The 144,179-nt window shown below is 45.3% G+C and overlaps 6 protein-coding genes across 6 annotated transcripts; 4 read left to right on the forward strand and 2 right to left on the reverse strand.

Moving 5' to 3' along the window:
• Positions 1-1,444: 1,444 nt before the first annotated feature.
• On the forward strand, positions 1,445-29,207 carry LOC131282825 (uncharacterized). Its single transcript, XM_058312366.1, has 29 exons — positions 1,445-1,652; positions 6,247-6,403; positions 6,480-6,646; positions 8,065-8,100; positions 11,315-11,497; positions 11,571-11,714; positions 11,804-11,937; positions 12,299-12,479; positions 12,550-13,010; positions 13,072-13,240; positions 13,302-13,727; positions 13,804-14,022; positions 14,101-14,421; positions 14,492-14,674; positions 14,819-14,869; positions 15,525-15,773; positions 16,878-17,231; positions 23,782-23,913; positions 23,994-24,317; positions 24,392-24,580; positions 24,650-24,787; positions 25,146-25,325; positions 25,685-25,867; positions 25,928-26,059; positions 26,677-26,766; positions 27,962-28,118; positions 28,199-28,365; positions 28,435-28,758; positions 28,837-29,207. Exons 1-29 carry the CDS (start codon positions 1,445-1,447, stop codon positions 29,205-29,207), a joined length of 6,030 nt encoding a protein of 2,009 aa, XP_058168349.1.
• Positions 29,208-45,973: 16,766 nt separating this feature from the next.
• On the reverse strand, positions 45,974-70,928 carry LOC131282704 (ecdysone-induced protein 74EF). The gene is made up of 4 exons (XM_058312235.1): positions 70,755-70,928; positions 66,928-67,908; positions 66,748-66,847; positions 45,974-47,626 (listed from the first exon to the last, which is right to left on the reverse strand). The coding sequence occupies exons 1-4, from the start codon at positions 70,926-70,928 to the stop codon at positions 46,206-46,208; spliced, it is 2,676 nt and encodes an 891-aa protein (XP_058168218.1). The 3' UTR covers positions 45,974-46,205.
• Positions 70,929-91,756: 20,828 nt separating this feature from the next.
• Positions 91,757-92,911, forward strand: LOC131291981 (NADH dehydrogenase [ubiquinone] iron-sulfur protein 3, mitochondrial). The gene is made up of 3 exons (XM_058320764.1): positions 91,757-91,948; positions 92,037-92,105; positions 92,172-92,911. Exons 1-3 carry the CDS (start codon positions 91,885-91,887, stop codon positions 92,825-92,827), a joined length of 789 nt encoding a protein of 262 aa, XP_058176747.1. The 5' UTR covers positions 91,757-91,884; the 3' UTR covers positions 92,828-92,911.
• Positions 92,912-93,051: 140 nt separating this feature from the next.
• Positions 93,052-94,550, reverse strand: LOC131294362 (modifier of mdg4). The gene has a single exon (XM_058322409.1). It carries the CDS (start codon positions 94,546-94,548, stop codon positions 93,052-93,054), a length of 1,497 nt encoding a protein of 498 aa, XP_058178392.1. The 5' UTR covers positions 94,549-94,550.
• Positions 94,551-95,911: 1,361 nt separating this feature from the next.
• Positions 95,912-99,807, forward strand: LOC131282510 (eukaryotic translation initiation factor eIF1). Its single transcript, XM_058311992.1, has 3 exons — positions 95,912-96,201; positions 98,512-98,669; positions 98,741-99,807. Exons 1-3 carry the CDS (start codon positions 96,174-96,176, stop codon positions 98,885-98,887), a joined length of 333 nt encoding a protein of 110 aa, XP_058167975.1. The 5' UTR covers positions 95,912-96,173; the 3' UTR covers positions 98,888-99,807.
• A 9,193-nt stretch (positions 99,808-109,000) lies between these two features.
• LOC131294363 (hornerin) lies at positions 109,001-139,887 on the forward strand. The gene is made up of 9 exons (XM_058322410.1): positions 109,001-109,086; positions 112,891-113,001; positions 113,736-114,198; positions 130,224-131,001; positions 131,850-132,099; positions 132,192-132,332; positions 132,437-132,784; positions 133,650-137,598; positions 139,293-139,887. Exons 3-9 carry the CDS (start codon positions 114,189-114,191, stop codon positions 139,733-139,735), a joined length of 5,919 nt encoding a protein of 1,972 aa, XP_058178393.1. The 5' UTR covers positions 109,001-109,086; positions 112,891-113,001; positions 113,736-114,188; the 3' UTR covers positions 139,736-139,887.
• The last annotated feature ends 4,292 nt before the right edge of the window (positions 139,888-144,179 follow it).

Below are 144,179 nucleotides of genomic sequence, written 5' to 3' on the forward strand. Positions count from 1 at the left end.
TTCTATTTTTGTGCATATCTAACTGCTGTAAACCAGTTATTTTTATTTAACTAATCATTTGATGAAGTTAAAATATGTTTAGTACAGCCCGGTTGACAGAAATTGACATAGTTGCTGGTACTATGTAGTTCCAGCAAGAGTTCCAGCAATCTGCCATGGAAAAACTTGCTGGTACTACATGACAGCTGCAAAAAATTTGAATTTTTGTCAACCGGGAGTAGTACTAAAAGGAGGCGGTTAAAATTATACAAGGAAGTCAAAGTGAAGTTTGTTACATACATTTCAAAATATGAGTTGGAAAGTCGATGAAAACTGGGACTTAAATTGCCAACAAAAAGTAATTCCCTCTCCTGAACATCAAGAAAAATTTCCAAAGTGGAATAAACGACGAAAAACGACGTTTTCTGAAGAGCATATTCATTTTTACAATCCAATTTTCTCACATTCATCGTTTAAACTGATAATTGCGAACACCATGTGATGTTAAAATAAAATTGTAAAATACATGTATCTACCTACAGCATTTTGTCATGAACGGTACGAAATCTTCAATATGGCATAAACCTTCTCTGTGTTATGATAGTCCTTACTATTCCATGCCATCAGAAAACATCTATTTTTTATGACGCCGTTCAAACATAATGTATCCCAAAAAATAATCGACGATACAACTCTTTTCGGTCCTCAGTAATAGGTAGTATGCATTACACCGGGGTTCTATATTCTCAATCACATAAACAAATTTGATTTGACGGTGTTTACGGTAAGCAGCATTATTGAGGCATTTTTTATTATTTGCCTTCAGTCATATTGTGAACACTTTGAAAAACAGTTTTCAACGAAAGCCTCAACGTTACAACGAGAAACTCTTGTTTGGTTAATCACCGCTGGAACTAATAACTTTGGCTCGATATAACTACATCCTTGAAATCGACTCAAAGTCCTTGCAATTAAGTCAAGGCAATTTACTAACAGAGACTCAATGCCCAGCCGCAGATCAGAGAACGTTTAGAGAACTTAAGACTCTGGCCGTGATTTGTGAAGTATTCGGGAAGTAGTCGTGTGCTGATCGGAAAATTTCAGAGAGATTCGTGCCATACGGTAGGGAAGAGCGTGAGCAAAAGTAGTATAAGGAGTCTACGGACGAAAGAAAAACAAGTAAATTGAGAAAATGAGCTCTAGGCAAAAGGGAAAATGATCCTCACGATCCGGCATCCGTACGATCGCCTCGCGAAACGCTTAAGCGCATCCTATCCGTCCGTGTGCGTGTATGGGACGAAACCGAAGGAAATGATATTTTTAACATCACCCGAGCGGTGGAAATCGTCGCTGGCCGGCCGCGAAAAGCCGTTCGCACCGAGCGCGCACCGCAGTTACGAGCGGACCTCTGAACGGAGCGGAACTTGAGACTGCAAGTCCGCGAAACATCCCCCAGCAGCACGAGATGGTACTGCCGCGAATCAGGAATCTAGTTGCACCGTTGTGCGTTCTATTGCTTGTGAGCAGCTGGCTAGTGAGCGATGTAGACTGCGCCAAGAAGGCCCCGGCCGCCAGTGCGCCGCCCGCGGCCCCCGAGGCGACGATCGAGGAAGTGTCGGCCAAGCAGCTGGAGCGATTACTAGAGGATAAGGATTACGTTGCGGTGTACTGGTGTAAGTGCCCATCGAGGAACGGGGGCGGGGTGGGTGGGAAGGTCCTACACCCCCCACCAACCCGTTCGCGTAACGGTATCCGAGCCTAGTGTGATGTGATATTTCTGCGCTGCTGATGCTGATGCTTAGTGGTCTGCCATGTCCCTCCCTCTCCATCTCTCTCCCTCTCTCTCTCTTTCTGTGCCTGTGTCCTGGGCGAAACCCCAAGCACCACCATCGACCTGCGCTGAGCTCTGCCCTGCCGACCACCGGCCCTGTTCCCGGCCCCTCTTCAGGGGATTTGAGCTCCTTCGATCGGTGTGCGGTTCAAATCCGAGCAGTGGCCTCCTCGCGGGGGGAATGTGTGCAAAAACGGGGTCTAAAAATAGTTGACCCGGTTCGTTTGGTGCTTTTTTCTCGTGCTTCGCTCGTTCTTCCTTGCGGCACTGCGAGTGTGTCTAAGTGCGCGAGGTCCATCATTAAGCTACCCTTTTACGAGCTAAAGAATTGAATCCTCTCCGGCCGCCATGATGTGTTAAGAAATGAAACGAGACACTTTCTCGCATTGCCAAACTGTCGGAAAACGGTCCCGATATACTAACCCTATCTGGGGTGTTGTGCCCCGACAATGCGGGGACTTCCTGTTCTATAAAAACAAGCAAAAGGAAGTCTATGACTTCCCTGTGAGTGTATGTGCTAGTGTTCACGTTTCCCAGTGTCTAGTTTCTAGCCAGCCAGTGAAGCATATGAAGTCTTAGCCAAGAAAATACATATAAAAACCCCACCGAACCCATACATACATACCTGCACGCATACTAGCACCTTTCGCTAACAGCAGTAGACCCCATTGCGCAACCGGAATTATAGAACAGTGGTTTCGAGTGGTGAGAGCTAAATTATTTTTAAAAATAATCGTGCAAAGAAAAGCAAATTCATCGCAGGCAAGCAAGGAAAGGAAAAGAAACAGCCGCTGAAAGGAAGAGGAAAACTCAACTCAACTTCAAACACGTACGGGGAAATGGGAAAGGAAAAAACGGAAACACGGTGACAAGAAAACGGCGAAAAATAGCGATTGTGACATGTGGTGAGCCCAGAGGGAAGAGCGAGACAAATTGTGCGAGTGGAATGTTGTTGGTGTGACAAGGTGTTTTGTCTCGGCACAGGCTGTGTATGTGTGTCTGTGTGGGTTTCTGTGCAGTACGGTTAAATTAAAGTTGTGTGAGAAAAACCAAAAAGGATATCTAAAGGATCCATGGAGGAATTTTAAAACACAAGGAAAAGTGCTCAAGTTAATGTGCTCCGTCAACATATCTTCTGACTAATGCAATTTAACATCCGCTATAGACCTTTGCATCACCTTCTCAGTGCCAGAGTAAAAAACCTGGCTATTGATAATGATAATTTGATGAATATACTATCACCGCCTAACATAAGCATAATTAATCATGGTCTTCTCGCGGAAAGTTGATCATGTTGTCAACGACTCAGGTCAATCTTTGCCGCACGCCTTCATCCGAGCCCAACCCCGGCCGGACACATCGGCCGAGTGAAATCCGCAGTCCACCGTCGGACGATGTTTTCAGAACAAAGTGTTCAAAAATAAACCTTCCGACCCCCGGTGCCGGACACGGTGTCGTGAGCGACCGACCTCCCGAGTTCGCAATCAGTTCGCGGCTACCCCTTCCGACCACAGCTCGCCTCCCGCCAGTGGCGTAAAATTTAATACAATTTCTTGTACGTGGGATGCCAACGAGGGGACCGAAATTATGCCGTCGAGTTTGCCCCGGGGAAAACAAGGGAGAAGACCAGGCCCATGATCAGGAAGTGGTGTTGTACGTAAGGGAAATTTGATATTAAATATCCGCTCGAAAATTACTTTTCTCACAAGCACCGTCCAAAACGCCGAGAGAAAACTTACCTATCTATTGATTGGTTTCGTTGGATAATGTTTATTTGACACAAGCCAACCAACCAACAGTTCTTCAGAACAGCCAAAAAATATAATAGATTAGAAACTAGTTTCTCCCTGACCATTTACCGCAAACTGGTGATTGTTGATGATTCCATCGTTGCTCGGGAATTTTATTGTTTCTACATAATTTAGCAAAATCTCCACACTACACTGATTCAACGGAAAAAGGCAGAACTATAACGAGAGACGAGATTTGCGACGAGCTCGTTCCTGGTTGAATTTGCTTCGACAAGAGCCCTCACTGAAGAAAACTAGCGCAAAACGGAAAAATGAAGATAATTGCTGATCTTTGCCTTGTTAATAATTTTAACCACGTCCTAATGATCGTTGGCAATACGAGCAGCATTTTTGGCAACAGGTTGTTTGTTTGCTCGGTGGAATTATAGACACAGCTGTTTAGTCGAACGATCGATTGGTAAATGTTGATTGTAGCATTGAACCGTTACACTACACTGCAAATTCGCTACTGAAGTATCGATCATTTGTAAAAAGATCACCAGTTGGTAGATATAAATTTTAAGAGAGAGTAATTTTTAAAAGCTTCAACCATAGAAAAGATTTTCCTTTCTGCTTGCTAACCCTCAAGACAGCACCGCGTTCGTAAAAAAAAACTAGCAACACATTCCATCCAACCGCACAGAGTTTATCTCGTCTAGTATATCATACGGGCTAGCGTTCAACCGAGATCGTAATTTGGAAAGTTTTTCTTTCCCCAAGCAGAAGCCGCCGGAAGCGACGCTAATGGGTGGAAACCTTGAACGGGTTTCGAATTTTCCCCGCTCGGTTAGCCCGGGTTGTGTAAACAGACCGCTCGTGTACCAGCACGAAAAGGGAACCCACTGTATTACAAACGAGGGTGGGAGAAGACAACATAAAACTGTGGTTTCTCCTCACTGATGAGGGCGTAGGAGGTGGGCCAGCCCGCGTGTTCACGATCAGCGATCGGATGTTGCGCGATCGATGGTAGAAAAATGCATAAAACGATGCACTATGTCGAATTTTATGATGCGTAACGCGATCAACGTCCATTAGGAGCGGAAAAAACGATTGCCGTTTTATGAGTCCACAAAACGATCATGATGAAATGAAACCGACAATGTATGAGTTAAAAACCGACAATGTATGAATAAAACCGACAACGTGTTAGTCATCGCTTTCCCTTCAAATGACGAAGGGAAGCTAAGTTAGTTGGCTAGTTTGCTATCCCTGTGGGGTACGTGGACACCAAGTGCTTATTAAAAATAACGGCTCACCATCCACACCATCACCACTGAATCATGTATTTTCTTTACCTTTTCTTGCCTCGTTTCATAATGAATGAATGAATGGGTATTTTGCTAATTGCTGCAACAAATTTTCCTTTACAAACTCACACCCAAACGGGATTTGGGGGAAAAAAGCCACTCGCCAAAAAGATGATTAATCCTGCAGAACGGCCAAATGCGCCGGGGCAATTATCTGATGAATGAACTTGACTTTCCTGCTGCTCGATGGAGGCGCCTGGTAGCTCACACCCGGTCAAACGAAGCCACACGCGGTGCTGCAATATCGTGTGCCTTGCTTGCTTGCATGCATGCAGCCGTGCACTAATGCCCATGTCACACCCATAGCTTCCTCGGATACTCCCCACCCCGACCGACAAACAAATCTAGACTTGCTGTGTCCACCGTCGGAATAAGTAAAGAAAAAAAGTACACTAGCAGACGATGTCGGTATTAAAAATAGTTCCCAGGGTCTCCGAGTCAAAGATGAAACGGTAACAGGCGACCCCCGGTGTGTCCGCTGCCATCGTCCCGTTACCTTCCCTCAGAATGCACGCACTGCACTTCTCTTTGGGCGAGGTTCGTTTGACACACTCTTCGCACCGATTGTCATTACGTCGAACGATTACACTTAGCAACGGGGAGTGCATATGTGGGTCATCATTTGAACGACATCATGGGTCAAATTATACTCCGGGTGGCCCTGCTAGGGGTGCATTTACCAGTTAAAAATAATCAACGATCGTTCTCCGTTTTCTTGGAGCGATTATTTCAACCACTCAAACCATCGCAACCTGCCTAGGGGTTTTATGATGGCTTCTTCCAACCTTGTCCTCATTGTGTCATCAGGCCGCAACCACTTGACGGAATTTAAGTCTATTGTTGCACCACCAAAAAAACAACGTGACCATCAGGGCAAGGGGTTTCTTCACCGTCTCGATCGATCGATCGGTTTATTTTAAGGGATTCCTATGACTCGCGTGCTCGTTCACCGTCTGGTGTTTAGCAATCATCGGTCGACCGTTGTTTAAAGCATCTAATCACGTGCGTCGTTCAGAGAGAATGTGTAGCCTCGTTTGCGTCGATCGGGATTAATTAATCTTCAGACATCGATCATATTGAAAACATTGCTTATTATGCTTCATGTTGTGTGGATGTTTATTGGATTTTGTTATTTATTTATTATTTCTAGCCTCAGTAACCGTAAAAACTATCTTTTCAGTGAACTTATCGGGTTGTTTGAAAATATGCCAAATATACTTCCTAGACCTAATTAAGCTTTTTCCCCGTATAAACGTCAGCATTAGCAGAAATACGAAGATCACACTAAGCGTGTACTTTTACTATTTAAATTTAATGCCTTCCAATCGCCTTCCCGTAGATGCCCGAAGTTGTACAACATGTGACACAGTATTAGCAGAGCTAGAGCACATCGACGATGATACCGATTCGTTCGGTGTCGACTTTGTGAAAATCAACGACAAACGACTCGCGAAGCAGTATGGCATCACGAAGTTCCCAGCCCTTACCTATTTCAGGTGAGCCTAACTGTCTGGTTGATTCCCAACGCACCTCGGATGCCATTTATAACCTGATTCCATTTGTTTCCGGCAGAGAGAAGGAACCGATCATCTACGAGGGCGATCTCATGGATGAGGCCGGCGTGCTCGATTTCCTCACCTCCCTGGAAGCGATGGATCTGCCCGATCGCATCGAGGAAGTCAACTCCAAGATCCTGGCAAAGATCATCGAGGACTCCGACTACGTTGCGGTCCTGTTCTGTAAGTGTTTGGCTTTTGGCCGGTTTTTACGCACTCCGATAACCGAAGGAAATTATTGTACAGAAACATATTTAAACGTATCTTGAGTCTGTAGAAATACCTATATATTGTAATTTAGCAGATGTATTTTGGCTCGGTAGCAAGCAGCGGTAGATCATTTGCATAACTTTCGTTTGACTCTTTGCCTCACTTTCTCTTTCTCTCTCACGTACGAGTATTGGCACAGTATTTGTTTAAATTAAACTCTAAGGCACCCTATTTACACCTTTCCCTTCATTCTTCGTCCGTACCGTTGGTAATGTTGTTAGATTAAAATGAAAAATTAAACCTTAACCCGCTCTTGTACAGAATATTTCGGACATTTCATCACGTTGTACAATGATCAACCATCCAAATCACCTGATAAATAACCACCTTCATGCCGCTGCGTGTAGCGAACGGAAGCGTACAGAATGAAGCAACCCGACATGCATCACGACTCGATTTCGTAATTTCACGTATTGTGACTAGACACCAGCGTCTCCTGCCCGGCACTGCCTGCGTATTACTCCTCCCCGAATGTACTCACGAAAAAAGCGTGGTTTTTGCCAACATACTCTCAGTTTGAAGATTCCGTTCCTTTTCCTCTTATCGCGATATACTTTAGCCGTTCACCCGTAGCGGACGTCGTCTTGTCTTTGCGACACTTTCACTGCGTTTTGTGATTAATCTCTGTACAGTGTTCGCAGGCAGCAAACAAACACATAACTATAAATACTTCAACCGGTAGGAGCACGCCCATTCCGTTCGCCTACCGACATTTTTTCAATTAAATTAAATTCCCTTTGCCACACCCGGCTGGTTTGCTGCTGTCTTTTGGTTCTGCTACTGTTCTCCCCGGGGGCAGTTCATTACACCTTTTTTTTTGTCTTATTTGACGACTATTTTTACAGCAAAAGAATGTGAAAACTCAGGAAATCGAGGCATAAAATATTTTTAACAACACGCGTTATTTACTTTCCATCAACAAATCTATGCGTCGCATTTTGAATAAATCAACACCCGCCGTTGGATGGCCATTATTTAAAAGAAAATTACCATTTTCTCTCCTTTCTCTCTTCCCCTCTCTCTATATCTCTCTATCTCGCTGTTCGCACGATAATTTGCACCGTGTGCCGTTTTCCCTCACGCCCGTGCACAACCACACACGCGCACGGATTTCTCACGAACGGAATGGAACGGTTCGTTGTGTTGTGCACACGGAAACAACTCACGAAACTGATCTTAAAATATATGAAAAAACAATCGAACACATACACACACACACATACGCACACCAATACATAAATACACATCTTCGGCGCGCGCGACCAATAATTGCCAACCCAAAACATTCGAACAAAATATAAATAAAACGAACGGACCCCGAAAATCCGTAGGCACTGATCACGAAAACTGCCCACCCGGAAACAACAGTAAGTGAATAAACGTCTAATTGCTATAACTCAGCGAACCACAAAAAAAAACAAAAGTCCCTGCGTTCCCCTGTCCTTGTTTTTACATTCCGTGTCTTATGTCTCTTCCTCTGTTGAGCTTCACTTGTTGAGTTCCATTGCTCTCTATCCTACTCTCGCTATTTCCTAATACATATGATGTCTTATCTTTTCTTCTGACACAAGATTTGTGGCTCTTGCATAGCAACGACGAAAACGAAAAACAACTGAGACAGAATAACATCAAGCTGCTAGAAATCTTGGCTATGTGTACCCATCGTCTCTGCTATGTTCGCTATTTCCATCTGTTAATTTCTTTTACTGCAGTGTTTATTTTTTTCCTTTTTCATAAATCTATATTTTTGTTTCACATATGACACTGCTTTACTTTTTCTGGCATTCATTGTGTTTTCATTTTGTTTCATTTCCGTTTTTCTCCTAAACTTGTTTTCGTATTTATCTTTTTTGTTGCTCCTTACGTTTTGTTTGTTTTTTTGTTTACTTTTCTTACATATTTAAATATGTACTTCTGCCTTTCTTTTTTGTGTCCCAACCTTGAAATGAATGATTTCGTTGTTTGTTCCTTCGTCTCGTACACTCGACGTCGTCAATTCTCCAAATCAATGGTATCGTTAGTTCTCCAACATGTTGGAAAAAAACTTTGACATCTTTATGTGCACAGCAAAATGCTCTATCATGCCGGCGTTCGGTAATTGCAACCGTGTAAACAAACACAATTGATACCCGCGGTACCGCACAAGCTGTTTATTTAGCCTGTGCTAAACCAGAACCGACACCTGCGCCCACTGTTGGAAAAGCACCGGTGAAAATTCGCTTTCAACCCCAAGGCCCAAGGTCTGATTCACCACCCACTAGTGCCCCTTGGACGGGTGTCCTCTAAAAAGGGGCGACCAATAAATCTACAGCCTTACACACCAATCGTCGGCGCAGATGGAGACGCCTGGTGGTTGACGTGCTGCACCCAAGATCACCGATCACCCATTTCAGGGTCGACTGGGCCCCGTCGTGCCGACGTTTACCTTCAGCGAAAAACCAATGATTCATAGCGGGTGGTGAAGGCAAAAATGCCCCGTGACAGTCGTAAAACCGTGCGGCCAAACATCGTGTCACTTTTGCTCGGTCGCTCGTGCGTGCTGCGACTTCTCCAGGAATGGTCTCCTTGAACCTCTCAGCACGGCACCGATAGTGCGCTAACGTTTACGAACGTCATTCGGGATGGTTTGTTTTGCTTTTGGGGTTAATTTTAGTCAACCCGAACGCCAGCAGGGATGGTTTATTATTTTTGTCCCTGAAAATTTGGTAGAAACCGTCGCTGCTGAATGCATCGTTAAATAGAAGTGATGCAGTCTGTACGGTGTAGCAGTTCGGTTTTTCCTTTAATTTAAATATTTATTTTTAAACAAATATATAGCGTTGCGAGTACTGTTGTACCAGACATTATCTATATTATTTGATGTAGGGACTTTTCGACAAAATTATTTATTATAAATTAAAAGTTTCAGAATAATTTGAAAATTATGAACCTCAAAACTATTTGTTTGCTTTAGGTTCAACCAATAACAACTTACTTTATTAAAATTCCAATTTTAAGGGTGGTAATATGCTGAAAATTTAAAATTGTATTCACCGTCTAGATTTCATTCCATAATAATTTAATTCGTCTGCTTCTTGGTTTTTTATTCACCCTCCAAACCTTCGTGTTGTTGAAAAGTTTGACATTAACATAAATTACATGTAAAACATTCCTTTTCAAACGTTCTTCACACCATGTCATATGGTTGAATTTTGTATTTTTGACATTCGTAGAACATCTTTTTAAAAAAAGGGCATCGTAGGATGATTCGAAATGGTCAAAAATGTGTTCAAAGTCATGCTTGTGTTCTCAACACCTCATCATGTTTTTAATTACTTTCCATTTATTGAAGAGTCTCGTTGGGTGTAATGTTGTAGCAAGATATAAAAAATCTGTAGTTAATTTTTCTACTTCAAACTCTTTGACGTGTATGGAAACACGAAGCATTAAAGCATATGCTAGCGTTCCGGTCGGCAAATATTACCACCTTCAAGGTTAAGGTGTTTCCCAGCGATATCAAAGCGGTACCGATCTCCCTATCGGCCGGCATCAATTAACGGTTAACGATGATATTATAGAAAACATTAAATTTCCCGTAGGTGGTAGTCGCGCCAGATAGTAGATAAAAACTCGTTACCTACCATCGCAATGGCAGCTTCGAATGCAAAACCCGAACCGGGGCAACCTGTGTGAATCGAGTTGCCATCTTTTCGCCAGTAGGGGTTAATTTTCTTCCTCGTCCCCTCGGATGAAAGATACACCAGCAGGAATTGTGTGTTGCCTTGAGTAAACGAAGCAGAAGACACCGACACCGAACACCAAGCACCTTCGCGCACCCATCGGGCTAGCGTAAACACAACACCAACTCAAAACCACCTACCGGCCCTGTGTCGGCGAACGGCGATCACAATACACTCCTGACCGCAGGGGGTTGTGTCCTGGTTGACGGGGTTGACCTCTAGCACACCCACGCCGTCGGTGGAGTCCATTCGGTATCGGGTTGGGGTGCGGTGCAATTACATCACACACATGGAATAGATTATTTTTAATCTCCATCTCTAGGCCGGACCCGTGGAGTGGAGTGTATCCATTTTCCGAGTTTTTGCTCACATTACACACGAGTTGTTTGGTGGTTGTTAACTTTTAGAAATTTATATTGCTCGTGCTCGTACTCTCTTCGTTTTCCCCAATGACGCACCATAGTCACTCTCGTGTTGATCATCCCGTAATATTTGTTGTGTGTGTGTAGCTTGTTTATTTGTGTGCCCATTTGTCGGGGAGTCCTACTCGGGGCTTGTTCGACAGAATTTAATCTATAGCCGCATTTGTGTTTGTGTTTAGTTAATTTTACCTTAACCTAGTGTTTGTTTGTTTTCTGTACCGTTTAACATTAGCCCTGAGATATCTTTAACCCAATTGATAAATCCACCATTTTGGATATACTGCTCTAATATTTCCGATGCATGAACAAGTTAGGTCAACCCTGCTTTTTTAAATGTCTCCGTGTAAATGTTTCATCCCTGACTCGCCCATTGTCATCCTCTCTGAACGTCATGTGGAACACAATGGAAGCTAATTCCCATCACATTCACCTTCCCGCAGACAAGCCCGAGTGCAAGAAGTGCATCAAGGCACTGCAGGAGCTGGAAAACATCGACGACGAGGCAGACCAGCTCGACATCGGTTTCGTGAAGATCCACGACGAGGACCTGGCCGAGGAGTACAATCTGGGCCCGCTGCCAAAGTTGGTCTACTACCGTCACCAGACGCCGATCGTTTATGAGCGTAAGTGTGGCCTCAAGCTGACGTGCGGGAATATGGGTGCTCATTTGTCCACTTTTCGATCTCCATCCCCCAGATGAGCTGCAGCGTGAGGAGGACGTGCTGGAGTGGCTGGTCGAGAACAAGGCCACCGGTGACGAGGATGACATCATCGAGGAGGTCAACGCCAAGACGCTCAAGACTCTCATCCAGAACATCGACAATCTGGTCGTTTTGTTCTGTAAGTAACCGTGTGTCGGAGTGTGATGTTATTCCACTTCAAATCTTCGTCTATAACCTGCGTTGCGTTCTCCTTCTCCACTCCTCCAGACGATGAAGGCGACGACGAATCGGAGTCGGTACTGCAGGAGCTGGAAAACATCGACGATGACTGCGCCAAGCACGGCATTCAGTTCGTGCGGATCGACGACCCGAAGGTCTCCAAGGAATACGGCATCGATGAGGTAAGTCGCAGTCTCAACAGCTCGACGCAGGCACGCGCTCGCGCACGCAAGTGACGCAAGAGAACCCGACCTGCCGGCGAACCATAAACCGTCCCCGACAGTGTATTTAGTGGCGTTAAAATTAGAACACACTTGAAAACAACCATCGACCGCATCGATACGGTATCTCATGCCGGGCGTTATTTATAGAGCGTATCGGGTGGTGGACCTACTCTCTCACTGCCACCTTGCTGATCGGTTTACTTGGAAGCGGCTGTTTTATCTCACGCGGTCAACAATTGTCTTCTTTTCAAGCCATTTGGAGCAGCTTGTTCACCAACTCAAATTGGCGTTCTTTCTTTTTTTCCTCTTTCTCGAACAGGTTCCCGCGATCGTATACTTTGAGAAGCAGATCCCCAACGTTTACGATGATGATCTGTCCGACGAGGAAGAGATCCTGGAGTGGCTGCTGTCGCAGCTGGAAAAGGACGAGATCGAGGATGTCACCGACGAGATGCTGGACAAGCTGATCAAGGAGGGCAAATCGATCGCCGTTTTGTTCTGTGAGTGTCTACTATTTAGCAGTTGAGCATGGATCATGACTTAAAGTTTGGCGTGCCATTTGCCTTGCAGATGACAACAATGACAAGAAGTCGGAGAAGGTACTGAACGAGCTGGAAAACATCGACGACGAGTGCGACCAGCTCGGTATCAACTTTGTCAAAATGGACGACCTCGAGGAGGCGAAGGACTACGGTGTGACCAAGTTCCCGAAGCTGGTCTACTTCGAGCAGGGCATCCCGACCGTGTACGAGGGAAGCCTCGAGCAGGAGGAGGACGTGCTCGAGTGGCTGGAGCGCCAGACGAACAGCGACGAGATCGAGGACGTCACCGATGAAATGCTGGACATGATCGTCGAGAAGATGCAGCACGTTGCGGTGCTGTTCTACGACAAGGACTCCAAGACGTCGCAGAAGGTGCTGGCCGAGCTGGAGAACATCGACGACGAGTGCGACCAGAACGACATTGCGTTCGTCAAGATTGACGATGACAACGAGGCCAAGGAGTGGGGTATTGAGGAGCTGCCAACTATGGTAGGTTGCATCGGTCTCAGGGATTTTCAGGATCTTTCTAAAGCTATTTTTTTGTATACAGATTCTGTTTGAACGCGGTATTCCGCACATCTACGAAGGCGATCTGCTGAAGGAGGAGGAACTGCTTGGCTGGTTGGTGCACCAGAAGCGCCACTCGGAAATTCCAGAAATCACCGACGAAATGAAGGACAAGCTCATGCAGATGTACGACCACGTTGCAATTATTTTCTGTAAGTACCATCAGACTTTGTGTGCGTGGAAAAGAAACTGATTTTATGATGCCTCGTACAGACGACAAGGACGACAAGCAGGACATTCGCGTTCTGAATGAGCTGGAGAACATTGATGACGAGCTGGAGAAGGAGGAGATCGTCATTGCGCGTCTCGACAACGCGGAGGAGGCCCGCGAGTACGGTCTCGACCATCTGCCCGCGCTCGTGTACTTCGAGAACGAGATCCCGGCCATCTACGAGGGCGACCTAATGAACGAGGAGGAGGTGCTCGAGTGGCTCAAGCTGCAGAAGTACTCGGCCACCATCGAGGAGGTGACGGACGAGATCCTACAGGATCTGATCGAGGACCACGAGTACGTGTGCGTCTACTTCAGCGGGGCGTGCGACGAGGGAGAAAAGTGCGACAAGATCCTGGACGATCTGGAGAACATTGACGATGAGCTCGATGAGGCCGGTATCATCTTTGTCACCACCGAAGACATGGGTAGGTAGTCTTTTTGTCTAGATAGAGGTGAAGATTCTGTCTTAAAAACACTATTGTTTTGTGATTTGATCTTCAGCCACTGCCAAGAAGTACAACATCAAGAACCTGCCCTCGCTGGTGTTCTTCCGCAACAAGGACCCATTGATCTACTCGGGTGATCTGAACGACGAGGACGAAGTCCTGGCCTGGCTGACCGATGAGGAAACGCTCGAAATTCCCGGCAAGATCGAGGAGGTCAACATCAAGATGCTGGAGAAGATCCTGTACGAAAATGAGCACATCGTAGTGTTCTTCTGTAAGTTCTCAAAACCTTACCGAGTCGTTTGGCGTAAGGTCTAAGAGAAGATTAACACACTCGTTTGCATGGTTCTAGACCACGACGATGACAAGAAGGCACAGAAGATCATTGCCGAGCTGGAGAACATCGACGACGAGTGCGAGGAGAAGGATATCGACTTCGTGAAGACCTCGGACGACGAAATCGACAAGGAGTACGATCTGGAAACGCTGCCGGCGCTGGTCTTCTACCGCAACAAGTTCCGCACGATCTACACCGGCGATCTGATGAAGGAGGAGGAGATCCTCGAGTGGGTGCTGGAGCAGTACAACACCAAGCCGGAAATCATCGAATCGGTTGACCGCAAGACGTTGCAGGTGCTGGTCAACGAAGTTGAACACCTGGCCGTGCTGTTCTGTAAGTCTCTCCAGAACGAATGTCGCGATAATACGATCACTAACCTGTCATTGGCCCTCTTCCTTCGCAGACGATGACGACTGTGAAACGTGCCCGAAGATCCTGGAGAAGCTGGAAACCATCGACGATGACACCGACAAGCACCACATTCAGTTCGTGAAGGCCAACGACGAAAAGCTGGCCCACGAGATTGGAATCTTTTCCTTCCCGGCCCTGGTCTACTACGAAACTGGTGTTCCGATTATGTACGATGGTATGGACTTTGTCTTCTTTACCATTATTCACCCTAGAAGATCTCTCTTACTAGACCTTCTCTACATTCAAATTCTTTCCTATGTTATCTATTTCCTCGATTTCTTTCTCTTTCTCTTTCTCTCGCTTTTTCCTCTCTTTATAGGTAATCTAAAGAACGAAAAACGCATCTTGCAGTGGCTAATTGATCACAAAAGTAAGAACGTACAGGTGTCCTAGCAATTAAGTACCCGAAGTGTCCTCTGATACCCCTTAATGGTTTCCCTTGGAAGCTACTCTCACTTCCACCCGGTGACCTTTGATCCCCCCCTCATCGTGTTACTTATCGTGTTGACCGTTTTCTCCTCCGGTTTTCGCTGTTCTCGCCTCTGTTCCGAGCGTGCAAAGTTCTCAAAGTTTTTTGGTTTTGTTATACAACTCATCCACTGGACAGTGATTCATCCGACAGTATTCGTCCCGTTTTGAGGACAAGAACATTCCATGTTACGGTTTCCTTCATTTCTTTTTTATTATTTTTGTTCTGTTTCCTTTGCTGATCGCAACTTCCCGCCAAGTGATACTCTGGGCGAGACTATTCTGGTGAAGTTGACATTGTCGATGGGAAATGTCATGCGCAGGCATGTCCTCGTTTTTCTTTCCATTGAATTCATGAGCAGAAGGCGCTTTTCCATCTGTACCATACCACACCATGCCATGCGTACCATTCTTGCTTATCTCCCAGCCGCCGCCTTCGAACGATACACGATCTTTCGTCCCTTCGCCATGTCAACCCCCTTCGCTTTTCCATTTCGACACAAAGCTGATGACTTATTCCCCTACATTGAACTGATGACCCCCTCGATTCTGCGCAGGAAAGTACGATATCAAATTACGGTACGGCCTAACGAAGGAGCGCGTACCGGTCGTGTTCGCGAATCCGGAAGAGGAAGCTCTCCGGGCGATCCTGCTCGCGCACGTCCGGGCCCGGGCAGGTGTCCCCGAGCGCTCCATACTGCGCCCCGCGGCCGGTGGGCAGCTTCCACCGCCCGCCGCAACTGCGTCACCTGCACCATCCTCGACCGAAGTTCCGCTGTTGATCAGTTCGTTGTCCATCGGGCTAGGTAAAGGGCGTGGACCCGCGCAATCCCTAGAGCGCCTTCTAGGAGCATGTGATGACCGTTTTGATGGGCTCTTGTCGCACCCCCTTTGCAGCAGTCGTAATGTGATGAGTGGCGCACATATAAAAACCTATGAGTGTTTCGGTGTTCGATTTTGCTCCAGTGTAGCGCGCCGCCGCCGCCGTCGCCGTAGTGTTGATCAGCTGGTGGTTGTTGTGGTTGTTTCATTGATGGCACACTACTCATTTCCCCCTCCTCCTCTCAAACTCCCCGTTCCATTCTGGAGTCCCACTAAGCCTTCTTTCTCTTGCTCTCTATGTTACTCTATATCTTGTGCTCCTTTAGTTTGCTCCTCCTTAGTTCTACCTTCAACCGTTTCCTCCTGTAAAGTTGCGCCTGATAAGCTACCTTTGATTTATTCTTTTGAATTTTCTTTCCTTTTTGCCACCAATTTTGCATAGCGCTGTAGCCGGTGTTAGCTGTAGAGCTCTTCTAGAAAGCACCCACTTTTGTAAGGCATGAATGCTCGATTTTTTAAAAAGGATTTTTTTCCACCGGCCTGTCGCTCTCGGCACATGTTAGTTTTTGTTGTAGCCATTTTTGTTTAGCTCGAGTCGTACGGTCTTCGTTTGTAAAGATCCGCTCGCTGTTGTGGAAACTACTAGCCCCTTTCCCCTCACCCCTCCCCCTCTTTCCAGCCACCCACTTCTAACCCATCGCTCTTTGAAAGCGCACGAACGAACGCTTGTGCGTCAATTGGATTCACTCGATCGAACTGTACGAAACTTCTGTTCTAAATTCGGTGTCATTCGATGTGCCCAAACTTTGATGTCAATCTGTCCACATGTCGTCCTCGTCGTCTTCGTCAGATTTTCGATGTTTGTCATTTATCGTTGTGGCTCTTTTCTTAAATCGATGGTCTTCGTCTAACTACGTTGTCCACTCCCGAACGCAGCTATCGATCCCTAGTAAATATTCTCATAACGCTCCCGGTCTACCCTCTTACCACACACGAAACACCCATCATTCCACCCCCCCCCCCCCCCCCCCCCCCCCATCCTACCCTATCCCCCATCCGTCAACCCTTATACCGACCCTTTCTTCCAGACAACAAACTACCGAAACCGAAACTCCGCAAGCGTTACACCGACGACGTGGATGATCTCGATCGGGAGGATCGGATCGACAAGAAGCGCTCGAGCGGTGCGAAGAAGCTCAAGCCGATCCCGCGGGTTGATGCGGTCGAGATGCCAAAGGCGCAGTCCGGCCAGAAGCCGGCGTCAGCCGCCAAACCTAAGGATAAACCGGCCCCCGCTGCCCCCTCCGCTTCCAAACCGGCGGCCGGAAAGCCCTCGAAACCCACCAGCAGCAGTGTGAAGCCGGCGGCCCCTCCTGCACCGGCCAAGCCGAAAAAGACTACCCAACATGCGGTCGATGATGATGATGATGATGATGACGAAGGTAGTTGCCCGCCTCACACACTCGGCTGTGTATTTGCCACGGTCTCACCAAAGGCCTGACTTTTGCCTTGGAATTGTAGCGCAGTTGTAGCCTCTAACCAAACCTCCTGTACTTGTAGTCTTGTGTGGCGTGTCGGCCGTGGCCTGTGTAGGCAGTGCTCACTCCATCCATCTATCTGTCCGTGCAAGCTGGACCTCTGTCCTCTGTTGTCTATCTGTCTATCTGTCTTTCTGTACTGTTTTGTGTACGCTAGCTGTACCTACCAAAAGCTGTGCCAGTGTTGCCTGGTCGTTGTGAATACGTAGTAACGCTAACCACTACTATTTGGATGTTCGCTCACGGTTGTTTCTTTTGGAACCAGTAGGATCGTATCTTCTCATTCCGAGGCCACTTTCTGCGGGTCCTTCGTTGTTTTTCCATCTAAACCGCTGTCTCTCTGCCTCCAAACCTCTTCTGCACCTAACCTTAATCTGCACAATTAATAAGTATCTTCCTTCCTTTCCCCTAACGATTCGCGTCTACTTCCTGCCGCTACTATTCTTGTATTATGGATTGGTTGTATAAATCAGTAGCGTTTGATACTGTAGGTATCTCCGACGGGACTGCAAATGTACATACCTTGCTGGGAACTAAGACCTTAAAGCCTCCGATTGTTTCACCATGCCGGTTTTACGTGAGGTGAAATACTTGTTGACACTTTGAAATTCTGATCCTTCTCGAGCGCGAAAATCAGAACCATCTCAATGGAGAAAGTGACGTACCATATTCAGCAACTCAACCAACCCAAGCGTTCGTTCCTTTCCGTTTGGATAGCATACTATTTTCCTTCTTTCTCTTTCTCTCTCTCACACACACACACCATCACTCCCACGAGAGCTTCCGCTGTTTCATATCCTCGACTCTGCACAAGATCACTCATCACTGGCACGTCCGATCGCTAACGGGTCTTTCACGATCCTTCTTCAATCAATCACCAGAGTGTGCAAACTTCACGTTCTTGCCTGTGCAGCCACTGTATTGTTTGGTTTTACATTTTCTCCGCTTTCTTCTCTGTCGGCAAATCGAATTGTTTTCTTCTTAAATTCATTCCCTTCTGGTGGGACGGCAATGCCACGCGTCGAGTTGATTTATCTGACTTTAGCTGACACAATGTTTACCAAAAAATAAATAAGGTTCACCGTTTCTTCACTCTGCCGGTTTGCCCTCTTCCAGCTCGTTTATCTTCTCCCTTTCTCTCTAGCATTTTTGCTGTAATAACCAGATGTACTTATTTCCTTGTAGCTTCGGGTTTTTCTTGTTTATAAGTACACCATCCTTCAACACCATCCCGAAACGAACAGCGCAAAGCAACACTGCACAGTGTGTTCAGCAAAACCGACTGTAAGATGCGCGATGATTATTTAGAAGAATTTAATTATCAAAATCCGTTTACAAGTAGAAGGATCAAAACATACTATGACGAATGCTATAATGAGGTTCAATATATACTTTTAGGAGTGGCCACTGCTTTTACGAAACGCCGACAGGGCAGAGGAGATTATTTTGGGATGTAGGCGAACGCATCAAAACAAAGGGTGTTCCAAAACCTGCCAGGAACACTACGAAACCTACGGACGCTTCACGAACTCGAAGGATCAACCATTCATTACAGAGAGACTTAAATCAAAATGGAGATCGCGTGCTGCCCCCGATGCATCGCAAAATAATCTTGTCTGCTTGTGTCTACCGATCAAAATGGCGCCCAATCAAAACAATTCTGGACAGTGTCCATTGTCCAGTGAGATGGTTTCTCTTGTCTTGCCCTCCTCCGAAGTTGCGTAACTACGTTTCGCTATTAGATGTAAAATTTGCGTTCTACGATGTTATGTTTATCAGTATAGCTTAAAAGAAGACTACCAACGACCCGCAAAAATCCGTCCGGGGCCCGTGTGGAAACGGTGACAGCTACAGCAAAAGCGCACACAACGACAAAAAAAACGAAAGAGAAAAGACAAGAACCCTAAAGAGGCTCGCATAAACACACCGCGTCCACTCCAAAACAGAAAAATGTAGAAATGTTTGTTTGTAGTGATTTGGTTTTGTTTACAAAAAACATTTTGTCAGTTAATTCATATAAATTAGCTGCTTCCGGGGCACCCACTCTCCCACCCAGGCCCAGGAAACGGAAAGTAATAAACGTGAACGAATAACAAAGCGAGAAAAATCATGACAGAAATCCGTGCAAATCAATGTATTTCAAATTTACTTCTTTCATCATTCTCATAACTTACGTTGAAATTGAAACAACAAGAAACCTGTAACCTAACCTCAATACCACGTTCGCGCGACCGTCCTTCGTAGAGGAGAAATGTCAAAAATAGTAGGATCGATTAAGAACTTACTGTCTTGAAATATTTAGTTTCTATTGCACCAATTACGAGCGGACTTGGCATGCAAAAGTCTTACTCAGATTTCATCGTTAGAAATTTGACTCTCTAGCTAACTTCCGTTTTACTGCTCTACTTCATTCTTTTGTAACTATCTCTTTCTATAATCGTACTATACGGTTTCTAATAACTTGCCTTGATCGTAACGCAATACGCACTGTGAAAAAAAATCAAATTTTGCCAAACTTTGATTATTCGAAGATCAGTTTAACGATGGCAGTGTTTCTTACTTTTTCCGTTTCTTGTGGTTTTAAAGCTTGCCGGCAAACCAGCTTGCAACCTCGTACTGAGTTTAACCGAAAAAAGCACTGAATGAAACCCGTTAACCCGTACCTCAGCAGAGAATGTATTGAATGTTTTCCCTGGTTTGAAGTTCTGACCACGTTTTTTTTAAACTTGTTCTAATTATTTTCTTTTAAACCCCTGCCTGCTAAAAGAAAACTCAAAATTAAACGCAATTAAGCTCGTAAACCAATCATCAGTAAAGCAAAAAATAATAATCTACAAGAGATTGTCAAACAAGAATCAAATTAGGAATCACTAAATCTGACAAAATGTTTTTTGTATACACACAGATGACGAATGTTTCTACGTTGGACTGGGACACGCCGGTCGTGTAACGAAGCGGGACAAGAAGTCAACCCCGAAGGACGACGACTCGTTCCGGTGTTGCCCGGCGAAGGTCGAGAAGAACACCCGCGTGACGCAGATGGCCGCGCAGAAGATCAGCCGCCGGGACAGCGACGAGGCCGAGAGCCAGTTCGCCTTCAAGCAGAAGAAGCTGTCGGACGTAGCGGACGCGACCGCCGCCGCCGCCAAGGAGAAGAAAGCGGCCCAGGAGCGCCAGCAGGTCGATCTGAAGAAGGCTTCGAAGACGAAGTCGGGCGCGAAGGCGGGCAAAGGTAAAAAGGACAAGGACGACGACGGCGACGACGACGATGATGGACTGTTCGGCAAGCTAGGCTGGTGGTAACGCGTCGACGGCTTACGACACAGTCCACCAACCCGTACCCGATCGCCCACGTCCGGTCCGATAAACACTCCAAAAGCATCAGGACAGCAATCCCGCTGTGCAATCGAGAGGGGGAAAATTAACAAAACAAAAACAAAACTGGGGGCTCAAGAGAACTACCACCAACTCGCTGTCAAAATTACCAAAACTACTTAAAAGCTCCACGCTTGTTTCGAGCAGTAAACAATCTACCGGAAGCGAATTGTTGACCGTTCCCTCCCAGCTGGTCCTACTACAACACGTCATTGCTCATCAGTGCACAACCGTCTCTTTCCTTAGAAACCAATCCGCATATGCGTGTCCTCATACAGACGTCTGTCGCATACTGTATGTCCCGTGTCCATTGGCTAGAAGACCTTATGTATTCCTTTTTCTTCTCTACCACTGTTTCCCCTTTTCTTTCTTTTCTTTTCATTGCGCGATGCGACACTTTTTCTGCGTTTCTAATGCCTTTCCCTGAACAGCCTAAGGGAACGAACGTGAAGGGAACATCGAAGCCCCCGGAAAGAGACGGTTAGGTTAGGACCCGGGCAGGGTAGGGTATCAAACGTTTGACAGCGGGTGAGCATGTATGACATGATTTTGTAGAAAAATGAATGGTTAAAAGAACATTTGAACTAGCAAAAGAGGTCAACTAAGAAGAAGACGAGAAATATTTGCAAAGAAGCAACTGTAAATAATAAGCGAGAAAAAGAAAATCGAAAAAAACTTGGAAGGAAAAACATACAAGAACAAACGAGAACAGAAGAAGAAATGTCAAACCAAATACAAAACGAATGGGGAAAGAATCATATAACTGAACAATAACCCATGCGGTAAAAGAAAACTTCAAAGAAGATGGCGGAGAAACGTTTTTTTTAATAAAACTCCATGAAAAATCGTAAGAAAAAAAAATCTTAACAAACTGTCGCTTAGCATAAGGAAGCATAAGGCTCTGCACGCTTGACTTGTAGGCAATAACCTGTGAAGGGTAGGAAAAAGTAGGACACAACACAGCACTGCAACGCAACTATCGCATATCACTGCACTGGTTAACACAAGATCGCAACAACACTTTGACAGAGTTAAACCTCGCACAGAACTCGAAAACGGGCATAACATTTACTTGCACTAGCTGTTCTACCTGCACCGCTATATACTATTATACACTGCTATTGCTATATCAAACACAGCTGGATCCAGTTTTGGGCGAGCACACACGCAATGGATCCCGTTATTGTTTCTTCGGTCGGTTTCATTTCCGTTTCGCAACGTTTCGCCACACGATAGACTGCAAAAGTTTGTTGATAGAGAGTAACTTTATTTACCTGTTATTTATTACCACGGACTACTCAACAAAATGCGAACCACTCGAATTGGGGCGAAGGGTTTCTTGAAACGCACGGTATTTGCAAACAAGGAGGCAAGAAAGGAGGGGAAAGAGAGTAAACAGAAGAAAAACCAACTTAAGCACTGACGAACGGCTAGATATTAAGGGAATCTCTTAAGCTTAACTTCACTACTACTGTTAGTAAATTTCATTTTTTATATTTGTTTTCCAACCGCACTGCATGATCCAGTTGCAGTTCTTCGCGCTGAGAAAAAAAGAAGATGTAGTACAGAAAGGAACCATGCACCGGTGGCACAAGCACTCTTCGCACAAACTCTCAAACATAAACACTCATACACGGACTCTACTTGTACACTTTAACTCGCAACTCGCACTTGAAGCTGTGTTAAGATGCTCTTTTTTAGGCTATCTAGTTTGCGACATGGGACTACTGTTTTTTGCACTTGACTTTGAACTTACTCTGTTGCATATTTATTTTACTTTTTTCTACACTCACTTCTACACTCTTTCTCTCTTACGTATGTTTTATTAAATTATGTTTTTTTAATATATCTTAACGCTAGTGTAAATTTAGCCAAAGGAAAAATGAGGTAGACTTCCGACAAACGCTTGTATCAAACCACTTAACTAACATACGCTGTCAAAACTGCCGGATAATATAAATATAATATTACTAGCGCAGATAACTTTCACTGAAGGCCTAGCTGCGATCGTCGAGCTGATCGTGGTCAATTTGTTTGAACATGTAGAAATAGCTGCAAATGAAAACGTTGTTTGGGCGAGGCAAAATTCAATCCGCTCGATCGTTATGTCAACCTCCATCGGGAAGGATTCGAGCTTTCTATTTTCTGTGATTTTGTGGTAGGATCTCTATTCGGGATCAAATACAAACGGACAGAAGAAATAAGAGAAATAAAAACGTGAGTAACTTATGTTGTCAAACATTCAACGGATAGAAACGAGGCACGAGTAGTAAAAGAATTAATAGAAAAAGAATGGAGCTAAGACGGATGCCAAACAAGGGGGAGCAACATTGAACGAGCATCATAAAAGAACGTCAAACAAGATGAAAAAACTTTCAAAGGAATAGGCTGGAAATGCTTCATCAAAGAATGATCAACAATGATATAGGAGCAACGCAAAATGTTTGAAGAAGCGAATGTTAGCGATGTAAAAAGCAAGAGCAAACAAACATGAACAAGGATAATAAGAGGTATCTTCAAAGAGGGAGAGCAAAACATGAGAGAAATATTGTAAAAAAAATACAGAAATACAGCAAACAGAAAACGCTGAACAAACAAGAAGGAGGACGCCAGAAATATCGAAGAACAAAGCAACGAGAAACCATCTTTATTGTTAATGCTTTTTTAACTTTAACTTTTACTGGAAACGGAAACAAAGAAATATGAAGAAAACAATTACAAAAAAATTGAACAAAACAAAATGGTTTGCAAATTTCGAGCCGAATCGAACCGAGAACGGGGAAAGGGACCTACGTACAATCGTCGATCGTAAAATGGTTCGCTGTTCGTTTTGGGATGTGTTGTCGGCCATGCGACACTTTTAAATCACGCGTTCAAATGAAGATGACTTTGTTGTTCATATTAGCCCACTGCAGGATGTAAGTATTTGTATTGTAAAACAAAACAGCTGTTTTTAGTATCTGCAGCAAATGCACTGCTTCCCGGTTAGGAGCGTCATAGAAAGAGAACAGTACTAACGATACTTTCCCTCTGTTTCCAACTTGTTGTCGGGGCTGGCGGTGGGTTCCCTCTTCGCTAGGTGATCTGCTGAACGAGTACGACGTCCTGGACTGGATGCATGGACAGAAGACGGACGAAAGTATCCAGGAGGTGGAGCGAGATGTACTGTTGAACTTCATCGACACCAAGGACTTCCTCGCGGTAGTGTTCTGTGAGTTTAGTTTAAAACAAATGCGTCATCTAAAAGCATATCAAATGAACCTGATTGTCTCCGTCCATATTTCTCTTCAGACGTGGAAGAGGATCCCGACACGCCGAAGATTCTGCGCCATATCGAACTGATCGACGACGAGGCGGCCGACTACGGCATCGTGATGGTGAAGAGCAGCGATCGGCTGATGGCGAAAAAGTTCGGCTTCCGCAATCCGCCCGGTGTCACCTACTTCCGCAAGGGCAAATCGATCAACTACGACGGTGACATCGACGACGAGGAGGAGCTGCTCGATTGGCTCACCGATCCGCACAACATGGAGATGACCGACCACATCGAAAAGGTGAACCGCAAGATGTTCCAAAAGATCCGCCAGGCGTCGGACTACTTGGCCGTGTTTTTCTGTGAGTTACGATAACCACTTTGGACGATAGCCATCTTTCCTAACGATCAAGTACTGTTCAATATCCTTCTGCAGATAGCGACGACTGTAAACAGTGTCCCCGGGTGCTGGCCGAAATCGAACACATCGACGACGAAGCCGACGGAGCCGGCATCAACTTCGTCAAGATCGACGATAAGCAGATGGCCAAGGAACTCGGTGTGTACGCCCTGCCCGGTATCGTTTTCTTCAAGCTGTCCTCCAAGGAGCCTGTCATCTACGCAGGTACGCAATCGACAGCAGGTCGACGTTGACCATGTCTGCTATCATGTCTCTACCTCCTGGCTCTCGTAGGTGATCTCAACGATGAAGACGAAATTCTGAACTGGCTTATGACCCAGAAGAACCCAGGCGGCGACATTATCGAGGATCTGGATGGACCGAAACTGTTGGCCCTCATCGAGGACTCCAATGCGTTGGCGGTCTATTTCTGTAAGTATAGGTTTCCGAAAGGGGTTTACTCACTTAAATGGTTCCGGTTGTAACTGACAGTACTCTGTTGCCAATGTGCTAATTTTACTTTTACTTCTGAGAGACATTTCTTGCATATAATATAAATTACTCTCTTAAAGTCTGAGGATCACTTGTTACGCTCAAAAGGAACCCACTTTTGATCACCCAATCGTTCTATATGCACTTATGTTTTGTAATTCTAAATATTTCTTACCAAAAACCAAAACACAACTCCGCTTCGCACTGGTTCTCACTCTCGCACTTGACGCAACACGCGATCTTGTCTTTAACACTACTGCACGAACAACACGCGTATGGCGCACCGGGGGAATAAAAGGGAACAAAACGACTTGTGAGGCTTGCTTCACAAAGGCTGCCAAGAAGCAGCGCAAGGCGAAGGAGCAGCGCAAGGGCCTGCTGGATATGGCCACATCCGGCGAGGTTGTGGACGAGGCGGGCGACGAACCGGTGGCGGACAGTGTGCCGCCAACCACACCACCACCGGCATCCATCGAGGGTATAGCACCGATTGTGTTCCACGTCCATTGATCCAGATTCCTCCCTCGGACCCTGATTCTGTTCTGATCCTAGCGTCACAGTTCTTGCATGGCGTATTTCCTAGGGATCTCCAGAAATAAGCAACTAACCACCACTCTGTGTTTGTTTTTATGATTGGAAATTCTCCCCGTCCTGGAAAAAGATCACCCTCCCGAGTGGACTAAAACTCCAGCCTCTGTTGTCTGTTAAATGTTACTTGTTGTGAAAATACTAACGTGCTCGTGAACAGTCCCGCAGATCCATAGAAAACTCCCGCTTCAGGGTTGATCTTATTTCTTCGAGGCTCTAATCGATCTTGGTTCCCTCATCCAACGGCAGACACGGACGACTGCGACCAGTGCACTGGAGTTCTGGAATCGCTAGAGAACATCGACGACGATTGCGATCGGCATGGAATTATGTTCGTCAAGACGGATGACCTCACGATCGCGGAACATTACGGCATCACCGACTACCCGGTGCTGGTCTACTTCGAGGACAATGTGCCGAACGTGTTTGAAGGTACGCACCGTATGATCACTGAGCCGAACAACGATCCATCTAACCAAGGTTTTTTTTAAGGTTCGCTGGACGAAGAAGAGGAAGTGCTGCAGTGGCTGATCACGCAGAAAACCGAGGACCGTATCGAGCTGATCACGCGCGTCATGCTGGAGTCGATGGTGGACGAGACTCAGTATCTGGCCGTGTACTTCTGTAAGTACATCTTTCTAGCTTTTTCTTTTACTTACTTGCTCTAGTGTACCTTGATTGCTTCCTAGTAGACTGCTCAGTCCTGCAATTGGCGTTACCCGAATCTTAATCACCGTCTCCACTGACCTCCTCGAAGAAATCGTGATCCCTCTGGGCCTCCCCCATGTCCCTTTGAACCACCTTTGTACACGAACGCAGGAAGAGCATTAGTTTGCACAGGTCCTAATACTGTTTTTTTATTTCTTTTTTTGTATGTTGTTTTCTCTTCTTTTCACTGCACCACACCGAAAACGCACCACGAATGTATCACGCACCAATTCGAACACAAACCAAATATTAATTACACTCCAAATGCACCCGGAATTTGCGCACTTTCAACCAATAATTCCTACATTTTGACACCCCCCGCCGAATTTGGCACACAACACGAACCCTTGCATCATGGCGCACCATTTGCAAACCCGTATTTTGGTTTTATTCGGCTGATGTTTTGGTCGACAATTGGTGAACAAAATCGAACATACCACCAAAATACCACAACGAACAAACGAACAAACAAAACGAAAACCAAAAATCAATACGATCAACGATCCACGCAACCACGCAAACTACCCCAAAAGACAAAACCAAATCACCCTCGTACTGCCGAAGTTTTTGCTCTGCGGAAAACATACGCAAGCGAAAGGAATTTGCACGGGAAGGAATTTCAGGTATCTAGCATCTCTCTCTCTCTCTCACTCTCACTCTCGCCAAATCCGTTCTTTCTGACCCACATTTCTTTCTCGTCTCTATGTTGTCCTCTGTTTCCGTGCCTTCCGCCAACGATGCCAAAAAGAAAAACCTGCCCCTCGCAACAACGCCTCTGTCTTTTACCTTCCTTGTTTTCTGTACACTAGGCTTTTGTAACTTCTCAAACCTTTCCGATCTACTTGTTTGTTGCACCTCTCTCCAAATGCCCGGTACATGTTCTTTGTTTGCGCTATGTTTTATGATCGCGTGGTTGAATAACATTCTCTTAAGCCCTAGCAGTCTACTAAGGGTTTTCCATGCAAATCTCCTATTTCCAAGAATGGCTACCTTTTTCGACATTTCCTTCATCTCTCGTCTTTCTCGAGTCCTTGTTGAGCTCCTTTATTAATCTGTTCTTTTCGTTTGTCCAATAGATGTGCTCTAATCTGTGTATAAAATAATGCATCTATTGGCAGTTCTTGTGCATATTTGTTTATATGGTGGAGTTTGTATATATATTGGCAAGGATTCTGCAACCTACCTTATGCCCATTCTCTCTTTCATTGCTATTAATTGAAGAAAAACCTCAGTCAGTTTAACAACCTACTAGCCGATCATTTGCCTAACATTCCCAAGATACCACCGATGGGATCCAACCCGTGTGTTCCTTGTGCGATATGTTTTTATGAGTTGTAAATTTGATACCAGGGAATCAATTTCTTCGGCAGTATATATCAATTTCTTCTCTTTCATGATCTTAAAACTATCACTCTTGGGTGCCATTCAGATTGACTTGTGTTTTGTGCATTTGCGCGTTTGTTTTTATTCTTTCCATCGTCCACCGTGTGTATAAAAGGATCGTCCATCGCCCACCGCATAAAACCCACCGCGCCCTGTATTATATGTGCATTCGGCCCTCTTCTCTTTCCTCTGTTTCGATCTGTTTTTCCTTCTCCGCCTGCGCCCTTCAGTTGCTCGATGTGTTGTGATTCCCTACCGGGAAAGTTTTCCCTAATATCTATGTCGCTGATTTCATGTGCCCCCTGTGTCCGATCTGTGTTGTGTTAAGACACATACAAACCGCCGCCAGGAGCGATAATCGAACGGCGCCACGAAAACCCCGGTTTGGTACAGAGTGTTCTAACCGCAGTATCTTTGTCCGAACCTTCCGAACAGACAAAATCAATTGCAACATCTGCGATCAGATCCTCGAGGGGCTCGAGGTGATCGACGACGAGCTGGACGTGTTCGGTATCCACATGGTGAAGATCCAGGACCCGCAGCTAGCGAAGCGCTACTCCATCAAGACATTCCCAGCGTTGGTGTACTTCCGGTAGGTACCAGGCAGTGGCGATCACTATCACGAGGCAAATGTATGTAATTGCGATTTCCCTTCCACGCTGCACCGCTTAGCAACGGAAATCCACTCATCTACGAAGGTGATCTGCAAAACGAACAGTCGGTGCTGGAATGGCTGGTTGACGACGACAACCGCGAGCTGGCGGACGAGATCGAGGAGGTCAACGAGCGTATGCTGGACCGTTTGATGGAGCAGTCGCCGCTGCTTTGCGTGTTCTACTGTGAGTTGGGGCTAAGGAGAGTAGATTGGTATCGGTTTGATCATGAAACGTACGGTTTTCTACTTGCAGACGACGAAGATTGTGCTGAGTGCGACGACATCCTGGAGGAGCTCGAACTGATCGACGGTGAGGTGGACCTGTACGGCATCGATTTTGTGAAGGTGGCGAGCCTGGATGCGGCGCACAAGTACGGCGTGACGACGATTCCCTCGCTAGTGTACTACCGCAAGCAGATTCCGATGCTGTACGACGGTGATATGCACGATCACGAACGCGTCATGAACTGGCTGACGTCGCAGGATGTGTTTGAGATCAAGAACGAGATCGAGGAGGTTAACCGGAAGATGCTGAACAAGCTGCTCGACGAGAACGAGTTCCTGGCAGTGTTCTTCTGTAAGATTGCGAAACACGGAGTCTTTTTTGCAATGTATACTTATCGTTCCGAACGGTTTAATCTTCCTCTCTCCCCAGTCGAGGAGGATCATGAGGAAAGCGAAGCGGTCCTGGAGAGACTCGAGTTGATCGACAGCGAGACGGACAACCTGGACATCACCTTCGTGAAGATGGGCGATCCACGGTACGCGCGCAAGTGGGGCGTCACCAAGCTGCCCGCGATCGTGTACTTCCGCAAGCGCTTCCCCAGCATCTACCGGGGCGACATGTACGACGAGCAGGACGTGCTCGAGTGGCTGCGCAAGAACCGATTCCGCCAGCCGGAGCTGAACATCTTCATGTACGCGCTGATCGCGCTCGGTCTCGGCTTCGTCATCTATACTGCATTTTTGCTCCAGTGCTTCAAGCCGGCCCCACCCGCCCCAGTGCCACATCCGAAGCAGAACTAAGCACTCTCCATCCTCTCAAACAAACACACACACACACACACAAACAGACTCACATTTTTCCAATAAGCTGATAGAAGCGTGGGGCGCTGAAAAAAACGAACGGAAAGCATCGCCACCAGGTGGACGAATGGAAGAACCGCTGGAAAGAAAGTAACCCCTTGATAGGGCGTTGAGAGGCATTTTGAATGTCATTTTTCATTTTCATACCTTCACCACTGCCCAACATATCGTCACTACCGGATGGGACGGATATTTCCAGGTTGTGGTTCGTACTACACACAAAAGAGAGCCACATTAAATAGCCCAGTGTAGGCCAGGCAAGCAACAACTAACAAATGGTGAAATAAACGGATTCGATAACTGTACATGATGTCCTCCTCATTCCCCAGCAGAAAAATATTAGAAAGATTGCAGCGAACAATGAAAAGAAATTAAAAAAAAAAAAAGATGTAAAGACCACCGAAAACCCAAAAAAAGAGAGTAAAATTAGTAAACGTCTTAAAAAAAGCCCCAACTCGTAGAATAACTCTCGAAAGCAATGCAACGAATGTTTCGAACTAGAAACGAATGAAGAAAATAATGAAGAAGCATTTTGTTCGGTACCGATATTATCTAAAGAGAAAAAGAATACACGATCTGATCTATTAGAACTGCGGACACACAATACAAATGGAAAAACAAACAGGCCACACTTTTGAAATACTAGCAGATTGCTCCCGTTCAGAGTGTTTAGCGCTTGCGACGCACGTGCAAACCGAAGGATGTGTCCTTTTTTTCTGCCCAAGAAAAGATACTCGGCAGCTCCTTTTCCGAATTTACGGTTTTGCAAAAACGAAAAGACAATACGATACGAAGTTGACGAAAGCGATGTATGCAAACATGAATGGAAATGTGGTTGAAGGAGAAAGATTTTGTATTCAAATGTATGCTTATTTTGTTGAAGGTGTTGATGTTGATAATATGCCATCAACACTGTTGGATGAAAACAAGAAGCTTATTGTTTGATGGCCTTTGTAAGCAGTAATGTAGTTATTATGTTCAACTGTAAACGACTTATAGGTTTAGCCCTAGGGTTTTGTGTGCTATCGACAATTAAAACTACTTTTATTCCTTGACTTTAAAAGATTTACTCTCCCTTTTATTGGCATCCCTGTTGCTTCCTCTTTGCCGCGCGCTCTGTCTCTCTCTCTTTCTCTCCAGTTTCTTCACTTTATCTTAACGCGATCATTTAAACAAGTTACTTAGCAGTAATTAAACAATAATTTACCATTTGAAGCATTACACTACCAGCATGAAAATCGAAGTAAAGCATCAATTATGAATTGAGTTTCTTTCGTACTGCGCTGAGATTCTATTCGTTCGTTGTAATGTGTTATTTTTTTTTTAAAGAAAATAAAAACTGAATGTAAAAACAAACCAAAACAACGTTATGTAGACCAAACGTAATACTCCACGTAACACTGCTGTAAATAAAATGAAGCTTCTCGCAGCTCGAAACGATGAAGGCGACATCGGCGTGTGTCTGGCGTGTTATTTTTATTCAAACATCCCCCCCCACAAACCACAATCGAAACACGTTGAAGCACAGAAGAATGAAAGGTCCATTCAAATCGATTTATTACATTTCTCACGCCTGACGCTTCGAAATGGCCGGGGGCGGGGGGGTTTTGTCTACATAAACACATACATTGCGCGTGCCGGGTGCGCTTCTTACGTGGCAAATATTTTTCTTGATTTTAAATATATTTCTTCAGTGTTGAAGCTATCGTTCTATGTTGTATTTTGTTACCTAGAGACCTGTTATTATGTTGCTGTTTTAGCCCGCTGGCATATTTGTTAATATCTTCATTTTTTTTTTTTATTTTAGCTAATTTCGTACCAACCCGATCCCCTGTGGCGAGGATTCGGTCGCAAAAATATTACTGACTTTGCTCCGAGTTTCTACGATGTTTTTTTTTTAAGGTGTTTGTATATGAATGCACGTCTATCCACATCGACTGATGGTTCCATCAAAATCCAACCACATCAAATAACATTACCAATAAGGATTTTTTTTTCCATCGGAAGTACCAAAAACAAGCCTATCCTATCATTTCACCTTCCAGGTTTTCTTGTGTCCACTTTCCAAAATCGTACCGAAAATTTCCATCCACTTTTGTAACAATTCGATCCGTTCCGTTCTTCGTCTCTTAAAGTTCCAAGGTGTGCCGTTGCCATCGCTACGGATAGTCGGTCGGTCACAGTCACATTCAAACAGCTTGTCATACAATAGGCTTCTTATACTGCAATATACTATCTACCCTATTGAGGCAGAACGCAAGACGATTGGGAATTTGAAAAAAATACACAAAGATGATTTCCATTTCCTACAACAATCTACCATGTTAAATGAGGAAACCAACGTCAAATTTATGTGTGTGTGTGTGTGTGTTATTTAGTTTTTTGGATTTCATTTAACTGTCAATCTTTCTCACTTGCTGAATGTGTGTGTGTGTGTGTGTATATATAGTAATTTAAATTTCTATATAGATTTCTATCCATGTTAGATGTGTATAAATCTTTTCTGTTTTGCACTCAATATGGACGAAAAATTTGTACGTTCAGTAAACCACACGCTCGCGCACACATACACACATAATATTCTAACCCATCCGGGGTCCTGCCAAAAAAAAAAAGAAACCCTGCTCTCGTTTTCCAAAGTTGTGGAATTTTGCTTTTATGAGGAGATACAAAAACGGAAAAAAGGTAACAGTAGAATGGCGGATCCGTAGCGGCGGATTGCCCCAAAATGTTCGCGAACGAAGGACACTTCTTCTGTTGAGACAAAGGTTCAACAACGTTTCCTGCTGCTTTGCGTGCGTTATTTCTTTTCCCCGCCAGAAACCCCGGTTCGAACCAACCGCCTCCTGATGGCATGGTGGTGTGTGGTGTATGCTTTCGTTTAAATATCGTTTTATAAAAAATCACTCGTCTCGCGCATAAATGTATGCCCTCGGTCATTCCTAAATCCTAAAACATCTATGTTCGTGTTCAGTTTGTTGTGTTGTTGTGCAGCCCAAATGGCGCCCACGTGAGAACATTTTCGTTCAGCTCGTTGTTTTTTTTTCTTCTCTCGGTCTCGGACTACTAACCACCCTCTTCTTCCCAGGGGCTTTCACGCACAAAAACACTGCCCTAAATTTGTCAGGTACGTTCTATTAAATTGTAAAATAGTTAGCTTTATCCAGTGTACATAGTGTTAGGTATATGTATATATATGAATATGGTATATATTTTGTTTTGTATGCTGGACAATACACCCCCCTTCACAGATTTAGTAACAAATTGTACAGCAAAGAAGTGGCATCAGTTGGATATGCTGACGTCGTCGAATGGAGAACGTTTGGGGATATCCAAAACTAATCTCCCATCGTTCAGGTCAATGTGTATCGTGTTCTGCTCGTCATCATCATCCATTTCCATTTGATCGTATACGTCAAGGGGAACGATGAGGAAGTTCACTTTGAAACGCATTTGCACATCTCGCTAAGCCTACCATTGATAATAACGGGATATGAATGCACATTACTGCTACTGGCTTGTTTTCCTAAATCTATTCCTTCCGTTGGGGTCACATACATTTAAAAAAAATACCGCGACCATCTCTAGAAGCTAACTGTGCGCTTTCTAAAGACTCGTGTGGTCTACCTATGTCCTACCTATCGTTTAAATTCAAATGGGTTTTGAGTATAAGCGTACACATCAAGAAGCCACTCAGCTCTAGCCACCGAGCGCCGGTGTGACCCTTTACCATCCGCAGCCATTTTAGGTTCCGGTGGTAAGGGTGCAGTACAATTCTTTCAATCTACTAGCGGCAGCAAAATTGGTTTTAGTTTTCAGTGTTTGAAAACGTCAATGTTTGATAGGCTCTCAATATGGGCCCGTAATTCCCCGTTTGAGCACTTCTGAGGGTCACTCCTAGTTTTTTGTTGACCGTTTGGTCAGCTGGCGCTACACAGTTTGCAAATTCTACAAATGTCGTTGATTTAGGAGCAGACTCCCCGCGTATTCCAATTAAACCAATCACCACCATCGAAAACGGTCCTTTGAGTATGGTAACACTTAACGATACAAAAGACGCTCCACCCCACAGGTACACACCCACACACGCCAACTCACAATTTTTGAGAACCGAGCACTCCACCCAATTGTGTCTCGCACCTTCCGAGGACAGTGGAATGCTCTTCGTTCTCCCAAAAACAAAAACGGGCCAACAATGGCTTACATCGAGCCCGACTTGGAGTAATGCCGTAGGCCGGACTTCGTGCCACCGCTACTTCCACCTCCACCGCCACTATCGTTCGTGGGGGTAGGATTTTCCGCCGACTGGCGCTCGTGGTACTCCTGGAAGCACGGCACGATGCACAGGTTCGTCTGGCACTCGGGGCAGTGGTACTTGGTTTTGCGCCGCAAGATACGCCCGTGCGCATCGATCGTGTTCCAGCAGAAGTTGCAACCGAGCGCGGGCCCTTCGCGCACCACCGGGCAGTGACTGGAGCGGGGGTTGTCCAGCCCGGGTATGTCGGTCGAGCGGGACGATGTCTGCAAGGGAGAGAATGAAAATTGTCACTCAAAGTGATCCCCCGAGTTTCGTTGGGCGTTCGCTTACCAATGGAGTAGAGATCGACCGGGACAGTTCCTCCCCTTTGACACGAATCGTACTGGTCGGTGTCGACGTGACCGTGGTGGTGTTTGTCTGCCGCTCGCTCGTGCTGCTGCTACTGTTACTACTGCTGCTGCTGCTGGCCGTGACGGATACTTGGACGGGTTCGGCCGGGACAACGACAACCGTTGGACTTGACTCGGTGCGCTCGATGCTGGACTGTAGCTGAATCGTTGGAATCCCACTCGCGGGTACGGTCGTACCGCTGCCACCCTCTTCATCCGAGTCGGTTTTCAGCGAGGACGAAGGGGTCAGATAGTGTGTCGAGCCGCTGCTACTCGTTACCAGCGTCAGCGGGGTCGAGCCACCTCCCCCACCTTGTACCGCCGACCCGGGATGAGAGAGCTGCCGTTGCAAGGAGTACGATTGGATCGCTTGGTACGACGAGGAGCTGGCGGAACCGTGGCCACCGCCGGCCGTTTGACTCGGTAGCAGCGGGTGCGAGTGTTGCTTCACTAGGTACGGTTGCTGCGAGGGCACCGTGAGCAAATGAGCGCCACCGGTGTGCGATCGATCGCCGGGCGCCGGTCGAGCCTCGCCGGACGAACCGATCGGACCGCCAATGACGGAGGTGGCCGAAGACAGCGGTAGGATCGGTTCGGACACTTGACGCTCAAAGCGATGATGCGACGGAACTGCAAGCAGGTGCGGATGATGTCCATACTGGGCCGTGGGACTGTTGTCGTCCGACGGTGTGTCCGGTTCGTACGGTTGGTGTCCGCCGATCGAGGAGGAATCGCTTTCCTTCTTGATGCGCTGCTGTCGGATCAGGAGCCGACCACGTTTTGCCACGGCACTCACGATGTGACCACCGGCGGAGACGGACTGCTGCTGTTCACCGGTGCCTCCACCGCTCTCGGACGTTCCACTGGCGGTGGACGTAGACGAGGTCGATTGTCCGGGGACCAACCCGAGAGCTATTCTTGCCATATCAGCGACTACGTGATGGAGAAGAAAAAATCAACATGAAATGTTTGTGCAATAAAAGAAGAGAAGGCTTTGGAAAACCGTGTCAAGGGGAAAATAAATTCAGCCTCTCTCGCCTAAAACCTGAAACAATGGATCAAAAACGTCGCATTAAGAAGAAAAAAAAAACGCCACACGATAGTACACTTAAGATTCATCATGCTTTTCTTCAATTTATTTAGATTACTCACATAAGTAAATACTTGCGTTCCACAGTATCTTTTTTTGACTTTTTTCTTGCACCGTATTAGATGGTTTTGATGTGGATGTGTGTTTGACCTCATATGAGTTTCTGTTTTAAATTATTATTTTCTTCCCCAGCCTCCCAGCGAACGATCGACGATCAACCTTATACTTTTGAACGGATCCGTCGTCCACTGCGCGATTTACATAATTATGGCATATAACTCGACCGTACGTAGTTCGATTGTGTGCTTTGTCTGTGTTTCATATCCGGTTCTTTGTTCGTAACAGTGCCGCGCGTTATCGCGGCAATTTATTTGATCTTGTGCCGGTCTTCGCACGGGAAGCAGAACCGCCAAACACATCCTCCAACTGCACGGTACACCTCTGATTAGATAAGACTGGTAAGGTAATTTTAATTTAGTTCGAAACGGCCCCGTCAGGATGCACATATCCTTTTGACGCTCTTCTCCCAGCCGGGTGAGAGGAAAACAGGAAACACGCCGCCCAGTCGCCATTTTCATTCATCTATCAGATACAGCTGATTTTTATACTATGGTTTGTTTTTTGTTTAACTTATTATGATTTTATCGGTTTATACTATACACAGTGGTCATCCTGGTCACGCACAACACGCTACCCCCCCTCGCCTTTTTTTGTTTTATCTTACTTAATAAGCATCCACTGGAAGGGTTCTTCGCTACTACGAGAACCCGAAACGTCTTCCTTATTTGTGTCATCTTTTGCTTTAAATGTCTTTTATGTTGCATGTTCGAGAGCATTGCACTTCGCTAATGATATTATCGGAAACGCTTTCCCCCCTTTCCGTTTCGCTCCGCTTCCGTCTATTAATTGTTTCAATGAGAGACTGTGTTTTGCACAAATGGTTTACTAGAATTTCCCTGTCTCATACTGATGTGATTTTTAAATGTTTGTTTGTGTGTGTGTTTTGTTTTTTTTTTACTTTTTATCTTAATTTTTCTTTTATGCGTTCTCTGTGTTATACTGATTTACTGGTTTATTAGATACGATACAATGATCTTCAACTATCACCTGCATAAGTTAATTGATTATTTTTCCCACGCAACTGCCACATTGGTTGCAACACGGGGTTTCCATTGTCCTGTGAAATTTATCTGTGGATCACACTCGCACTTGATCACACCTCGGTATTCTTTCGCGTTATGTTTTTGTGTTTATCGACATATGCAGGAAAGAAAACAGGAAATTAGGAAGTGTTTTCCGCCCCCCGCCAGTACAACTTACTTACGCATCCCTGGCAGATCCGTTTGCCGTCCGACAAATATACACACGTATAAATTGCTAAAAAAGAATTAACAAAAATACTATTTACCCTAAGCGGGTTGATTTCATTCAACTCTACACTTTCTTACATCTGTGGCTCGCTTACTATGATTTGCTCTTTTTTCGCTACTACACTACATTTTTGTTACTAGTTATAATATGTCGACTTCCGCCCCGTTCCCGAATATAATAGTATCGTTTTTTTTGATTGCGGATTCCGTTGACTTTCGTTTTATATTTACAGGATTTTTCACTCGTCATTTTGCTTCGGTTCCTTTTACGTCGTTGCTTCCTGGCACTCATCGCTGGAGGGATCGCTTCTGAACCACCACCGAATGCACCAACCGCACTCGCAAAATCAAATACATTGACCTTTTAACTGCTTTTCTTGCTCTCTATCTCTCTCTCCCTTTCATCGACTCTGAATCATCTTACTTATCCGCTTCATGTAAGATCATGATCGTGAAAGAAAAATGTAATAAAAGTCAGAATTAAGAATATAATTGGAAACATTTCTATTGTGATGATGTACTTGGGATTAGGGTACATAGAAGTTACCGTACGCCAACGTAAACATCGCGACCGGCAACCCATACTCTGCGGTGGAGCAATACGATGCGAAACGCAACATCAGCATCGCTCCCACGATGACCACGACTACGCGTGCGGCAGCCCGTAAGCCACCGGCAACATGATGCGCGCATAAAACGCAGCATCAGCATCGTTCCCACGGGAGGGACATAGGGACATCAAGATCAAGAGCATAATAAAGTTAGTCTGAATAAGACCGTTAACCAGGACGGGAGTTTTTTAAAAACCTCGCCCCAGCGTTGAAAACATAACTTAGATAATCTCATTCATCCAAAAGTTTATACAATATATCTTTAGAGAAGAAGAACAGTTTCTCTGTCGTTCATCAAATCACTGTCGACCATTACTCAGAAGGGATTTTGAGTTACAATGACAAGGAAAAGACCTATCAAACATCTATCGACTCTTGGCGGCAAAATCCGGATCTCGATCCCGATACGATTTTTCAGCTTGTAAAATCACTTCATCATGAGGACAACAATACCTATAAAACATCTATCGACACTTGGCACATTGCTATTGTGATGAAGGGCTTCTAATTAGGGTTCATGGAAAATCCAATTCATCCCAAAGTTTACTCCATATCTTTAGAGAAGAAGAACAATTTCTCTGTCGTTCATCAAATGACTCCCGACCATTGCTTAGAAGGGATATTAAGTTACAATGACAAGGAAAAGACCTATAAAACATCTATCGACTCTTGGTGGCAAAATCCAGATCTCGAGCCCGATACGATTGTTCAGATCACAGCTTATAAAATCACTTCATCATGCGGACAATATTGGTTTAGATCCAATATCCAAGTCAGTGCGATCAGATTTTTCCAGCAGGTTGGATAACTTTCCAAAAGAAGAATTCCATCATTTCTTGACCACTTTGAATCAGGATATAGGTAATGTAAAAATGGGCCTTAAAGAGATGGAAACATTTGGACAAGAAATATTTAAATGTGATCCCGGTGGAAGGCGATGCTGACGCCAGCCTAATCGTCGAACATAGCGCTACTAGCCGCCCTCTTAAGGACCATGAGGACTGATGTTCCGCGATCGGTCGTCAACGCTGACCATGATCGTCATCCTTCCGTTATTACCCTATTGTTCCTGTAAGCTTCGTACTTGAAGCCCTTCCGTGAACATTACCCTTCCGTTCTTAGAAACTTCGTACGTGAATCCCGTTAGTGACCGTTACCGGAATGGTTACTACAGCTCCCCTCTAAAATATAAAGACAACAGAAAAAAATTGGCTGGGGAAAGCAATTTTCCCATCGCTAAGAGAATTTCTGTATACCCCCAGAAGCACAGGTAAATCTGTTATCAGTTCGCAAAATGGAGATGGCCGCGTTGAAGGTCATGTTTGCTAATGGCGTTGTTAATAAAAAGGGATGTACGGTCGGTCAGATGGTATATTAAGCGGCACCATGGAGTTCGATAGTCAGTTTAACCGTGAAACGACAACCGACGACGTTGAGACGTCGCAAGTTGAAATAAGTGAAAAAGTACTGAGTGCAGCTAATCAGATTTGGTCATGGATCCGCAAGAACCTGGAGTTGATGAACAACTGGCTGGCTCAGGAGGAATTGGAAGCGACGGAGGAGGATCCGTTATCGGCACCTCCGATGACGATGAGTTCGATAGTACCAATACCAGAGAATCTACACCAACACTGGAAGATAGTGCACATGATTACATCAGAGATGAGCTTCAGGGAGAGCGCACCTATCTCCAAAGAGGACTTACGGACCTTTCTCGTAGACGTGATACACAATACCGGTATTACCATGCAGGTGTTTGGCGATTCGATGATGTGGCAGGAACTGAAACACTTCTTAGCATCATCGAAAAAGCGAATCGAGACATTAGGATGCTTTACGTCTTCCTTGAACGAGACCACCTCCATGTCGAGCATGACTGTGCCTATTCAAACTCGTCGTGCCGATGTTTCCGCGTTAAAGCTCTTAGAAGAAGGAGTAAACGCAGGCAGTTACGAGAACTCTCGCTCGAAGAGATCAATGCCATCGTCGAGTATTACTTTGCGGTCGGCAAAATCTGTCTATACGGAAAAATTCGATTTCACTTCAACTCCCACGATAATGATCGAGTGCTATATCACGTTCCGGCGACTATCTGTTGAATTCCAAGGCAAACATATTTACAGGACAAGACAACGCCGAGAACAAAATGGCTCGCGTTGGAAAAGGTGTTTGAACGACACCTTGGAATCAGATACGGATAGACAAGACCTAGGGTGAGTCAATCCTTTTCCATTGAACAAGGTCCTTGAAAACGCGATGGGAGTCAAGCCGTAGCATGTCACTCGGCTCAGAGAGGCAAAAAAAACCGCCCAGGGTGCCAAAGACACATGGCATTTAGGGGCCACGTTGATCGGAAAGAGAACGGCGGAGCGAAGGGAGAGTGGTCCCGCAATCACCTTCAGCGTACAGCACGGACTGTGATAGCTGCAACCGTCACATCAGGCGACGAGAGGATCAAACCCGACATTTCGCACTAACCCGACGCGAAACCCAAGGCTTCGTGTTAAATCGCTAGTCACGTTAAATAGTGCTCTTAAGTAATAGAAACAAATAAAGTTCCCGTTTTTAACCACGTGAATTTAGTGAAATCCGAATCGATTCGATTCAACACATTATAGATACGTGCAGGCAAGAGCAAGTAAGAATGCCGGAGGCTATCGCGGAGGCGATAGTCTTATGGAGCCAATATAAAATAACGGGTAGACAAGCCTGTCATATTTTTGCGGACCTTTCCAGCGACTTCGCGCTGGGGAGGATTTAAAAAAAAAGAAGAAGAAGTTAAATGAGGAAATAAGAATCAAATAAATTAGATAAATTAGAAAATAGGCTTTACTTTTTGTACATGGGAACGAATGAAGGAAAATGATCCGAAACCATGGCGTAAAACAGGCCGTATCCGTTTTACGAGGGGCGGTGTTGCGGACGGACCATATGTTCGTTCGTAACCAAGACAAAAAGATACAATATTTAAAGTTGAACTTGAAAACGAAAAGAAAGAACTGGCGACAATGTAGGGAGAGGCCAGATATAAAAAAACAATCAATCTAAACAACGGAAGCAAGTTAGGAGGCAAACCATAAAATATCACGTTCGATCGCGAGCAGGCGCGACGTAACAATGTATTCACGAATACCGAAATCCGGAGAACCAAATTAACGTACAACATTGTAGAACGAACAATCGAACGATTACGCGATCGACATAAGGGTTCAAGTGCATGGCCAGCAATCAAGACCCGGACGAAACTCTCGAAAAATCCACAAGTCCAATTCCAACCCGGTTACGTTATCTCCGTTGTCGGCGTAGTCACGGCGCGGACCGATCATACCGAATCAACCTTTCTATCCCAGTCCGAAAGACTCAGGAAAATTCGAGAGCGTCTCCTCCGGCGTCGGCGTAGTCACGGCACGGACCAAACTTTCGAAAGATCCAAGGTTCTATCCCATCCTCGGTCGCGATTTCTACGTCGGCGTAGTCACGGCGCGGACCGATCGTACCGAAAGCCAGCTTCCTAACCCTATCCGAAAGACTTAACGATAATTCGTCGGAATCTCTCTCCGTTGGCGGCATAGTCACGTCGCGGACCGAATTCTCGGTTATCGTCAAGTCCAGGTTTTAGTATCACACGTTGTTTTCTCCGGTGTCGGCATAGTCACGGCCCGGACCGAACACGTTGATACTAAAGCCGAAGGAGTCAAGTGCACAGTAAAAGGTGTTCGCATTGGAGACGACTGACGCACACGGTCAAGCTACCTTCGCGCTTGATCGGTCAATTCCACGTCGTTACACAATCCTTTCCTTTTAAACAAGGTCCTTGAAAACGAGATGGGAGTCAAAAGCCGGAGCATGTCACTAGGCTCAGAGGTGGCAAGCTATTAATAAGAGCAAACAATGCGCAAGCTTGTGCTTAAAGCCAAGTCCATCAAAAAGATCCCTGAGCCGTGTGGCATAACAGTAAAGCTGTTATTCGGTACCCGGATATCGAGTTCATGTCAGATGATGAAATTCTCACCGATCTGAAGTATCAGAGGGTATTAGAAGTTGTTATAGTGAACCGGAAAAAGAACGATGAAATAGTCAACACAAGAACGGCAATTATCACGTTCCAAACCACGTGTAGCACCAATGCCGATGGCCTAGATGGTGCGCACTCCTATCGAATTTGCACAAACGTGTGTCTTTTATAGTGAACCACAGCAGTGCGCTTAATACGATAAATCGAAGATGACGGATACAAACGCCGAACAAACCACTATCGCTAGAGAGTCGAAACACTGCAGCCGCCAAAAAGGCAAAAACCAAGACCGACTCGAGGCCTCAGCATGACAGTGGCAAAGCGTAACAGCAGGGCTACAAGCTGGTCGGCACCATAAGACCAAGGTTGATGGTTGCCTTGGAGGAAGCAAGCCAAACCAGACCCCTACCGGACAAGTGTCGCGCTGTTTGCCGGCTGGAAAGCTAAGCGGTGGAATGGCCGAGGGTGACACCCCTTTCGGAGGTAGCAAGCAAGGGTGTCTCAAGTCAACGGGTCTCTATCCTAGCCTGGAGATCGAGGAATCGGTCAGTAGTCTTTCTTTGGAAGACGAAATTCAGAGCAATGGGTCAGAACCGTTAGCAATTGGGCCGATCGTTCGGGAGTTGGGATCAACAATGCCAACTCTCAGTGAAATTAAAGGACTGCGAACGGAGGTGCATCATGACAGGTGCACTGTTTATGGCAAATCGTACTTGAAGCAACACCTTGTGGCCCCTATCTGGGGTCGTACTCGAGACAACCGTCTTATCGACGTGTTGGTCGGTTCTTTACCAAAGGCCGGCCAATGTGATTGTGCAGCGGCGGTCTCAAGTTTTGACGTCCAAAGGGGCGAGGTGGTATTGAGTCCAGAGGCAGTACGGAATGACATGGAGAGAAGATCAGTGTACTTCGTCCACGCTGTGGGTGAGGTCAGAGATATTTTCGGAGCAAACATCGATTGCGTCTGGGAACGAGAGCCCCGGCAGTTGGGGGGATCAGGCTTACTTCAACTAAGCTCCCCTCACCCAAGGAGGCCGCTGAAAGGGAAATCACGAAATGTGAGCATCCAAGCGGACGTTCCAGTGCCAGTAAGAATGCTGGCACAAGTTAAAATAGTGGGAAAGGTACCTCCAGTTAAACAGGAGGTGGTTAAGCAGTTGAGAAGTCGGGCCATCGTGGCGCCGATTACTCCCCAACCCACAAAATCAGCACGTAAACGTGCACAATTAAGACGCTCGGAAGCACGTAGGCTGGAAATAAATACCGGAATACGAGGGAGGGTGGCCCATTTTGGGGACCATTCCATTGAAGGTGAAGGTGCTGCCGGTCGTAACACAACCATGCTAGGAGCAGGGGCAGCACAGAACGCTATCTCTTACCTGAGAAATCGAATTACATACGATCCCAGGTACATATTGTGGCAATATGGCAGAGGCCCACCCCAACGAAGTCCGAGTATCGGGAACACTACTCCGTAGTGCCTTGAGTGTCGCCCCTACCGTGGTCAACAGAGAGGGCATTTTCACACTCTGGACCAACGTGCGGGCTCAGGGGGTGTCTGTGTCTGCTCAGTATGGCAAGAGAATCGGCGGTATGGGCTACAAGCTGGTCGAGAGTCGAAAAACTGCAATCGTCAAGGCAAATACCAAGACCGATTCGAGGCCTCAGTCCGGTAGCGGCAAAGCGCAGCAAAGAAAACTGTGGCCGGAATCGATCAAGGTAGCGACTGCGGGAGGCACGTCCTATCTTGATCTCTACATGCGCATAAGATCATCAGGCGACCCTCTTCTGCAGGAGTTTGAAGGGAAGCGGACGGCGGTTGACACTCTTTCGCTATCCCTGAAGCGTGGGATGAACGGCGAGGCGGGTATGAGCGCCATAGAACGAGTTTTGCAGGGGGATGGCGTGGCTCGACTGGTGGTCGACACGGTCACGGTGTCCATTACCGACATAGACATGCTCGCTACGCCTGAGTCAGTCGCGGCTGCTCTGGAGAATGAAACCACAACCAAAGTTGACGCCAAGTCTATCGTCCTGCACAGGCAACGCGATGGCCAGCAGGGCACACGCCGAGATAGTCTTAGAACCATGGAATTTTTAGGGTTCATGGAAAATCCAATTCATCCCAAAGTTTACTCCATATCTTTAGAGAAGAAGAACAATTTCTCTGTCGTTCATCAAATGACTCCCGACCATTGCTCAGAAGGGATATTAAGTTACAATGACAAGGAAAAGACCTATAAAACATCTATCGACTCTTGGCGGAAAATCCAGATCTCGATCCCGATACGATTGTCGGCACCTCCGATGACGATGAGTTCGATAGTACCAATACCAGAGAATCTACACCAACACTGGAAGATAGTGCACATAATTACATCAGAGATGAGCTTCAGGGAGAGCGCACCTATCTCCAAAGAGGACTTACGGACCTTTCTCGTAGACGTGATACACAATACCGGTATTACCATGCAGGTGTTTGGCGATTCGATGATGTGGCAGGAACTGAAGCACTTCTTAGCATCATCGAAAAAGCGAATCGTTACATTAGGATGCCTTACGTCTTCCTTGAACGAGACCACCTCCATGTCGTGCATGACTGTGCCTATTCAAACTCGTCGTGCCGATGTTTCCGCGTTAAAGCTCTTAGAAGAAGGAGTAAACGCAGACAGTTACGAGAACTCTCGCTCGAAGAGATCAATGCCATCGTCGAGTATTACTTTGCGGTCGGCAAAATCTGTCTCTAAAAAAACCTGTCTCTCTCTCTGCGGTCGGCAAAATCTGGTCGATCGATTATGTTGATATAGTGATAGATTATTGGTATAAAAAGGGATGTACGGTCGGTCAGATGGTATATTAAGCGGCACCATGGAGTTCGATAGTCAGTTTAACCGTGAAACGACAACCGACGACGTTGAGACGTCGCAAGTTGAAATAAGTGAAAAAGTACTGAGTGCAGCTAATCAGATTCGGTCATGGATCCGCAAGAACCTGGAGTTGATGAACAACTGGCTGGCTCAGGAGGAATTGGAAGCGACGGAGGAGGATCCGTTATCGGCACCTCCGATGACGATGAGTTCGATAGTACCAATACCAGAGAATCTACACCAACACTGGAAGATAGTGCACATGATTACATCAGAGATGAGCTTCAGGGAGAGCGCACCTATCTCCAAAGAGGACTTACGGACCTTTCTCGTAGACGTGATACACAATATCGGTATTACCATGCAGGTGTTTGGCGATTCGATGATGTGGCAGGAACTGAAACACTTCTTAGCATCATCGAAAAAGCGAATCGAGACATTAGGATGCTTTACGTCTTCCTTGAACGAGACCACCTCCATGTCGTGCATGACTGTGCCTATTCAAACTCGTCGTGCCGATGTTTCCGCGTTAAAGCTCTTAGAAGAAGGAGTAAACGTAGGCAGTTACGAGAACTCTCGCTCGAAGAGATCAATGCCATCGTCGAGTATTACTTTGCGGTCGGCAAAATCTGTCTCTACGGAAAAATTCGATTTCACTTCAACTCCCACGATAATGATCGAGTGCTATATCACGTTCCGGCGACTATTTGTTGAATTCCAAGGAGGCAAACATATTTACAGGACAAGACAACGCAGAGAACAAAATGGCTCGCGTTGGAAAAGGTGCTTGAACGACACCTTGGAATCACATACGGATCGACAAGACCTAAGCTGAGTCAATCCTTTTCCATTGAACAAGGTTCTTGAAAACGCGATGGGAGTCAAGCCGTAGCATGTCACTCGGATCAGAGAGGCCAAAAAAATGAGAAACTTGCGCTTAAAGCCAAGTCAATCAAAAAGATCCCTGAACCATGTGGCATAGCAGTAAAGGTGATTGAACATCCCGTGTTTAACACGTGTAGCGGTGCTATTCAGTGCCCGGACATAGAGTTCAGTTCTCACCGACCTGAAGTATCAGAAAGAATTAGAGGTTATTATAATGAAAAGGAAAAAGAACGATGAAATAGTCAACACAAGAACGATATATAAGATACACAATGCGGCACCATATACCAAGACGTTGGACAAAATTGATGCAATATAAAAAACGCACTTCAGTCCAACACCATTGGAAATATTGGAAAACTATAAATTTGCAAGCCGCAGGCAAACGGATCATGAACCTATAAGGAGTCGAAAAATATAATCTCGATTGCTGGAAGTGCGCGACGAACGACAAAGTAACGTGGCATAATAAGATACGTCTCAAGAGACAACCCTTTAAATGTTCCATCGACTCACAAACGTATTAACAGATTAACAGAAGGAATCTGAGAGTCTAACGAAACGGAAGTATAAACTGATCATATTTCGATCATAATCTCTGCTACGTGCAGAAAATATTATCTTATCAACTCGACGCGATTTCCATCCGAGTGCTTCGTCGCCGCTTCACGGCCTGCTACGTGCAGCAAACATTTGGTGACCGCGACGTGATCGCGAAAAGTGCCGTTTGTAAGGCAAAATACTGTCGCGATCCGTAAAAAAACTCGAGTGAAAAATGACCCTGGCCAAAAACGCCCAGACACGTGGCATTTACGGGCCACGTTGATCGGAAAGAGAACGGCGGAGCGAAGGGAGAGCTGGAGGCTGCAACCGTCACACCAGGAGACGAGAGGATCAAGCCGGACCTTTCGCGCTAACCCAACGTTTCGACGTGAAACCCAAGGCTTCGTGTCAAATCGCTAGTCGCGTTAACTAGTGCTGTTAAGTGATAGAAACAAATAAAGTTCCCGTTTTTAACCCCGTGAATTACCAACGAGTGAATTTCTTAGTGAAATCCGAAGCCCGCAGCTTCGTGCGAAAACACACGTGAAGCAAGAAGAAGAGAACATGTTCCATACTGTAGAGAGAGAGAGAGAGAGAGAGAGAGAAAGAGAGCGTGGGTGCATATGATGGTGGCGGATAAACGTTCCAACCAGGAGATACCAGACGATCAGGACACCTGGAAGCTACCGTTTGCTTAGGGTACCAATATGTACAATAGAAAATAGATGCCACACGAACAAGCATCATGCGCGACGATCTTGTGACTTCGACGATTTCAGTGTCTGCGCCGGAGGTGGCGGTGTGCGTGGAGGCTCTAGGTCTCCGCCGCCCCCTCCGTAGATGGCTCCTCAAGCGATACGCTCGGATCGGGACCACTGTTCACAGCCACAACGCGAAGCCACCCGTCCCCTTACATGGAGTTGAAGTTCAGCCCCTGCAGGTTGACCGCGCTCGTGTTCATGTTGATGGTCGCCGTGTCCGGGTACCGCTGGCGGGCCATCGGGTGCAGGCTGGCCGTGGTCGTGAAATCGACGTGCCGCGTATCAACGAACCCCATCACACCCATCGGATGCCCGTGCGGGGGGCACATGAGGGAGGTGGATGATGCAGCAACGGCCGCTGCAGCTGCTGCCGCCGCCGCCGCATTCGTCGTGTCATTACTCTGCTGCTGTTGCTGCTGGGCTTGTTGGTGCTGTTGAGTTTGTTGCTGCTGCTGCTGTTGTTGTTGTGCCGCGGTCACTTGCTGTTGCGTCGCTTGATGTTGCTGTTGCTGCTGCTGCTGCTGTTGCTGCAGGGACATGTTGAGCGCCGGGGACGAAAGGGCCGTATCGTAGTGTTCCATAGACGCATTCTCGTCTCCGGGTGGCGTTGTGGCCGTCGGGGGTGGCGATATGTTCGGTTCCAGCTTGATCCGGTTCTTAATGCTCGGCCGGCTGATCGGGTAGCCTCGCTTTTTGTACTCGAGCCACAGGGTCCGGTTGTTCACGCCGTACAGGCGAGCCGCCTTGCAGAATCCGATGCCTCCGAAGCGGACCGCCTCGAGGGCACGCAGGAAGTTTTCGTCACCCTGCGGATTGACGGATCGTTTCCGCTTGACCGGTTGCACCGTCCCGGTACCGGTCGCTCCCGCCCCGGCGGTAGTTCCATTGCCACCGGCAGCCCCGTTTCCACCGGCCGCCACCGTCGCTCCGTTGTTGCCGGGCGCTCCGGCCGCGTTTGTCGTCGTCGTGGTGGCCGTGGCCGTCCCGAGCGGGGATTGGTTCGGTGTGCCCGTACTGTATACCAGCCCGGCCGTCGTCTGGTCGCCTCCTGCCTGCGGTGACGTTGGGGTGGAAATGTTCGATGACTGGTAGCTGTTGACCATGTTGTTCGGATTGACCGAGATGATCTGGGGCGAGAAGGGATGCTGGTAGATTTGTACGGGCGTCGTCGGTTGTGGCGTCGTGGCGTTCGAGTTCGTTGCCGACGCGTTCGTAAGCGTATTCCCATTGTTGGCCCCGGCCGAACCGGCCCCACCAGTGCCTCCGCCGGTACCACCAGCGCCACCATTCGTCGTACTGTTTGCGGTGTTGCCGCCACTACTTAGCGACTGACTATCACCAGCTTGATGCTGATGTTGCTGCTGACTCGATTGCTGTTGATGATGTTGCTGCTGCTGCTGAACCTGCTGCTGATGTTGTTGCTGTTGATGTTGCTGCTGTTGCTGCTGCTGCTGTTGTTGCTGATGTTGCTGCTGCTGCTGCTGCTGCTGTTGCTGCAGGCCTAAATTCGTCTGACAGGGCGTAATGCCAAACCGCGAATAATTCGTATCGATTACCGTCCATTGCCCACCTGGGAACGGAAAAGGGAACAAGAGAGCTTTGATTATTTATTTGTTTTCTATTTAATTTCACATCGCGTTCGTTCCGTGTCCTTCCTTTTTCTATCGCCCTGTCTTTGTATGGGTTTGTGTGTTGTGCTATCATTTTTTTAGCATCACACGCTTTACGAGATCATTTAAAAAAAAGTGTTTGTCCCTCTATACAAATGGCAAATTGAACATCTTTTTCGAAACCGTCTTGCTCTAAAACCGGCTCAGTAGTGTGGGTGTATATAATGCAGGGAGGGGGGGCCAAAGGTGGGTTCTACTACCAAATGCACCAGAGGGGGCAACGATTTCACTTTCGGGAGCTGAACAACTTCCCCGTTTTTCTTCAAAGGACCACCCCGGCAAGTGGAAAGTGGACACTCTACACTGTCTGAATGAAACGGCAAAGAAACGTGATGGTTGTCTAGGACACCATAAAACAAAAAGTGATGGGAAGAAGTTACTGGGCTGTAGAAAGCAAAGTAGTTGGAGTAGCATGAGGTCATTCCATGCACGCTCTTAGTGCTACTTGAAAGTTGAACGATTCAACACAAGCATCAAACGATATCAAAAAGGTAAACAAAAAAGCCGAAACACTGTGCAAATGGATCCACCACACACGTACTACTACTGTGTCCGAAAGGTTCGTTCGGTCGTTTCCGGGATCAAACAGCCTACTACGCTACTGGGATACGAATGTAATCGAAACATGTTTGCTGCTTCGTAAAGCAAGTGGGACCGGGGGGATCGTGCAGAAGATAACGAACAAAATGGATTTATATATATCTATACTACTACCGGAATGGGTAAATGTGTAAAAAACAGAACGAAATTTAATCAATACTTCCGAAAAAGTTGACTCGAAAAGGACGCAATACCAATTGCTTTCTATCGGGTGTGTTGTTGCGTACAACTCCGATTTCGTTTCCTTAACCTTTTCCATCGATTGACTGTGTATTTTTTTTTCTCGTTTTGTTTTGCGTTGTTACTGTTTGACTCGTTCACATTCGAATGTAAAATTAAATAAAAAACAAATAAATACAGGCATCGTTCATGAAGTGGCGCATTTTTCTTTTCTTTGAAGAGATTATTCGCAGTGAGTTTGGAATCATATAACTATTCGTTTTTTTTTTTTTTTGAATGCGTCTTTCACTCTGTACCCGAGCTCTCTCTGTATCCTCTTTCGTTGCACCAAATTTTGCATTTGCATTTTGTCGGTCAATCATTTAATGTTACACATGGGGGATATTTATAAACGTTTGACAATGGGAAAAAATGGTTGGCTCTGCTAAATCATCTTTGGGGATCCGGTCAGCATCTTCAAAGTTAGTGTGTGTAGGTGTGTGGTTGAATTGTGTGGATGTTGGGTGAATGTTCACTTGTGGATATGGTAATGATGTGTATGCGTGCCTTTAGAGTCAGATGATATAGATGAGAAACAGACGAAGCCATTCAATGAAAAAGGTGTGAAAAGGTGATGGTGAAAACAACCATTAATGGCAATGTTATTTCAATATGCTACACAGGCAAACGGTACAAAAACCAGTACACATACAAGCGAGGAAGAAAATGATGTATGATGCTGGTAAAATATTTATATATTTTAAAAATGTCCATCGTTTAACTCCCCCTTGTCCCCACAAGTATGATTCAGGTCAAACAAAAACAAAGGCTTTTCGGCAGTCCATAAAAACAGAAAAGTTCTGCGTAACTGACGAACGAATAATCACATAATCAATATGGTCAAAAATGAAGCCATGTTGGCGGGAGCATTAAAAACAAAACGATGCTTTTTTTAAAAAAAAAAGAAAGACTCTTGAAACACTGTCAACATTAATTATGATTTTGCGATGCCCGCTGACATCTCATGTAACGAAATGGCGTACAATGAAAATGAAATATGAAGTATGAGAGTAGCGATTAAAATTGACACGTTGCTGGAAGCGTTAGTGTGGAGAGGGCAAGCGCAAAAACATATAACATATTAAAATAGCAAACTTATGTACATCATAGGCCTTTCCGTAAAGCCCAAACCCGCGGCCATGTTTGGCTACTGCAGCGTGCGTTCGATCGATAACACGCTCCCCCCTGGCGTAAAGGACTCACCGTTGCGTGATTGTTAATCGAGGAATATTAAATTACTTCGTTCAGGTAAACGATGTTTGATTTCCCTCGATGCCATTCGCCCACATCAAGGGGGACCAATGTTCCACTTCGTACCACGCAGCAGAACGCATCGCCGCAAACGGATGAAGACTGTTGATCCATGAAATGCGTCCTTAAGGCCAGTCTATCCAAAACTGGACGGCTAGGGCAGTGAATAAGTGGAAAATCTTCCCGGGAATCAACTCAATGCACCGAACCACGTGCACAGCCAGGACGCGGTCATGCATTGCATTGACTACGCATTCCTACGCAAGGGTGTCTCGCCGAGTGAAGGCGATAAAATCCACCTCTAATTACATCGTCCAAGCTCGAGCCTTTGTGTTTTCAGCTCAGCTCAACTTCACCTCGCTCATGAACTTCGGTGGTTTTCCCACTTCCTTCCGGTTCATTGCACAGTTGTACTCTCATCAGAAAACTCAATCTCTCTTGCTTCTGCTGGAGTATTTCACTTGTCTGTTTTTAGTAAACTACCTTCTAAGCCCTTCATTCAGACGAAGAAGGTAAGAGAATGATGATTAATTTCTACCGAATACGGGCAGCATCTGTATCGTAGATATTGAGAAAACCGACTAGCGACCAGCGTTCGAGCAAAGTTTCCGAACATTTTCTCGTTTTACAAACCGATCGTGCGATAGTGGTGGTCATAAATTTTCATAATTTATACTTCAAATAAAACTACAAGCGTTCCTTGTTCACTTTATTACCAATATACCAGCGTGCGCTGGCCCATGTGGAAAAGAAAAGTTTATTTCTATCCCGCACAAGTTTCACTCAATTGGGAGAAAAAAAAAAGAAACCATATAATCAAATTCCAGAAGCAAAGATAAATTACAAAGATAAACTTTTGTTCAAACTTGGTAGTGAACGTACGAAACACACCGGGTTAAAGCCAATTGTGCACGAAGAACAGAACCAAACCGACCACCATCACCCAAACACACTGCCATCGACGCGTGCAATGGAGAGGAGAGGTGATGCGAAAGGTGAAATCTTGGTAGAAGTTCACCCCGACCTCGATCCACCTCAGTGCAACAACAAAACCCACCTCGATCTGCCGTCACACCACCCGCGAGAATCGATACGACCCAACCAGCATCATCGGCAAGAATATCTTGTCTCCCCCTTACGAGTCTCGCTCGAAAAAGGATCGTGGAGCTGGGGAAATGGGCGATGGAAAAGTGTGCTCATGATCGATCGAATGCAGTCTCATCGCTGAACGAGTGAGTGAGCGGGTGAGTGAGTTTATTATGCGAAGGCAACCCAGCCAGATGGGGACGGAAATCGAACGGACGAACACAGACAGACAGCCCCGACAAACAGACAGACAGACTGACTGTCGAGGGAGATGGCACACGCTTCTAGACATGTACCCGACACGTTTGCCAGCGTTTGGCAGAGATGTAAGCCTTCCTTCTACCTGAACCCTGGGAAATTCACCACCAGCTGGAAGCGAGGCAAAACGAGTTGTACTTCGTGGAGCAACTTATGGAAAACCATCCGGACTCGGAGGAAGAAAACCTGGCTAGACCTGGCAGGATGAAGAAATCACCCAGGGAGGAGGCACACTGTAGCATTGACGAGCATATGCTCCTCTCACGACGCGGCGAAACTTCGCGGTTGAGTATTATTAATTAACTTTTAATCATCTTCGGTATAAGTAGACTTTTTTGGCACTAAAATATGCGTTCCGAATGAAACTTCTTAAAGGGAACACAAAATACCCTTCAAGCCCAAAGGGACGATCAACCCATGGTCGCGTGTATATTTTATGTAACTTAGTGCTGTTGCCTAAACATCTCCGCCAAAAGCATTAAATTTATTAAATTAAAAACAGAAACCAAGCGGGAGGAGAATTTTCTTCTTCCATTTCTTGGCATAACGACCTTCTTTTTGGTCGTTTCTGGCTGTTAAGTACTTATAAGACTTTTTTCCTTTTATGTACGTGGCTAGTCAGTCCTCTCGTACAGGGGAGGATCCGGTTTCGGTTGGGATTCGAACCCACGCCGTCAAGGTGGTGAGCCCCGGCGCTCATGGGCCGATATTCTAACCGAATTAAATTTGGAAGAGAATTTTAAACGTAGCGCATTATGGTTTCCTTCTTAATTTAAACAATTTTTCTAAACGCTTAAAATTGAAACGAAACAATTTTAATACGATTGTTTTACAAAAACCTCTTAAGGGCTTTGAAGAGTATGACAAACACAACTAACAATGTTTTTCTCATACTTTTCTCTGCTTTTGAAAGAAAGTTTCCTATATTGGAGGCGACTTCTCATCATCATTAGTATTTGAATTTTAATTTTTATTTAAATTTGCAACTTTGAACCAATAAGTGTGATTATTAAAAATGTTAGTCCTTGTTCTGTTTGTATGCCTGTATGATACGTTTTGATCATCAATTCAGACACCTTTATTCGCTAGCCCATGTCGCCAAAAGCCGGATAAATTGTTAATAGTATTACTGCCCCGAAATCCCGTCCGACCGAGTGACAACGCAGGCAGTCGTCAACTTTTGGCATCATTTCCGAAACCACATTTAGTCCACACCAAACGTCACCGCTGCTGCTGCTGTCATACTTGGCGCAACGTTCGAATCACGTCCCCCATCTTTCGAACCCGAACACCCGGGTGACTATCGATCCGAAAAATCAAATTTAGATGATCGTTTTGTCGCCGCTTAGCAACATTTTATGCAAAACACTGCGCGCCCATCGGTCTCCACATTCCGGCCGTATCTTACGCCTGGGCGCACATAAGCGGAGAGGCTTACGTGAGACAGCGGAATAGATTCTCCCATGAAATCCATCCCAAATTTCCACCACCTCCGCGCGCGCAACGGGAAACCCGCAAAAGGGTTAAAGAAGGGGTGTGTGTGTGGGATGGGCATTGCCGTCAGTTATCTGGAAAATACTGATCTCGAATCCACGCCACGTTTATTTCTCCTCCCCCCTACCCCATCGCGGACGGACTCACTCACCCGGTGAGGAGATTCCCGGGAGGCTGAGTATAGCGCCAACCAACACCCGGGGCACTAATTTACAGCCTACTCGGTCGGCAGGCAGTGTGGGGCCGGAGGGAAACATCGTGCGCTATTCTGACAATGCTTGTCCCATTTGCTAATAGGGGGTTGGGGGGGAAATGAGGGACAAACATTCATCTCCGGCATGGGAAGATAAAACGAGCTCATGGTGCTCCGAGGAAGAATGATTTACTAGGTTTTTCGGTAGGTGTAGGTGGGTGAACGAAGTGTGAACACACTGGGAGAAATTCTCATCAATAGCCTAGAGGTAAATATGGATGTCTAAATTGAAGTTTGAACGTTATTTTACAACACTGTTTATTTCTGGTTGTTGTGGGATGAATTTTAAATGGAAAATTCCACTGCTTATGAATGCAAATGAAATGAAAATCATTTCACCATGCACCATCGGTTAGGTTTTGTAATTCCTTTACACTTAAACTAGGATATTATTTAAACACCACAACCCCAGGTTGAATGTGATCCATTTCCCACACCGGGATTATAATTTTTCTTCCTTTCTTATCACCACTAGGCGCGCTCAGTCCTCCCCACCACTCGTTCATTATTTTTCCTCATCCTTAGAGCGAAATCAGATTACCATACCCGGGACGTCCAGACGTCGGAGGAGATTATATTTCTTTTCACTCGCAGCGAAGCCGAGCGAAACTCCAAATCACAAACATTGATTTCATCGGAGGGTAAAGAAGAAAAAAAACAAACAGAATAGAAGCAGTTTTCATCAGAGATGGGAGCAAGGAGGAGCAAAGGAAAGAAAATGACGAAAGCCCGAAGAGACAGTACAACAAATCAAACATTCACAGAAGAAGAGAAATAGGGATAAAAAAGGACACTGAAAGGCACTGCGCTTCGTTGAACCACAGAATGAGGGACAGCATTTGCCCGTCCTTATTTTCCCCTATTCATCCCAAATCGAATCGGTTGGAGAGTTCATGGCACCGGTTGAGTTTTATCAATTCGAGCAGGAACTGCAATTGACGGAGGCGAAAAAGCTCCCCTTTATTTTTATATGAAGAAGGTTCTCTTGGCGGGTGTTACGGAAGAGTAATAGAAAACGGTTCAACCCTACAGCTAGCTATGTAATGTACGCTTTTCAATTCGCAATTCGTATAAACTCATTAATTACTCGATTGTGCATAAATCAATGAAAATAATTGTCGGAATTGCTGCCTTATTGGACGCAACGGAATAGAACGCAATTCCACCCTTTAACATGCAACCATATTAATGCTTCTTTTACGAAACCTGGAAGCAACCAACTGTATTTTCTATCTATTTCTATTTTCTATCCCCCACCACCAATGTTGGATTGCAACATGACGTCCGTATCCTTGCTTGCCCGGAAGCGCGTGATTTCAAGGTTTCTCCCCCCCACGGGTGGTCGGTCGGGACGTGTTGGAGTGAGCTCGCTCTTTGAATTCCTCTAACTACCCCTTTCGGTCGTTTTATTGAAACGTCAAATCCTGATCGTTACTCATCGAAAGTTAAAGAAGGAAAATACTTGCGAACGAGACCCTCTGTTCGCTGTTTCATTCTCACTCCTTGTGGCAAAGTGTAAAACTACCGGTAGAGCGCTGGACACTATTTCATAAACGTCAACAGCATCATCACGATTACAAAATAAAAAGCTCCCACGAGCGAGTGAGAAAAACGAAACATGAACAAACCGTTCGGTGGAGTAAAAATTTAATTTCCATCGAACGAGGTCACGATATCCGATGACGTTTTAGAAAGGAGGGGGTGGTGTCCTAGCCTCCACAGCCAAAACGTTCGCGGATGACATTTTAACTGTGCCCGTGTGTTTGTGTGTATCGATCGATGTTGCGGTCGTTTCCGGCGCTCCCGAGGACGCGCGCACTGATTGCGGACGTACGTGTGACGTGCCAGTCCCGAAGGAAAGGTCATCGTCGTCGTCGTCGTCGACGTTGTCGTTGGCTTATAGCGGGCTTTTTACATGGTTGCAACCATCGCATCATCGAGGAGAGCTTTTGGACGAGTGTGAGTGAGTTCTTTTACTAGAGTTTTCCCTTTTTCCAACTTGTGGAGCACCCGCGGGAAGTAATCGGGCTGGGAGTGTGTCGGAAGGATAGAAGGATGGGAAAATCAATACCAAAACATCAATCAATGTCACCCCATTGGGTGCGCTTTTCGTCTCGCGGAAGGAGAAGTTTTCATCGCAACATCAACGATTCGCTGGTGACTTGCGGAGGGCAAAATGCAAAGAGTAATAAAATTTGCAGAGTTGTCTCTCTCTACATATACTATACTTTCAAAAATAAATAAAAAGCGAAACGCGAAAACGATTGCGAAGTTGGGATTTGGAAAGTGAAAAGTCACCCGAGTTTCCAGAATTTGTTGGCCGTATTACAGACAGGAAATACGATGCTCCATAAGAAAACGAAAATTAATCGAAAATGTATATCAGAAAAAGGACTGAGTTTCGTTAAACACACAAGAGTCTTTTGTATGAATCGAATAAGCCGGTATTTACGATTCATTTAAACTATGACTGCATCTATCTATTTAGTTTAAAATAATATTTTAATCACTTTGAAAATTAATTGCTTTCTAGGACTTTTTATTAACACAGGCGATTCTGATGCTGCCACGAAGCTAATAAATTGTTGTAGTAGCTATAATAGTTGCAAAAACTCCTTAGAGAAGCCAAGTCCATTTTTTTAACTGTTTAAAACAAGTTCTAATATAAAAAAAAATTTACCAAAAACGAATATACTGAAAAATGTACAAAGAACGCATGGCAGTCAAAGTGTTAAGAGCAAAATTTAGAGATTGAACAGCGTAAAATATCTTGAAACGTCAATTTGTGACCTAAATGTGCACGTTCAAGTTCTTTTGTTGGAACATGTTAAAATGATGAAGAACAGATGATTGCGTTTCACTTGTGTTAATTAAAAAATATTGGTAAAATATCGACTTTCTTTGAAAACCAACCCACATTTATCAAAAACCACAACTAAGAACCTTCTTCTGACAGTAAAAAAAAACATCCCGGACCTTCCTGTGCCCCAAAGGCTTGCTAGACATTGTCTCTTGTGATGCGTGTAAAGAGGCAGGATACGATCGTTTCGATTCGAACACACGCCGCGCTTCGGTTCTCTGGTTATCCCGGCGGCCCCTTGTAATCCTCGTTGTTCCTCTTTCTTTTTGCCTTCCATGTTTCCGTTTCAAATTGTTCTACATTTCAATTTGTTCTCTTGTTCGAATGGGAAATCACCATTTAGGATAGGAACGGCCATAGTGGTACACGAAACTTCTACCGAACACGATGCACAAACTAGACCGTCCTGCGCTCCTCTCCTTTGGAAAACACAAACGTCGCCCGACGACGTTATCGATTGAATGAATATTTCACATCACACCGTTCGTTGTGCGCGGGTTGACCGCTTTCCGTTAACCCTGGTTATGTTCCCTTTGCCTTGTTCCCTAACATTACAACACAGCATTCGACAAGCAATTGCTCCCCCGTGTTCCAAACCCCGACGAATGCACCGAATTTCACTGCATCTACCACCTCCGACCCCCGCCTTCTGGTGTCAAGGCAACACCGGGAATGGATGGAAAAGTTACGAAAAGTTCCCGAGGGCAAGTACCACTCTTTCCCGTTCGACCCCAAACGAACGAACGTACGTACGAACGGAAGCTAGATGGCGCACGATGGAGGAATGCACAATCGTACGATTGGGTTGTGCAGATGCACACACTAGAACAGTAGGTTGGGGTGGGTTGGGTTGAGAACGGTGATACTAAAATATTCAATTTATTCTCGAGAGAACCGTCTCGCCTTCACTCCGGTTCGCAACAACCTTCAACACACTACGCCGTTCGTTATGGGGGAAAATGAATTTCTTCGAAAAATGTCACGTAGGTAGCAAAAAAAAACCTCCGTTAGTGGAAAATTGAAAAAGAAAGCCTTATGATTGGCAGAGATCAACAAAGTAATGGAGAGAGAGAAAAACAGAACATTTTTCCGACGCATTGGGAAACTATAACAAGTTTTCCGATTTTTTTCCCCACGGGTCTATAATCCGCTAATGATCCCTCTCCCGTCGGAAGTTGGCAGCAGAACCCACGGCATTCATCGGAAAACATGCCAATCGGCTCAATCAATCCGAAAGAATGGTTTCGATTTTTCCAACCAACATGTCCATTTCCATTTTAACCCTGGGATGAAAACGAGCACAACGATTGCGTTGAAGGAAAAGTTTCGTCACATTTACGTACGTAGGAACGACCCGAACGACAATTAATCCGCAAGCTTACAGTTTCCTGTCTGTTTCCACACATCGGGGCTTTTTATCCAAAAGCACACCTCAACTCTTACGGATGGCCATAGAACAGACGAGTGGTCGTCCACTATGGGACACAGTACTTTTTTGCTGACTTTTGTACGACAACAACTCGTTCCTTGTCGCCAACGGATGCCAAGTGAAGGTAACATGGAGCCTCCGAAGCGCTGACTTCGATTAACCGGAGTCATCGACAGTCAGAATGCACCCCTTGCTCGAGCTCGATATCCTAACGGCAAACCCAATTAAAATGTCTGTCCCAAGCCCTGATCCTTCACCTCTCGGCGTCCTGTTGCACTGCGACTTTCGGTTTTAGCCTTGGTACGAGATGTGGCGAGGGAAATTGTTCACTCCCTTCGGTACTACAACACCACAACGAGGGACGCAAAAAGGACGCACCAAAACACGCTCCCAACGGTGGTCACTCGTTGATTGGTTAAAACCAGAGATTGCTTCCCGGCAGCGAGAACGAACCATCGGGAAGTTGTCTTCCACTAAGACCGACCCCAAACCCTTGTGAGCGAGCTGCCGAGCACCACCACCACACGTGTCATCCTCGACACGTTTTATGTCGACGGTTGCAACGTGATGCAGGGACGAACGAAAGCCACCGGAGCCATTTACGCACCCCGTCTGTGTTCAAAGTTCAAGCCCAGGTGGGGTATCCTTTTAGGCAGGCTACGATTGTTACGTTCCATGTTTCGGTAGCTCTACACTGCCCCGGAGGCCCACAACCAAACCAGGCGATTCCTACTCCGAGGCTTTCTGCCGATCCGAAATGATTTTAAATGGCAATGCTGCAAGTGAGAGATTATTTGGGATGGCATTTGGAGGGAAAACTATTCCTGAATCCAATCACACTCTGACTCTGATGTTGGTGGAAATTGAATTTTCGAACGTTCGATTTCGCACCGAACGTTTCCACTTGCAAATCCCACTTTTCACGTGAAAAATGTAGTTAAATGTCAACGGTACTTAGAAACAAATCATTTATCCTTCACTTTAGCTGAGCTCAGTCTGAAAACTTTCTTGGCATAACTTTCATCAAGGAAATAAAACTTACTACCCAATCAAATGTCACGGCATGGTTTTCCCTTTTTTACAACATCCGGTCAGGATGCAATAATTCATTAGGATGGAATGTTGTTGATTTTTCTCTTGACCTTTCAAGATTACACTGGGGCTCCGTTCCCGGAACACAAAACCAACCGAGTCACTAATCATGAACTACATCAGAGTGGTTGACTTTTACTTTGTTGTGGTCATCAACTGCTAACGACGCCGAGCCTGGGTTTCGAAATTATGCAACGCTGTGGTTTGGTCTGGTTTTCAGCCTGATTAGGGCTAGCATTTTCAGGATCTTCTAAAATTTGCATCGTTTTCAAACAATTCCAATACGGTGTTATTGAAAGCTTGAGGTGACATTCAGTAGAAAGCCAAAACCGGACAAAACCGTAACGAAATCGTATGGTAAGCCCTGCGTAGGCCATTGCAGGTACCTGTCACAATCCATCATGCCGTGTGCTACTTTTTTATCAATATGAAAGTTCTGCTGATCTGCGTATTGCGTCATAGAAACTGTTTACAAATAGAATGCATTTTTATAATTGAAAAGTCAATTCATACTTCCTATTTTAGAAGAGGTATCACTCAATTCTCAGCACATTTTTGGCTGGCAAACTTTAGTTAATGTATGTGTACATAATTAATCATTTTTTGGTTGACATTTGCGCATCGTTTCCGATAGAACACGGGGTTCCTTTCGTTTCCATCGGCAGTACACGCTCTAATTGCTTTTTTTACCCGTGCCTCACCACTTCATTTAACGAACGAAGCACAAAATGGAGCTTTTTTCCCTCGATTCACTCGAAACATGGTTTTGCTGGTCCGAAGGCGCTGAGTCGATGGCCACAGCCGGAGTAACCGTTCCAAAACCCCGATGGTCACTGATCGGAATAAAACAGCAGAGCTTGGGAGGAAAACGGTTATTTCTCTCTCGTTGTGTTTCCATCAAACCACTCCATTCTGGGGCATTTGTTCGCTGCAGATGTGTTTCCTTCAGCTCTCCCCACCCAAATCCGTGTGTCCGCATGCGGATTTTTATTTTAATGAGCACGGTACAATCCCCCCCGGCATTCCCTGTCACTCCCGGTCGGTTTCGACGACCCACACAGTAGTGCCCATATTCCTCCCTACCCCCACAAGGCACTTCACGCCGGAAATGAACAGCAAAGCGTTAATGTCAAAGTGTGGCCATGGCCCCCGGGGGAAAATTGGTGCGAGAATGGATATGGGGGGGAGGGGGAACAGCTCTCCGGCAGCGACAGGTCTCCCAGCGCGGGGGGGAAGGGGGATCCGAACTGAATAACATTTCAATCAGACTCCCAATAACGTTGAGGTTTAGGCGGAGCGGAATTGAGGACCGGGAAGGGAATAACCGGGTGAAGGTTTATCTTACCGAGAGGAACAAGGACGCAAGTGATTGCGCCATAAGCAGTGATGGGGAGGGGGGGGGGGGGGGGGGGGGGGGGAGGGGTGTTTGTGGAAACGAGTGAACCGGTCGCGAACAGACGTGGCGGAAAAACTCGCTGAATAAAAATGAATAAAATAAACCCAAATTAAACCAAACGCGCGGCGGAATGGAGGCGCCTGGTGGGGTGTGGGTGGTCAGCCCGACGTGAAGGTGGCTGAATAAAACTGTCCCCCCCCAACCCGCAGCAGCATGGAGCCGCCCAGTGGTTGACGTTAATGTCGCTTATTCGTTAATGTTTGCACGGCCCCGGGGAACGGGGCGGCAGAGGGGGGGGGGGGGGGGGGGAGGGGCTCGGGGAAGACATCGGAGCAAACGACATTTGATAAAATGAACGACCCCAAAATAATCCCTTCACCTTCCCCTCCCGGAGGCAAGGGGAATATTTGACAAGGGCATTGCGGTGTATGGGACGGACGACGGTGGGGGAATGATGATTTCCTCACTACACTCTCACACACACACACACACATTCGTCCTCCACCGTGCAATGGAAGGCGCCCCCGTGGACTCCTTCCTCGGCCGCGATTGGTGTGTCGGGGACTGCATACAATAATGATTATAATACGGAAAAGCGGTGGAAAATGGAACGAATAAAATAATGAAAACAATATCCACGGTACGCACACCCCCGCACTCTTCCCGTCAACGTGCGAATCAGGAGCAAATAAATAAATTCACAGAAAATCCAGCGTTCATTTTCATCAACCCACTTCCCGGTGTTTCGGGGAGAGGGGACGACATTTTCCGCATATTCATATCGTTCCATTCTCATATGTATACTTTATTATGATTGTTCCGGGTTTCCACGAGGCGCTAATCGTAAATTAAAGCGATTATAGCCGGCAGTGACTGACACTAAGACAGACCCGATAGAGCTTAACTATCTGTCAACTTAAACGTATCGAGACGTTCGTATGGAAGAAACGAAAAACGTGTAACTAATTCCATTTCACGTGACGACACCAAAGTCCATTCCATCCATTCTAAAATGGATTCCCTGGGATTGTGAAAATTATATACTATTTTAAAACCTTTAAACAAACGTCCATTCAGAGGTATAAACTAAAACAAAATTGCCAACAAACGTTATGGCTCTTCAGCTACTAATTAAACACTCCTTGAATCCTTTACATTGGCTCTTGTCTCATCGGCAACTCAACGTATAATTTGAATATAGGATTAACATACATTCAAATAAAGACACACACACACACAGACACGCGAACATTAAATTTAAATACACTCAGCAGCCAATTTAATAAAAAAGCAATCTGATTTGCGACGAAAGAGTGAGATGGGGGGGGAGGGGAAAAGGAAAACAGGCCTACATCCGATAGCGGAGTTTTTTTTTTTTGAGAAAAGAAAATAATCCGTGCCAAACCAATTGCCGTTCCCCGCGGCGGGAAGAGAGAAAGAGTGCCCGAAAGGGTGTGTTTTGGTCATCGTCATGATCATCACGTGTCTGATTTTAATTACAATCGCTGGAATAAATTATAATTTTATTTGCCATCACGGGGGCGGCTCGAGAGTCGGATTCTTCCGGACGCTGGACGGCTTGTTTGCTTTTGTGAGCGATTTTTTCTTTCTTTTGGCCTTTTTCTCTTGCCTCATTTTGTCGCTAGGCAAGAGGGATAGGAACTTTTTTCCGGAGCCAATTTTTAATTTTATTTCGCTCCTGTTTGTTTGTTCCTCGTTGCGAGGGTTGTGTCCCATTGTTTTCACGTATGATGTACATATATGCAATGCCGAAGGGGATTGATTCTGGGAAGCAGTTCGCTTCATCCCGGGTGATTATGTTTACTAATGCATAAATTAATTAAGATCAACACAATAAATTTACAGAAAATTCAATAACACCTAAGCTAAAATAATATAAATCGAACTTATTCTACTTCATATAAGTAGAGCCTTCGCACACCATGCCCACAAAATTGCCAATTTAATTTTGAAGATTAGACCTACTCTAACAAATGACGATGTGGAATTTTCACCACCAGCAGATAAACCTCTGCTGCACTCGAGTTTCCCGGTTGGCCCCACGAAGTCCTATTTTACGAACACAACAAACAACAACCGAGCAGAGCCTGACACAAACTATCCTTCCCGACGCGGCCACACTTCAGGCGCGACACTTTGTCAAGAAGGATTAGCTTGACGTGCTGCACCCTAAATGGGTACAAAAAGCCACAAATGAAGCCCACCGCAAGGCTCGTCGCCACGGTGCCACAACAACGCCAACGAGCGACGTTGACAAAACGGTGCTCGTTTTGGAGGCTTCGGTCGCGAAAGGCTGTGGCCAGTGTTGGCCCAGGAACCACACAGAATGCCACACCCTGGACGGCACTATGAAACGCCAGATGGAGCAACCACCGTAGTACAAGGTCATTTTTACATGGGAAAACATTTTCCGAAGCACACCCATTTATTGTTGAACAAATGGACGGAAAGCTGCAAACTTACACAGTACAATATTGTAAATATTGATTTTGGTGAAAGAAAAAAGCTGCACCAACGAACGCGCGGCATGAGATGAAAAACATTAAATAACTTCACCCAGCGACAACTTCGAACTTCCACTCGGTTCGGACAAAATCGAAGTTGGAAAACACGATCGAATTTCGTATTAACATAATGCACAAAGACACACACACATAAACACTTCAACACCAATCGCGCCGGGAGCGTATTCCAGAAAAAAAAATACCACGATGCATAATAAATGAGTATCGACATTTTCCATCGTTGATTTCGTTGACCGTCCACCGAAAATAGGACGTTTCCGGATGAAGTGGAAGCGCAAACAAAATAATATACGTCATAATAATAATAATAATAATAATAATAATAATAATAATAATAATAATAATAAAGAAAAGGGTGCGAATGGCGATATGGTCGGAAGCTTCCGGAGAGTGTCACTCCGAGAGACCGGACGGATATACCGACGTCCTGTTGGTGGGTTGAACCGAAACAGGATGTGCACACGACGCACTTCCACGTTGACAGGCAGAACGAACTACAACTACTGCTTCGATTGCGATTTATTGCGATCCATCGACATTCAGCCATCGATCGACAGGTTATATTATTAAGATTTCTTGGAAATAAATCCAACGATCAAAAGCGAAAAACATAATCAAACATGCTTGCGATGAAAGCAGAAATGTTCCAAGCCTTCCTACATTTCAATACATCAATGGACATATAAATGCACATAGTTCCGTGATTCCATTGATTGATTGTATAACGCATCTTTTTTCATGAACGTTCAACCGTTATGGATTTGATTTAATCCTTTTTTATGGCTACTTGAATTATGATACCTTCTTCATTTTAATTGAACTATTCTGACTAAATTATACTTTTACAAAAATTAAAATTTCATGAACATGATATGGGGACCAGGGACTAATATCACTAACCCCTATTTAAAGTAAAAAAATATCGAATTAAACAACAATTCAGAGAAGGAAACCTTCCCCATGTCGTAACGTTAGGAAAACTTCTGGTCAAGTGCTCTGTGCTCTAGCGTAAATATTTCAACGAAACACTTTCTCTCTAAATATTGAATAGCAATACTTAGTAATGAATAAAAGGAAATGTTTAAACTCATTGATCTTATTTGAATAATTATAATTAAAATTTATGGTTTTCGCCATAGTGCAATGACTGTACGGTAACGATAACAAATTTATTTGAAATTTTACTTCTAAGATTGTATTTGTTTGCTCCACATTATTCATCGCATAATATTGGCCATACTTTCCACTTAGCCATGGTGTATGTTTAAACTCTGTGCCCCAATTCGTTAAATCGCATCAGTGTCCTCGAACCAACCCTTCCCTTTCAACTTTGTCCGTTTGTTCAGCGACAGGTTTCCAGGCTCAAAATGGTTTTCTCCAATCAAAATCGCGTCACTGGAGGTGAGAAGGAAGGCCAAATGGGTGTTCTATCGTCGCCAGCGCCAATGCGCACCACCCATTGCCACTATTCAAAGCCATTTACATTCACTCGACACCCATCGCGCGTTTCTCCACATAGAACTCACACACGTGGCCGATTGCAGGCGTAAGAAAATTTCATTACAAATGCATCTCCGCCCGTCGCCGGTCAATCGATCCGTTGCATTCACGCAGGGTGGTAACAGGCAGCCACCTCGAACCCTTTTACTGAAACCTGATGAAAGGTAGACGCCACCAGTAGCCTCACTCCCGTCTTCCCTTTCTCTGAGTTCAATCAATGTAAGTCGCAGCCGAAAGGGAAGCCAGCGGGCAGCCCTCAGGTTCATCTCCGTTTTGCATAATTTAACCTCCCCACCGGACCAAGGGAGACAAAAAGAGGACCAAGGGAAACAGAAAGGGCAGACGTAAAGTACGCCAATTCTGTGGCCAATCAAATCACGATGACAGCCACCAAATGGAGCGAGAAGCCGATGGCGATGGTGGCGGATTCCTTTCACGTCCTTCCCATTTACCGTTTGCAAATATCGTGACTACCTGCTGTAATGAAACATAAAAAAAAATGAAGGCAACAATTTAACGTCAGCGTGTGTGAGCTTTGCGATTTTCCCCATGTTTGCCCCTTTTTTTTCTCACCCCATTTTTAAATGGATTCCGAACTGGCCTGCCCTTAGCGCCATCAACAATCATTAGTGCCGTAAAGGAAAACGCGCGCGGCGCCGATCGGGTGGGTACCGTACCATCTTCTTCTCCCTTCCGCATTCCCACATCGACACCACAAACAGCAACCGAGGACGTCATCAAACGATCGAAGGCAGAACGAATTTTAATCAGTTTCCATTCCACGCAAACAAAGCAAACAACCCGACCGGGACGTTGGCCACGGTGTGTGCAAGCCTGTGTGTGTGTGTGTCCATGCGTTCGGTTGTGACGACGCAAACAATCCGAGCGAACGAAGGACCAGGATGGCAAACAAATACAAACTACCGAAATGCACTAGAGCAAAGCGAACGCGAACACGAGAGGGAATAATTTTCCACGCGCGAGTTTGACGGTGTTTGTTGATTTCGGTTAGGATTTTCACTTGATTCCGGCCAATTTATTTTATTTTGTTTTTATCCGTATTCCTTACTACCGCTTGCGTTGGGCGAGATTCAATTTTTCAATTTGCGTTGATCCTTTTTGTAAAAGTGTATGAGTGTTAGGGTGTTTTATAGTTGAGTCATGGTCAACAGGCAAGTAGAAAGGGCGTAAATTTAACCAGTTCCCGACTGGGTGGGGTATTTGTAGCTAACTTTTTGTTGGTTACAAACGTTGCTTTTAGTTAGCGCGTTTGGCTTTTTGATAGCTTGTGCAAAGCCCAAATCGTTGTCTTTCGTCACATATTGATCTAATTCGTGCCAGAAGGGGGATTTATCGCCATGAAAGACATGTATTTCCAGAAGATTGTATTTATCTGTGCATCAAACATTATGGATAATAAAATATTCAATAATCCTAAACTTCACAAAACTTTCAAGATAACAACGATCTAACTCAAGTAAAACTACTAAGCAAAACTCCAAACGGGTTACTCTCAAAAGATAGTGTAATTTGATCATCGAAAGCCAAAAACTGCTTTTAGGAAAATAATCGAAAATAATAATAAACCGTTCCTATGAAATTCCAGTACACAATTTAACACAGCATCATTCTTTAATGACTAACCCTTATATTATCTATTAGTTCAAACGTGTCATATCAGTAACCCAAACCAAACAATGATGTACCGAATTCATTCACAGATCAAATTCGCTCAAATATCGATGTCCTTAAAATGGTATCCATCATTTGATTTGCCGTAACTAAATGGATCGAAATAACGGTTGGAAGCCCGTCGACAAACCATTAGCACATCCCTATTGATTTTCCCAAATTGATTTTGCTTGATTGGAAGTGTGTTACCCGATAGCCATGCGGTCGGTGTGCGCTGATTTGACTGACGCATAAAGGGAATCCCAATTTATGCTAACTAATTTCGTTCAGCTTCCAACAGTTCATACACACTCGCCACACAAACGCCAATGGAAAGTAAATAGATCCTCGCTTTGCGGAATTTTCATTCCAACTACTGCCCATCTCTCATTACATTATGCATGATCGAGCGGATGAAGCACTACCTTTTCGCATCGCACACATTGCACACGTTTGTTTATTGCGAAATGATTTCTTTTTTGTTCCATAATTTCCACCCAGATGTACAAATGCGCCAATACTACCCCAACCGTGTTGGTGCACATCCCGGGCAATAATTCAATGGAAAGTGACCGTAGAAAACGGATGAGGCAATTTATTTACAACACTGTTCTCCAATTCCACTTCCCGGCCAGGGGTACAATTTCTCTTTTTAATTGCATTTGCCATGGAATTCAATTTGTGCAGCGGATCGAATTCGGCAAACCGAAATGTCATTCTTCCGTTACTCCCAACCACATCACGATGGAAATAATCGTGGGCGTGTGATAAAATTAGTGGCATCAAAAATGGCTGACCGACAGCACTGTCGCCATTGAAAATGTATTATTGAAGGGTTATAAGATGAAATAATAAAACAATCATACTATTTTTAGGGCCATGAAATAGTTGAACTTTTGAATGGGAAGCAATTTTGCCTGTGCAGTAGTGTATGATAAAAAGTGATTATTCAAGTGAACGCCTTTTCCGGTTCACACAGTTGTTAGAACACCAACGATATCACATTAATTGAAAGCAGAATGAAACGATTCGTTAAAGGATGTGTGTGTGTGACAGGAACAGTTTCCGGCGGAATTGTAAGTAGGAGAATGTAGGTGAAAACATTTAGCACGAAATGAAGGATGATGAGTATAATGCAAAATTACAACAAACGACACGACGAAGACGACGGCGAGAGGCTGAATTTGACGAAAAGTAAGGACATGAACGTGTTTAGAAAGGTTTTAGAGGACACAAGCGAAGGGTCGGTTCACCCTCTGCCCCCGTATCCTGGAGGTCGGAGGCTCAGAGCATGGCCATGGGCAGTGGGGATCTATAGAGCCACTTCGCTTGCATCCTCCGGAGGAACAGGGCGGCCGTCACTCACCGGTGTGTTGCGATTGCGATTGCGTAATGTTCACGGCCGTCGGTGTCGTCGAGATGTCCATCGGTATGGTCTGCGTCACGCCGCTCAGGTCTTCCGTTTTCTGCCGAAGGAGAAGGAGAGGTTAGTAAAGCGGAGGAGCGGATATAGCTTTCGTCATTCGTGGACAACGAAATTACGTACGATAATGCTCGGCATATGGTGACCCGTCTCGTCGACACTCTCCTGCGAAGACTCGTGCTGCTGCTGGTCAACATCCGAGCTCGGGCTTTCCTTGATGATGCGGATGTTGTTGCCGGCAACGGCGGCTGCGGCTGCGGCGGCCGCGGCTGCAGCGGACGCGGCTCCCAGCGCCAGCGCCCCGTGCGCCGTCGTCGTGCCGTAGGATATGTTGTCGACCTGTTGCTGGATGTGCAGATGGGGCACCAGGTTTAGCGTGGTCCCGTCCCCACTGCCACCGTGCTCGTCCGCCTGCTGTTGGGCGGCCGCGGCGGCTGCTGCTGCCGCCGCTACTGCGGCCGCCTGCTGTTGAGCCGCCGCCGCAGCTACGGCGGCCTGTTGTTGCTGCTGCTGTTGCTGCTGTTGCTGCTGAAGCCGCTCGGTCGAAAGGGAACCGGAACCGGTGGAGGTCTTTCGTAACCGCTTCCTTCGAGCCGCCGGGGACATGTTGGTTTGGGGGGAGGGAGATCGCCTTAGCTGGGGTTGTTGGTGCAACTGCTGCTGCTGTTGCTGTTGTTGCTGTTGCTGCTGCTGCTGCTGTTGTTGGTGATGATATTGTTGCTGCTGGGCTTGCTGTTGATGATGTTGTGCCTGCTGTTGCTGCTGTGCTTGCTGCTGCTGCTGCTGTTGTTGCTGCTGCTGTTGAGATTCAGCACTGCCCCATATCGCGTCACCGGCCGTTCCCGCCACGACAGCGCCCGCCTGTATCAGATCCGACGGATCGAGCTTGCTCAGGTCCGCCTTGCACACGGCCGACGCGTCCGGCATCTCCGCCAGGCCCTTGATTTTCAGCATCTCGGCCGTCTTGAGCACCTGCGGTAACTGCTCGGTCGACACGTTCACCTCGCCGTAGTACATGAAGTCCACCATCGTCTTCAGGTCGTTGTACTGCACGTCCTTCAGTATCACGATCGGGTGCTGGCAGGGATTGGCGGTGAACAGGGACTAAAATCAAACAGGAAAGCACAAACAAACAACGCAGATTAATTTCGTGTGTCACCAGCATACCAAAAAAAAGAAACCCAACCCAAAAATCAATAAATTCTTCAATCTCCGTAAATCGCGTCTTCGCGATACGACAACACGTGGCGAAACATATCCTTACACCCATCCCTACTCTACCCTCCTGAGACACATTTTCCCCCTCCATTTAATTCACTTTTCTCCCTTTTCCCTCCCAGCCAACGAAATCGTTTCCAATCGTCCCCTTTTTGAAGGGTGAGATCAGATTTTCCCCGTTCATATCCCCTTATAACCGCTGGCGGCGTCGCCGGGAGATTTTTCACGCAATATTTTACACCCTTTCGGGTTCGACTTTTCATCCCTTTTGAGATGTGGAAGAAAATAGCTAAAGGGGGGTAATAATTCACACCCCGAAAGGATATATGGGACGCCAATCTATGGGCGGGGAAGAAATTGTGATGCAAAAGAAATGTGGATTTTTTTTTTGACAAGGCATATTGCTTAAACACAACGGAAAGAAAACAAAAACAACACACATTGCACCAGATTTTTGGGAAGGAGTTGTTTGGACTAGGGAGCAAGAATTAGTTTATTCTATTTACAACAACGAAGAGAGTTTTCATAACACTACACGACTTAGTAGTTTTTGATAAGACAACAAAAAATGAAGTTGAATGTCCCACTGAATGGCAAAAAGGAATGTTGATTGATGAAATCAATCGCTCAAATGTGTGTTATTTCAGTTGAAACAAACAATTTCTTTTTCTGACGAAGATTTAATTTATTTAAAAGTAATTTTACAAAGTCGAAATTTCCTTCAATTTAAAAAATAAAGTAAAATTTCCAGCAGATTACTAAGGAAGTAGTGTGAAACCATGTTTTTGTACATGGTTGCGGTTTAATCAAAGTTTAACTTCAGTTCACCAAAGTGCAGACCAAAAAACGGCAAAAATCGATACCGACTCGACACACTTGCGCACAATTGAAAGAAATTGCCATCGCATGAACGCGGACCTATTACGGGCCGTATTTATCATCCTCCCACACACACGAATGCGCCTACGAAAACGAGATTAATTATTTGCCGTTCCACAGCTCCCATGGCAGCCGGAAAAAAGGGCCCCAACTGCGCTTTTGGGCCGTCGTGTTTTCCAAATACTCATCATTAATACGCGTCACGAGACGAGGTGGACGAAATCGTTCGTGGCATGAACGCCTTCGCTGGCACGAAGAAAAAGGGTTAGCCATTTTGTTTTCAGCTTAATTAAACGCCAACCCTTTATACGGCGACGACGCCAGTGCGTGAACTTTTCGTGTTGCGGAAGGAATATTCCGGAAGATCCGCTATCCGGGATAGCGCTGTCCCCATGGGAATGCTAATTTAATGTATCGCGCGAGCACGGTGATGATGTGCTCGACGAATGGAATGGTTTTAATCCGCCCTTTGATGGTTCCCGGTTTGTCCCTGATATGTGTTTGTTCAAATGGCGCACGCTGGAAAGTGCTCGTTGACGTCCGGCGAAACCCGTTAGGGGAAACAAACACCACTAACTCAACAGCAGCTACATTTTATAGAAATAAATTTCTACGATACATTAGAATGCAAGGATGGGGCGGGTTAGAATGAAGCAGAAAAGAGTTAACAAATACCAAATGAAATTACAATTGTTCAAAGGAGAACAATAGGGAAATCAGCGCGCCAACTAATGCTTACTCCAGACGGCGAAGATACCGGTTTCTGGTTCGTTAATCCCGACAACACAACCCGGCAACCCATTATCACGAAAGGAAGGAAGGATGGCCCTAAGAAAATATCAGACGGAATTATTCTTTCGAAACGGAAAAAACACACACAAGCACCACTTTCACCATCACCTGCGAGAGCGAGGGAAATGGAACCCTTCAAATAAATGCAAATGTGCTGTCTTGGCGGCTGAGCGAGCCTTGAAAGGGAGACGACACACGAAACGAAGCGGTCCTTCCTTGCCAAGCATCGAATTCAATTTCAGGGCATCAATCAAATGACTTCGACAGAAGCTCACCGGCATACATCACACTGCCAGACGTGAAGAAGACGAGGACGAACGGAGGGGGCAAAATGAGATGGAATTGTTGTCTTGCAAATTCCATTTCAAACGGAGAACAAGCGAGACCAAGAGACTGGCTGGAGGGTGGGTTGATTGGAGCTATTTGTGGGACGCCAGGCCATTCTTCAGTGAACATGTCGTCCAATGTCGTCTAAAATGTTCGTGATGGGCAGAAAGGGAGGGAGTGTTGCCCGTTGGTCAAACCCGTGGGAGGAGGTTTGCCGAAAACGGCACTTAATTACGGCTAAAATTTAATTATTTCCTCCATACGCCAATCATTTGTCGGGTGCCAAATAGGAACTCTTCAAATGTTGCTGGCGTTTTTTTTCAAAACTGGAAAATAGGCGAGAAAAAACGGAAATGTTTGGGGCTTTTGAGGTAAAACCAAAGCCAATACCGGGAGGATCGGTGAAAAAGATAAATCAATCAATTGAGTGCCAGGGTCCTTTTTAGCAGCAACAAAAAATCCCGATAAAACACCTCAAACCTCAAGAACTTAACTTGTTTATGGTAAGCTTCCATTTGGTTTTCTCCACCCTTGAAACAAAATGCATTTAACAGAATTGAATTTATATCCCCAGCATTTGTGTATCTTAACTTGGCAGATAAGCTTTACAGTACAGCCGAAAACATTTACGCTGCCCCATCGATCCTGGCTTCGTTCGCAAACAATCATTCAAACAACTTCATCCCAAAGCTCCCTCCCTCCCTCCACGTCAACAGGACGAAAACCTCGCTCACCTGAAAGTAGGAACTGCACGCCGAAAGGACGACCTTGTGCGCCTGCAGCTGTCGTCCTTCGGCGGCCAGCGTAACATCGACCAGGCTCTCATTGTGCAGCAGCGTCGAGAAGACCGAGATGAAGTTCGGCTGATGGTTGTTCCACCGGAGACAGTACTGCTGCACGGACATCATTCACGAGCCGTTTTGGGGGGGTGGAGGAAGGGTGGTGCGAATGGTGGGTGTGATGGTCGGCCAGAGGAAGACCCAACGATGTGCTCCACTAGCAGGCGTTTGGGAACTTCCCGCCAACCGATGCCTTGGCTCGGGCTCCTTAATGCTGCACCATTAAGTTGGGGTAAATGCTGAAATGGAAGGAAAGAGAAAAACAAATAGTATCAATATAGCAGTTGTGGCGTTGAATATGTTATGGCATTGGGAACCAAGGCATGGTGAGCCATTCTTTGAAATGATTAATGCTTTCTACAATGGTGATAAAATAAACCGGTTAACAACAATAGGTAAAATTAACAAATTTTAGGAAGCTTTAGCAGTGGTTGGGAAACAACCAAAACTTTTATATTTTATTGCACAATTTGTTTGTAACTGAAAAGGACCGTTCTCTATTTTCCACGCTTTTATATACATTTTTCCATCTATCATTACCCAAAACGAAAATTGAAAACCAAGGAGTTTAAAACACATAACCAGTAAAGTGTAACTGAAAACAATAAAGAAACATTCCTGCTATTGTGAAAAACCGACAAAGATAATATACGAATAATAGAAATAAGATGTTTGACCTATTCTTTTGAATGTCATACATATGAGTCGGTGCCCATGGCGCAGCGGTAGCGCAAGGAAACACCACACCACAGGTGTGGGATCGAATCTCGAGTCTGGCACCCTCCGATCTATAATATACCGTCTTTCGGTCACACAAACTCTCTTCGGAGAGAGGCCTTGTCCCACTAGGGGATGTCGTGCCTCATAAAAAAAAAAATACATATGAGTCCTGTTTAAAGATTTATTAAAGGACGGCAACAGAAAAGTTGTATAAACATTAGATTTTGAAAAATACAATAGTTCGCTCAACGAAAACAAATTCACAATTCAGTTCAATATTTTGCCCTCCAAACGTTGGATCAATCATTAGGGTAACTGTACCAATAGTGGTGCACTTAGTACTGTAAATACCAAATAGGTGTAATTTATGAGTGTTAAGAACACAATATTCTACATATTTGAATCAATTATGATCGAAACATGACTTTTCTTCTGAAAAACATCTATTTTCACCGTAAACCATACAAAATACACGAAAAAAAACGTATTTTTCTTCCTAGTCGGTTGCTCCTATTATGGTGGTATGGTTCCTATAGTTGTGGTATCGTGTTCCTTTAGTGGTGGTAGTACAAAAAATTTGAATATATTTTGACTATAGCTTATTTTTGAAGCATATTTCAAACAGAACGGTAAAATACTCCTTGACTAATGCGTTGTCATTGAAAAGACTGTTCTGTTTTACCGAAATATGTACAATTTAAATTCATAAAAAATGCTCTGAATATTACAGCTAAAACTATAGTATATGCTTTATAGCGTATCCTTCGCCCGCTTTCTTTTTTCTTTCCTCTGCTTCTTCTGCTGAGCCTTCTCCCCAGTTCCGCTTTGTTTATTTTGTAGAAACAGCATAAAATCACTAAATTTACCTGATTAAATTGGCCAAAACCGGAATAAAACTAAAATATACTTGTGAAAAAATCTGTGGCTACTATAGGAACAACTTGGGTTTTTGTGCCTATAGTGGCACTATAGTAAAAACTATAAAAATATAATAAAATTATGCTAAAATGCACTAAGTTCGTATAAATCAATTATATTTGAGTATGTAAGTAGCGAAATCATATGGTTTTAATGATTTTGTAGTGATTTCTACCCTTAAGAAAATCATGATATCCGTTATAGATTCTTAAGGAATGCAGCATGTTGGGACAACCTGTTTAGAAAATATGAATTTTGGAGCTTACGGAATGAGATGGTTCATCTTTTTAACACTGCGCAGAAGATCAAAGAACATTTCATAGAAGAACAAATAACTCCATTGTATATATATCGGCGTAGAGCTAGAATTTTATTCCACTACAACCACTATTGGTACTAGCTCCACTATGGGTGCACTTACCCTATCAATCGTTTTCTTAGATTTTAAAGAATTTTATCTGTAACAAATAAAATCTGCACATTTTCGAATGCTTTTGTTACAGTTGTTCACTTAAAATATTTCCTCATCTTCCAAAGCTTCTTTAAGCACGTTTTCTATATCCATTAGAACACTTGCTACACACACGCAGGCTCCTTTCTTTGCCATATCGAATTTTATTACTTAACCACATAAGTTGAAACCAAACTGCACACTTCGAACACGATGGAAGCCATTCATCCCCTAATGGATGGTGGTGGTGTGGCATTCTAAACCATAGGGAAAACTACCGCCCCGGCCCAATGGCACAGAACTGCTGGTCGTTAGTGCAAGATGGTTCTCCCTGGGGAACCATGGAACTTTCAAACAAACTATCGAATTAGTGGCAACAAAAGACCGGCGCCTGGCATGTTTCTCCCGCTTCGATCGAGCTACGTTTTCTTCGTTGTTTGGGGCAGAGCTGTAAGGATAAAACCGAAACATGTGTCGAAATATGGGGAGGGTTTTGACTATTCAAAGAGACGTAACCATTGCTGAAATATGAATTTCCGTAGGAAGTGTGTTTAAATTAGAAAGATTTGTTACGAGAACAACCTTCGTCTGGTAGGTCTTGCAATCAGCATATGCAAAAGGTGAAAGTTCCTCTACATTACACCATAACATTTTACACTCACTTCTAAGGTATTTTTCCTTTGAAAAAGATTATGGCCTGATGAGTGTTCTATCCAACCGGTTTTTTTTCCACTCTCTGAAAACCACAAACCTCAATGACACAGCACCGTTTTGTCATGCCAAGTGCGGTGCTGAATGCATTTGAACTTTCTCGATGCTGCTGCAAACACGGTTATGCACAATTTACTTAAAAGACACCTCCAACCAGCCCACGCTCGTTGAACATACCCCTAAGGAGGTGGGTGTTTTGGAGCATAAAACAAAAAAGAAAACATAAACTGCTAGACACTCTCGTGATGCTGATGCTGCTGATGGCGCTGTAATGCATCCACTTATTTATGCGTGTTCGTGTGGGTTGAGGCGTGAACACACCCGTTCAACGACGCGTGCCCTACATTGACTCGAAACAATTGAGTCACGCAAATGACACACACACACACACGGACAGTAACTGTCGTCAATTCGAGCGTGATTGTTGCCATCCCCAAATGTGCACAAACATTGTTTGCAGCCGGGCTGGAGACGTACAACATCTGGCTCCACGTTTATTTGCTGCTGATTAAAGTAAATTAAATTTAAAGGGAAAGGGAAAAAATGTTTGAGGAAAATTTGTGCTATTCATTTCGTACAAAAAAAATCTCACCCCGAGCTGGTGGCAGAATTCAATGTCATGCGGGGTTTTTTTTTCTAAAAAAGGAAACACCCTAAGGACAAACCAGTAGGAGAGCTCGCGGTTCATGCAAAGCACACAAAACAAATGACGACATCGGTCGATGGCAGCGCACGAACGTGCCGAGTTCCGCCGACCGTGCGGCGGATACCCATACCAAAACAACAATGCACAATAAATAATATACTAGCGCGCACAGCTGGTACTACCACCTTCCCCCACAGGTACACTACGTTATATACCGTGTGTCCGAAAACACCCTCTTGAGGGGATTCATTTTTTTTTTATTTTTCCGGCATTTACCCCAAACGAAATGGGGTCCCCAGAGCGTGGAGCACGGTGGGGGAGAAGGACCGAAGTGTATCTAAAATAATTCCACACCTACAGCAGGGGCGGTTGGGAGAAGGGCGGAAGGAAAAAAAACGGAAGGCCTACGCGAACGATGCAAACGATGCGAGAGATAGAACGATGGGAAAACGACGAAGCACCGAAAGCGCAGGGCAAAAGGCTCGCCATTTGCGTTTAGTCCAGTTCACAGAGGTCACAACCAACTTTGAAAGTCAAGGTAAGGGACAGCATTACGTGTGGCAAACGGCTAAACGGAAAAAAGGGCACCCCATGATGTCACCGGGAAATTTTTCAATCGGTACATGACGCCATTATGGAGCGTTACTAACAGCAGTAAAACACCTTTCGCACTCCCCAAAGCCAGGCGCGGCCTCTGACGTAACCGTTTAAACACGAAGGTTGGGTTTTTAAATAAATTTTGCCTTGGAAAAAAAAGGAAAAGAACCGTCGGGAAAAGGAAAACCCGCTCTTCCACCAACCGTTTGCGACAAGTGTCAAACTGGAACGCCGTTTTGGGAACAAAGATGACGCTCGGAACCAGTTTGCCACCGAACATTCCCTCCCCACGTTCTAGGTTTCGATTTTCTGCTGGACCGGGGACCATCATCATCATCATCATCGTCATCATTATGCGACGGCGTCAAAAATTTCGACGAGCGAACGAAAAGGTGAACGACATCGGTCGACATTTGCAAAACCACGGGGTTCGCGGGTTCGCGTCACAGTGCATCACATCGCGTTTTTTCGACAGGACGTTGGCGCGCGCATTTCCGATCGATGAAGTCAACGGGAGTGTCGTGAGAAAGTGGTGAATGACTTCAAATATACCAAAATTCCCGAATACCACAAAAACAAGCTCCCAGGGTGTTGTTTCAAACCAATTTTTAAATGTATTTTGTCAAGAAACTAATGGATTGAGTGTTTTTCAAATGTATGTCTTTCTCTCTTACGATTTTGTGTAGTGTCTTCGGGAATGTGTTCCAAATTGAAGGAAAAATATTCCAAATGGGAAAGTAAAAATGTAGAGTAAAGTATCCTTTCCTAACTCCAGACTGAAGCAGCCAGAAGCAGTACAGCGAGAGCTTTGCTGTGAATAACTCTCACGACCAGAAAGGAGACTTGGTTGATTGGAAACTTCAAGTGCTGCATCCGTTTTTCCATTGTCAATTAGTGATATGGAAATTGAATAAAAGTGAGTGAATAGAATCTTAAACTGATTGATGAATTTAATGACAGATTTAAATCAACGCAAACAGTTTTTGCATCTCTTTCAATATTGGAAATGCTCGGAAGGGTTTAAATTCCACCGAGGGACGTTGAAGCAAGTGATTGACCTAAAAGAAATCTGTAGCACTAATGACAATCATCTTAAATCTATGATAATCAAAACAGCTTGCCTTGTGTTGTTCCTTTTGAACACAACGGTGGTATATAGGGTCTACGATGAAACGATTTGGGTTTTCTCAGTTCTCCTAGTTGTAATTCCTATTTATGTATTACATATTTTTCACTCAAAATATATAAAAAATAATGAACGCTTGTTTCACCCAACCATCGAGTAAGTGTTAATTATTTTTTAATAATATATCGTTTTCCAATTGTGCATTATTTTATGCACGAACATAGATCCGATAACGATGCTACACAATGTTGAAATATGTCTCCCCCGTTCAACAGTGGAGAACAATTTCTTATCAATGATCGTGCAACACAAAAGGATCACTGATCAGAGTAATGAAGGTTTCCAACATTGCCTTCAATTTCAGATCGCATTCCATTGCAGCACCCTGGTTTCGGTGGTAATTGTGCCCTTTTCGTACCAGTTTGCCTTTCCGTTCATTTTAATTACGACCTTTTCTTCTCTCATGCCGCATGCCGGAAAACTGACGCGTTGAAATGCGCCCAAACAAACGGGAGCCAAAAGCAAACCCACGATAAGGACTGGACGAATGTACGGCTACCGAGAGCAACATTTGTAAGCAAATTTTATGATTAATGCTCGGGTGCCAGCCCCCGCGGGCAACTGGTCCGATGTCCGGTCAAAGCAGGGGCCAAAAATTGCATCAACCACGTCAACACGGAGGTCGGCTCTAAGGGTAGGGGCGATGGTTTGCTGTCGCCCGGAGGTCGATCGTGAGGGTATCGTTTCTTTGGCATGTGAACCTTTCTTGTTTTTAGTTTTGCCGATCTTGATCACGATTACGAAATTTATATCAGCGAATGCGTAAGTTCACCCAGGCTTGGCGAATAAAATGGTCTGTGTCGAAGCACAATGCATGCAAAAAAAACCAAAAATTATGCGAAAGGCAAAAGGAAACGCCTGCGAAACTTTTTTTTATTTTTGAAGAAAAAATGCAAATTAGTAATCGTAAAATGCAAACGATTGTAAAGGACGTAAATTTTATTTCAGACATACTTTCTTCTGACGACTTTGTGGGAAGGAGATCGTATGTATCGAATGTGGAACGATCATAAAGCCGTATATTTTACCCCCACTTAACGAATGATTGATGTTTTACTCGATACACGTCATAAACAATTGAATGTAAAATCCATTCTTAACATACGAAACATTGATTGCATAAATCAAATTCTTCATCAAAAGTATGTTTATACACGACAGGTACAAGAGCTCAACATAAAATGTGTATTAATTAAATGGTTATTAAAATTTTCTAGCTGTTAAGAAAGAATAATCTACGGATTGAAAAATCCTCGCAAAAGTGAAAACAGTACCAAAACACGTGTTCCTCGTCCTAAGAGTACAATTTCTGAAAAAATATCTTCCCCGATGCAGAGAACACGATGCTACGTAAAAATAACCGATGGTGGCCTCTGCCAATGCCAACCTCAAACAAATCGGCATCAAGAACTGCAGCTGATATCAATAAAAAACGTACAACAACCCGCACGATGGTTGAAAGTAAAATGGAGGAACAAAAATAAAAGTTTATTATGCGTTTATAAATAACCCTGATGGTTGGAGAGGGTTGTGGGAAGGAGCAACCGGTGGTGTGTTTTGATGACACCGACTCCGATTCGGATTTGGCGCAACCGCCCACCACCATCGTACCATTTGTGCTGGTTGAGTTTTCATGAGCACATGTTCCATCAAGTCCTTCCAAAAGAATTTGTTTTCCAATGGCAAAAGAATTAATTTTACTTACTTACAAGTGTGGTAAATAAATTTTAAATATGAAGAAACAACAAAATGTTCAGTACAGTTCACTACAGTTCAGAATGTTCAGAATTCACCACCCAAAAGAAGCATCTATCGCCAGAGAAAAGAAGGTATTTCGTAGTTCAATACTTGAGTGCTTCGTCATTGGCTACCAGCTCAAGTAAGTCTTTCCAAGGCCCGTCGATAAACGATACTGATACACTTTGGAGCTCACTTATTCGAGTTATTATACACTTATGGTTGGAACGAGGAGCGAACCTTAGATCTCACCCGCGACCCCCAACCAGGACTTCTCAACCCGATGATCATCGCCACCAAACACAATTCAAACGGAGGAGTTCGATTAGTTCACCCATAAATCGAACCGCCAATCCAATCACACCAGTGTAGAAGAAACTTCCCGCTTCGATCCGATCGCTGGCAAACGAGATTAGTCAAAGGCCGCCGTGCGCAATCGCCGGGAAACGGGAAACATGGAAAAGAGAGACGCAACACTTGCAAGAACTAAGAACCGCCGAAGATGGAAACCTCAACGAGTCCGAGGAGTCTTGCGGGCGCGTGCGCTCATCTCGGACGGCTTGGCTTGAGCGCGATCCAATCGATCTCGAAATTCTTCTTCTTAAATGCTTCACAACCTTTCCCTCTTCCCCCACCTCTTCCCTCTCCCCCGGGCACCCGGCCGAGAGGCCGAGTAGACACGCCGTCGAACGGGCTTTTCCCATCATCATCCCCTTTGTGATGATGCTGTAAATGAATTCACAGGCCTGATGTCAGAGTTAGATTGGATAGAAAACGACTGCACGAAGCAAGAAGAAATGATTGGTGAGGAGAGAGGGGGAGGGGGGGGGGTCGCACGAGCAGAAGGATGGGGTGAAACCTTGAAAAATGAGCGACGTTGAACGACTCCACAACCCCGAAAGCCGCCCCAATACGATTCTCCGGTGCCGTCCCGAGAGGTTTACACAAACTGGCTTAAGTCATGACAGTCCCCCCCGCGCCCCCACCCAACCCACTAACGCCGACGTTGACGTCATCGGTATGGCGTCGTCGCGGGCATCGGCATCGGCTGGGGAGCACGCGTTTCCGAGGGAAAGAAACGCGATTCCATCCGCCGTACGCCGTAAATAGGAGGCAACCATGGGGTACCGCCGTACGTGTCGCTGTAACGTGATGCTAGGAGCTACGGTGGTGTTGGTGCATCGTCGGAAAGATTATCAGCAAATTACAACGAACGACGACGACGAGAAAAAAAGGAAAGACCCTCTGCTCCATTAACCTACGCGAATTAAGTGGCCTACGATCGATCGGAGAAGCGATGGAAACAAGAAACATTCGGAATAAAACGTTGTAGCGTTGTCAAAAACAAGTTAAATTATTAAAAATATTTAAATACTCTGCTGGTAAAACTGTAACTGAACTATTTTAATCAGTAAATATAAAACAGAAAGCTACTTGTTTAGTTTAGCTGTCGTGTAAAAACCCTCAATCGTTCAAGACCTCTGAAGACATACGAACGTGACATCGCGTGCTGGTATGATTATGATGGAGCTCCGACTTATCAGCTACGGCAGCGGGAGAGTTAACATTAATACACTTGTTCTTCGAATCGTACCCCACTCCTGCCCCCATTCTGTCACTCCATTGGCAACTAAGGACTAGAGCAATAATGTATTACAACATTGTTGAAAGGTATCCATTCCAAAACGCCCACGACAAAAAGATACTGTACATCGCGTTGAACAATTCTCATTGCACGGTGGGATTTGTTTATATAAACAACAGGACACCTTAAACTTTGCATCATAACTGAAGTTTGTACTGATTTTGTTGATTAATAGAAAGTTTATACTATGTTAATCATTCAAACAACAGTTATTTCAAAATCTATCTGTTCCTTCTTATTTCTACTTAGGTAGCCATAAGTGAGCAGTTTTTGCCTGATGAAGCTGTATCCATTCTAGAAATCCCATTGAATACTAATCATTGAACACTTTTTGGTGAGTATTACGTTAGAATTATAACAGAGGCAACAAATATTAACATTGATGTAATTGATTGTAAAAACGCTTGCGCTTTACATGCTGTACGCTTTCGTGATGTTTGTTTCGTATCATCCCACAAAACATCACGAATATTTTCGACAAATCAACGAAAACTAATATTTTCCATATTTTCAGATAGGATTATCGATTACTCTAAGGTTGGAAGATCCAGGTCAAACATTTTTATCTGAGCTTGGTTTTTTGGTTTATTATCATTCCTACTTTTACCTACTGCGAGCCTATTGTGCAAGGATATTATTTAACACTAGAACTACCGGACCAGTCATTTTGACCGGTTCGTTACTTTTTCAATCACATTTATTGCTTAAGGATAAACCATTAATTAATGCATGACTTTCACACATCCAATGGAATGTTAATTTTTATGCATCCAAAAATAAAATTTTCTATTTAATATTGAGTTTCAAGCGTCAACATCGTGGTAGTGCTAGTGTTAAGTAGTTCTCAAAGCTGTTTCAACCACATTAGAATAATTTCGAGCTACGAACACCGAGCTCCGCTTAATCTACCCCCAATAAACTTGCTGATAGCGATTGGTGATGTATTGAAAAGAGGGAGAGAGAGAAGGCGGGCGCTGTAATTGTTCGTGACGTTTCCCGCGTCTAACGCCAAGGCTCGTCGATACGACCGTCGAAAGGGGGATTTTCATCTTCACCCCAGATGGCGCTCATTAGTAAAGCACCGGCGAGGTACTTGAATGGTTTGAAGAAAAAAACCAAAATGAGCATCCACCATGCATGCAGTCAACACCTGCGATGTTGTTAATTGATTAACGATACTCTCCAAGGGTATTAGCAGCAAGCTACAACGACATAACAACACATGGGAGAACGTCGCTCGACGCAACGGATGCAGTACTCCGATAAAAGAAAAACATGCTTTCAATTTATTATTAATTTTGTGTTACCATCTATTTGGTGTAAAATTTCTCTTTGAAAAAACATGATCATGCCCCTATCAGCTTCAGCAACAGCAGCAATATTATTATAGCACATCCTCGCTCACCAAAGCACCAACCATCAGCCAGCTGCTGTGGATTGGTTTTATTGTTACAAAACGACGATAAGAAACAATCGGTGGTGTCATAAACGTTCCCTTGGCCGATCGAAGAAAACACGACACACACCGCCGCCACGACCCGGTTTTGGGTTGATGAATGTTTAATGGCGAACTTTGAACCACCATCGTGCTGTGCTCGTTAAGGTTCGGGTGACGCACGTTTCCGATAACGGAAAACATTGACAGCGTATTACATCTGCATGATAAAAGGGATTGACATTTTGCCGGGGAAGAAATTAAAATATCGTCGACGTTTTAGCACCGAGAGGTTAAGGTCATTTCTTCCGGGTGGTAACCAGATGTTGAACGGAGGTGGATCCCTTAATTATTTATGGCAATATTTTTTTTAAATCGAGTGTGAAATATGTGAATTTTTCCTTTTTTTTCTTTGAACCGCAATACCATATTCCATCGATGTGAAATGGGACGTTAAGGAGGTGCTAAATACAACACCCTCCCCATAGTGCACAAAAGCGTATGTATGTACGGATGGTGGCAACGGCAGATTCAGCTCCTAATCTCCATCAGGTGATAACGGGTGGGCGAAAATTGATTAGTTTGTTAACATGAACTCTCCCCCTCCTACAAACCCATCCAGCCAAGCATGGGGGGGTTAATTTACATTCGATGGCTTTGAACAAAGAGGGGCAAAACAAGATGAGACACTGGAGAGCGGGTAGGGCATGAACCCAAAGGGACCCCATATTAATCGGATAATTATCGGCACCGGGACGTGAGGACGGAGGATAAGAGGTACCATCCGAATTCCCACCGATTTCCCGTGTTGGCGTGTTGAGCAACGATGCACACCGAGGTGCATTCGGCCCGCGGGCATGCATGCACATGCAACCTGGCATGCAACCTGCCCATGGGTAGGCGCAACAGGCCACTAATAGGCCTGCTGGCGGGCGAGCAAGGCGAACGACTTCCAACGGCTATTGACATTTTATGGCATCGATTAACCGAGACGCAGCACCTATCATTATCTGTTTAGATTGCATCCTCCCCGTGTTCCCGTCCCGACGGAACAACATATTGCCTATTATAATATATTCATCAAAATATATAAATTCCGTACATTCATCGTTCGTCGCTGGAGTATCTTGTGTCTTAAACGTTTTTTTCTGCTTTTAAATGCTTCATTCGAGCCACAGAAAGAAACTCCAAGAGTCACAACTCTGTCAGCAACGCGCATAAACGGACCCAATGGTTTATGGCCGTAGAGCATAAGCGAGGATCTGGCAAACGAAAACCCGTTTTGGAAGGAGAATGTCTCGTAAAGGTTCATCAGGCTGTCTTCCCTGGGTTCATTGGAATTCAATCAAATTCCACCAAGAAGTGATAGCAGCGGTGAGTCACAAATTTACATTTAAAATGATTCAGTAAGTAAGTTGAATGAACTTTTAAATACTGTTCAACACAGCATTGTGGAAAAAATAGTTGAAAGTGTTAAAAAAGGCAAGAAGAATGTGCTTTATTTTCTTCTGGGACCTGAAGACATCACAAATTTCTAGTTATTTTTATTTTATTTTTTTTTTTTGTTTTGACATCATAACTTGGTAAAATGCAATCGTACAGACCATGAAAATACTAAATAACGGGGTTCAATAACTCAAGTGTGATTAACTTTACAATGCACTATGATTTTTTCATTGACTCAAGATATTTATGCAAAAGGATTTAATATCTAAAAGGGCGGTTTACACCCTGTAACTTTTTCCTTAGTTATGTTATTTAACACATTGACTGCCAAGCGTTTTTAGCACACTTTTTAGTACCATCTTTTTTAATAAATTTTGTTTATAACATTTACTAAACCAACTATTTGTGAAGGCTAAGCAAAAACTTAGCTTCCCAAAGAATTAAAACATTATAAAAGATACGATATAAAATATTATTATAATTTTTATGTTGCATTTTCATTTATTTATGGGTCAAAATTTTTTAGAACCGATTTCTGCTGTCACCGCCTGCACTTTAGGGTGACATGGCAGTCAACGTGTTAAAAGAGATGAATTAATATACAAAAATGAGGAGCAGCTATTTAGTTAGCAAAATCGAAACACGTAAGAGAAATACGAAACGAAACTGTAATGCACGTAACAAGAATTCAAAATGAAAACGGATTAATAAATCGGTGTTAAAAAATCTCAACCAAATAACCATTCCCATTGGTAATTCTCCCCTTGCCGAGTAACTTGACGCCACTCCATTCCCTCATGATCCAACTACACTCCGCAAGCGCAACCAAGCCCACATACAAGAGCCCATGAAACTGCTCACCCTGACCAGCACCCAAACACAAACATCGGCGCAGAACGGACCCGCGATCCATGAATGAATGATCACACCGCGGGGAGCGAAGATGGCGCATCGAGCAAAAGGAAATGAAAAGCATAAGTTGTCGAATCAACCGTGAGGGGCATGAATCATCGCCGCATCCAGACCGTGCACCAGCAGCAGTGGTCGTCGCAGCAGCAGCAAACGAACTCATAAAACCCACCACGTGCACCACACATTTCATCCCACACCCCGGGTAAAAGGGGAGCAGAGGCAAAAAAAAGGCAAACCCGGCGCAGTCATAAAACAATCGTAACTTCTTTTTGCGTTATCGACCCACATCCAATATATTATTTTTGTTAGACTTTTCTTGTTTGGGCGCCATAAGTTGAGGATGATTGAACGACGCGGTGCGCAGCGAGTGGGGTGCGAGAAGATGATCAATTTTGGAAAAACAAATACCACCCTAGCACAAACACCAACAATCGCGGCCGATTTCCAGCGAGGCGGTGAGGACACCGTACCGCGACGAGGGAGTCCGAAAGAAATTGATCCATTTTCGTTTGCGGGAAACACAAAACTCTCCTAACTTTTCCTTCGACGAAGAGGGAGAGGGATCAATAGTGAAGGAATGCTTGATTGGCTTTTAAGGGATTTTTATTTGATTTTTCCAACTGTACAAAATGGAAAGTCACGGCTACGTTCGGCAGCGTAACGTATACCCTAGGTTTTCCTCTCAGCCACAGCAGAGCTCGGATGGCAAAGTGCAATTGATTTATTTTATATTCGAGTAGTTTGATCAATCTTCGTCAAATAATCTAGACGAAGTACTTCATCCATACCATTTTTTTATTGTTTATTTTAAATCCAATGTTTTCCACTTACCACTTAGTATTATTAAAAAATTTCTTCAAAAAAACAAAAACCTAAAAAACGGAAGGACTTTGAGAAGTTTTAAATATTGTTCGAAAATAAAATGCTTGCTAATAGATAAAACCACCACTCGTTGCGGGCTTTACCGATTTCCATCCAACATTGGAAGCCACATTCCGCATAATCCTTCCTTGCAGGAAATAAGGCTGGGAAACTTTTAAATAGCCATTAGGGCCAGTTCCACCCTGAGGCATATTTTCCTAAGGCAAACTCCGCTGCACTGCATTCAATATCATTCCTTTTACAAAATCCTACAAAAGCAATCCCTTCAAGCTGTATTTCATGCGCCTTGAGCCTGGCCAACGAAGAAAGAGGGTTTGAATTATACGCGTGGTGTTATAGATTATTTAGATTCTTCGGTAAACAATCCGGTGGGATTTCGGTATGCTGCATATCTTGCCCAAACTACCTCCTTTTTTACAGAGAGCCAACTTTCCCTCCGTTCCAAGGAGAGTGTAGAAAGTGAGTGGGGGGGTAAAAAATGAAGCCACATCCTCCAGGAAAACTGCAGCACAATGGCTTGTACGTGATGGCTTTTGCCATCGCCCCGTGGGAACAGGAAGATGAAACCCATTCGGGAAGTAACGGATTCTGGCACAAATATTTTACCACTTTCACTTGTCCGCGGTCTCTCTTGCACGTTTCTACCATTTTCTTGTCCTTTTGATCCGGAGGACGATCGATTTTTAGAACCGAATAGGAAATAGAACGAACGCACTCCGCCGCTTCCCTGCTGGGAGGGGGGGAAAAGTTTGGGTGAATTTCTAATTTATTGCCAGCTGCAATATGCTGGGGATCGTATGTAGAGCTCCACACTGGGGAAGAGAATGACCAATGTCCTTTCGACCGATTGAAACCGGTAGAGAAGGTTGCTGCCCACCACAAGATGGAGGAATGTTTGGACAGTTTTTAGCATAGAAATCTCGATGGGCGTGAATGTTTAATGATTTCTTAGTTTATGACAGAAATTACATTGTTAAAATCGACGTTTCTGAAAACAAAACAAAATTAAAAACTATGTACGTTCATGGTTTATCCACAATCTCGCTTCTTTTCAATTACTCAAAAAATAATAGAATTTCCCAGCATTAAATGGAAGGAAATGACTCACTATTTCAAAATCCTTCGCTTCGTTCGCGTGAGAGAGAAAAGAAAACCAGAAATTAATAGATCGCAATCAACCACACCAAAGCCATCGCAGTGAAACGATCACGGTTTAGGATTTTCTGTCGGTCATCATCATCATAAAACGTCTTTTGTAAAGAGTGTAATAAAACAAATCTGACGAAGATAAAGGCAGGATGCTTTACTTTTCCACACCCCCAAATTTGCTGGAAAAACATCGACGGAAAGGTGCATAAAGATGCACGTCTATTAACTGTCCACTGCTTTAGGATGCTTTCTTTCGTTTCTCCGTGCGAACACGAAAACGATAGAATAAATCAGGCAGAATTCAGTCGCGATATTTGATTGTTCTTTTTCCTTTTTTTAAATTAATTATCGTTGAAAAACTGACCGCCACAAAGCAAACGAAAGCGGGGGACACATACAAATACCCGCTTTAGCACACGTCACCCGCTCTCGGCGATGATGATATCTTTCCTAGAGAGCCGTTGCCATTTTGGCGTGATGCAATATTACAGGGGGAGGGGGCGAGGGGGGCGGGGGGAAGTAAAAGTTAGAGTGCGCGGGGGTGATATGAATGACTCACCCCGAACCACGGCACTGTTGGGCGGGAAACAGATGAACAACACACCCTCGCCTCTTGGTGGTTTCCTCCCGCGTTCGGGTTAGCAATATCGAACAACGATGTTTACGAGCGAAATGATAAACAGTGTGGCGAACTTTCGAGATTTTTGGCCATCTATTTAGTTCATCCAGCCCGCACCCCTCGACGTACACGGCGACAAATCTGCACAAACACCAGCAACGGAGGCAAAACGGGGAGCTCTTTCGAACATTTCAGGGACCAATAAAACCAACCTGCCCAGCATCTGGATGATGGAAGGAACAGATGAGAGGAAATACGACGATTATTCCCGACCACCGGAGAAAATGATAACGAGGAGCATATTGGATTTGGGGAAAAAGAGTGTTGCCTAAACTAACTTATTTAGATAAATGTGTCTCCCCAGCCATTCCAGCAACCCATTTCTGAGACAAATTTAAATTATTTAACTTTGCGATGGATACGACCGACCGTTGCAGAGTGTCGCCACGAAAAAGAACAGACGGCATCTTCCAGGAACCACGTCTGCGGGCTCATCGGCTCGTTTTTAACCCCGTTACCATTTTCCTAGAAAGAGTTTTCCTTATCGGACTGGGCAGGCAAGTTTTATGGCGATGGTTTAAACGGTTTCGCCAGTGGAAAGATAATATTGCAACTCATTTACATTCATTCGGCTTGACCAATAAATAACCTCAAAAACATGCGACACCACGGACGGACGTCATCGAACGGATCTCGCTAGACGGCAGGATAACTCGGCATCGTAAAACCGGTCACCACACCGAACTCCGGGGACACTCCCGTCGACTGGAGTGACGCAAAACCCTCCGGTCGTCCCCTTGATTGGGCAAGTCTCGATAATATTTCCACCGTTCAATGCCGCCCGACCGCCCGGCCGCACTCTGGGGGGAGCAGAGTTGCTCAATCGGAACAGGTTCTCGGTCGCACGCCATCGCACGGTTTATACGCTCGTGGCTGTGGTGACGAGGTTGGTTTTTTGACGCAAATAGGGCCACCCAAACCCAGGACAACGACTTCGGGTCGAAAGTTGAACGTCACATTTGAAACACTACAGCATGCCTCACGGTGTGGAAAGCGCAGGGAAACGGTGGGAAAAGTTGTCTTGGAAGGGGTGGAGGGAATAACAAACTTGCAGTATCCTGTGGGAATCCATTCCTACATCATTACCGATATGGATGCAAATAGGATAAGTTTGAAGTTTGAATTTATATCACCAAACAGTACCAACACCAGGTGGGTTAATGTCTGACATCGATTATATACTCGTACAAATTTGGTAACTTATGCCATAACAAATTTTGTATTACTTTTCTGTACATTTTTTACTGACTTATTGCTATACTTGTTTACTATCAGTAGGCATTCTTCCATTGAACGTTCATGGCTAACATTGCTATTTTCTCTCAATAGAAATTTTCTTTGTCATTTTACTGCTCTTAAATTTTCCCAGATTTTATCTACACCAGTGTTATCAATATTAATACTGAGCAGAAATAATGATTACGGCAATCTATGTTAATCTTAGCAAGGAATACAAATGAAAGATTAACAGCTTTTATGTTATTGATCTTCCATTTTCATTACTAAACATAAAGTGTATACAAATTCAAAAAATCATCATAATCGAAGCAGCTTTAAAACCCCTTTTTCTACCAGTATTTTAAGAGACTGAGGTATCTATTTCGTTAAACAATATATAAGACTGAAAAGTCTCGCCTTCCTTCTGTACCACATATGCACCATCAATTTAAACATGTTAGTAAAATATTTGGACAAGGGTGGCAAAAGGGATTAATACAGTTACAAAACTAGATTGCAACACACGTTTAAATCCACGAAACTGTGTCTCTTTAATTCCCCCTTAGGTCGACAAAAAAAAACGCACCTCGAGTGAAAGGACCTAACAGGGAAAGGGGTTGGTCCGTAAACTCGGGCCGAAGAACTTTAAACCGGCTGGTTGCGCTTGATATCGCTATTACGTAGGTATGTCCCATATGTCTACGCCGTACGACGTGCTGGTAAGTGCCCGTTTGCAACCCGTACCCAAAGGCATGGGGCATGGCAGCACGGAGTGTCATGACGGGGGAATGATGTTAGAAAGTAGCGCCAACGTGAGATAATTAAGATTTGCACGTTCCCCGCGCTCGGCCAAGCAGGGTTGGAATGTTTGTTTGATTACTCTAAAAAAAAACATTTGAAATTGATTATTTGCATTTGCAGAATCGTTCTGTGTGCAAGCTAGTCTAAAACATAGCAGGCGAACGGATTCTGATCTTAATCCAAGCAATCCCCTGTGCCCTACTTATCGCTTTTGCATTTTTATGCTTTATAAGCGGAAAGAAAACTTCCGTCACGAAACGTCATGACTATTACGCATTGTTATCAATCATTTGTTTCAGATGCGTCCAGATCAAACGTGCGAAAGATATGCCACATCCAGGGCGGACGAGCTCCATGTTATCTTAGCATACACATCAAACGATGCAAGAGCCCTTGGAATCGTTGCCATGGAGCTTGGGCGAAGAGAAGAGAAAAAACTAAGTGATAAAGAAGAGTGGCTGTTTGCTTAGAGCTAGCATTTTTTTCCTCACCTTCAGAACTGTGTTTATCTTTTCCCCAGAACGGCGCGTTTCTCCGGGGACAGAATTTTCTCCCGCCGCCCCTGGCGAGCTGCAAACGGGTGGGCAGGCGGCTGGATGAAAGAACTTCTGCCCTCTATCCCTTTCTTCGGGCGTCTCGTCGGATTGATGTTTAAACTTTTCTGCGCTGTTTCGTGGAAGCAAACTTAGCTCTTTTCTCGTGTAGTGTTTTTCTTAGATTTTTCTTCGCTGTTCTTCCCCGCAACCTGGAATGGCTGCCCCAATGTAAATGCACTGCTCGCACCTTTTCCTCGCGGATGGATGCAAAACCACGGGCACACATTCACATACACACACACTCACGCGCGCGCGTCCAATCCTTGCCAAAGGTACGCCAAACCACACAAGAATTCAACGGCAACGCGCGCGCATACCTTTCTTGTAACACCGCGACAGCACCCGTCGCGGGCCACTACCGGCCCTTCCGCTTTCCAAAACACACACACACATACGCATATACACGCACGTCACACCGCAAAACTCACCGAAAACAAGCACGCACGCACGCACGCGCACTCGGCACAAACGACGAACGAGACCTTTTTTCGTCGCGGATTTCACCTTCCCGTTCGAGGGAGTTGGTTTTCCCCACGGTATTTTTCACGGGCTTCAGAATTCACGCACGGTGGCTTTCATTCAATTTCGGCTGGGCTGCATTGTTTTTTTTCTACGGGGAGCTGCAATTAAAGAAGAGCTATTATTGTCCGCAACCGGAATCGAGATGGTTGAGATGAGTGTAGGATAGGATGGCTTGCTCCGTTTTCTTTTTGCATAACCTATTACTTGCGATGCTTTCATAGGGAGGAGTGGAAAAATAAACTATCAAGAGGAAGGGTACGTGGCGGTGGACAATCAATCAAAAGAGGGAAGAAAGAAGCGGGATAGAACTCGGGAGAGCGAAGGAGAGAGAAACTGAGGGACTTTCAGCTCCTCTTCGTCTTCTTCTTCTTCTCGCGAACGGTCAAAAATTCTAGTACTACGCGCTCACACCGCGCCTCACGCACACACGAGCAGACGTTTGCTCGCTAACGCGCCGCGCGATGCACACGCGCGTTTTCTTTCGATTTTATTATCGTCGATGCCATGATGGGACGGTGATCGCAAGATTCTGATGGGGCTAACTACTCAGCAGCGAAAGGAAACTGCAGCACACTAAACACACTACTACTAGCTGCCCCCGGGAAACCCAGCCATCTTTGCGGGACGTTTGGCTTCTCTTTCGGCCACCAAGCGGATCGAAAGAGCGAACAACAAGCACGCAACTTTCCGAGCGACACGATCGATTTTCACGTTCCGTTTTTCTCGCCTGCGCTTATTTGACCACTGTCACTGCACTTCTGCAGCTTCTATTTCACTTTTGCAACCCTCCCGAAACGCTACCTTCCGCCCGACCGGATGGTAGCGTTTTTCGCTGTGTGTGAACAAAGTAAACACGGTTCGCCTGTGGCCCGCAATCAAGCGCCCTCTGGGACGAACTTTTTCGCACTCTGCACAGATGTTTACCTGCAAGGGGCGTTGTATTTTACAACGCATAAAAGCACTGCTTGGAACTATTTGGCCAGAAGGTAAATTTGTGATGCAGAACACCGCGAGCACATCCTCGCAAAAATTTATTAGCGCTGCTCCAGAAACCGACACATATGCTTCGACGGACGAATCGCGACTGAGCAAGTAGTGTTGGCAGAATCGGGATTCGGTAGACCCGAAGACTCGATCCTTGGACGGATTCTATAGATTCGAATCTCATTTTACGGGTTCTAAAGGTTTGATTCAATCGGGATTCGAATCAGATTTTTTTTGTATGGGACTCAATTTGGTTCGGTTCATGTGATTGACTTCACCTTACTTAGACATAGATCGAGTTTTTTTGAGCTATTTTACTTTGGTTCAACAAACATTTACAGCTTGCAATTTCAGAATGGATTTGAATCAAAAGATTCGAATCCCAACCAGCAATTCACTTTCCCAACACTATGAGCACCTGCTCCGGACCTGTCGAGTTCAATAATGCGTGGATCCATGGAACGGGGAACTTAGTTTCACGAAATCAGCTTGAAAAAACGTTTCATTGTACGAAACATATTGATTTATAAAACAATTCAGTTAAAGCTTTTGAATGCTGGTAAACAAGGTTAAAATAAGGATTCTTGCAGAATTATCAAAAACGGTTTTGTTTGTGAATCCCGTATACAAACTCCGCTAACTGAGTGGTTCCATTAGACAGTACGATTGAGCGAAGTGAGCACGTAAGCGAGATGCAGACAATTTCAACAATTTCTACCTTGAGTTTAGATAGCAATAGCACCGTTGAACGAGCGAAGCTAGCGTGAAAGTGAGATGCACAATTCCTACGCTCCGGTTTTCCCACGCACTTTACAGTTTCCCCAGGCGCTATACTTTTGCTAAGGATACTATGGATGCTGGATGGTAGGGGACATTTTTCTTGCGCTGAACGAGTTTTTGGTAGTCGATGGTTACTTTGGCGAAATAAAACAAAGCAAAGCGTGAACGTGCTACACAGTTTCATTCAAAGTTTGTAGTACGAAGTAAATGAAACGTTTTCCAGATTTAAGGGACAATTTTTTCGAAAATTTTTACATAAGGAAAAGTGGTGCTGCAACATGATGGAAATAACCAACGCAGAATAAAATTAAGTATATAACTAAATCCATAAGGTTAGGCCCTGTAAACGGGCCCTGCACCCGGGGCCTGTCAACGGGCCTACTTACCGGGCCCTATAAACGGGCTGTATTACCGGGCCATGTAAAAGGGACCTGTCAACGGGCCGACTTACCGGGCCCTGTAAACTGAGTCCTGTAACTGGGCAGTGCAACCGGGTCCTGTAAATTGGCCGTGTTGCTGGGCCCTGTAACTGGGACCTGTAAACGGGCCCAGTAAACGGGTCCTGTAACTGGTCCTGTAACTGGACCGTGTAACCGGGCCGTTTTACCTAGTATCATTAAAACGCACAAACTAGATTCAACATGGTTAAGCGTTAGCATAACGTTAACGCGTTACAAGCGTTCACAATATGAACATTTGTATCGGCATTATGTGGAACAGTTAAGCATCATGTAAAAGTCATAAAAAGTAGACTTATTTTTTGAAAATCAACCTATTAATAAATTATAAAACTTCATTTGATCCAAGTTATCGGATTGATTTTAACCTAGTGAAATTTCTATATCGAATTGTCAAGCTGTCACACGAAAAACGTCAAACAAGTAGAATCCAGCGAATTACATAAAACAGTGTCGAAGGATAATTTTCCGACACACTCTTCTGGGCACGAAAATCGGATTGCCCCGGTTTGGTTATCCTTCCGTGTTGGTAGTAAATCTTCCGGTCACACCATGGCCTCCATCCTGCGCTCCTTTGCATCGGCTGTCGCCAAGAGCGGTGTACTGAACGCCAATGGTAAGTGGAACAGTTGCACCTACCAAGAATTGGTGTTTGTTTTGATAAAATTCTCAAGCAATAACGTATCCTTATCCGAATATTTTAGGTCTAACCCGGGCGGCACCGGCCGTAATGCTGCGTTATAAATCGACCGAACCGGCAGCAGAAACGAGACGTGTGTTTACAGTCCCATAGAGGCAATCTTCAGTTGGCATTAACCATATTTCTGTTTCACCTTTAGCCACCGTCCGCAAACCGGATGCCGCCGCTCGTTCGGAGCTATCGGATTTTGGCAAGTACGTTGCCGAGTGCCTGCCGAAGTACGTGCAGAAGGTGCAGCTAACGTCCGGCGATGAGCTGGAGGTCCTGATCGCCCCGGAAGGTGTCGTGCCGGTGCTGCAGTTCTTGAAGGATCACCATAATGCACAGTTTGCCAATCTAGTCGACATTGCCGGTATGGATGTGCCATCGCGTCCGCATCGCTTCGAGATCATCTACAACATTCTCTCGCTGCGCTACAATTCTCGCATTCGCGTGAAGACCTACACCGACGAGTTGACCCCGATCGATTCGTGCAATGAGGTATTTAAAGCGGCCAACTGGTACGAACGCGAAATCTGGGACATGTACGGAGTGTTCTTTGCGAACCATCCGGATCTGCGCCGCATCCTGACCGACTACGGTTTCGAGGGACATCCGCAGCGTCGCGACTTTCCGCTCAGCGGCTACGTTGAGCTGCGCTACGATGACGAAAAGAAACGAGTCGTCTGTGAACCGCTTGAGCTGGCCCAGGAGTTCCGCAAGTTTGACTTGGCGGCACCGTGGGAACAGTTCCCCAATTTCCGTAACGCCAATCCGGCCTCCGAAGAGATTGCTACAAAGCCGGCGGAAAAGTAAATAGTGTTCAAAGAAACACACTGTACACGATGGGCAATTTGAGAGTAATTGTGTTTGGTTGATAGGATGAAATATAACTGGATAATACTGTAAAATCGTATATGAAGGTACTTCAAGTTTCTTTCAATCCGTATCGTTCATACTCCCCGAAAACAAAATTCATTGTGATTAAAATGTGAAACTATGTTTTTATATTATATTGTACAGGTCGAAATTAGTGATGATCACATAAATACATAAGTGTTGTGTTGTACCTTAGATTTTGTTGTTTCATCACCCGCATCAACGTTCGTTTTACCTGCGTTGTAACTTTCGCTCGAATTTCTTTTGCTTGTGCCCGATTTACCGCCGGCTTTTGCACGACCACGTTTCTGCGATCCTTCATTGGCAGGTAGAGGTTCCTCCTTTAACAACCCAATCTTCCTCCAAATGGTGGTCTTCGGAAGGGAGTATTTTCTGGCCGCCTCGGACAACGACATACTGCCCGACAGGCACTTCTGTGCGGCCTCGATGACCCGCTGCTTAAACGTGTCGCCCTTATCGCGCTGCTTCAACGCAACCGTGTCCGGTAACTCTCCCTCGCTGTACAAACGGATCTTGTCACGGTGCAGTGTCGAGATGGGAATGTCAAATCGCCGGCTCACATTCAGTAGCTTTTCTCCGGCCTTTATGGCTTCCATCGCTTCACGCCGTGGACTGGGAAACTCGTACTGGTGTGGTTTGGCTGGCCGAGCGATTTTCACCGTTTTGCGCCACAGGACTGTTTTTGGGATATTGTAGGTCACCGCTGCTTGCCGAAAACTAGCGCCAGAGTTAACGACAGCATCGACCGCCTTTTCCAAACGTTCAGCGTAACTTAACGCAGTGGATTCCTTGTCTTTGCATGACTCCTTGTCCACCGTGCCCGAGTCTGCTTTAGCGGTTTCCATGTCCTCCAGTTCGTCCGTCATAAACTTTTCAATGCAGGATAGGTTTACCGTTTCATCGAAAGGTTGCTCATCTGTTGCATCGTCAGCGCCATCCTGCTGTGGTCCATCGTCTTCGGTTAAATCATAATATTCAGCACAAGATTGGTCCTCAACAGCATGATCCTTGATGTTTTGAAAGGAATCTTCATGCACTTCCCTAACCACGGTTCCTTGAAAGACAATCTGCTCAATTGACGAACCGAATGCTTGATTTTGTTCCACCTCCAGCACGCTTCTGTCTGCAGCATCCGAATGCACCACGGACATGAGGTACGAGGTCGAGCTGGATGTAGATTTTTGTGTAACATTATCCGACAGTTCAAACGTTGCAGGACTTTGATCAACGATGCTCGCCCCCTGTACTCGGCCATCATTACTATTAACTCCACGTATTTGCAGTAGGTAGCAAGCATCAAGAAACAAGGACATATCCTCTGCGCGAAGTTTAACCTCTCCCGTGTAGATGAACTGCAAAACACACTGCATGCTTCCGACGGTAACATCGGGAATAATCACCTTTAAAGGATCCGTTCCAGAAACCGGTTGATTAGCTGTGGCTTGGAAGATGTTTTCAAAAAATGATGAAGCCATTCCAAGCACCATTCGGCTGGCTCGCAGGTGGCCATCGGAGAGAATCAGCTCGCAATCTGTATACTGTAGATGTTCGTAGATTCCAGTGTAGATGCGTAGCATGTGTTCACCGAACTTGTCCCATTTCACGCTTGAAATGGCTGACTTTATTGTAACCGCCATAATGTAGGAGTCGACTGATTGATTTTAACTTGAATCTGGAACCATAACACGATGAAATATTAACAATTAAAATCCGTCGAAGTGAAGCAAACGAATTTTCTAAACCCAGTGTTTATTTACAAACAAATCAAACGATGTAGAGTCTAAAATACGGAGCTGAACCTATATGGGTTCGAACTAACGAATGATCTTCCGACAAGCTGCAGTTCCGGGAACGGAGAAATGGGTCCGAAAAAAACGTCGTACCGACAAACGGTCATCAAGAGCAGTGATGGGGAAACTGAATCCCTACAGGGATTCGAATCTTTCGATTCAAATCCATTCTGAGATCCGGCTCTTCGAATCCGAATCCCAATCCGTCATATCATACATGCTCATCTAATGACGATTTTTCATATGATGTGTTTAATTCAATGAATGATTTACATAAGAATATCAGTATAGTTGACATTATTCTTCTAATTGTATTCAAACAACACGAACAATCTAGTCCTTTTTGGGAATATGCAGACTAAGGCAGCGCTCTGTGAGCTATTGAACAAGACAAACACGACAAACACGACAAAAAAAACGATCAAACCCATGCAATCATATGGAGGTGCTCTGTCAACCTGCATCGAACATGTCAGACAAACACGACACAGATCAAAACAGTTTGATTTTGTCGTGCAGGGCTGTATCCCACGGTGAAACTGTTATACCTTGTGTATTCTGCTACCTTGCTGCTTGGATGAATGACAGTTCTTCACGACAATTCGCAGAGCACCCTTCGAACAGTGTCGTGTTTGTCTGGTTTGTTGGACTGTTCACAGAGCGCTGCCTAACTGATTTACCCGAGTTTATTCCTTCTTCTTCATCTTTCAAACAATTTGTTCCCTTACTCGTAATCAGAGGCGTACCGACTCTGTCCGAACTCCTATGAAGGGGCTCGTCCTTTAGGACCGGCTATAAAAGCCATATGTCCACCCGCCGTCCACGGGAGGGATAATTCCTTCCGTTGTCAGGACGCAAAAACTCGTTTGAGTTTGTGTTTCGGTTTGTTTACGGTTTGTCCAGCTGTCGATTTGTTTTCGTTTCGTATTGACATTTAAAAGAGCTAGCGCGACGTCACGTTTTTCGCTGTTTCTACACTAGGCATCGTCTAGCGCGATTTGTGCGACACTTTTTTTGTATGGAGTTCGGCCACCTGTCAGGCGACGTCGCGTTTCGTGACGGGACGTCGCGCTGTAGTGTGGACCCTGAGTCAAATGGGATCCGAATCTTTGGAATCCGTCTAGGGATCGAATCTTCGAATCTTCCGAGTCCCGATTCTGCCAACACTAGATTAGTGGTCATCAAAAGTCTGTCGTCAGTATTGAACTACCAGTCGCCTTGTGCAGTACGTTCAAGTTGTTCAGTGTTTGCCGTATCGTAACGCATTCACCTCTCTCTCTCTCTCCTACTCGCCTGCCTCTCGCTACACGCGCACACGAACCTTCCAGACCAATCCGTGTCGGGTAGAGTCCACGAGGAAATATCAAAAAAGTGAAAATCGAGCACACCAAAGCGTGCTAAAGCGCCATCCACCAGCAACCACCGCGAAGCGAGCGTTAATTTTCTTCACTTGTGCCTATTTTGTTTATCGTATGTCCATCCAGAATCTTAATACATTTGGTAAGTGCCGTTTTCATTCTACTAACAACCCATCGTCTTGCTTTTACGTCGCCACTACCCGTTCGCCCCCGCCCGTCCACAATTTTTCCTCGCGTTGTAATTGGCCTCCAACACATACGCGCATCGCGGAATGTGCACACGCTACGGCGTATCGCAAAACCAGTTCCTCGAGGTCGTCTCGAGGAAGAATGCCTTTTGCTGTTAGCGACGGAAATGCATCCGTTTCCTTGTACAAAATCGTATTTTACCAGCCGTAGCGACGGCTCTTCGCGTGATCGCGCGCCATGAACACTCACTTCCCGTATGCCGCGAGTGGATGTGTGTGCGTATGCTTGTCCGTTCGTTCGATCCGATAATGTGTTGGTGGTGTTGAGTTTTCAAAATGGCCGACGGCTTTTTTGCTCGTCTTTCCGTACCTGACAGCAAACAACGTGCTGCATGCAGTCGAAACTGATACGTAAAGTAATCATTCGACGTTGAAATAATCGACCGTGATGAAATTCATAACGCGAGTCGTGTCCATCAATTGGGTATGACGGTAGAAGGGATTATTTTCTCCAAACACTTATGCATCCCCCCATCGTCCCTTTCAATACCTGAACTTTTGCTGCACTTCCTGTTCACATTTCCTACCGACCATGACCGTCCCAAGGAAATTCCATTGATTCATTGTCGTTTGCTGGGCCAGATGCGGGGTACAAAAACCTGTTTCGTTCCTTGCCATGGTTGCAGCACATCGGTCGTTGTCTTCCCACTTATCGCCATTGCCAACAAGCTCTCCCACCATTGGAATTGTCCGTCATTGAAACGAGCGGGTTGAATGAGTCACGCGGCATGCACATATCCATGCTGGGACGAATGATCGGTTGAAGGACAAAACATGAAAAAAAAAACTTCTTGGCGCTGGCGGTGGTATGGTTTTCTTTTGACGATGGCGAAATCGCCGTCTCAAGGGCTTTCGCAATGCCTACTCCGTGGTGTGTGGAAATGTATTTGCATGCTTCCTGGCGGCGTGTGAACTATGATCGGTGTACGCTGTTTTTGTGGAAGCAAGCAAAAAACTTTACCTGAATATCAAACTCGACGTATTTCTTCCACATCACGTGGAAGTTAAGGGAAATTATGTGTGACAAGGCCGCCGCCTGCTGGGTCGCACCACGGCACAGCATCTACTTCCTGTGTTTTCATCGCGTTTTCTTCCCAAACTTTCTCCAAAGTTGTTTGGTGCGCTCGTTGTGTTTGGTAGGAAGAAAGTAAAATTGTTTATCGCAACCGACAACGATGACGACGGGAGAAAATCGCAGTGTGCCATGCGACCAGGAAAATTTATTACACGTGATCGCTCGTATCTCATGGAAAATTTTCCGACAGCTTTTTTTTGCGTCATTTGGGATTTGTCTTTTTTTTTTTCTTCAATGTCAATTAACTAGTTGTTTGTTCCAGCAAATCCCATAGTATTCTCCATACAACCGACAAGACTCGCCCTGCTTTCTGCGTCTTGTCGGTAAGTTTGTCCCACACAAAGAGGTTAGCGCAAATACGCAATTAAATCTTTCTCGGACAGCACCGTTAATAATGGACCTGGTGGTGTGCTTGTCCCCTGCATCTTCAGTGCACACAAGCAAACTGCATGAATAATAAAGAACTTGAAGATGTGCACAGCAGACACAAGGTGTAGTGTGTGGATGCATTTGTGCACATCGCGAGTTGCCAATGGCAAAGAAATAGGACACTGAATATTCATTCTTGTGACGACCGTGCTCTTTGTGTCGCGTTGACCATGACGCACCGGTACGGTAGCACAAAGAATAAACTTGCAAAAAATCTATCACTTTCCGACACGACGCATATGGTGTCACGACGACGAGTGGACGTTTGTTATTGCTTGCATTTCAATGTAATCAAAGATGAACCGTGAGTCATAAGGTATGGGGCAAATTGCCTGGAGAGTGTTGTTGTGGTGACCTAGAAAGATATGCCAAACAGCCGGGAGGAAAACATTCCAGTACAGTTTTTTTTTAATTCCATCTACGTTACGTTCAAGTACGCTTTATCTCCATCTTTCCACCTCCAACGCTATTTCGTTGAAAATATAACGGAGAAAACAAATATCCCGTTGGATATCGGTAGTATTTTCAACCATGATGAACAGGTATTCGGAGATGGCAATTTAATTCAACTTTATGATCTGAACGAAAGCGACATGTCTCTGTGGTGTCCCTACTTTATTCATTTTTTAGAATTAAACGTACGTCTTGGAAGCTGTAATGTAATTGTTTTCTTTATTTCACTTTCTCCTATCCACTCTAGACCCATTTGCTGATGCAATAAAGGGTGCAGACTACGATGTGCAGGACAATCTCGTGCACATAAGAATTCAGCAGAGAAATGGTCGCAAGACATTAACCACTGTTCAGGGGCTGTCGGCGGACTATGATCTAAAGAAAATCGTGCGGGCATGTAAGAAGGTAAGTGTTCGAATTCGAATGAAGTTACTTAACCGTATGACAATACTAACATGGGCTCCCGTTTGTTTTAGGAATTCGCATGCAATGGCACTGTAATTGAGCATCCGGAGTACGGCGAGGTTCTGCAGCTGCAGGGTGACCAGCGGGAGAATATTTGCCAGTTTCTGACGAAATCCGGGCTCGCGAAGCCGGACCAGTTGAAGGTGCACGGTTTCTAAAGCGCGCCTCGAAGCAAAGCGAACGAAAGGCGTGGTGTGTGACAAGAGTCGGGGGGTAGGAAAGGCAGCAGGAAAACACGAAACACTTTATTCCACTCGGCCACCACCGTTGAGCTCCGCAATTACTGCCCGGTTCACACCCGCCCACGGAAGCCGCGACCTTGTATATTCTCACCAAAATTCATCTCAGCAGCAGCAATTGGAAGTTCCACCGCAGGAAGACGAACCGCAATAGATCAAATTACAACAATAGTGTCACCTTTCACTATCGGAACCACCAACACCATCTACTCACCACTCGGAAACCGTTTTCGCGCGTCATCAACTCAGCGTGAGCGTGTTATTCGACTTGATTTCTCCTTCTCCAACCCTACACCCTTGGGCCTGTGCGATTTTCCAGCGAAGGAATCAGACACGATCACCACGTACATCATTAGCACGACCCGCCCGCCCCTCCTAGTGGCGTTCTCTCTCCTTCAATGAAAGTTCCCAAACGAAGTGCAGCAATCTCTCCGGAGCAGCAGAAGCAGCAGCACCAGCGGCGAGGCGGACGATCCGTCGTCTTCGCTTCGCCCGGTGATTCGTCTCCGGTGTCAACCGTCTCGCGGTTGACATCGGCCATGAATCGCCGAATGCAGTAAGCGCGGACGCGAGGCACACGGAGAGCTAGAGAGAGCGAGAGAGAGAGAGGGGTGTATGTGTAGGGGTCGGACTGAATAGTAGAAGAAGAAATTATAATTGTGGGACTATTTGTGAAAACACTTTTGTAGCAATGCTATACAATCTTTTGAACAACAACAGCGCATCGAAAGCTTTCCGCTTCGGAAGGAGGTCGATTGTGAAGAGAGCGTACAGCGGAGCATTACATTTTTTTTGTCATCTAATACCGAAATAATAATGTAAAGCAAATAGCCAAATTACACCTGTTTTTATATATATCTCACGCGTTACGAATAATGATGGATGGTTTGGAAGTGGGAGTGTTGTTGTCCCCGTTTGACTACTTTGGTTGTAAAACATCGCGCCCTTTCTACGCCGATCAGTTTGGTCCTTGATGCAGCATTTTTCCATGCAGGAAACACGGCGTAGATAGCAGCAACTATAGGGACGTAGCAGACGTACCAGATGCGGATACAAACCTTGACTGATCCTCTCTATCTCATTGAGCGCAGGGAAAGGTCTTGTAGAACATTGAACAAGAGGATCTAAAAATACAACATAAATTCCATTTTTGAACGACTATAATTGAGTTTTGCCCTCACTTTTAATTTGTTTTTATTCTTTTTGAGAAACTTCCTGTTTCACTAGGGCCCTTGTTGCATCGAATGTGATTTTCAACTATAAAGTTTGTGTTTCACTTGTTACGTTTTGCATTGTAGGAGATCAAACCATTCTGTTTAACAAGAATCGCACCCCTGCGATCCATAGCAGATTCAATGTAAATTGCAATTTATTGTAAGACCATCGCCATGCGTGAAAAATGGAAGAAACACATACACACACACTTCTTATAGTACATCGAGAAACAGCATCCTGCGGGGTACCACGGGCAGAACATAGCAGCGAACAAAGTAGGCTAAGCATACCGAAAACCAAAACCACCAGATATCCAATCCACTTGATTCAAACCACATAGTCGTTTATCATCGCGCCCGAGAAGGGCTAAATAAAGGGGTTACGTGCGTTAAAGGGTTAAAGTCGGCCCGCAAGTTGTTTCCCTTCCGTCAGGGGTCCATGCGTCATTATTTGTTTGTGTAATTTAAAGAAAACGATACGGTGCTTACTAGATCAAATTCAAAATGAGTGCACACAGCAACATATTAACGGTAATAAAATCATTCGACAAGATGAGCTGACGATGAAAATGCGTGCTAGATGTTGTCCTTTTGTTCCATTACAGGCATACATAATCATAATAATATAGGTGCTTTTGATCATTTAGAGTTGGTGTCGATTGGCGGTGGATTTCAGTTATAAATTTACAACTCGATTTCTGTGAGTTCTCGAAGACGATTTTTTTTTCCTAAACTCACTACCGTAAATAAATGTTAGCGTTGATTGCTTGATGAACAACATTGTATATAGACTGTGGGGCAGAACATTACACCAACTTTACTGAACCTTCGATAAATCTTTGATCTTACTTATCTGCTTTAGGAGCCTGTCTAAAGGTACCTTAAGCTGCCTTTGCTGCCGGTGCTGCCCTCTACCGTGAACTGAGATGATCGAGTTTTGGAGCTGCATTTTTTAGCAGGATAAAATATCGTTTTCTACTAAATTTAATGATTTTGAAATTATGCTAAAGATTGAAGTTCTTATATTTCACTCAAGATTCGATACAAAGTTGGTATTGTAGTGTAGAATTTTGACATTTTTTCTATTTTTCAATTTAATCGCCAATTAACAGCTATATCATATTTTTTTTCCTTGTAAATTCACATGTGATTGTTTCCGTCTGGATGTAGCATTTTTTGTTGAATAGTTAAACATTTATGCAAAATTTTGGAGAACGTGTTGTCAAACGAAGTCGTCACATTTTTGGGGAGACCGACGACCGCTGCTCCGAGAGCACGCGAGAGCATACGCAGACGCAGCAGATATCTCGAACACCCGCTCGCCGGAACTCCATCATGCACGCGCGCGGTCAGTGTCAGTTTGTTTGCCATCTCGGACGCTGCAGGGCAACGCTCTTAGCAGTCGCGGGCTCCAACCCTCTGCTCGATAAACAGCTGCTCGTCCCCGCGAACGTCCACGGCGTCCGTGTGGACGGTATTTCCCGTACGATAGTGGTGTGTGAAGAAACTCCCAAAAAAGAAAACAAATGGTAATAGTAAGGAGTAAATATCGTTTTCGGCTATGCTGCGGGATTGTTGGAACGATAGAATAATGTTTTCCAATTGTGCAGCACATCGTTCTCCAGTTCCTACAAACGGCAGTCCTTTTTTGGTGAAGGGAGGCGTAAGACAATTCGGTAGTTTTCTTCCGCTCGTGATGTATACCAACTCCAACAGCCTTGGCCTGACCGTATCCACACTCGCCCCGCGGCTAGCGAATAAGAAAAGTGAACATTTTCCGTACCGTATGGCAGGCAGGCTGGTGCAACAAACGGACGCAGAACCGTGGCACAACAAGGGCGGGGCTGTGTGTGTGGCCCAGGGGTTGTCGTGCACAGCTGGTTCCATTGCACTCCAGGAATCGGAGATGCATCATCGTTGCCGCCGTCATCGTCGTTAGTGCAAAGTGCAATTTTTGCCGGGAGCCCGGGGATGGAAGGGATCGTCGCAGCAGGCGGCGACGACGTTTGCAACGCGTGGAAATTTGTCGGGAACGAGCGAGACCGAGGGCTGTTGTATTCCCGCGAATGCGTGGCAAGTGACCGTGGGTGCGAGCGAGTCGACTGATTCCGGTTGCCCTTTTTGCATTTGCGGTGCTCTTTGTTTAGGCCGTTTTGCGCCGTTTGACCTCTTGCGCGGGTGGTGGGTGCGTTGGTTGGACGGAACGCGGCAACGGCGGGTGGACGTTCCAGACGTCCATACGGAACGGTCGCGATGCACTACGCAACGGCTCGGGATTCTCACAAATGTCGCGAGATGCAATTATAACACCCTGCGAGAAGCCGAACCAGTGCCGGATCATCACCAGTGACCTATTGACGTGATTGAAAAACGATAAATGAAAACATCAATGACTGCTTGATGCTGGTGCGTTGGAGGGAAGAAATTGTGTGTAGGTGGTTCGAATCGAAGCGATGAGACGAGGCGAACGAATGAGAGTGTGTGATCTAGTGTGCATGTGGCACAGTGGGCCAACATGAAGGAGCTAGCTGGTCAGAGTAGCATTTAGTTTGAAATTCAAACCTTCTTGGTTTCAGTAGAAGCGTTTTTGAAAGTATACTTTCATAAAGAATAGTTTGTTTTTTTTTTACAATGTAGCTGGCCTCGAAATGTATCAACAAATATAATTTACGAATGGTTTTTCCCAAATTTGTATAATATGGTAACGAGACCACGAATGATAAAATTTCCCGTTTCAACGTACCAGAAAAGTAGATTTTTTGCTGAAAGTCCTTCATATCGCGTCTCGACGATGTTTTTGTTTTTATCAATACTGGTCTTGAACGAAAGTTTCAATTGAAAAGAAAAACTCATTACTTTACATTATTTAATATACATGTTTTATTTTTGACCGAATATGGTTCCAACGGTAGAAAAACAATGTTTTACACTTCTTTTAAATTTGGCTATTCTTTTCGATGTCACTCTCGTGTGAAGAGTTTCTACCAAACATTCAAATGCTAGGTCAGCCCCCTGGCTCACTGTGCCTAGGGGTAGGAATAGCAGCTCGTTCGCCCTCGTCCTTCGCGTGCGGCTTCCGGGAACCCCATGTGCCATAACGTCCAAATCGCGTGAAGTGATAGTGAACCAAAGTGGAGTGATTCATCTCGCAGTGTGTTCGCCTTTCTCTCTGACCGGCCTGTATGTGGTTGTGTGTGCGACCTTCCACCTTCACCCAGGATCACACGACGCACGATCCCCGATCCGCTCGGACGAGATGCTGGGGTTCGAGGAGCGTGTAGGTGGACCGTTGTTTGCAACCGCCATTGCTACTGATGGTCTCCCTTGCACCCATCGGAGTGGGTCGATTCAACGTAGCGACCCGTGTTCCTTTTTTTCCCCTCCCCACATGGTGAAACTTTATCTCCATTCGTCGTGTACTTGTTTGCGTTTTTTTTGTACACTTTTGTGCTTCTCGATTATGCGATTCCGCCGTGCCCGTCTGGTTTGCGACGGAGTAAACGTTGCGATTTTCTGCGGAATCGATATTGACTCACGGCTGGATCATCGGATGGCAGAACCGGAGGGGGGAGTAGGGCTGGTTGTTGGCACAAATGCGTGGACGATTGCCTTCATTTGTTATTTTTCGCCGAAAAGATACTTCAGCTGGATGGCGAACAGTTTTCTGGGTATTTATTTGCCCAAAAATACTAATATTTCTCTTTTTTTTTCCTGCTTCTCACACGTGGTGCGATGGAGACGCATGGTACTCGATTCCAGTTGGTTAACGAATAACCTCCAACATGAAATAAGGTAGCGAACGAACGCAACTCAAACAGATCATTGCACATTGGAGGGAATTTTATTTATTGGTTATTTGCGTTTCAAGACATTTTCCCAATTTGACTTGCAATCAGCCAAGATCCACCCGGAGGAGATTCGTGCAACCTGCTTATTTAAGCGCCACAGGTCTCCGAAACTCAGCATTGCAAATGTCCGCCCGGACGGTGACCATTCGGTTGACGGAAGTCCCCGTTGCCCCCCGTTCTTCCCTATCGTCATTCGTATGCATTTATTCACTTCTCGCAGATTCACAGATCCAGTCTTCGATGAACACTTCGAGAGGTCCGTGTTGAGATGGTGCGAATGTCTAGTGTCGCGGTTGGTGTCGAGCTTGAGGGGTCTAAAGTGCTGAAGAATTGTTTTCGTCACTGTTAGTTTGTTAATCAAGTGTGTAAAGATAAACTTATATCCGAATAAGATCGAGCCGGCGAAAGATAAACGATGCGCCAGCAGTCCAATGGCACGTGGAGCAATGTTGCGTGTGATTGATGATCCATATGGTCGCAGGGCCGACTCCAGCGGCTAACGGTGATCGGATGTGAAAAACCAGCGGCCGTATCGTCGTGGTGACAAGAGCAAGAGAGAGAGGAAGAGAACAGTCGGGTTTGATAGAGCAGCTCTTTGTGGTCTTTCCGCTCGAAGACAAATTGAATCTTCCCCCGGGCAGCCGCCTCGCCTGCTTGCCGGTGGCGCTGCGTCTCTACGGCAATGCCACTCAGAAAGTATCGTATTGTATCGTCGGTGAGCGGGAGCAGCGGGGCCACGAGCGGAACAAGCGGTGGATCGACCACCAGCACGTACACGTTGACGTCCGGCACGTCCTACAGCAACAACACCAACGCTGGCCAACCGTTCGGAGGTCCTGCGAGTCACGCGTCGACGTTTACGGCGCTACCGAGTGCCGCTGGCGCCAGCCTGGCGTCCATCGGGCATCACCATCATCACCACCATCATCATCATACGCCGTCGCAACAGCAACACGTACCGCAGCAGCTCCATCCAGCGGTCCCAGCTCAATCACGCCATAACCATCGACAATCCGCTCAACAGCAACAGCAGCAGCAGCAGCAGCAATCACATCAGCTTCTCTCGAACACCCATCATTACCATCTGCATCACCACCATCACCATCATCAACAACAGCAGCAGCAACAGCAGCAACTCCTGCACCTTTCCACCACCGGACAGCAAGCGACGGCACACTACACGACCCAGCAGCAGCATCAACAGGCACTGGTGCCACATCAGCAAACCACCCTCCCGGTGCAGCTCCTCCAGACGGTCCCATCCCTGACGGCCGCCAGTGCCCCGATCGTCGATCCGCTACCGCTCTGTCTGGACGCCAATGGGACCTACCTCTGTACGTCCTACAACCCACGCTGCTACATCATCCAAAAGGTAAGGATCCGATCTTTTATTGTCGCAAGACCGCCACCATATGGTAGGTTTCCACGTAGGAGTACTTATCTATCTATCCTTCGGTTGCAATGCCATTTACGAACCCTTGGCCGGGAGTAAGGGACTATATTTCAACGATTCCTGCGAAACTCGCGAAACCTGATCCTCGCTTTTCGCCCTCCGGGTTTGGCAACCCTTCAAGGCCTACTACAAGATGCAATGGTTGTTTTTGCTTCAGCGGTTTTTTAGCTTCACGTTTTTACACAACTGTTAAATTTAACTACTCGTGGCATACTCGCGATAAAATACAATTTCACATTTTGTTCGCACAACATTTTATTTTCTTGATAATTCTGAACCGAACTAAACGGCCATCGTATACAGTGCTTTATATTTTAATGAGCAATCAAAAGCTCGTATCGAGGTACGATCGAAAATATATGTTCGCACTACATTTTAAAAGGAGTTTAATCGTAAAAAAAGTTTACTTATGTGTTATTTCAAAGAGTTTAAATGATTAATTTCTAGAAAAAAAAACTAAAATTTACTCTACGAAGAGAAAATTAAGCCAGAGAAAGTTTAAGAAATGATTAAAAATAGTTTCAAACTTTTTTTTTTTTTTTTATGTGGCACGACATCCCCTAGTGGGACAAGGCCTCTCTCCGAAGAGAGTTTGTGTGACCGAAAGACGGTATATTATAGATCGGTGGTCAGCCGTTCGTAATACCGGAGGGTGCCAGACTCGAGATTCGATCCCTCACCTGTGGTGTGGTGTTTCCTCGCGCTACCGCTGCGCCATGGACACCCCCGTTCAAACGTTTTTAACTTTTATAAAATCAGTCGAAAAAGTACGCTGTTAGAGTTTTTACTATGAAGAAAATGCTGTGGAATATTTGCACCTCTACTGAAAAGAAGAATATGAAAATCAATTCAAAACCAACACGATGGCGAGAACAATGTGCTTGTATCGAAAAGAAAGTATGTTAAACGCCACGTGCTTTTAAGGGTTAATTGATTGAAAGGATTTAGTAAAACTGGAATGATATTGTTTGGCTTCTGCTTGTGCTTCCCTTAGGGAAATCGTGGAAACTTATTGCGTCAGATTTGGATACGGTTCGTTTGTTTTATTTTAAGATTTCAAATGAAAGATTTCGGCATTCAAGGAAGCACAGTTCCTTTTCCGCAGAAAACGATTGTTTACTTTTCGTCGTGGGACCATTCTTTATCTCTCTACTCGGCAACAATCAAAAAGTGATAAATGATGGCACGTGTTTTGTAAGACAGGACAACCGAAAGGATAAAGGAGCTATACCGGAAGGAATGAATAAAAGTGTCGCCATATGGTAGTACAAAATGAAATGATAAATAGCAAAATGAAAGGTATCAAGTAGTCCTGTTTCCAAATCATGCTAGTGTGCCCCTCGCATTAACCGTGACTGATAACTTGTTGAGCGTCCTGCCTTGCTGTGCGACAGGATTCCCGGTGAAGAGTCCTGCCCTGTCTGTCGAACTGTTGACGGAGAATGTGCGCACTCCAGACTAATCGAATGATTAATCAACAGGTATGCGCGCCCGAGTGTATTTCCCCATTGTCCCGGGGAACGGGTCTGGCGCGTGTACTATGAAGTTCAAATCATATGCTCGCAACAGTGCCAGCTGTGAAGCGTATGGTTTATGTTATTTTTTCTTCCTCTTTCTTTTCAACTGCTGGTCGTTCCGGTTTGCCTGAAGATTGACTTTTCCATAACCGAGTCCCGGTGATAAACTGAAGCGTTTGCCTGAGCAACGGTTTGGGAAATACAGAGAGTATCTAAGTAGCCATTGCGGGAGAGTGAGTCTTTCTGCAGTAAGAATCTCAGTTCAATCGGCAGCTCGTGAGCTTTTGTGATTTGAAGGTTTTTTAAGCCCATTGGGAGTCAAGGGATTTGTGTAGTAATATTCCAATCAAACTGTTTTAAATTACACTATTTAATCTGTTTTAATATTGTACCGTTTCAGCTCACTCCAACTCCCGTGAGTTGCATTACGTACGAGGTAACACCGATTGCGACCCCGTTGGTTGCCCAGCCATCGGTTGGCACACTTTCCGCTGCAACGAATTTAACTGCACCCACAGCGACGACTTCCATCGGTTCTACCGTTCAATCTTTCGGAACTCTAGAAGAGCTACTAGACTACGGTAAGATCACGGCCGCCGTACCTTTACTTGCGCCCGTTGACGGTGGTGGCAGCCCGCTGGAATTTTCCTCAGGCACACCATCAATAGGCCAAGTGCAACACTATGCAATCGGAGGCGATGCAGCACTAACAAGCGCATCAACAACCAAACCAACAACAACGGTGGCAAACAACAATGTGATATCTCTGGCCAGCTCACACACTACGACGACGACGACGACTGGTGGCGCCAGCGGAGTCCGTTTTAGTAAACGTACCCACAATGGAAACTCTCAGTTTGCAGCTGGAAAAGCGGAAACAGATTTTAATAACGGTCATTCTCATGGCGCGTGTGTGATTATTACCAGCTCCAATGAAGCTTCCAGCTTTTCCGTAGCTGGTGGCACCGATGGTGCTACCGTGGTAAGTGATAGCGGTCCGGCAATAAGTGTGATTGAAGCCGTCGGATCTAGAATGAGTGGTGCGTGTGATGTGGCAGGAGGAAACAGCAGTGTAAGTGCATCGAACACTAGCACCGTTGCGGTTCAGCAGCAGCACGTTTCCGGTGGCAGTGCTGGCGTGTACCGTGTCTCAAGCCAAAGCTTTACAAAGATGCATAATATAGTACAACCGGTGAGCGAGATGGACATCGAATCGTTTGCTGTTCCAGTTGGAGTACCGGAAGGTAGGTGGTATTGAATATTTACATCACTGTTCGTTTAAAACATATCGCATAAAAAATATAAACATTAATTTTGAAATAACGAAATAATTGTTCGGTACCCCTTCAGTAACGTGCTGTAGTTGACAGCCATCCAAGGGTTGGCAAAACACTCTTCGTCCTGCTCTAAACACAATCATTCTCTCGCTTTAGCGTAAATTTTGCTGTCAGTCGGTACTAGAGGGGATATTTTGAGTTCGGGAACTGGGTTAATACTTGCTGCAACGGTAACTTAGTTGATGTTGGGAACAAATTAGAATGCTAAACGAAAACATTGTGAAATTCACTTTCCTGAGGTACCTTTGAACTACTTATGTTAACAATCTTTCACTGAGGTCGCAGGAATTTTAAAACAAACAGGTTGTTTACCATATCACAGAACTGGGTGCAGAATTTCTCTACTTGGAACGAAACGAATCTAGGAGACGAACGAGCCGAGCCGCAGCACGGTCGTTCAAATAGGTAAAGAGATCAAGTCAGAACCGAATCAAATCGAGTCCCGAACAAATCAAACCTGATACAAATGCCAAACAAATCAAATTTGATTCGAATTGCCAAACAAATCAAATCTCATCAAATCCAATCGAAATTTGAAATCTTTATTAGAATCCGTCCGGATTCGAACCTTTTGAATCCGTCTAGAGATCGAATCTTCAAGTCTTCCAAATCCCGATTCTGCCAACACTAGACGTCAAGCTTCGAGAGCTGTCAGTCGTTTGCTAACGTTTCTCGCAGTAGCAGCAGCACTGTTCGTGTGCTCTTCGGCGAGCAAATTTTCTTAATTGACACACAGTGTAAAATCATCCGTGGGTCCTAGCATTGTTTTGGGAAAAGTGTGCATGTTTTTTTTTTGTTTGTTCTCCACTAAACAGCGAACTGGATTCTAGCCTGTGGGGTCCAAAAATATAACTCGCAGACGGTGTCAAGCACACACAGCCCAACAGCCAGTGCTGCTTTTCATCGCGGCCATTTTGGACCAAGAACGGCTCGTGCAGTTCGGTGCGGTGTCATTATACAGTTCAACCGAAACGAAGTAAAGACATGGTCGGATGATAAAAGGAAAAACGTGAATTGCTGGTGCTTCATTTTCTGTGCCTTTGTTGCTGCTGAGTGCAAGCATTCGAGTGCTGAAAAATTCGTGAAGAAACTCGGGCTTAGAATAGCTAGCACAGCACCCGGGCTGCTAAGTTAATCAAATTCGCTATCTTCCGCCATTTAACAAATCCGTTTCGCTAATTGCTGAAGCAGTGAAAAGTGGAAGTGAGAAAAAGTTGACGGTTTATAATACTAAATTGTACAGATTCGTGCAGACATAAATAATGGTCCTTTCGTATTTACGCAGAACTGTCGAGAAGGACCACGGTGTTTTACGAATCTGGAACCAATCGGTCGCCAGTGGTCGTCGTAGCGAACTGTCACAAGTAAAACGCTAAACGTCAAAATACGTCGTTTTCAACCTTCTCGATCATGGTACCTCCGGGCAACGGGCACATCCCCCATCAAACAAGGGTCGAAAGGGGCGGAACGCAGTCCGTCGTGGGGGGCAGCAGTGGCACATCGTGCCACTTTTCTTCTTCTAGCGACACTGTCCTCCACCAGCACGATGCTTTCGAGAGACACGAATACACCAAATGTACATCCGCCCCGTGGAACTATACTTTGGCAAAGCCCCATCCTTTCGTTGTTGGGTTTCCGCCGAAAGGGGGTGTGTTTAAAGGGAACCCGGCGTTGTGTCCATGCCATGCATTCGCAAAACGGCATTATGGACGATTTGTAAAATGTACGGTACTTGGAGTTTGCACTGAAACGATCGTTGTAAATACGTTGGTTAGCTTGTGGTAGTCAAATTCGGCAGTTTTGTTGAATGCGATGTGACTGCGGAACCTTCAGGTTATTATCGTTGGATAGGTTAGTCTTACGTTCTTCATGGAAAAGTGTAGTAGCATTAAATACAATAAGATAAATAGTCTCATTTCAATATATTGCATCGAAGTGCCATCCCAAAAAGCACACGCCTCGAAGGTAGGAGGTCGAACGGTCGAGACCGGTTATCTAATTCGGATGACAGACGAAAAGAATGTCTTCCCGTTGTTGATGGTGCAGTTGTTTTAGACTTCTTGTCCAACGCGACTGGTCCGTCTTTGTGACGGTGTGTTGCGGAACCGATAAAGAAAGACATGACAAAAAGGTCTGAAAAATCTACACTTCACAGTACGTGTTATTAACATTACTAACCATTGCAAGGAATTTGTGATGTTATGTTAGTTATTTGGAACCTATTTGGAATGGTTGGTGTTCGTAGGAGATAAAAACTAGAGGTGTCTTGTTTGGATTGTTCTTCTTTAAACAAAAGCCATGATGAAACACTCGTTCTCTATTGCGATGGCAAACGCAAGAATGTTCGTGAAGTCACTTTAAAACCATAGTGACCACGATAGAGGTGGTCTACCATCGAAAATGGTGGGTTCTTTGTGCCGTAAGTTTTACGAGAAAAAAGCATAATATTTCCTATAAGTCTTACGTTCTTTTACATCTTTTTTAGGACTAAAAAGATAAAATGGCCAGGAAAACGTACATTTTAGCTTGGCAAAATTAGGCTGAAGATTGTTGATTTTATTCGGAAATTGAACTATACCGGATGGTCCCGGTTGATCGGTCGGGTTCGGATGGATGTTCTGTTCTGTTTCCCGTCACAACCGCAGCGAGTCGTTTGCGAGAAGATCCGCACGGCTATTTTCATCCCCATCGTACGCTGTTGGGGCCCCTAAGCCGAGAGAAGACCGAGACCACGAGCATACTCCTCTTCGCGATCAGTGGAATCAGCCCCAAAACTCGTTTGACGACGACATCGCGACCGCGTTGTGGACGATTGCTACGAAGCAGCGAGCTTTTCGTATTCTTCTCGCTCCCAACAACACCGGCCTTCACCGAGGGCCCACTATCATCTCCTCGGGACCAGCGGCGCACTTTGCGCCGTCTGTCGGTCACTTGGTTATGCCCCCCTTTTTGGTTGCGGTTATCCAGAAGGGGTTGGTGGGGGGGGGGGGGGGGGACTCACAGGCAAGGGATGAAGTGAGGGTATCATATTCTCTTCTCGCCCGTTTCTCAGCTTAATTTGCTCATGTTTTTTTTTATTTCACTGTTTCACTGTGATTGTTCAATCGGGTGGCGCACTCGTTCGCCGCATTCGCTCGCCATGCTCGCTGTGTGTAGTACTTCATCCGCTTTTCGGCCATTTTGGCTCGCGACGGCGGACTGAACAGTGTTAATTTTTTTTTCTTTTACTGCCTATTTTTCCGCCGGGTTTGTGTCGTGTTGGGATGGTTTGAGTTGTGCTGCAACTGGGGTGGTGGTGAGGACGTTATGATGGGTGGCGCACTGCTTGACGGTGATATTGCTTTTCTCGTCGGCGTCGTGAACGACGGGGGACGAAGCGAGAGGGCACACCCCATGTGATGTGAATGTTCAACCACCACAGAGTAACCCCCGCCAAGCCGTGTGCAGCAGTAGTAGTAGTGGTTGTGGAGCTGTGTGGCCAATTTTACCAGTTCCGCCACCCGTCTGGCTGGCTCTTGGATCGCCAACGGGGAGCAGTCGTTATGTGTGGTTGCCTGCCTGTGGAGGTTCGTTTGGTGTTGGCAGAGCATAAATATATTTTACATAGATTTTGCAAATAGTCTTTCACATCCCTTCGAAGGGCTGTGATAGTTCGGGATTGAAAAATATTCTCTTCACAGTGACTTCACAGTGACACTGCTTGGATTTAATGAAAACTACGATTTCCCATGTGTGCGCAAACGTTCCGGAGTTTCGTTGGCAAGTGAATGCCTTTAATAGGGCATTTACACGTTTTCCCTTCCCTACGGGTGGTGCGTACAGATTATGCGGGATCCCAACGTCGTCGTGCGTGGCCGTTTGGTTGATTTTTTTTACGTTTTTTTGGTTGATTAATCGTGACCTCCCCTCTCGCGCTCCCGCGATGGTTCTCATCTCACGGGAGGCAATTATGGGTCAGCACTTGTATGAATGAATTTCTATGAGGCCACCAGCATATGGGAGGAGCGATGTTGGTGTTGGAGCGCATTTATGATAAGAATTAAAAAAAAAAACAAAACATAAATGATTGATGCGTTTTGTGACCATAGTTTGCGCAACAGTATTTCGTGGTGGTGACGTGTATGCATCGGAGCTACTAGATTTGAACGAATTTGTTATTTTTTCCTATGTCTACTCAATTTAAAAAAAAAAGACATAAAATCGACGGGATGTCATTTTGACATTTCACTCGCCGCCACCAAATAGTGTTTTTTTTTGTTTTTAACCCAACCGAAGTGTGCGTGTGCAAAAACGCGAAGTGCATCGGGTGCGCGCGTTGGTGTTGGTAAAGGAAGCGACACAAGGTGCGCTGTATTGCACGAGTGCAGCAGCAAAAAAAACGTAAATGGTGCGAGGAAGATGCACAACTGTGTGCTAGTGTGTGCAGCAGTGCAAAGTGCAACAAAACTTGTTTTTTCTTCTTCTTCCGTTCCTTTCCGTTCCGTTCTCGTCCCTTTTCGACGTTTTTCCTCCCAAACTAAAGGTTGCGTGTTGTGTTGTGTTTTTCTTTCTAGTTTCCCGATCTAAAACGATTTTCGTGTTCCGCACAGTAGTAGCGAAGGAAGCAAAAAAATCATAAAATAAATAACTACTTGGCGCCTGCCCTTCGTCGGAGAAGTGAGTGAGTGAGTGATTTTGTGTCCGCGTATATGCGAGCAGTTTTTCCTACTTTTTTTTGTTATTGTTGGAAAAATTAGTGAAAGTATATACCGGAGATCCGTCCGCAAAACCAGCAGAAGCCTACGAGTGTGTGAGTGTATGTTTGTGTGTGCGAAGCATAAGGCAAAGTGCGTCCTGTTTGCCGGGATTGTGGATGCCAGTGAGAGGGGGGGTTGGTTGATGGTGGTGACCTGTGCAACAGTAAATAGTGAGGCTCCACAGCAACAACAACACAACGGCCGAATACGGGCCAATAGTGCGCGTTGTGTTCCACACCTACTTGGCGTGGCAGGAAAATAGACCGTCGCCGTTCCAAAGGAAAGGCTCTGCACACATTTCCATCAGCGACCTACTCGACAGCGTCGTCCAGCACACACAGAACCGCAGACCAGCCGGTGTGCGGAAAGTGTTTGTGTGTGTGTCTGTGTCTGCGAAATCGTTCGCTTCCGGTTGAACGTCCTTGAGTGCATCGTGTCCTGCAGGTGTGCATTAGGTGTGCAACGGGTTCGGGAGTGTGGTTTCTTGGCACTATCCTCCCATAATTCTCATTTCTGCCGAACTGATAAATTGCATCATTTCAACACACATTTAACCAATTTAACCAAGGCGCCCCGAGGGAGGGGGGATTCTCGGTGAGAGAGAAAAGTTTTCCGTTCCTGTTTGTTTCAATATTGTTTTATTATTTTTTTTTTTTGCAAAGTGGATGTTGTGAACCAGTGGGAAGAAGAACCACGCTTCCACGAAAAGAAGCTCCTCCTCTAGTCGACGACGATAAAATCGTAGAGAAATTTGTCTGCGCGCCCACGGTTCGCCGAAAAACGAAAACCGGCGGAACACACGGGTTGCGCTCGAGGGTACAGCCAGCCTCGCCGGGACATCGAAGCGCGCTAGTGTTTGCGTTCCAGTGAGTCAGGTGAGCTGAGCGCAGGTTCCAAAGCCGTGAGCAGCTGCAGTGTGCGGGAGCAGGAAAGGGATAGCATTTGGCCAAAAAATTTGAAAAAAAATCAACGACAGTCGTACGCCACCTTGAGCTACCGTTTTTCCTTTTTCCCAACCCTCCCGGGTGGAGAAAGAAGAGTGAAGTGGTTGGGAGAGAGATAGAGAGACACAGGAGAAGGGTTAGCTGCGGATCGACGTGGAAAATCGCCAAACTATGGAAACTGGTAAGGAGCAAAAACAATCCCCTTGGTGGGGCGGGGGCGGTCGGGAAAGGGGGACGGTAGGGTGTTTTACTTTTAGCTGGGAAGATTATGTCATCTTGTTTCGAGGAACAACGCGGCGAGAGGCGGGAGTTGGAAAGCCAGAACGGGCGAGCTCACTTGGTTGGTCGTTAAAGATTTCCTTGTTCCATCCGTGGGTTCGGCCAGAGAACGGCGTCGGAAAAGTATCACACGAAAATTAGCGCCACCGCGCGCCATGGTGCAGCTTTTTGTTTCAATTCGTTCGAAATCACTTCAACCCGAACGCGGATGCGTCGTTTGCTCCCTGATTTAAAATGCAAACTGCATCGCAAGCCCTTGCAGTGGCGGGCGCATTTTATTTAGACGCTCATAATTAAAGAACAGTTTCGAACGAGACACTAAACGAACGGAAAATGAGAACGATATTCTCGTTGTCAGCACGACGTGCTCAACTGTGAGCGGGCCAGAAAAGAAGAAGAAGATTCTCGTTCCCACCGTGTGCAGGCTTAAGTGCGAACTAATCAACCTCAAAAGACACGTAAAATGGTTAAAATGAATTTTCTTATAAAAGTACGGCTTTGCATTCCAACATGTTTCTTAGTGTGTGCCACATAAGGATTGGATGTGGGTGTGTGAATTTTATACTTCAAACCTGCACATACGGTTTCTAATTTCTTAAAGTTTGTCGATGTTTTCGAAATGCTTATAATCTAAGTAACCAAGGAGGAGGAGAAACTATAAGTAATCATACACTACGTGGCCAAAATAATTCAGCATGGTCCAAACAACTACTATTGACGATGTATTGTGACAAATTTTCAATTTTCTACATGTTTCAGTTTCAACGAGTTGCGAGGCTTTACGAAGCTCAAACATTTCGTAAATAATTATTATCAATGGTGTAAGAGATTTATTTATTCAGCTGAATCTTATGACCCAGTTCAGTTTCATTATTGCGTTTGAGCTTGGGCTACATCTTTCCCTACTGATTGGGTTCACAATGTTTGAAATCTAAACTTTTCTCATCTGGTCAATCTGGTTTTCTGAAATGGATGGTTGATGTAGGTAATATGATACTTTCATTAGCCCATTAGCTTGAATCAAATTTAATGGTTTGATTGGAAACTTACTTTTGTTTAAAGTGTTTACTTCTTACGGATTCAATAAACGGATTGAAACAATTTGCTGTATTATTGCCACTCGATTGTCTCTTTGATGCTGAAATTCGGAGTAAACTAATTGAGGCTCTCACAGCTTGAAGAAGTGCTGTGCTCTGCTGTGCTCATGCTAAATTAAATTCCGCACAACACACTCCAGATTGCTCATCAATCTAAGGGAATTTTCTTGTTCAATCACCATTTTTCTTTCGAAGCGAAACATTCTTCCGATAAGATACGCTGCGAACGCGTTGGCGTCCCGTGCTTTGTCTACCGTCGAGATACGACAACAAACTACTGTTATCTTTATCGCCCCGGACACGACGTTTTCTCCGGTGCCGGAGATCTGCGTGGCAGATGTTGCCGATTGTTTTTGGGGGCTTCCAGTTGGATGTGATGGCTCGTTGACGACGGTTCGCCGTTATCTCCACACGTCTCTCGGGTTCGCTTTCGTCTCGTAAATGTCGCACATTAACACACAATCACGGTCGGCGGTCGTCACCCGGAATTCCCGGAGCGCAGGACGACGAGAGGAGGGAACGAAACGAACATTGGAAAAACGTTGCCGTTCCGTTGGCGAGCGAGATACGGTCGATGGAAATTTTCCGATCATTCATTCCCGACGGCCGACTCTTATCTCGCATTATCGCTCTCTCTCGCTTTTCAAGGATGTTGTCTTGTGGGTTGTCGTTGGCAGACAAATTTTCTTCCCATAAAAGCATACAACACTGGGAATGCAACATTTGTGAACGTGATAAAATAATCATTACCGTTGAGTAAAAACCAACGAATTCTTTAACAGAAATCAGCCTCTTGAAATTACAAAAAAAAACATCTTTCTTTTCAAGCTTTGGTTCGTTCCACAATTGGTAAACAGAGGACCACACAAACCGAGTGAGAAAGACAAGAGTTGGTTTCCGTTCCGTGCCTTACCCACTTACTGATAACGTGGCGTATCATGATGGATTTACTAAAACCGGTGCATTCCAGTCGGGGCGAAGAGGAGGGAATGAGAAAGGCAATGGGGTTTCCTCCCCTTGAAAAAGAATACTTCAACTTCCAGCTACGCAAAGATAAGGGGCAAAGGTTTTCCTTCTCTCTTCGCGTTCAAGTTCGCACGACGGTGGGGTAAGAAAATCTCGCTGAGATAAGAAAATGTCATAATCGGTTGCGCTTTGACCAAAACTTTACTGCAACATTGAAATTCCTTAGGTTCGAGCTTACGTGAGACAATATTTTAATGTGTTTCAAGAAACTCGTTTATTGTGCCCCGACTAAACGCAACTGTTTATGACCGAGCTTAGCGAATTGCATCCGGGCTTGTTGACGTGAGTCATCGGCCAAACGGATGCAACATCTACGCTGCACAAATGCATTCGAAGCGATCGGTGACGGTGGTTCTGGGGACGACGAAGTATGAAATGGCTGGAAGGCGGCGGGTTAGGTTATCTATGGTGCTGCTGTTGATGCCCTCCGTGCGACCCCCACGTCATATGCTTCATTCGCTATTTGACGGGAAATTGGTTGCAAACTAATAGTTACTTATTAGTCATTCCCCGCCCGGTCGCCCAACGTCTTCCCATCTCGCAGCGGCTGAGTGTGACAAAGATGGGGAGAAAGTCGAATCACATTGACTATTTCGTTGGTTCCGGACGAAGCTCGCACGACGTACTTGGCAGGTAGGAGAAAAGTTGAAGTCGCACTTCAAAAAGTGCACTCATCATGAATCGGGCGGGCACCTGCTTCACTTGACACTACAGTGACTACTGCAATACCGGATTCCGAAGGCTTTGTTTTTACCGCTTGTCAATAGATCGACCTAACTGGTAGGAGAGTTTGCCTTCGATATACGAAAATGGGATGTGATAAGGAATAATAGTGGTGCCGCCGTCACAGCCACCATATTTGTTTGTTTGTTTGTTTGTTCCGTTCTCATAATCAAGATGGGCACTTCCGCCCTTTGACTTTATGCAAGCGGATTTATGGATTTACGGGCCGCTATCAGTACCGGCCGGTCATCAGCTGATCAGGATGCAAAATGCCATCATTTGGCAACGGGATTGTTCAATTCCTCCTCTTATCAATTTGACTGAATCTTCCTTCGAATGGTATGACGTTGAGGTCTGTTTGACTATTAGAGGTAGATCCCCTTTTTTTCGGAGAGTCGGTGGTTTGTTCTTTAATGTTAATAGCTGACTCGGTTGATCATTTTTGAAAAAGTTGTATGTCACAACTGTTGAACATATTTGGTTTTTAACTACACATTTTGTTTGTTTGTTCTATAGGGGCCGTGCTCTGTAAATATCAAAAAGTTCATAGATACCAAAACTAAACAAATTTGTTGTTATTAATGACAAATAACATAGATTAACATTCTTGTTATTGAAAAGAAACGATTTGTTCGAAATCAACTCACCACGCTCTAGGGAAATGCACTCTGTTGTGAAGGTTTATACTTGCGAGTTGAGATTACACTTCATATGTCATCACTGAATGTAAACAAACAAACCAATGGAAAATCGTAATTAATTAAAAAAGTATAAAGTTTTCAGACGTGAGATATAGTTAAAAATCTATTCTCATGCCTAAGAAACATGTGTGCAAAGTTTGATTAAAAATGGGTCAACCGTTTAGGAGCGGGGTTTAACCACTATCACCGTGACACAAGAGTTTTATCTATGTAGATATCATTTTAAGATTGTGATGCTTAATTTTATGTCCTTTCGAGGACGTTTCGTTTTCTACTGGTTAGTCGAAACTAAAAATTCACCATTATATGTAAATTGTGCTATTTTCTAACAATCTAGTAGTAAATTGTTTTATGGCAAAGAATAATACTGAAACCAATATCCACTAAATCGGAATATTGCATTAAAAAAAGGAAACATAGTTATGATGTTGCAGGAAGAAAAGTTTTTTTTCCGTAAACCTTCTTGTTGTTAGCTGCACCTTTTTTGTTGCGTTTTTTACTTGGGCGAATTGTGTGTTCCTCTGTCGGAGGTCTGAAGAATTTTCGTTTTCGCGTTTTCATGCTGACGAACTTTGCGTGAACCGAATGGGGTGTAAAACCAATCCTCCTTTCCACACCCTCGGGGACTTCACTGGTTCGATTCTTAAGCCGCGAACACCACCGTAGTTTTGAGCAAATATATAAAATATATTTTCCTGTGTGCACTCTTACACACTGAAGCACAGAAGACCCAGCACATACAACAACCCCAAGGTACGCGTTCGTTTCCGTTCAAGCTCTCGAGGTTCCCTCGAAGTTCGATCACGGCAGGAACGCTGCTTACTTACTTAGTTTTACCTTTTTTTATGTTTTACTTCACCACAAGGGGTCGTGTCTCACCTTTGCAAACGGCTGGTGGTGGTGGCCATCCCGGGGGGTGTCCGTTTCGGTTGTCTAATTTTTCGCGATTTTGCAAATTCCAAACCCCACTCTTCCGTCTCAGTCTCAACTAATTGATGTACGTGGGCTCAAGACCAAGGAGGCATGGGTGGTGGTGGTGGTGGGTCAAGAGCTCTCGCAAGTCGTCTGACTTTGACTTTGCGAATGTGCGTTTTGACGACGTTTGACTTCGCGGGTGTTCGCGGATCTTCTTCGAGCGAGCTCCGTTTTCTGTGGCGAACGAAAGATAGAAAAAGGTTGAACCAAAAAAAAAAACGAGAACGAAAGGAAGTGTAAAGTACGTCAGAGCCACACGTTCACTGTGGTTTGTCGAGGGAAATGCACACAACCATCGTTAGAGTCTCAAACCGGACCTGTAAAGGGGGGTTTTTGCCATAGACATATATTTAAATAAAATGGTTAGATATACGAACTTAAATATAAATATAAAAGATTTAAGATATCGGTCGGGATATTCTTTGACATTGGTAAAGTGAGTGTACATACTCTTCGTAATTTAACACATCGGTATACCTTTACCTCGAAGCTCCTGGAGACAGTTTGACACCTCGACGACTGACTGGCTGAGCTAAATCGCTTGGCGGATGTCGTGCGTGTAAAAGCTTTCCTAAGATCACTAATTAGCGCTTTTTGTCGGTCGATGGTGCACCGGTTTACACTGTCAGTGTGTGCTGTGTGTTGTTTAATTGGCTGGCTTAGGAGGGTTAAGAAGAAGAAAGGCTTCGAGATGAAAAAACGACTCCTTTTCTTCTATCCTGTTACATGTTTCTTAACTGGTTGCGGCCATTTTATCTTATCGCATTTCATATACATAAAGGTCAGCTTTGGTGTTTGACATATTTAGAGACATTCGGGGTCAAATATTTGAAACAACCCTTACTTGTGTGGAGCATTTCATTAAGTCATTTTCATTTCGTTTCGTTAAAAAGGCTCTTGGAGCGAAACAAAATATACCTGCGTTTGGTTTTTTAAAGCTCACCATTCGAACTCACGTTTTAGGAGCAGTGTGTTCTATCTAGTGAACCGGCAAGGCCATCCTTGAATTCCATCCTATTGCTCTTCAACATATGTGGTGCATCGTAGTGTATATTTTGTTTATTAACTCCTACATTTGATATTGAGAAAATCAACTGACAAGCAGCTCCGTAACAAACCGGGCGACTGAAATGGACAAGTAAACGTGTTCCACTTTGTCATAGAACATCGATTCTCCTGACATACAAAATGCCTAGCTTTGTGAACGTATCACAGGTGGCACTATCATCTGAGACGCCCTTGTTACCTTGAGCGAAAATGAATATTAAATATTAGTTCTAATAATAAACCATAGCTCCAGCTACTGCTGGAATGTTGTTTAGAATGCAACCACGAAAGGACCTCCAAGGGACGGGCTGGTTGGATGGTGGTGCAAGAAGGTTGCTCGCAATCAAATAGGGCTCGGATGTAAAAGTCAGTTGCGCGCGGTGACACACCCATCCGTGCTTCTTGGCGATGATTCTAGAAGACTGCACTGCTGGGCGATTTCGCAAAGGAAGAAGAAGCTTGTCGCATTTTCCTTCGTGATCGAAAATCAATCGTCGTCATGGCTTGATGGCAATCGCGATTTGCGTGCGGTTTCGCACACTCGGGGACACTCTCGACAGCTGTTCCGATGTTTCTGCCGCTTACATTGTAACCACCACCGATGTGTGGGGTGTGTCAAGGTGGCGCAGTGGTGTTCCAGTTTGCCAGGATTAATTGCAACGGTTTCATTACACTTTGCCCTGTGGATCGATGCAGTTAATTGAATGTGGAGTAAATACTGGTAACGGCTGAATAAAAGAATGTCCCGAAGATTTCTTCAAACGGGTTTTAAAATATGCAATAAGTAAATGTTAGTAATAAGAGAAATTGTTAACGTGGTATGCCAATTTTCTAAATACTTTTGCTTTTACTATTTTTTTACCTTGCTTACCTCACGACGAACTGAAGTAGTTTTTCTTTTCTTTCAAATCTTACCCTTTTCTCCGAGCAGAAAAGCGCAAACAACAATTGCCCATTGGTTCTGCCACCTATGTGCCTTATTTGCACATCCATTTCCTCCCTTTTCCCCGAGGGTCTGTGTCTGCACTCTCCTCACAAAACGTTTGTTGTTTGGTATTTTATTAGCACCTACTTAGCCACAACACTACACGCCCCATTCCATCACTTTACCTCCCTGCTGGTGGGGGAGAAGAAAGAGCATTGGCCAGGTGGTGGATTTTGCGTTCGAAAACATGTCGGTAGTTGTCCTCTGTAATGAGTGGCTCGAAGTGTGAATGGCTTGTGTCGAGTAAACATGATGCCATACGAGAGGAGAAGCGAGAAATGTCGTGCTAATAGTGTTTGCATGCGAAGGCACGATATGATAGCGCCTTTATCCTACCATTTGAACATTAATGTTGCGAAGAACAGAAGGATTTGCTCAAGTATGCAAGTTGCAACATAATTTCCTCGTCCTGAGAATTGTTTGTTTACGTGTTAATCTCACTTACTAATGCCAATTTATTAAAGTATGTTATCAAGGTTTTTTTTTATGAATGCATTGTTCGAATTATGCCTTACGAACTTATCACGGTTTCTGATCGACAAATTTGACAAAAAACAAATTGATCATTGAGCCGTTTCATAGCCCACAAGTTTAATTTTAAATATATGTTAATTACCATAATCAGTTGGAAATAAATCGAATTGACGAATTTCGATTAAATAATACTATGCCGGTAGAACTGTAAAATTTTAAGAGAACAAATACAGTTGTAAATGTTGCTTTTTTATATGAATATTTACAAGATAACATCATTATAAAAACTCTCGAAACATACATTTGTTTCTTGTATATAAAATGCTTAATGAATTGATTCAGAAAATGAAGATTTTTGTTCCATATACTCCTAAATGGATGGACAAACCTATAAACCAGCAAAGCTTTGAACATCAAGGAATGGCTTTTTTCTGCTCCCCGGGAAGCTGCTTCTACAATTTATTGCATGGCACAAGAAACTATGCGAAGCGTGCGCTTTCGACTGGCATATGAATTTATCTCATCACACTAACCGGAATGAGGAATGTGTTTATGAGTAATGCTGTTCAATCAACCACACAAGCATTCACTATATCCACTCCCCTCACACACGAAGCCAGCTCGTCGTTGGGTGGCGATGGTGACAAATTCTTTCGTGGCGTCACTATACTCAACCCTTCGCCGCGCGAGACAAACCGCACCCTTTCTTGGGGACAGTTGGTGGTGGAGGCGGAATGATGATTTACTACTCGGCACGCACCCGGGGAAGTACTGGCAGCATCTTACGCTCGTCAGCACACTAGAGCCTGGCTAATATTAAAAGCTACACCAACCAGGGTGTAGGACGTTGTGCCAAAAATTCTTATCCTACCCCTACCAGAGTGTTCGGCGGTTGATGCCAATTTGCTGATGGCAGCAGATGGTTGCCCGATCGTGGCAGCTACGGTATCGTCCGTGTGTAAGAGTGTTCGACGGGCATGAGGAGGAGGTATCTGATCAGGTGCCAATCGGTTGTCAAATACGCAGCGAGGTGGAAGTTACTGCTCTGGTACTTGTTTGACAGGCAGGAATCTTTCCGCACTTCACCCCAAAACCGTGCAATCGATGTTGGAAATCGGCCATCGACAGCCATCGCGGAATGCTGCTGCACACACGCGAATTGCAGCCGCCCCAAGTTGCCGCAAGTTGTTTGGCCTCGCGTGTGAATCCCCAAATTAAAGAGAGATGGTGTTGGTACCTTCCTGTCTAACGACGATGGTTTCTTGTCAGCTTTAGATCGCGATCGTAGCGATCCCCGGACACAACGACGATGCGTGTGATAGCTTCGGTTATCTTTCAGTCTTGGTCTTATGCACCGTTTGTTATTATCATGGCCAGCATTTTGACAGCTAGCAGTTGTTCAGGGAGATTTTGAACTATTTGTTCAACCACCGATAGATGTCCAACTTCTTCCCTGCTGAAGCTGTCGCCACAAAGTCACACCACCATCATCATCATCATCACGAAACTCGTTCCCGCGGCGTTACGAAACCTAACCTCAGAATACCGCCGGGACCGATGGGGGGAACGCCAAGCTTGGTTAAATAACAATGCTCGCCAACCGTAGGTGTCCGAGCAGAATGTGACGCAGAAATGTTGGAACACTTTCGCGCGGCTAATGTCCCGTCTCGTTCCGTCCCCCCGCCCGTCGTTCTGCTTGCTGGTAGTTATCTCGTCGTGAGGGAGTTTTTTTTTCTGTTGGGTTCGTTCCGTGGCGCAAGCCGCCCTGTCATGGCGTGTTAACCGACAGGGGTACTCCTTTCACTTTCGCACAGGTGTGAAACACGTTGCCTTGCCGAGGGGTGACGTGCGCGTGGTGCCCTCTCAAAAGGGATGAGAGTCCGCATGGTTCGAAGATGTAAACGATACGACAATGTTTGAATCCTTGAAATGAAATGCAAACAAGACTAATTGATCTAAACAGCAACATTTGGCATCTTGGGGATGTCAAATTAATAGGTTCTTTGGTTCATTTATGTGAAAATTTTGAAAAATACCAAGATCCATTATTATCTACTACTATCGTTACCAACAAAGATGCATTTTTTCCCTAGTTAGACAATGAGGTTTTCATAAGTAATGCCTTGACTTCGATGTATGTATGTAATGAAAAAATACAATTTTAAATTGAAAGCATTGATTTTACGTTTTAAATCAACAACTATAATATATTACTTGTTTGATTGAACACAAATATAAGTCTTAATTGCAAAATATCTGCGGTGCGGAATCAAAATATTATTGAAAATCTTTAAGGAAAAAAACAAAGCATGACCAATATGTTTATCTACACCCAGAAAACTTTATTAAAAATACAAATTACAAACAAGAAATGAAATTAATTTTGGAAGTCTTAGAAAGGGTACTAAATCTGAGCTACTTTTGTGGACCACTGACTCACCCCAAGACGAAACCGAAAGGAAACACACAAGATGAAAAATGGTACATCCATGCAGCGGGTCTCGTCGATTTTTGCTCGACCTCGAACATATAGAGAGAGATCGTTGGGGCGCTTCGTTAAAGGTTATACGAGCATCGTCGCGGCGGGGATGGTTGTGCAGAGGAGCGGGGTAGCCGTGCTGCTTCCTCTTCTACGAGACTAAACTCTCGTAAAACATCATCTGGCACGAAGTTTAGCGTTCGAAATCGATCAGGGTGAATCCGTTTGCCCTCGAACGGTTGGTTGGTCCACGAAACCTTCGAAAGGAAAACTAACACACCACGATCATCATCTCGGGAAGTCGATCGACGATTGGGAGAGCCGAGTGAAGTGGTAAATATTTTGTTGCCCCTTTTTTTTTTTTTTTTATTTCGAGTTTTATTCTCCGCGTTCGTGTGATCTTCCTCGCATTTATGATTGTGGCAAGGCAAGATGATTTCCGCCGGCTGACTTCGTCGCTGAGAAGCCATTTTGAAGGTGATTTTCTTCGGTGGCTACAAATGTCAAATGTGCCTTTTATTGCCGCCTGAGAGAGAATACTAATGCTTCTTTGTGCAGCACACATGAAAACACCTCATCCTCTCGTTCGCAGGTTGGGATCCATTTGGGGGGAAGAAAAAGAAGAAGAGAAGGAGTTCGCTCAAGTGTTGCAAATTTTTTCCAATGAGCAGCAGCAGCAGCGTTCATTTTTTCTCGAGTTCATTGTTGCAGGAGAAGGCCAGCACAGGAAACCTGTGGCGAAAGCACGCCGGGGCGAAACCTGTTACACACGCCGCAAAATTGGCTTTCGGCAAAATAGTTTATACTCGCCCAGGCGTCTCTCGCGTTCGGGGCCCCGAGACCAGATATACGTAGCTGTCTTTGGAAATGAAATATCTATTGTGGGGTTTTTTTCTTCAGGTGTTTGCTATTACCAAAAATGATACATCCACTTTGTTTGCGTACCGGTTGATTGGGATTCGTGCTATTTGTTTAGGTGTCTAACGAACGGCATGATGAACATTGGACTCGATTCGTAACACTTTGGTCTAGGCTTTGTTTTGGAACTCCGTCACTTTAGGTTGAAAATAATTTAAAATCAAGAACACTTCATCGTCGTCCTTCGAGCTTCGAAAACTTTGTTGTTAAATCATGATGATTGAGTTAGGTTATGCAAGGGGTTCGATCGAAGACGAAGAAATTATTAAGCCAATCGAGTATAGGTGTCCAAGGAATTCGCAAAAGTCTCTCTGGGGTGTCTGGGGTAGTGCTTACCAACGTCGTCAACAATTTGTCCAACGACTTCTGTCTCGCTACCGTCGATTAGTGATGACTAGCCACGGTGTCCATATAATCGCTATATCCGGTGGAACGGATGTTCCGAAGTGGTTGCGTAAAGCAGAGGCTTTCGTCGTCGGGGGGTTTTCGTGACGGCTCTCGATCTATTACCGCTCCGGGAGTCAAGGGCGCCTTATCAGATATTGCTGCCCGCCCTGCAATGTCCGGTAGAATGTAGTGGCAGGAAATAATAAGGCACTGATGACGACGGGGAACGCGACTCACCTCTTCGCGTTGGTATTTCTTCGAGTTGGTCCTGTTGATGTGGGAAATTGTGTCCCCGTGTGGTGGCTCTGTTTAAACATGACGGGAGAGAAGTTGGAATTGCAGAAAGTCTCATTAGCACTACCGATGGTGTCTCGCGTTAATATTTTTTGTACGGCGTAGTAGTACCATCTCCATTTCGGTCCCTGTATGCACACGTGTTCGAAAAACCGTTAGAAATGAAAAAAAAAACATCTCCGGCTGGAGTTAGGGGAGTTAGCCTCGCGAAGCGAATGTAATGTGTGGCGCGAGCTGTTTTCATGCGGCACATCGGGAGTGCAAAGCAAAGAGGCAGAGAAAAAAAAATATACCCCGATGGCCGATAATAACGTACCGTTCACCATCTCCAATCATTCATCTCGGGCAGCCGCCAAACGCATCTCTTCCAGCGGACCACCGACCACCTGGCGAGGGAAGGAAGGAATAAACACGGTCGGGGGCTGTGTGTGCCTGTTTTGGACGTGCGAGAAAGTGGAGCACTGGCAACATATTTCTCAGACCATACCACCACCCCCCGCGTTCAGCGTCGTTTTGTGTTCGCAGTAACCGGAGACCGGAGAGGCCTAAGAGATTCTTCAATACTATGTTGCGGAAGTTCAGCATCTCGGAAAGTCTCAGCGTTTAGGTGTTGGGAATTATGGAATGCCGCTCGCATTGGGAGGGACATTAGACCAACCATATCCATGTATCGGTTTGCCGGTTTGTGAAAACACCTTGGGGAACTCGTCTAGTCCATTACGGATTTATTGGTGACGGGAATGTTGGGATCTTGATTTAATTGAACAGTGATCCATTTGAGGCTTCATAGCGCTGAGGGGAAGCCCTGGTGTGAAGTCACAACAATGTCGCGAGGAAAAATCAACTCCTAAAAGAACATATATGACGGATATTCCTTCTCCATACTAGTTTTTGAACGGGCAGAAATTGGAGTTCTTTTAAAATCAGGAGTAACTCACGAAGATTCTACTGACAATCGTGTTTACAAATTAGAATAAAACTGCGAATAGGAATTAGAAGAAAGTTGAACGATAAAACTGCGATTACTTCTTTTTGGTGAATTATTTTTCTGTTGCAAACCAATTAACTACTGTAATACGATTTTAAAAGCCTATAAATGTATTTTTACGCACTTGACCATAAGCCCCCCGAAAACAAAAAAAAAACTTCAACTCACAAATCATTTCTGAGCCGACGGTAGGTAGTCCTCTGGGTTACTCTTTTCTAGCGAAATCATTTTCTCACCAAATGTCTTTGCCCCGAAGATCATCCACCCGGACCGTCACGACACGGACGGGGGCCTATGTGTGTTGCACGGTGGTGTTTTTATTTTTCGTGTCTAGAGCACGAGATTTGCTCCTCACGTCCGTGTCCGCGGTTGCCCTTTTCCATCGGTTCCGTTTGCTTGCTCTCCCTCGTAGCGGTGCTGGCATGGCACCGGTGTCTAAAGTTAGGTTATGTCATCGCCGCCGCCGCCGGCGCAGTACACATACACACACACATACACACATCGGGGTGGCCAACCGCTGGCGCAAAAGCCCGAGCCGATGTCGGTCGGTTTGCCTTTGCGAGCTCTCGTCGACGGTTTTTGTCCGTTTGGCGAACGAAAATAACCTACGAACTCGCGGGCCTTCCCCGCCGTTGTTTTCCCCCTTTCGCCGTCCGTGTAGCTGCTGGCTCCACGCGAACCTCCCGGAACGGTCTCACGTACGACAGTCTATTTTTTGCCTCCTTTTCTCTCCCCCTGTGCGAGAGCACGTGAACAAATAGTTCTTTCTCTCTTCAACCGCTCTGGTATGGGGCGGTGGGTATGGTATGTTGAGTTTTTCGAATTTTTCGACACCGAAATCGTCTCCCCAGCAGGCAATCTGTGAACCGAACTGTCCCCTCTTCTACATCGTCAGTAAAGAAGGGTGGGGCGAGGGCGGGAGCATGATCTCCTGCCAAGAAAAGGCGGCCAGCTTCTCGTCGTCGTTCGTCCCATTTTGCCATCGCCGATGACAGATGGAGGAATTGACCGAGCCACAAGTCCGATCCCCCGGCTTCGCCGATTCTTTTGGGATTTCCACCGTTTTCGTTTCCCTTTCCTTCTTCTCCACCACCAGCGACAAGTACGGTTTTATCCTCCAACACTTCCGTCCGGGTAGCCGGTGCAATCGTCTTGTGTCCACGGGGTGTGTGTGTACCCGTGGGTGCGTTTTGTGATTTGCAGTTTTGCGCAAAAGCGTCTAAGGCAATACGACGACGACGTTCCGTTGGGTCGTTCACGTACAACGTCTGTTGTGACGGCCCGTATCGACTGCACGACACAAAGAGGCAAAGAACTGCACACCAAATGAGGTATTTAATGTGTGCCCACACGGCCCTGTATTAACCGACTCCATCTGGGGATCTTCCGCCTAAGCCGGCGCCGTCTCAGCGTGTCTTGACGCTGGTAGTTGCCCTCCCAGCTGTTCATCGATGCTCTGGAGCTAGACGGTTTTATTGTGTGCGGCATAGCCATGTATACTCCCGTTGTACAATCGGTTAGTCGACTGTGGCATTCCCTTTTAAGTCCCCGATATAGTTAACGTATTAACCTCAAAGGGTCGAGTTCTTGCAAGAAGTATTTAATCAATAATAAACATGAGTCTATTTCTGTAGCATCAAAATAACCTTCGATTCTGTTGTCTTACGTTATGTTTTCCATTTTTTTTTTCAAATTGACGGTTAATTGATACCTATGTAAAATCCAATTAAAACCCCTCCAGTGTTACCGCTTTGTACTATCGAATAAAGTCGAGCAATGAAGGACACTAAATGTGACTGTCTCCATTCCATCGACGTGTAATAAAAAATGCCCCGCAATCGGGATAGAATTTCGTCCGATTAGTAGACGGACACACGGGGCCGGCCGGTTCTTGTGTATCTCATTCCTGTTCGCTGAATACTTTAAGCGCTTCAGTTTTAGACCAACGGAGGCGCAGCAGCAAGGTTCGATCGACCGACCTCTTCCTGGGGTTCACAAAATCCCTTCTTATTTCGGTTCCATGTTCTGTTTTTACTGTTTTATTTTTTACGGACTTTGGGCATCGGAGGATGGTGCGATGGTTTCTCTCACTAATTTGGCCACATTCAGCAACTTCTTCATACACCACTGGCTCTCTGCCACTGGATGGTGGAAAGGGAGCAGGAGTAGGAGGAGAGTCAGCACAGAAGTAGCTGCCGGATGAATAATTTATGAAGTTCTTTTCAGTTTGTCTCGGGCCGCGCGCACCACCGCGCAACCAAGAAGCAATGCGACCTATCGAAAGAATTGTGCTGTGCTTCGGCTATCGATACGAACGGAACGAACGATGGCAAACGATCGTCGAAAAGTTTTCCGTTCCGGCCCGGGTTTCCCTTTTTTTTCTTTGCCAGTGTTTGCACCCACCCCGCGCCCGCCGCGTACCTTTGCGACGGATTGGCCAGACCTTTCCTCCACGTGTCCTCCGGGTGGTGATTGCTTCCGATCGACCGGCGCGAGTCCATCCCCCCGAAAGCAATCTTCGAATCCGTGTATGGTGGGGGGGGCGTTGTACTTTTTGGGGTTATTTTGTTCGTTTGATTTTGTGCTGCAACCATCCGCCCTTTTTGGAATGAGTCCGGAGTAAAATGGTGTACCTTTTTTCGCTCTCTTGCTTTCTTTATTTTTCCCCTTCTGTATTGGCAGTTGATACAAAACATATAAACTCTTGAAGATGTAAGACAACCGTGAAAAACCCCTTAGGCAATGCAGTTCGACAACACATGTGTGTGAAACGGAAGCAGGTCCTCTTAAAAAAATGGAGGCCCCCGCAACACAATCCGTGGATGAGAAAAGTTTTGTCGAGCCACGAGGTATTAAAAAAACACGGTGCCACGTGTTTCACGAAGAACACTCGCAAACGTTATTAAAATTGGGCATTAATGAGCTCTTTTTAACTGCTCAACATGTTTCGCTTCGATATAGTGGAGTTACAATAAGATACTCTTGAACACCACTTTATTTAATGTTTGGATAATTCAATACTTCAATGTATGTTTTTTTTTCATTGATTTAATATTCTTTTATTTTGTTGTTGTTATACATAGATACATGTATGCACTTTTCTTTTTCCTTTCCTTGCTGGCGACGTAATTCTGAAAGCTTCCTTTTTTATTTTAAAACCGTATAAAAATACACGTTTTAGATTGATTAAGGTCCAACAACATGGATTTTATGTGTTTCATCCCATTGCCTTGATTTAACGTGCGAACGTTTTAACGATTTAATTTAAATGATTGTTACCTACATTTGGTATTGGTTTGAATTTGCAAACGGTCTCGGGTGGCTTTCAGACGCTTTATAGCTTAATTTAGATTATTGGGTGACACTTTTATTGAACACTAGTGATCGGGCGTATCGAAGCGTTGAGGAAGCGGCCCACAGAAGATAGTGTGATTACGGCGTACATAATGAACTTTCTACCACTTCCCCCAAGGAACGCATTGGGGTTGCTCCCGATATTACTCTCGGTGTGCAAATAGATTGGATAAGGTGGCTCTCTTTTCCTATCGCTCGAGGGCGGGCGGGGATAGATTGAACTGCTGCAGATGTTGAATTGGATTGGCCTTTCCTTGCAGCCATTACATTTGCCATTTCTATCGAAGTGTACGACCGTGTGGATAATCAATTTCTTGATATCCTTTGCCCACACGCCCACCGAGGTCCTTGCAACGAGTAGCGACGTTCCGTGCGACGCAAAGTGGATGTTACTTTTCATTACCATTCCTCTCAATATTCTTCGTTTAAGCCCCCGTTCTTTTGTTAATGGAGTTGGTCTTTTCTTTGGTCTTCCGCAGGCTACGTGCTGATGAATGGAGATACAGGAAAATTGTCCGCTACCGCCGCCGCCCCGACAGCGATCTATCCAGCGCCCGGCACAGCCGCGGCCACAGCTGCAGCAGCAGCAGCAGCCAGCACAATCATCACTAGCGGAATTTCCAGCCTAACGCTGGTCGGTCAACAGCAGCCACAGCCAACGCCTCCCGGTTCCGGCGCGATGCACAACGTCAACAACAACACACTCGTGGGCGCCGCTCCCTCCGTGACGCCCGCACCGGTAGACTATTCCGCACTGAATGGTGGTGGTGGTGGTGGTGTTGGTGGACTCGCTTCCGGTGGGGAATCTCCGGCCACCGCCAGCGACTATTACGCCGACGGTCCGGTCGCCTCCACCCTTATTACCAACGACACCGCGGGCTCCACTCCAAGCAGCAGCAACATTACCTACACCAACAGTCCTGCCCTCGCCAGTAGCCTGCCGGGCGCTGCTGCTGCTGCTACTGCTGTCGCCGCCATGCCGCTAGCAGGAGGAGGAATCATCGTAGTTCCCGCCGCCGTCGCCGTCGCCACCCACGAGGACGAGGACGCCACCGGCAGCGTCGAGGATGCGCTGGTGCAAGGCAATAGTAGCAGCAGTAGTAGCAGCAATAACAACAACATCATGAACAACAACCAGATCGTCACCAGTGATAGCAACAATCCTACTAGTAGCAGTAGTAGTACCGAACACAACGGGATGCCTTTAGAGCAGCTGAAGCAGCTGCTGCAAACACAGCTTGATTACTATTTTTCGCGGTAAGTGTGGGTCCAGTTGAAGGAGGAACTCTAATACGGGTTGGAAACTTGCCGGAATGCTTTTTAGGGGTCATTTTGACCCCTATTTTGAAAACGCTATAGCTTCACTATTTTTGAAGATTTTTCAAATCAGTAAAGTGTTACTTTTTGGTATACTTATTGACTATCTTTTGGCGTTTTCAATTTTTTTATGTACCTTGCATGTATCGATATGACTCGTAATTTAATCCTTTTAATTTTGTAGTTTTTCAGAAATTATTATGTAAATTCAGAAAAAAAAAACTCATTTTCGACCATTTTTGCTTTACATCGAGCTAGCGGAATGATGAAGAAATGCATCGAAAAACCAAAAACGTCAAAAGATAGAAAACAAATATAAAAATAATAAAATAACAGTTTGCGGATTTAAAAAATCTTCAAAAATAGTACAGTTATAGCGTTTTAAAAATAGGGGTCAAAATGACCCCTAAAAAGCATTCTAGGGATAGTCAAGTTGGTTTTCGGAACTGGTCGAACAGGAAAATCTGAAATTTTTGGTTTAGATGTAGCTTTGGATTTTAAGAAAAGCATTAATTTATATTGTAAAACTATTCAGCCGTCTTCGAGATATTAAAATCGAAAACTGCGTTGGGGTCAAAATGACCCCAATTTAGAATCTAGTGTTAAAGATACTTAGACTAATACTGTCTTGGGTCAATGCAATTTTTCAAACAACCGGTATTATTCGAAAAGCTAGGAACGACATACGTAAAAAAGCTAGAAACATTCCCGCTCGCAGGAGGGAAGATGTTAAGATAAGATTAATTGTTGATAGACTAATTATACCTTGTGTTTCCTTCCCAACGCAGAGAGAATCTCGCGAACGACACATATCTCCTGACGCAAATGGACAACGATCAGTACGTGCCAATCTGGACCGTTGCGAACTTCAATCAGGTGAAGAAGCTTACCAAGGACATCAAGCTGATTACGGAGGTGCTGCGCGAGTCCCCGAACGTGCAGGTGGACGAGGAAGGCCTAAAGGTGCGCCCGAACCACAAGCGGTGCATCGTGATATTGCGCGAAATACCGGACAATACGCCCGTGGAGGAGGTGAAGGTAAGGGTGGAGCCAGAGAGTGGAGAGGGTAGCTAATGGTTGATACGTTTTATTGATGTGTTTTGTTTTCCCGTTTGGCTTGTTTTTTGCAGAATATTTTCCAGGGAGAAAACTGTCCGCGCTTCATTTCCTGTGAGTTTGCCCACAACAACTCCTGGTACATTACGTTCGAGTCGGACGAGGATGCCCAGCGTGCGTTCCGATATTTGCGCGAGGAGGTGAAGGAATTTCAGGTGCGTCGTGGGTGTTATTGCAGATGCAGAGACGAAGGAAAAGGGAGTGAAAACGAGAGCAGCGTAAACAATGAGTTTCTTTTCGTTTGTTTTTCTTCCCACAGGGTAAGCCAATTATGGCACGAATAAAGGCCAAACCGATGAACCGGCTACCGATCACACCGGTCGGCGGTGTGCCGATGAAGAACGGGTTGAACGGCTTCCGGACGACGCCACCGCCGGGCACGGCGGTCGCCGTCACCGCGGCCGTCCCATCGATGGCGACAACGACGGCGGTGGCGGCACTGACGGCGGCCGGGGTCCCGGGCGCCACCTACGACCCGGTGCAGCCGACGTCCGTCACGGCGGCCACCCTGACTGCCTACCCGACCGGACAGCGCTACATTCTGCAGCACAACGGTCCACTTCCACAGGGCGCCGTGCCGAGCTTCAACGCTCCGGTGCATATGTTTGTAAGTGGTCATTCATAATTACTCAATTAAGGTTGGTCTTAAAGGGTGTGTCTCATACGACTCGCCCTTGTGGATTGTGTCGCCCTTTGGAAAATAATAATAATTTCAGGCATCAGTAAATTGAGTTTAATGTGATGTTACATACAAAAATCACCTTAGAGCATGTAGCCTGGCTAAATAACGTTATAAAACAACAAAAGTAATCGAGAACGATGTATAAAATGGATAGTACTGATAGTATAGCTTTTACTTCTTCGTACCGTTTTTACCCTATCAAGAATGTCGTTTAATCCGTCAAGAACATTGTTCTGTTGTTGCTATATATAGTTTATTTGTTAAAGTTAATTAAAGTTAAAATTAAAAAAAAAATAAGCGGAACTTTGCATTGTGTCATACCTTCCCTCTTTTTTATAGAAACCAGTAGTTTTACTTCTAACTCCTTTATTATTTTACGATAAATGATCAATGCATGGAAATATTATTGCAAATATCAGCACCAAAGTAACCGAGAAAGCCCAGGATAAGGCCTAATGATAGGGAGGAAATGCCCTAAGAACAAAAAAGTAAGTTAGAACATGTTGGCTCTAACCATACGGCAACGTCCGTCATACCTTAATAAATAAACTATAAAAATATAAATAAACTGCACCAAAGTAAAATGTTCTTAAGATTCCCTTTTACCAATGGATACATGTGCGAAGGGATGTCTTTTAAAAACACGAATCATATTAAATGGACACCCGTTAAACAAAACCAGTGTGAGCCACAACCTTACAGTAAACTATGGGGCGCATATAGAACTTACTTTGAAGTATCGTTTCGTATGCCTGATTGATTTGTTTTTTTCGTTTTCCCCTCCTTGCAGCCATTCCATCAGCAGCAGCCATTGTATCCCGGGTTTATGCAATCGTGGCAGCCCACCCAGGGCAGCTTCTTTGAGATGACGCCGTACATGGCCAACGGGATTCCGCAGGTCGCGGTCTACAACACCGGCGGCGCTGCTGCCGGCGGTGGTGGCGGTAGTGGTGGCGGCGGTGGCGGCGTTGCCGGCGGAGGCAAACAACAGAACGGCCGGTACGGTGGCGGAGTGCCAGGCGGGGGTGGTGGTGGTGGCGGCGTAGGCGGTGGCCACCGGCAGAATCCTCGTAACAAACGCCAAACAACGCAGCAGCAGGGAGTAGTCAATGACAGTCAACAGTCGTCGGTATCATCGAACAACAATCGAATGTCGAACGCGCAGCAGCAATCGCAGGGCTATCAGGGGCAGAATGCTGGCGGTGCTAATGTGGTCACTAGTAGCGGTGCGGTACAATCCGCCGGTGGTGGTGTCGCCTCTTACCAACCGAACGCGGGTGGCAAGAGTGTCGGTTTGCTCGGTGGCAAACCAGCTTCGTCGTCCGGGGCGGTAGCTTCGTCGGCGTACCTTAAAGATGCAACCGGGGCACCGTTGACGACGATTCCCGGCACGGTGTTTGTCCCACAGTACTACGTTTCTGCTCCGCAACATCCACAGCACTACGTCAGCCAACAACAACAGCAGCAGCAGCAGCAGCAGTCGAGCGACGGTGGAGTGGTTGATGTGATCGTACGAACGGACATGCAGCAACAGCAGACCCAATCGTACCACGAGGATGGTTCATCCCTCGGTGCCAACACGGTGCTCGTAGTGCCAGCCTACACCACAGGCGGTGGTGGTGGCGGTGGAGGCCGTAAAAACAACAACCCGAACGTTACCGGAACCAACACGACGATGCACATCGACAACGCGCAGCAGCAGCAGCAGTGGACATCCAATCAACCCCGACGGAATCCACGGCGGCGGAAAGATGAGATGATGCCGATGGAGGTCGGAACCGGTGGCGGTGGAGGAACGGGGGTGACAATGATGATGTACGGTGCCGGTGGCAACCTCAGGCATGCGGCAGCTGCTTCAGCGGGATACAACGCAAATAGCAGCAGCAGCACCACCAACCGCACCAACAGCGCAAACAACGCGAACGGTGCAGCCAATACTAATAATAATAGTAATAGCGGTAATAACGGTAACAATAACAGTGGTAGTAGTAACAATAATATAAATAGTGGTAAGGTTATCATGCATACAACTAGTCTCAACCAATTGGCGCCCTCCGCCGGTGGAGGAGGTGGAGGCGGAAAGTACCAAGGCCGCGGGCGCGGCGGTGATAACAATAATGGATATGGCGGTGGCATGATGGTCGCAGATGGCGGTTCCCATCACGGCGGCGGTGGTGGATATCATTTGGACGGCCACGGTCACCATCACAGTAGGAACACGGCGACTGCATCGGCTGGTGGTGGCGGTTTGCTCGATTCCAGTGCTTCCTTCCCGCAGCAGCAGCAGCAGCAGCAACACGCTGCTGGCGGTGGCAATGCGGCGGGCCATAAGTTGCAGCAAGACATGATGCACCATCGGCAGTTCCATCACACGGAGCCGCACTTGCATCATGTGCATCATCAGCAGCAGCAGCACCACCAGCATCAGCAGTCGTCGTCCCAGTCTTCTGCCAGTAGTCACCATCACCATCATCAGACCTCCGCCAACAGTAGCAACAGTAGCAGCCACCACCACAGCCATCATAGTCAGCCAGCAGGTGGTGGTGGTGGGCCGCAGGCAACCGGCCAGCAACAGCAACATCATCCTCCGCAGCAGCAATCAGTTCCACCGCAGCATACTCATGCCCAACAACAACAGCACCAGCAGCATTCGGCAGCGGCATCATCGGCTCAGGCATCCCACCATCACCATCATCACCAAGGTCACCATCTGCAGCACCAGCAGACGGGGGCCGGAGGTTCGTCGAGCAGTGGGACAACGGCAGCGACGGCGGGGGGCAGTAGTGGTGGCAATAGCTCCAGCTCCAACACCGGGAGTACCGGTGGCCATAACACCACCGCCAGTACCAACACCGCTGGCAGCAGCGGTGGTGGGGGGTCAGCATCAAACCACGGCAACGCTAGCAGCAGCAGCAGCACCAGCGTTCAGTTCGATCTCGAGCCAGCGGCATTTCCGCCCCTTCCCGGGCACGATGGACGGAGTGGCACCGGTGGCGGGAGTAATGCCACGGGTGGAGGCCGCTCGAACGCGAAGGGAAGTCACCATGGCTCCGGCCCTTCGTTCGGAGGTCATCAGCAGCAGCAGCACCAATCCCATGGTGGTGCGTATGGGACCTCTGGCGCCCATCAACAGCATCCATCGGGAGCAGCAGCAACAGGTGGTCCGAGTGCATCCATCGCTACTGGTGTTTCCGGCTCCTCAGCGTCCTCCTCCTCCGGTGCTCATCACAGTTCCACCACCGATGGTCTTGCTGAGGGCCACGGTGCCTCCGGTGGTGTTTCGTCGGGAAACAACACTGCCTCCGGCGGTAATGGGACACACCAGCAGCCGTCGATCGGAGCCACCACCATTGTCCCGGCACCGGCTTGGGGCGAGAATCATCGCTTAGCGGATGTGGTGAAGGGTACGGCAAAGGCACGCCCTCTCCCGGGAGCAACGGTAGCTGCCATTGTGGCCGGTACAGCTCTTCTTCCGACGCCAACAACGACCACGGGTAGCACCACCGAGCATAGTCAAAAAGGCACGACCACTTCAGGAGCGACGACCGGCTCCGAGCAGAAGCCGAACGAACCCGCTGGAAACACTGGCACCAGCTCCACTAACGCTAATCAGCAGATACATCCTCTACCTGTGATAAAATGCACTGTGAATGTCGCAACGAACGTTGGTGGCAGTCAAACTGCACCATCAACCGGAACTGCCGTCGCCACCACAACCGGTAGTAGTGGTGGTGGCCATTCTTCAGCTACTGTCCCTCCTCCTACTACTTCCGCCACGACCACCACCACGGCTGACAAATCAACCAAGACTGACGAGTCGTTGCTGCAGATGTCAGCAAGCTCCACGGTAACGGCCCGCGCAGCGACCACTGCCAACCCGACGGATAGCAGCAGCGGCGGTAACCCGCCCGTTGTTTCCGCCTCCGCAGTGTCCGCACCAACGACGGCCAATGCGGCCACAATGACTTCGACTGATTTCGCCACCGCAACCAAATCCTCCGCCGCCTCGGCCTTAAAAGCTGCTCCCCACGCTAACACCGGTACCGGCGGAACTGCTGCCACAGGAAAGCAGCAACCTCTGGCGGGCGCCGGTGGTAAATCCAGCGTGGCAACAACGGCAACATCGTCATTGAATGCTGGTGCTCAACCACCACCACCGCCAACCTTCTCGCTGCAAAACCATCCGCCACTGGTTCCGCTCGACCCGAGCAGCGCGAACAGTAATAGCGCTGCTGGAGCCACCACCACTACCACGCCTCAGGTACGTCTTAGCTATGCACAAGTGGCACAGCATCTGGCCGAGCAGAAGAAGGAGAAGGAGCAGTCCGTCGTCGTCGCCGGTGCCGCTCATCCCCATCATCATCCGCATCAACATGCGGCCGAACATGGGGCGAGCGGCAACAAGGCGGGCTCTTCTGCAATCACGGGTACTGCAGCAGCAGCAGCAGCGACTGCAGCGGAGAAGGAGAACAGCAATCACAATGCACCGGTAGCAGTTACGGTGACGGACGTAGCTTCCGGTACAGCAACGGTCGGGGCTTCTGCGGCTACCAGCGCAACCGGTGCCTCTGGTGCGGGTGTTAGTTCCTCGGCTGTGAACGCCAAGCACGATACCGCCGGGTTCGTCGGTGTGGCCAGCAGAAAGAAAGACACGGCAGCCGGTGGTGGTGCCGGCGCCACAACGAAGGGAGGACCGGCCACCTCCCATCACCACGGAGATGGTTTCCGAGAGCAACGAGGTAGGTGGAAAACTTTTGATAGTCATTATCTTTTGTCTCTCAAATTTTGAAAAAACCGCATCAACTTCAGTCTCTAATGCATCTGAGTTTGCTTTGTAGTCGTCCATTTTTTTCCTTTGCTGAAAACAACAAAGTAAAACAGATTTTTTTTTGTTTTTCCTGGATCATTACTTGCGCCAATTAATAATTTTCCATAATTTCCTTTTTGTAGCCCGCTTTATTATATAATTCTTACTACACCCAATATCTTCAAACTCGTCTGTATCAAGATGAATTTACATTCATGTCAACCAAATGTTTCGATAGGGACAACATTGAAATCCACAGACAAAATTCCAGATAAACACGAGACAAAAGCTGATGAGCTAGAGACAGAAGTGTATGAGCTAAAAATAATACTACACATCGATCATTGCCAGGACTTTTCAATTTTGTTTAATTCTTATTTTAGTAAGTACTGGGTGGGTTTTCGAATAATTTAATACCTTCACGTACCATAATCTGCATGTGCTAGTGAATTAAACGTTTGATACGGTAGGTAGCTGGTGAAATCGATTTGTTCGTTGTGAAATTTTTAAAAATGTTTCTCTACCGGCGAACAGAGAGGCTCCAGGGATTTGCTTGCGATTGGAATGCAAAACTTATTTTATGGTAATTTATAACCGTTGCCCTTTCGACCAACCACAACCACCCCCAAGATGGTTCAAGTCATAAAAATTGCGACTGTAGGCGGTTTCAATTTCTTAGGCACCACCCATCCCCACCCCACCTCATGGGTAAAACCGAAAAGGATAGCATAAAAACATCCTTGTGATGGCTTAACTTTACACCACATTTTACTTACTTCTCTTCACTGAGCCGCCAAGCCAAGGGCGCGCTGAGTGTATAGTGTGTGTTTGTGTGTCTGACGCACGCAGGCACCAAACGAACCGTGACGAACTGTCGCCGCCGTCTTTATGTCTCGCCGTCGTCGCGGAAGCTCGACTCCGAAGGTCGTTTTGCTGGCGGCGACAAACACATGTGTGTGTGTGTGTGTGTTTGTGTCAGCCCCGTACGTCCTTATCCGGCGAAAGTGTCTTCCCTTAAGTTTCTCATAAACCTATCGGTCGATCTGGTCGCCGGTGGCTGTTGGAGCATTAGAGGGTGATGTGATGACTGTTTTTTTTCTGTTTTTTTTTCCTGTATTCCTATCCGTTTGCATGCAATATGTTTATTAGGAAAAAAACTCGGCAAGTTTACTTTAATTTTTCGTGCCCTCGTTGCAGAGTCCTTGGCTATGTTTGGGAGGGTGGAAGGAGCAAGGAATAAGAGATAACGAATTCCAGTTTTATTTTCGTTTACCGGAGGCAAACGAAAGTCGTGTGTTTTTGTCTGCAAAGTCTCGTTCCAAACGTGTGTTTGTGTGTGCAGTGTGAATCCTATTTTTAGGATTCTATTGATTTTCAAGAAGCACCCTCCTTCGCCTTCTCTATTGCTACTTTGGAGTCCCTTCCAGTATCATCTTTTTTGCTTTTTGTTATGCCTATTATATCGGTATTAAGTTATTTATGGAAATTGATTAATTATTCCCAATAAGTTAATATGTTATTTTTAGATTTTTTTCGGGTTCGAAAAATCGTAGTAAAATTGATCTGTCTTAAGTTGAATTTCTGAAACATATATTAATCCTATTTTTTCCATTACCTCCTTTACAGAAACGCGCTACAATCAACACGGTGCCGGTGGTAACACTCATTCACGCAACTCCAAAGATTATCGTCAGTCTTCCGGTGCTGGTGGTGCCGGTGGCCACAGCAACCATGTTGCCGCCGGTTCCCTTCCCTCTGCCGGCCTCCGGAATGTGGCCGAACAAAACAACAATCATTCGCAGCATCATCCGCATCAGCAGCAGCACGGTGGTAGCAGTGGAGGAGGTCCTCGCACTGGTGGAAATAATGGCAATACCAACCACCACCATCATCACCATCATCACCAGAGCAACAACAACAATGGCGCCAAAACAATGGGTGCAGGTGGTGGTGGTGGTGGACCCCGTTCGGCTCGACCGCATCAGCTGAAGGACTACGTCACGACCCCGCACCAACAGTCACACCATCACCAGCAGCAGCAGGGGGGGCACCCGCGGAGTCCCAAATGATGGCGCTTAATATGGATCTAAAACGTACGGCCCGTCCTCCTTCTCAAACAAAGCCACCACCAGCAGCAGGATCACGTGCTGGAGCAAGACCAAAACCAAACGCATTACCTGCCGCCACTGTTCTTCTACACCACCGATCAGTAGCGCCCGGCTCGGAAAACATGAAAGTTCGCAATCTTGTGCAATCTTGGAAGGATGCTGTAATTATGGTTCCCCTAAAGGATCTGAAATGTGTTTTGAAGTTTGTGGAATGAGCCGTTTCCACTTGTAAGAGATGTCAGGATAAGCGCTGGCGGAAAGTTGGACGGGCATTACTGTGCTTTTCTTCAGCGGCAATAAGAGCTTGCCATTAGTAGCAAGAGCAAAGTGCGTACCAAGGTGTCGGTATTGATAGAGCAGATCGGGGCGCATGATCGATAAATGATGCGAGAGAGGGTTTATTTGTTTTCTAGGCAATCTATTGTCGTAAACGCTTGGTTTTTTTTCTTTTATTTCTTTTTTTCCTACGCAATAATCAAACTCTGCGGATAACACTCAAGGCGATGTAGTTCGAGATGCAACTCTAGGTAGTGTGGTTTACACCAGGCTTACACCGAAACTATTTAAAATGGATATGATATTATTCGGGTTCAAATGAGTTTTTTTCTTCCAACTTTTTTGCGAATCTCACATGCACACATTATTGTTGTTTGGAAATGTTGTACTGCTTCTGTCAAATCCAAAACGGTAAAGGATCCGCTCAGTTTCAAAGGTATAGCTCTCGGAATCCTTAAAATCATACTCCTTTTTATTGCCTTTGCTTCCCGTGCCTGGTCCGCCACTTGTTTTCTCCAAACTAATCCAGATGTATCCAGAAGTGAACAACTCCTAATTTTGATTATTTGCTTTTCTTCCGGCGTGCTGATTATTATTATACTAATAAGTGCAAAGGTGAAACAAAAAACCGAATGTACCACCATATGGAGCGCAAATAATAGTTAACCTCGAGAATACCACTATTTTCGCTACCCACAAATACCTTGTTTATTTATGTGTTATGTGTTAAACAGACAGATGTTTGTTTTCCTAGTTATGGTTTATGTTTGGAGTTGCAAATGCAACAGACAAAAGGGGGAAAAGAAGAACAAAAAAAATGCAGGGAACGACAGACAGTCGAAAAGAAAGAGCACGCGAGGATCAAGCGGCATCTTGACACATACATTTTGCTTGATTTCTTACTATTATGATTATTATTATTATCATTATTGCTACGCTATTATTGCTATTATTATTAATCTTATTACTATTTTTATTGCAATTCCTTGTTACGTTGTTGATAGTCGGTAGGAGAGGGAGGCAGCGAGGAGGATGATAAGGAAGAGCTCAGAGTCGTGCGGAATGCAAAGAAAAAAATAAACAAAAAGAGGAACCAGAGAGAGACGTGAGCGACGGGGTGGTCCTTGCGCAGGGTTGTTCTCATAAAAAAGGAAAGGAAGAAATTAATATTACTGTTATCAGATTGCTGCTGCATGTTAATTGCAAATGTTGAATCTTCGGAATAGTAGACCCCCGATGTGTACTAAACAAAAAGGCCAAGCCCAGAAGCGCACGCAGGTACACAAACAGGCAAACCACGGCCATCCTTTTCGTTAAAACCACACCCTGTGTAATATAAACGCGTTGTCGTGTAGCTGTGCCGTGTACAAGGCGCTCGATCCCAGTTGGCGACGCTCGGGAAAGCAGACAAACAAAAATCGCAGGGGCAACTAGTTGATAATTGATTCTTGATTTAGTGCGTAAGCGTAGTAATGGTGGTATATAGGATCTCCCGGGGGAACATTTAAGCAACAGGTAGCAAACGCGTCAAATGCAGCAAAACCGATGGAAATGGCGCGCTAAAAAGTACGCGAGATACAGAAAGACGACAAAAGCAAGTTACTGCCGCCCATACACAGGGGGAAGAGAGTGAATGTGGGGGAATGTAGGGTATTGAATTAGCAAACGCTAGGAACCGGGACCTTCCACCCCGTCGTGTGGTGGAACCAACGAGTGAAGTTAGTCGAATCGGGGGCTTTGCATGCAGTGGGTATGAAGCCTACATGTGTGTGTAAGCTTAAGCTAGTGATGTGTAAGTCTAAGACTAAAACAAACCGACAAACGCGAATATGAAAAACACAAACAACTATCCTACTACATAAAAATTTGCCTACAAACAATGAAAACATCTTAACGAGAGCAAAAACACACACAAAAACATACAATCCTGCAAAATTAGACACAGCTGAATCAAATTTAAAGATAGATCGAATATTAGGATAAAAATAGATACAAAAGCATCAAAATAAGCCAATAGTTTCTAGAGTGCACCTAAAGTGATTAAAACAATATGGTGTCCAAACATAACTACAAACAAACAAACGGAAACGATACAAAACAGCACACTAAACACGGCAAATAGGATAATCAAATTTATTTCTCCCGGGCTAGGAGAAAACTAAATAAATATTTAGAAGCACTATACTTTATATACACAGACACACACATACACACGCAAACGTGCGCATTAGATGGCCAGGCGAGTTAAGAGACGACAGAATTAAGGATACAGTAAGAACTCTATGGTCTTTTCCGTTCTACCCTTTTATTACTGCCATTTAAGTAGACGGCGTAATGGCCTCCGAGTTGCTAGAATTACGTGAATTATTTCATTCTATATAATTTTCTACTGCAAACAACTCAACAAACACTGCTCTTCGCGTATGAGTGCGAATATAGGCGTGTTATATAAATATATATATGTTTTCTTTTCCTAAACGATCCAACACGTTTTTGGTGAGAAGTATCGGTTATACTTTCGTCGTCATTTCTTTTAGCATTTGTAACATTCCTATCATATTGCCCATTACATCTTCCCAATAGATGCATCACTATATCTTATAACATGTCCCATTTTTCTTGATCGAAAGAGTTCCATTAACATGTTCAATGATTGCCTGATCGGAGTCACTCACTTTGCCCACAAGATCCTCAGTGACATTCTTCATACACATTCATGATTTTCAACTACTCGCTTCTTCTTTCACTCTTTAATGCACGTTCTTTTATTTTTATGAGCTCAAAACGGTTTGTATTCATTGGACCACATTCTGTGCAGTTGCTGCGTGCAAAATATACGTTTGTCGCTTCTCATTTATTAGCTTTGTAGGAAACAATGTATGGATTTCAGGTTACCTCCTTCTATACCAGAGACGCAATGGGGGATGAAACATGTCCCTTGCTCACCAGTGGGAATGCCGTGTGCCTAATTTTTATGGTTTTATATGAAACGAAAGCGAGTAACGTTTACTAGTTGATATTTGCTTTTCACGATCAATTCGGCCCGATTCGTTGTTCTCCCAATGTTTGCAGACCGTTGGTCAAACGTAGAATGTGGGAAAATTTAAAAAAAAAAATCCTCTATACGATTAGATAACCAGTTCCATTGCCTTGGACAATTACAGTACCGATCGTTTGGTCGCACATTTGAAAATGTTTCGTTTATTGCGGTAGTTGAAACAGTAGGAGTAAAGTAAAGCTCGCGCATAGCCTTGCGAGGGCTAGCGAATCGATCTTACGTTGTTGTCATACACTAAACAATGCTCTCACAAATCGCGCGTCCTCAAAATACACAGATACACACACGCATCTTCAACAGCCGAACACGTACAGCCCAAACGGAAGGGAAACTATAGCTGAAGAGAGACGTGAAGATGTAAGCCGTAGGAAGAAAATTATATATACAACCGTAGGTTAGCTTTGTATAGAAATGTCGAAATGAATACCGGCAAGTGGACAGTTAAAAACAAAAATGAACGCAATGGAGGACTATAAGTGGAACGAATGGGCATAGCAAGGCTTAAGGATTGCTTGCGTGAATTTAGAAGCAGAAAGCGGCTGCAATCATTTACTACTACGGTGGTTAAAGGCGAAAATGCTGAATTTAATGAAACCCTATCAAAAAAAAAAAAAACAAACAAACAAACCATGTTCGGCTTTTCCCAGTCTGTGTGCAGAGGTTAGGTCGGTAGAGGTAGCAAACTAAAGTAAACTAGAATTAAACGAAATAAGATGAACGAAAATGGGGAGGGAAAAATAAAGAAAGATATATGGACTATATATATAAACGTAAGGAAAAAGTATATACATTATATAAATATATATATATACATTACTATATACACAACTCTAATGATAAAGAAATGAAATGGTTACAAAATAAGCAACGTTAAAAAAAGTGGGCAATACACACATAAGTTAAACACACGAGAGAAAAACCTTACCTGCAGAGGGTTTCTTATGAGTGACTGAGAGTGCGCAGCAACGAATATGGGGAATCAAAATGAAGCGCTGAGAGGTGATAGGGAAAAGGGAGTGTTGTGAAGTCCTTCGATTTCAGCATGGATGAGGGAAAGGAAGACAAAGGGGT

Source organism: Anopheles ziemanni, chromosome 2 (genome assembly GCF_943734765.1).
Source record: "Anopheles ziemanni chromosome 2, idAnoZiCoDA_A2_x.2, whole genome shotgun sequence".
Classification (NCBI taxonomy): Eukaryota; Metazoa; Arthropoda; class Insecta; order Diptera; family Culicidae; genus Anopheles; species Anopheles ziemanni.

Excerpts from the sequence above, each read along its gene's own strand:
- LOC131282825 (XM_058312366.1), top strand. The coding sequence starts at position 1,445 with ATGGTACTGCCGCGAATCAGGAATCTAGTTGCACCGTTGTGCGTTCTA. Across the intron at positions 8,101-11,314 it reads CTGCCCACCCGGAAACAACA|ACAAGCCCGAGTGCAAGAAG; the intron begins GTAAGTGAATAA and ends ACCTTCCCGCAG. Across the intron at positions 24,788-25,145 it reads TGCGTTGGCGGTCTATTTCT|GGAACAAAACGACTTGTGAG; the intron begins GTAAGTATAGGT and ends GGGGAATAAAAG.
- LOC131282704 (XM_058312235.1), bottom strand. The coding sequence starts at position 70,928 with ATGATGTCCGTGCAGCAGTACTGTCTCCGGTGGAACAACCATCAGCCG. Across the intron at positions 67,909-70,754 it reads CGTGCAGTTCCTACTTTCAG|TCCCTGTTCACCGCCAATCC; the intron begins GTGAGCGAGGTT and ends GTTTGATTTTAG. Across the intron at positions 66,848-66,927 it reads ACCATATGCCGAGCATTATC|AAAACGGAAGACCTGAGCGG; the intron begins GTACGTAATTTC and ends CTCCTTCGGCAG.
- LOC131291981 (XM_058320764.1), top strand. The coding sequence starts at position 91,885 with ATGGCCTCCATCCTGCGCTCCTTTGCATCGGCTGTCGCCAAGAGCGGT. Across the intron at positions 91,949-92,036 it reads CGGTGTACTGAACGCCAATG|GTCTAACCCGGGCGGCACCG; the intron begins GTAAGTGGAACA and ends CGAATATTTTAG. Across the intron at positions 92,106-92,171 it reads ACCGGCAGCAGAAACGAGAC|CCACCGTCCGCAAACCGGAT; the intron begins GTGTGTTTACAG and ends TTTCACCTTTAG.
- LOC131294362 (XM_058322409.1), bottom strand. The coding sequence starts at position 94,548 with ATGGCGGTTACAATAAAGTCAGCCATTTCAAGCGTGAAATGGGACAAG.
- LOC131282510 (XM_058311992.1), top strand. The coding sequence starts at position 96,174 with ATGTCCATCCAGAATCTTAATACATTTG. Across the intron at positions 96,202-98,511 it reads CCAGAATCTTAATACATTTG|ACCCATTTGCTGATGCAATA; the intron begins GTAAGTGCCGTT and ends TATCCACTCTAG. Across the intron at positions 98,670-98,740 it reads TCGTGCGGGCATGTAAGAAG|GAATTCGCATGCAATGGCAC; the intron begins GTAAGTGTTCGA and ends CGTTTGTTTTAG.
- LOC131294363 (XM_058322410.1), top strand. Across the intron at positions 131,002-131,849 it reads CTTGATTACTATTTTTCGCG|AGAGAATCTCGCGAACGACA; the intron begins GTAAGTGTGGGT and ends TTCCCAACGCAG. Across the intron at positions 137,599-139,292 it reads TGGTTTCCGAGAGCAACGAG|AAACGCGCTACAATCAACAC; the intron begins GTAGGTGGAAAA and ends CCTCCTTTACAG.